A 144179-nucleotide genomic window follows, 5' to 3' on the forward strand; every position below is an offset into this window, starting at 1 on the left:
CTGCGCATATAGGGAGTGGTGTATTACATACTGCGCATATAGGGAGTGGTGTATTACATACTGCGCATATAGGGAGTGGTGTATTGCATACTTAGTTTAAGTAATCCTCGTAATGTCACAAAAAGTTGCATATAATGCATATTTTAGAGCATAATAAATGTTCAGTATTACTGTTTCCTCGCAAATATCATAACTGCAACGAATATTAGCAAATCTGAATTTTGTCAATTAACCAAAAGTTTAAAAGGTCCCTGTAAGAGATCGTGTTTGATACAGATTTCGCATACTACTACTCCAAAGATCAGACGTAATCTACCGATTCCATGAATATTGTCCTCATTTAAAGGAGTAACATCCTACCAGAGCACATCAGTTTCTCATTGGCCACCGTCTATTCCACTATTTCCCGAAATTATATCTTTGGCGCATACCCGGGCAGCCGTGTAAGTTTTACCTTTTTTTCATCAACATTAACGTTTTCCCCTGACAGGTCACAGTGGCAGATCTGCCCATAGATGTAGTCGCTAAGACGCAGCGGGACCATTAACTCTGAAATACACTCGCATGATGGATATACTTTGTATCTAATATTCCACCGATAATTCATTCGTATATAATGTAAGTAATAATAAGGTCCGTTTTTGCGCAGTGAAATGATTCAAGTCAAATTGTAGTTATTTCATGTAAATGTGCAAACCTCCGGTCTTGTATCATAAAGTACTTACTGACAAGTGTTTTTTTACTAATTTCATTTAAAACTTATTTTAAAGTTTGATTACGATTGTGTTACATTCTTTGAAAATATATTTTTAACAAGGTTTTAAAAAGTGGCTTTTAGTCTTGTTTTAGAGGCAGAAAAATGCATCACAGTTTATCATTTGATATTGTTTGTTTTGGTAAATACAAAATGAGGAAAACTATAGAATAAATTAATTCGATATAAAATGTTTGGACTTTATTTATGGATAAGTTTATTCCAGGGAGGTACTGGTATAACTTGCTTTGTATCTAAGAGCTCTGGATTTTCCACTGATATTACTGTGTATTAGGGTAGTTTAGTTATTTTGTTCATCTTGGAAACGTATTGTCACTGTTGGTTGCAAAACGCTGAATAGAACTAAGTGCCAAACTATTGAGGCTATGAAAAAAAATCGGTATACGGACATTTGCCCCGTCGTACATCTGCCCCTTCATAAAATCAGGACTAAACGGACATCTGCCCCTTCACACAAATTCTCAAAGTGGACATCTGCCCCTTCACTAAAATTCTCAAGGTCAACATCTGCCCCTTCACTCCATTTCTCAAGGTGGACATTTGCCCCTTCATTAATGTTGCAATTGAGTATTTAGAGTTATTAAAAATTGTAATGTGTATAAATGTATGTATGTGGCTCAATGTTAAACACTTGCAGACAGGGAATATAGCCGTAATGCTCCAACGTTAGACCCTGTCTGTATGGAACTTAAAGAGGATTGGGCTATGGAGAAGAGAAGTCCCCCCAGAGTGGCGTTAAGACAATATTTAAAAGAAATTTAATGAGAATATTTATATATTTACAGGTAATAACTTGCGTGTCGCCAAACGGTTACCTATTTAGGGCCACATAAAAACAAAGGTAAAACAATGTACTTTACAGTTAAAAATTTGACAAAACAAACAATGATTATACATATGAGCAGAATATGTACAGAATGTACAATATTGTATGCACTTATTGATAGGTAAAAAAACAAGTTGCCACCCTGGGGGGTTAAAAGAAGGAGTTTGGAAGTGTAGGTAGGTGTGGTGGGGTGCGGGGTTTCCAACAGGGGCAAATCAACTTAGGTTTGTGTAGGGGAGATAATTTTGTATGGAGAGGTATTGATGGTTTTGTCCCCTAGGCCAGAGGGAGTGCACGGTAAATGGAATTAAGAAAACTACACATGGTGATAACTAAATAAAAAGAAAGAGATAATACACTCTAATGTTTAATATACTGAGATATTCTAGTAATATGTGGGATTGGTAAGGACCAACTCATACAACAATGCAGGAAATAACCCACAAAGAGCTGGCATCCATACTATACAAATTAATATATAGGGGATGAAGCAAGTTAAAAGAAAAGGTAAAAGAACACCTTATTTACTAACTATACAAAATTAGCAAGTTTCTCAAAATTAGGATACAAATTGTACAGCAGTACTATATTTGCTATGAATGCTAATATACTATTTATAGGGAAAGTGACAGTTATACCGGTAGATGCCGCAACTAATTAAAAACAGTTTCACGCCTTACATAGGAACGTCGACTAATTCAATTTCTAGGACCTAACTTTGATGGCTTCCGTCATTGAATTTCATAATATTGATGCCGAAACTAATTAAAACAGTTTTTCACACCTTACTTAGGAACGTCGACTAATTAAAGAATCAAATAGGCAACCGTATTACATGAAAGGAAGCCTTAACAGATGAAGAAGGTGTGTACTTTTATGAGCTTAATCAAACTTATTACTGATAAACAGCATTGAATATCAATTCTATGATTTATAAGCCGTACGGCTTGACAATCTCCATAGGAAAGGCTATACGTACAGAGCTGTACGGCTAGCCTATTGTCTAGCCGTATGGGGTCGTACGGCTAGCCTCATGTTTAGCCGTACGGGGCCGTACGACTAGCCACTGCCATTTCATTATTGGCGTGTTGCTGATGTATTTAATAACGTTTTCACACGCATATATATATTGCCTTTACTTACAACCGCATGAATGTACAGGTGTGCGGTCGCTTTCTTGAAAGCAGTACAGTGACAAAAATGTAGCAGTAGTTGGCAAGGCACAACCGATAAGTTGAATACCGATGTAGACGCTGAATTCCGACAGCTCGTCCTATGATTCTGGGAGGGACCCGTGGACAGTCTTTTTGAACACGGCTAGAGTGGAGTAAAAAAGAGTGATGCAGAACGTTTTCCGCTCTCTGCAATCCGACGTTAATTTGAAAAAAAAAACGTGTAAAGAAAAGCGCAATTCATAGAAATAAAAGCAGTGTGTTCATCGTGATCACTCCCGCTGAACTACGTTACAATGAGAGGTGCGTCTGTACGACAACGCGATACGGCGTCGTAACTACAACGGTTACAGCGTCTTGACAGTTATAGACATACACGCGCGTTTAGACAGGTTATTTCTTTGTTTAAACTTACACTTAAAACGGGATATGGCATTTATTTTCATTCATTAATATTTCTTTACTCGCTACCTAAGCTATCGAGACATTTTCTAGCGTGAAATCATGATAAAAGAAAGAAGTTCAAGCGCAAAGCATAGCAAATCTAATAAATTCGTTGTTTCTGGCTTGCAGTTTCTGTCACGATGATTATTTTCAATGATCTGTATCAAGTTCACTCTTTTACAAGCATGTGATGCCCATGTGTATACTATTATTGGTGATTTCTATCCGATTTTGCAAAAAAGTTGTAGCATGTCAACTCCGTGTCCATGTTACGGTATCTTCTCTTACGACTAAGACATGTTACGGTGTCTTCTTTACAGCGTTACAGCGCCTGCAGGAAGTCAAATTTAAAACCATGGTGATTTCGTTCCACGATAGTACCATTTTGGACGTGAGTATGGAGGTCGTCATTGATTGCAACAACAACGGTTACTAATTACCTCAATTACTGTAAAGAATTTTACAGGAATGTAGAAAATATTTCACACATCGAAAGTGGGGAATTCAATAACATATTAAGGTCATTTAAAAGCAAGACTTCATTTGGGTAATATTTATTTGTATTTCTTTATGGCGCTTTTTTAATCAATCAGTAATACAATTTTTTAAGATTTGGTACATTTATTTTTAGATAAAATAATAGTGAAAATATACAATTAAAGACTGAATTAATCTTAGAATCGCAAATTCATTAATATTTTTTTATGTTTTTTTTTTAATAAATCAGTACTACACTATTTTACAAGCCTTTGAACATTTGTTTAAGGCATTGCTCTAAATTGAAGATCTTCTATTAATTCAGTCTTTAAATCAGCATTTATTATTACTATTTTTTTTTATAAATGAACAAATCGTTAAAAAAAAATAAGTACTGATTTATTTAAATCGTAAATTTACTTTCAATAAAGTTACATTTTAAATTCAATCTACATTTTTTGGTTTGGTACCTAAAACTATTCTTTTTTAAAGTTCAGTGGTAGCTCATTCATGCCCCTTAATTATTTACTGTAGGCATTGCATTAATTAATCAATTAAAAATTAATCGCCAGTCTGCAAATATATGCCCCTAATGTAAGACAATAATGGTTGGCATTAACACCTTATTGTAGGTATACCGCTATAAAGATCCATTTTACCGAACCCTCCACAACATTTACTATATAAATACAATTTACCGAACTTGTTATACCGAAACCTCTAGTAAACGTCGATACTATACCGTAACCTTAAACATGTTGTAGTAAATGCACTGTAACACTCTCTGTAAGACGCCGTAACATTTTAATTCATCAAAATTGATCTAGTTACACTTACATGCAGTTAATTTTGAGACAGATCTTGATAAGAATGATTTAATATTCGTTCTTGCTTACGTCTGTTTGCATTTTCATCTGTTTAATGTCAGACTTTGAATTATATTCCAATGATTTTATGAGTTGTCTATACAGGTCTGTAAAACTTCCATTTTATCGATAACATAGGAAAAAATTACATGGCAAGCTGTGAAAGAGGAACACAATATCCGTATTTAAATTGGCTTACACATACAAAAACTATTCAAAATTACCGTTAATATCATTTGTTTTAACAATGTCCCGTATCGTCAACAAACTGTGGAAAGACGCCGTAACCGTTGTAGTTATGACGCCGTATCGCGTTGTCGTGCAGACGCACCTCTCATTGTAACGTAGTTTAGCGGGAGTGGTGATGAACAGTAATACATTGTATCTTTATTCAGCTTTACAGGACAAATGTTATCAACCGAATAAATATGATTAAAATAAGTGTTGTTGTATTTACACTTTTTACCATAATGGTAAGCATAGAGAATAAATTACAATATCTATGTGTTCAGTAATTGCATTACATGAACGTGATGTGAACTCTTCTGTGAACTTACCTCAAGGCGTAAAATGTACATTCCATGCATTAACACGGCTTATCCTAATGGATCGATCATGTAGCACGTACTTTTTATATTACATTTTGAGTTTTCGATCATTTTACTACATACTTTTATATTTGCTTAAATTATATTTGCATCTTTAGGCATACATATTGCAAAGAGATCCAGAAGATTTATATGAGTGACATTTTAGATAAGAAATTACTCGTGTATAGTAAAAGAAAACTAACCAAAAATGTCTGGTCGATCTACATGTCATCTTTTTAGGCATTTTAGGCATGTTAGTGTAAACAATCTACGTATTGATCTCGATGGCACAAAATTTTCTATTTAGAAGGGGTGATGTATCCGAAGAAGACGATGATGATGAAAAAGAATAAGAAGACAGATTATCTAGCTCTGATAAGATACGACCATCAACTGTAGTTTAAACATCGGATGAGAAAAAATCGTGGAGGACATCAGGCTTTATTGCACTTGCGTTACGTTTATCCCGTATATATGCGAACAGGCATTCCGCTTATATGATATGTTCTGGTTCAACTAAGTGTGGCCTTACCTTAAACAAAAGTTGCATGCGGAAAGTACCAATTTGAAACTTTGAAGATGGACAAAACTTCACGCACATGCATTATTCTCGGTATTTCCACGGCACGCTCCTATATAATTTTTCGGGTTTGATCGCTTACTCTCCTGTAAAATGGTCGCTAGCTTGGAAGCATGAAACGCCCAGAACTGCTTCCATTTAACAAATTATTATAATTAAATTTAGGCCTGTATTTATGTTATTTAATTGTCCGGCTAGCGTAGTAGTTGGCGCATTTTTGCTTGTCTGTCCTATGTCGATTCTTGCTCTGCGTCTGAAGGCTTCGCTAGATGTCATTAAAATCATCATATGACAGTTGTGTTTATTCCAGATTATCTGATTTCCCACACCAAACAAAGATTATTTTCAATAAACATAATGTATTAGTAGAACCACAATGTCCTGTAACATATCCAGTCAGATTCAGTTTTAGATATACATGTATTATGATGTATGGAAATTGATACACTAACAACACATATAACATTATATCCAATTAAATACGTTCTTTATAATTCAAAATAAAAACATATTATAAAATGCATTCCCTTAAATGTTATTTTATATAAAGATTGTAAATAAAAACGGAGGTTTATAAATAAACAATATAGTGCAATCCACTCTCTATTATGCGGTGTGTACTTTTATATTATTAACCAATCAAATTGCTTATTACAGACAAGATCTAGCCTGCTATCAACACGGTTTCGAAGATCAACAAATCGCATAAATAATATCTTAAAATGGTTTGTAGAGTTTTTGTTTAATCGTTAAAATTCAGTGAACATAGCTCCAGTTTATCAAATACTAAATGTGATGTTGTTGCTAGTGTTATTTTAAAATCTGAATTAAATGCCCAAGCTGTTAATTTTTATTGATAAACTGAAGTTTCATTCTCATGTTTAGGAAATGAAACTAAAATTTAATGTTGTTGCACTTCAAATGTTTATGACAAGTTTCCACTTTTGCAGTCCCTTAATATCCTAAACATTTGTAACGTGCACATGCTTTGAAATTGCTGGGTAGGCCTATAACTTGCTTATTATTTGTCAGTCATGTTTTTAATTTGTCTTTAATCATTCAAAAATAGTTTCAAACAGGATGACAAATGGAGCCTGTAGTGTTTCTTCTACAAAAGACACTATTTAATAGCATTCAATGAATGCCATTTAAGGCTCAAACACCATAGAAGGTTGAACTACAAGTACTTCAAATTAATGTTGTATGTCATGCTTTCAAATAGGCATTCATGCCTAAGGTCTTGCAAGTAGGCATTGACAGTGCAAGCTACATCACAGAGCCATATAATATTTGAGTGTTAACAAGTTAGCTCAGGCCTAATTTTGGCCATTTTAGGAAAAAATGCTATTTTGGAATGGGGATTTTGTTTTCCCAAAAAAGTCTACTGATTTGGGAAAAAAACTAATTTTATATAACTCTTTTATATTATTCAAAATAGAAGAAAAAAATAATAAGAAAATAAAGTTATATACTATGATTGATTTAATTGAAATAAAATTGACATAGACAAATCGTAAGACACTCACATTTTTTGTGTGAAAATTTGTTTTCAAATTGAGTTTTTTTGTTTTATTAATTTGATTTGGAAATGGGTCTGTTTAACTGACCCGTATATATGCCTGCAAAAGGTCTAAAGCTATGGTTTAATTATTTGCAATAATCCAAATTGTAGCGCCCATCAGTAAATGTGTACAGCTCAAAGTTCTTTCTTGTAAAGGCAAAAACCATGTAAACCTGTTTAATTAAAATTTTAAATATAGTTGATTGCAAATAAATAAGCTGTAATTTTTTTTACTAAAAATTACTACAGAAATTTGGATGTTTCCCGATAGCAAAAGATTTTTTCCAAAATATCCCAAACATGGCGAATAAAAGCATTATCATTAATTGGATTATAAGAAAGGCCCTTTATGATATAAAATTGAAGTTAAACAATGTATTTTATTGGAATAATTGAGTGCAACAGCTAGGCCTAAATGGACGGGCGTCCGCCATTCCCTTCCGAAGCCTCACCCTGCCCTTCTGCCCTTTTTTTTACATTTGATAATTTATAAATTTCTTATTACATTGTAATTAATTTCTTCCTCATTGTAGACATTTTATTTGCATGGTTTAATAATAAATATATTACAACAATTATAAATAACATAAAAATTAATATTCGACAGTGAGCATTTCAGATACGCCCGCGCGCTCGAAGGTGCTCTTTTGACAAACTACTGTGCGTTGAAAGTGCCCTTTCAACAAAATAGCCCCCTGCCCTTTTCAAATCCTAGCTAGAGCACTGTAATTCATGTATAATATTTATAATATTTCGTGTCCAAAGTTCCTGGTTGATCATGCTATTTTTCACAATTTAAATGCTGAAGGTTGTAAAATAAAAAGTGAACAAATAGTAAGAATGCTTACTTAGAAATTATTTCAAAATATATAAAAGTTCAATCAAAAATACAACTCAAAGGCCCAAAAACAAATAAAATAACACATAAATTAGTGCTTTTGACCTGTTTACATGTACATCTATCTCATTGCACAATCAATACACCCAGTAATCACGAATAGGTGCATGAATTATTTTCCAAAACTTTATACTTATATATTGTCAGTAGTTGTTGATCTGAACTGATGTCTTGTTAAACAAAATTTTAGGCAGCAAACTACAAAAAGACGACGCTGGCAGGTGGTGGTCGCAAGAAGACTGGCCCTAAACCTGAACTAACAGAAGAACAAAAACAAGAAATACGTGAAGCATTCGACCTCTTTGATGCTGATGGCTCAGGAACAATTGATGCAAAGGAGTTGAAGGTTGATTCAATTGTCAGAACTTGCTTAGAATCTACACTTTTCTTAGTCATAATGATGATCTGTAAGGATTTATTGTTCTACTGTTAAGATGAATTAAACAATATTAACAATAGTCAATATTACTGTATGGGCAAGCAATAAAACATAATTTGCAATATCTGGGCAGCCATGCACATACTTATCAATTTTTTTTCTCATAAATGTTCAAATTTTTATCTGGACTGTCTTGTCACTGAATAGTTTAAGCTATACTTTTGTCGTCTGCATTCGCATAATGCTCTGGTTAAGGTAAACATATCACTATTTTTTACGACAAGTATTTAACTGAAACTAAATATATATGTTAACTTCAGGGTCATTTGGTAAGGTAGCTGAACACAGAGCACTTTTAACTTTGCTATTAATTTTTCCTTATAATCTTTTGGTGAATATGAGCCCTTTGGAGTTCCCTAGGCACATCAGTCACAGTGCATACTACCTAGTGTTCAGGTATTATAGCTCACCAACATTGACCTGATGTTGACCTTTATACGTGAACATACATATTAAAGTACCTTTATGTGGTTTATGTCAGTGTTTGTACGGAAATCGGATTAATTTTACACATGCATTTAATGAACCAGCAAAGTCAAATATAGGTATAGGTATATAAGTATAATATAAGACACATTCAAGCGTGTAATTTCTGCGAAGAAAGTTCACAAGTACCATGTTAATGATAACATGGTATATTTAAAGTACCGGTATGTTATCCCTGCTGAAGGAGGAGAGATATGGTAATGGTGTTGTACGTCTGTCTGTCAGTGTGTCAGTCCTTCTGTCTGTCACTTACTATATACAATTGAGAAATAAATTAAGAGAAGTTCCATGCACAAAATGAGAAGTGCGATGCACAAGAACCATAACTCTACACTTTCTTCATTTAGAGTTATTTCCCTTTGTTGTTTTCGTAATATGTAATTTTTCAGGGCTTTATATGATACAAGATTTCAACATGAAACTTCATAGGTGTATAGATACCAATGAGAAGTGCCATGCACAAGAAACATTACCCTACACTTTCTTTAATAATAGTTATTTCCCTTTGTAGTTTTCATGATGTAACTCTTCAGGGCTTTAACTCAGATATTTAGGCGGGTGTTATCAATATAAGGAATTTGGTCGTTTTACAGGTTGCTATGAGGGCATTAGGATTTGAACCGAAGCGAGAAGAAATCAAGAAAATGATTTCAGAGATAGATAAAGAAGGCACAGGTTTGAATATTTTGTATGTTTTATTGTTTAAGAAGTAAAATAATATTCTTAAATAAGATTATCTTTAAAAAGTATTTATTTAACAGTTGCTTAATCTTGTAATGACTTTGTGAGCAAGGAAAAATCAGAAGTGTATTAAAATCATTATGAATGTACATGAAATACCTCTATTTGCATACTAACTATTGTACTGGCGAGGCTGCTAAATTAGCGATTTTATCACATAGTTTTCACAAATGTTGCACACAAATTGGTTTAGTGTCAATCTATTTTGCACACACAAATGTGTTGGACGAATCTTTGAAATTCGGACTACAATCAGGAACAAATATCTCATACAGAGTCTGAGTACAAATACAACTTTTTGATTAAATTCTGCTTACTGATTAATTTAATTAATTTAAATATGACGCTACAATCTTAGCCAATTGATTACAAATTCAATCAAGGATTTTTGTATTGAAAAGGGACCAAATATCGCACAATAATCAAAGCCAATCCTTGACATTGTCTTAATAGATTTGAGGATTCTCTGTGTATTGAAAAAGAAGAAAACTTATTAATCCAATTGTGTAATGGTAAAAAAGTTGTGTCTCATGCTGTTTTCAGCCTTATTATTTCAATTGGTGAGAATAAAGAAAGTTCTTTGAAATTTTTTTAGAATTTTTTAAAATTGACAGCTTCACTTGTTTGATGGAAAAAAATGAAGATGAAATTATAAAATTTATACTTAAATTATAATTTTCAAGAGCTTACATGTGATTGTAATAGTCTAGAGATGTGTGCTGTTTGTCATTTGTATTATGCTCAAATAATTAACTTTTTCATTCTTGTAGACGATAATCAATATTATATTATTGCTGTTCGATAAATATGTCTGGAAAATGGGACTTTGCATGGCTTTTAAGAAGTGTCTGTATTTTAAGGAAATACAGTTAATATTCGCTTCAGATTTTGGGTCACAAACAGCTAATCAATCATATAGTTCTGGAAATAAAGAAGCACAGAACAATCAACAGTCCTTCAGTCTTCTAAATGCACGCAGCATGTAGACAGTTGTGTATTCTCTCAAATATGTCAAGAATAATTTATTTTACGATACCCAAAATTGTAATTACGGTGTTATTTCGTATGGTTGGTTTTAATATGACTTATGTTCATTTTATATGAACCTCTTATGTACTTATGAAGCATCTAAATGAGCCTTGCTGTTGTAAACGTGTCATCCAATGTTGGCTTGTTCAGTCCGCACAGGCTTAACAGGGACGACACTTTCTGCCTAGACTGGATTTTTGTTTAGAATACACTTCCATAAGATGTTATTATCCTCTGCCATAGGCGGAGGGATATTGTTTTGGCGTTGTCCGTCTGTCTGGCACTTTTGTGTCCAGAGCCATATCTTGGAAGTGCTTTGGCGGATTTCATTGAAACTTGGTTTAAGTATATATATGGATAAGAGGATGAGTACACCATCTGTTAATAATGGAGTTATGACCCTTTGCATCTTAAAAAAATGCTTTTTACCTGAGTATCAAATATAACACTTTTGTGTCAAGAAGCATATTGGCGGGGGATATCAATTCAACGAATTTGCTTGTTTTTCATATAAGCAGAAATTGTTGTCCCTGATTAGCTTCTAATTTAAGCACATGCATTTATCACAGTTTTCTCAGACTGTGGCTCAATTATAAATTTAATGGATATTTCAGGTACCATTGACTTCAATGATTTTCTATCAATCATGACGACCAAGATGAGTGAGAAAGATGCCAGGGAAGAAATCTTGAAGGCATTTAGATTATTTGACGATGATGAGACAGGAAAAATCTCTGCCAAAAATCTCAGACGAGTCGCAAAGGAGCTCGGTGAAAACTTGACTGATGAAGAGCTGCAGGTTTGTGAATCACGGATGAAAACGTGACACTGGAGAACAAAATTTTGATTAAATGATAATAAATTATCTTGGAAAATATTGTTCTCATTTCGGGCGCAAAAATAGTTGTTGCATCATTTAGAATGAAAAATTACTCTTTAGCTGCAATTAAAATGTTTTTGTAAAAACATGGATGTATACCGGTATGTTGTCGAAAAAAATACTTAATTTTTTTATAGAATTTTGTTGAAAGGCTGGAAAACAGCAAAGAGCTTTAAAATCTGGTGTTTTTTTTAACACCCTAATCTTCTTGACAGGAAATGGTTAAACTGCAAAGAATATTACTAGCTCTAGTATGTTTTAAGTTATGGATTATTATACCCCCACAAAAGAAGTTTAGGGGGGTATATAGGAGTGAGCTTGTCTGTCGGTCGGTCCATATTAAGTGTCCGCTCTCTGATTTAAGTTGTTTTCATACGATCTTCAACAAACTTGGTCATATGTTGTATCTTGATGATATCTAGGCCAAGTTCGAGCATGGGTCATGGCAGGTCAAGAAATAGGTCAGGGGGTCACTTAGTGCGTTTTAAACATTGAGCATTGTGTCCGCTCTCTAATTCAAGTAGTTGTCATCCGATCTATACCACACTTGGTCAGAAGTTGTATCTAGATGATGACATGTGTAGGTCAAGTTCGAACATGGGGCCATGCCGGGTCAAAAACTAGGTCAGGGGGTCACTAAGTGCGTTTTAAACATTGAGCATGATGTCCGCTGTTTTTTTGTGAAGACAACATGCAAAATATTCTGTGTCAATATTATGTGGGGGTATTTGTCCTGAACGAAAGATTGAGGGCATATTGTTTTTGGCCTGTCTGTCATTCATTCATTGTGTGTCCCAAAACTTTAACCTTGGTTCAAGTTTGCTCATAACTTTTTGAATATTGAAGATATATAATTTTCCTAGTTTGAGCGCAGGGAATTAGAGGAAAATTATTTTCCTTTGCATAAGAAAGTCTCCTGTAGGGGTCGCTCAGTGTATTGTTTTGGCGGGTAAATATATTCAGGGATTAGCTATTCGGCTTTGCAATACGAACCAGAGAACATGTTAATTTTCTTATATTTTATTGGATATACAATATTGACAAGTTTTCTAATGAAAATGATCTGCAGGAATGGAATATAGTCTGTTTGTTGATTTTTGTGTGTAAACTATATAAGCGTTATTTCATGTATGAGTTATGAAATTTATATCAAAATGTGAATTGTTCACATTTGTTTATTGTCATACGTTATAAATGTGTCATCTGGTCGTACGCATAGATACCAAAATACAAGCTGTATTTTCAATTTATATCGTTGTGCTTGTTGTTTATTTAGGAGACGTATAAGGGATAAGGAAAGCAACTTGATATTTGGCATGCATGTGTATCTCATGAAGCTTCACATTTTAGTGGTGAAATGTCAAGGTCAAGGTCATCTTTCAAGGTCAAAAGTAAAAAAATACAATCCAAGAGAAGTAATAAGCTTTAAAAGGGAATTTCTAAACCTGCCAAATGATATATTGAAATTTTATTTCAAAGCGGCGCAATCTGGGGCCTTGTGTTTCTGAAAAACACATCTGTTGTTTTGCTATTGAAATGGATGTTGTCTTAACCTGATCCAGTCATTGACTGTGATTTAAGAGTGTACTAAATATTACAAAAGTGAATATTCTCATGTCCATAACTAAAATTGAGAAGTAGACAAAAAATACATTACCAAAATTACTGTTGTAGCATTATTTAACTTGATCAGATAAAACGTGTAAAAAAATACACAAAGTGTAAAATAAAAGGAATACAAAAAAAGAAATTTATGCTAGTAGTTACAAGTATCTCATGATCCTATTGATGGAGTTACAACCATTTGTACATTGTGTCAAGCTATTATTCTTGTGATGTGAAGTTAACGGTGTTGTGTTTACAGGAAATGATTGATGAAGCTGACAGAGACCACGACGGAGAAATCAACCAGGAAGAGTTCCTGCGAATCATGAAGAAAACCAGTCTCTATTGATCATACACTGCCCTCCCCCATTCCCTGTTTGATAGACATCTCCCTAACTGAAACCAGCCAACTTCGCTCATAGGCAATAGTTTTTATCGTAAGAGCTAAAGAATATTAAACTTCTTTAAATAAATATTACATGTACATGTAAATAACAACATTCGCATGTTGTTGTTCCATGTTTTCATTAAAAATAGTATAGGGTAAAATTAGCATAAGCTAAGCTGCATATATATACCCATTATATTTGCATCCATTACCGCTGGGCCCTGTTTGTTTTTTAGTCAGTGACAGTGCAGTAGAAAAATACACACAAAGTGACAGTTACCAGTGTGCTAAGTAAAAATCTATGTAATTATTTGAAGTTGACCAATTTATTGACATTCCATTTTCAAGTTGCAGTTTCATTTACACTTTAAATTTTTAACTGTTCCATTTAATACATGAAATATATTTCCATTTGTTGTTTCCACGCTTTTTATGATCTGAAATTGCATTTGTAATGCTTAAGATATCTAGAAAAAAAATGGCAAAAATATATTCCTTACATGATTTGAATCTAGATACATGTTATCATTTTTTATTTATTTAATAAGGTCTATGTATGGTTGTATTGTTAGAAAACTTTATATGAGTGTTCAAGCATTGTTTTCCCTGTTTAAGTCTAAATGTCCATTTGTGTATATAACTTGTGTGCGCATTTTTATGTAAAAAACAAGATCTGATGCATTCTTTTTTGTCATCACTTTTATTTTAACCAAATAAGTACAAGCTGCTGTTCAAGAAACTTCTGTAAAGCAGTTATTGCTAGAACAAATTTAACAGGGATCATTAACAAGAAGAAATTTCTTATATGTGATTAATGAGCAGTACAATTATTGTTTGTTTCTTCTCAAATATCTGTTTGAAATAAGTTTATAACTGAGCATAACAAATGAACATAATTTGTAATCAATACATCAACATTTATTGCAGTTTCCACAGCTTGTACCGTTAATATCACAGATACTTTGAAAGACTCTGATCAAAACATCAGAAATGTTTATTTCTATAATACAGTGTTGAATTCGGTTTCGGTAAAGGCACCTCTAGGTAGGTCAGTTTGATGAAAGGCGATTTCATTGGCAGAAACCAGTACTCAAAGTTGTAGAAGAAATAAAACTGCTGTTGATCAAAAACCTCAATATATGCCTCTACGAGGTGAGTCAATAGGTCCTGATAGGATTGGTGGGATTGGAACTTCTTGTAGAAGTCTGTGATGTTCTTGTACAGAGACTGGTCGGCTTTCACGACTGTCTCGTTACCGAGGTAGACTGGTTGGTCTGAGTAGAGATTGATTCGTGTGTAGTTCAGGCGAACACTTTGATTGAACTTTGCACCAACATCAGCCAGTTTTTGAAAGGCTCGTAGAACAAAACTTGCGCAGTCGAAGGAGTCAAACCACATTTTTCCATCTAAAGCAATAAATTAAAGAAAATGAATATATAGTTTTTTTAAGACAAATACAAACACCACTTTTCCTGTATGACCAGAACATTTAACAAAAGTGTGTAGCCTGGATTCAATAGCTTATACAAAATGCACACAGAAGTCTTCAAGTTATGCTTTGGAGGAAAGTGAACAAAGGACTATAACTCCAACAGTATTATTTGCAGAGTTACAGTTATTGTGCACTGAACTTTGCTTAAACGAGATGTTATCTAGACACAGCCATGAAATACCTATGCTGTCAAATTATAATGTATTTCTTGTACAAATCTCTGTCAATTTATTACATTTTTTTTTTGAGGGGCTGGTCATGCTTCTAAATGAGCCTTGAGAAAATGGGGTTTAATGCAATTTGTAAAGTGTCATTCCAGATAAGCCCCTGCAGTCTGCACAGACTTATCATGTACGACAGTTTCTGCTGTAATTGTATTTTTCATTTAAATGTTTAGGCGGAAAGTGTTTTCCCTGATAAGCCCGTGCCCACTTAAAACAAATCAACCATATCTCACCAGGTTTGTCCCATACAGTCCATGTTTCATAATAGATTGCAGTGTTGTTATCCCACTCAACCCAGTCTGCAAACTTGTTGAATACATCACCTGCAAGGTTATGATAATCTTAAATAGACACACATTTATTAGAGGTATACACATTTTATTGAAATAGGCAAATTAAAGCAATAACATTGTGTGGATTCCCTAATATAAATTTTAAAAGTACCGTCGACCACAAACGACGAAAAAATAAAAGTTGTTAAATACCGCATTGTTTTACAAATGATAGTATTTATTGATTAAAATACTTTTCTTTTTTTGTCGTTTGTGGTTGACGGTTCCTTTAATTTGGCATTAATTTACGCACGTTACAGATGCACTGACATAAAAAAATGTTCTTTGGTAATGCACACTGTTGGGAAGCATTCACTGGACATTACATACACAATTTCACTGTACTAAAATAGCCATTTCAATTCATGCAGAAATATGGGCATTTGATACAGGGCAAGTTTTTCTACTTAGTATTGTCAATACAACAAAATTATCAACTAAAGCATACATTTGTTGATCTTCCTGAACGTAAACATTTCATATGACATCTTGATTGTAACAGTTACCGGTAGTGCACTTTTTGAGGTAAAATTGGATAAATATGACTCAATTATGGATATCGACAAAGCCAAAAATTGGTTTCTGACTTGTTTGAATGCAAGCAAAATTTGAAATGGCCATTTGGTGAAACACACCATTAGTTAAAGATAAATCAATCTCCAATTTCAGCCCATGTAAAAACAGAATAAACAAAGTCTCAGTCGTTATTTAGCTACTTACATGTACAGAGTATTGTAATGATGTGAAGAGGTATTTAAATAGATGAGTATTGCACTAATCAGCAGCCTAACTAAAAAAAATACTAAATAAAATATATATTTGATTTGTTCTTAAATATTCTAAAAAATACATACTTTAAATCTGTTCACACGAATATATGTATCGTTTGCATATAAAATTAAAGTGTACTGATAATACTATAAAAATATTACTTGGAAGTATCCTTCACAAATTATTGTGATAGATGAAAATCCTTTATTTTGAAAAATCATTTGAAAAAACGAATGCACAGACTTCTGCTTAGAGTGAACTTTCTATTGTTGTACAGCAAAATTGTGCAATATCAGGAGTACAATGCCCCACAGTGGTACATCCTTGAACTAGGAAACTGAGGCAATATTAACTGCGGGGATGAAAACTTCATAGGTGTAAACAATCACCAGTGATATCCGCAACTTTAACGAAGGTTCCATTCTCGATCCAATGTTTGGTGTCAATGCCATCGTAGATACATGCCGCCCCCTGGTTACACCAGATCATGGAGTCGTTCTGCAGAGTGTGGGCGAATGTGCAGTTAAATAGCTCTACAAGCTCATACCACTCGAGCGTGTAGCTGAACCCTGTGTCCACGTTCTTGAAGCCAATAGCATCATGCATTATGTGCTGTAAACAGTTAAGTATGGTTGCAAAGTTGTACTGACTAACAAAGGTGGTACTGATATGATGGATGTCACAAAATATATTTTAAATAAAGAATGATAATTAGTTTGAAAAACAAATACAAGGGTTAACATTCAAAATTAATTCAATGTAAATCATTTGGTAACAACTTTTTTTAAATATACACCCAAAAAAGAAACCAAACCGTTATATTTTACAATACAATATTTTTTAAAATTAAAATCAAATAAATATATTTCAAAAAATAAAAGTTTATATAACTACTAACAAACTTTCCAAGCAGGTCTCCAAATTTAAATTCAAACACAGGTGCCTTCAATGCGTAGACCTCTATTGTGTCAAAGTCATGGAACTGTGGCATGGTGTTGGAGGCTTTCCCAGTGGGGCAGAACGGCACCACACCCGCCTGGCAGTAAGAGTTGAACTGAGGTCTTGATGGGAAACGCCTGAAATGTGAACATTTGACAACGCTTGATAATGTCTAGGGCTAAGTTTTTTTTTCTTTAAAGGAAATGTTTAAATATTTACAGTTTGCTTGAATTGTAATAATAAAGAGGATATTTGTTGGATTCGGTGGATTATCAAATTTAATTCATGAGTGATCATAGAAAATCATATTTTCACGAGTGGCGCAGCCATGAGTGAAAATATATATTTTCTATGATCACAAGTGAATTAAAATCGATATCCCACTGAATCCAACAAATTTTCTTTTTATTTTATGCTTTTTTCACCGTTTATATACATTGTTAAAGAGTTTAACTAAAGAATTTCGCTGGGATAATGACGTCATTTCGTTAAAAAAATGACGTCATTTCACAGTAAACAGTGAAAATTATCGATAATTTACACTGATTATTTTCACTCTTTGAAACAGTGAAATTATCAGTTTTAATTCACTGATATTTCTCTATAAACCTTCGGAAAACATAAAATAAAAATTCACAAACTCAAAGAAAAATATTTATGACCAGGAATTGCTGAAACTTGAGCCAGAAGTACTTTATGCTTGTAAAGAGATTCTAGGTTCAAAGTTTGTTGTTGACTTTAAAATCATGTTTAAGGTTATTATACTCAAGCCTTTGCATTCAATGCTTGGAGGGGCTAATGGTCAAAGATTTCCTTAAAATTTAAAAATGTAATTTTATGTATTAATTGAAAAGACTGACCAATACAATTGTCAATCCTTAAATCTGTAAAGTTAACAGTTTAGACATTAAGCCGCACATCAAAATGAGATGTAGTATCACAAATGTATCATATGTCAAATGTATCATATGACATTTATAAATAATACATTCATACATCAAACCAATTAGTTACAGGGTCAGTCCTAATTCACTAAATGGTATCTCACAACCAGTGGATATAGTTACATAACCTGTCTTGATATTAAGTACAGTACGTTTGTATTGTATTGTATAGTTTATAGGAATGTTCTAGTTCATTAAATTTACTTACCCATGTTGGTGCCTTATTTTCGAAGCTTTATCAAACAACTACAGTATAAAAAGCAAGCATATTTTGATAACTCAAGTCAGTTCAGAAAAAAGCTGGGCATTTTAATGAAACATTTTGTTTTACATTTAAAAAAATAACATTAAATAAATTAGCTAGAAAATTGACACTGAAATTAAACTGGACTTTTTTACATCAGACTTACTCCAGGACTCCGGGGGTCACAGGTTCGAGCCCTGGTACCGGCTACTTTTTTTTCCTTTTTTTAAATTTTATTCTTGATTTTTTACTGGAGCTTTTAAGATCCAATGTTTACATTTATCAATATAAAGCATAGCTAAAGAAACTTCAGCGTTCAGTTTAAATAGTATTGACAGACCTGTAAAGTCGCGCCAGTCAAAAATCCTAAAAAGCGACATTTAAAGTTATGGTAGCCAGAACTATATAAAGCATTTAATGACAAACTTCAAAATCTGTCAAAAGGCCCCTTTAACATCGATTGCCATCTTATTTTAAAATAATTATTCTTAAATGTTAAAATTAATGAAACATGAACATAGTATCGCATAATTTTGTTTACCTGTATGGCACCGGCCATTCATTTTGACAGAAACATGGAACTACAAACACCAGCAGCAAGCCGTATTTCAGACGGGCACCCATTTTCTGATCATGTGACACAGCTGCAGAAGTCGTCATGTGATCATCAAGTCTAATAGACGCTTTTAGTTGTTTGGATGAAGCAAGCTTCTACTCAATTGACAAAATGACAGACTTGCTGAAAGGCGCACCAAATGGTATTTTATTGATTTGTGTGCAATTTTGTGTTCTTTTTTCATTAGTCTTTTTACGATATCCGTTTACGAATTTGTATTATGATTTATAATTTATATGTTTTTGTTGTTCTGTTTCCATTCCTGTCAAACAAGTCTCCCTTTTGACACTTAGGCAGTTTCATTTTGATGTCTTAATTTATTCTTAGCTCACCTCACAAAATACTCAAATATACCCTGAGTATGGCGTCCAGAGTATAGCCATGTACCTTTTAGCATATTTTTCGTACCGGGGGTTCATTGAAGTATACTTTAGCGTACCCAGGTACTATTAGTAGTGCTCGATTCGTCATTGTTGGCTCGGGTACTATACTGCAACACGGGTTGACTCGCAGTACTTGAGGACTATTCACTTGTGTCTGGCAACGATCTTCAATTATCAGATAAATGATTAAATTAAAGGACAATCATTTTTAACTTTACTTTAGTTGAAAACTGCCTTTTAATGACGAAAATCCTTTAATATAAACTGCTGTAGAAACTAATCTAACACCACTGTCTGCCATTGTTGTTCATTTTTTCTCCCGGTAGATTCGCGGTAAATAGGTTAAACAGCACCAATTTTAAATTAAATATGAATAATCAAAGCTCTGACATACCATTAAAAGTAACAATCAATAAAGAATATAATAAGTTAAATATATGGAATTTCAGACATCAAGTAGAATAAATAATTTCAAACAATGTGGTATTTTTTCGTTTCGACAGTTAACTGAACTATAAAAATTCAAATATTGTTAAAGTCTGAGTTTTACTACATTTAATCACCAAAAATCGATTCCAATCTGTAGCGAGATTTTGCGTTTTTCTGTCAGATTTGACAAGAAAGTCACGCAGGTTTGTTTATAAACATAAGCCAGAGGGCGCTAAGGAAATACCGTAACTGAACTCGACCCGCGAGTTAACCAGTTTGAGTATACTTACATGTACCCCGGGTAATCTTAAGTATACTTACATGTACCCTGGGAGCGGTAAATATACTAAAAGGTACCTAGGAATTTTTACACTAAATCGGTCGTTGGTGGCTATTTTAAAAAAATAAATTATGTTAACATCTATGTCAATTTTCTGTTTAATGGCTTCTATATTATCAAAACTCATACTTAAAAAGTATGTTGAATCAGTTTTTTTAAAAGAGAAGTTTGTATAAGATAAACAATATTATTTTATGGTATCGGTAGTGCGTTATACGACATCGGATTTTGAGCAGGAATACCACTCGGGTACAGTCTAATATCAACCGGGTACGTTTAAGTATATTGTTTAATGACCTAGTTTCATAACTCTGACCTTTAATTGAGAAGAATTATGTCCATATTTGTATGAGAAAATTTAGGGTTACTATTATGTGCAATAACTCTTATCAATATGTGTTTATTTACTACAGATGTTAAATTAAAGTGTTACATATGTGTTCACGGTCTTAACGAACATTCACTTTCCAAGATCTTTTACTGTGACCACCATTTTAGCGGTTTTATGCCCCCTTTTAAAATCAGTTTAAGGTTTGGGTGCAGATTGATTTCATTTAAATGTTGCAACAGTACATATCTTCTTAACTTCTAAAAATATTGAATTGAAACTTTGTAATTGTCTTTGGTTAGGTCATTGACCAAGGTCTATAAATCCGAGCTGCAGACTTATTGACATTTTTGTGCTATGAAATACAGGTCTTATCTTTAGCTCATAATCAAAACTAGCATAGATTTGGTAAAGGTTAAGTTCGCTATAAATAGATAAAAAATTTGGGCTCAAAAACTTCAGTTACCCCGGTAGGGTGGAGATGTTTTGCTTAAATTTTGTATGTTGGTAAGTTTCAGGCATATCAAGCGAGCAATTGCACTTTGAGCCCGTTGGATCAAGATCACTCTTACTTAAAATAGAGCAACTTTTTCCACTAGATAACTTTAGTTTGGATGGAGGTATTGTGCAGCAATTTTTTTGTAGGTAGCTTACATGCAGACAAAGGCTGGGCTTGCATTTTGACCAATTTGGGTTAAGGTCATGTTTACTTAAAAAAGAAATATGGTGGAAAGTGGTTGCTTCTTGTAGGTTAAAGTTTAGGATCCTTAAATTTATCTGCAATCATCAATCATTAATAAGTTTGGGCAAATTGCTGCGCAATTGACAGCTTTTACATAATGATCTGAGTGGCACTCTGGGAAAATGGGGCCGTAAATAAAGCATGTGCATTAAGTGTATAAATTGATTAGTGTGTACATTTAGTCCCGTTTTCCCAGACCATTCTCTTTTTATTTCACAGGTTTTACTGCTGCAGTACAGCAGATGAACACACTTCCAACAGAAATTATATTTACCTTGGTAAGACTTGTATTGCTCTTTTTATATTTAATCAATTCCAGCCCAATATCCTATGTATGTAAGAATATGTTTTCTGAAAATGCTAGCTAAAACCATCTGTCTTTGTATTCGAGGGTCTGTCGGTTCATATAATATACATACTCACATGCAGTAAGCCAAGGAATCAGAGAACGAGACTTAGAAGGTGATTATTATGTGTGGAAGGGATAGAAACTAACTTTAAAGGTAGGTTGCACAGACAGGCAATGAAGTACTTTTGTAGCCCGATAGGAGAGTTAGTCGCCCAGTACCAAGTACATGTCATAATTATCTTATACTTGTCAACAAAATAAAATCAGACAATGTTTTAAAACATGTTTACAATTGGTGTGTTGACCAGACCAACTGGGGCCTTTATAATGAAATTTTTAATATACTTCTATACTTGTAAAAATATTTTTTCCAGAGCTCTGATGTTGCCATCCTTTTGCAGAATAAAATTGGAGTTGTGAATTTGGATAAGTTGGTCAAGGTATGTCTGTTCAGGGCTTTTTTTCCTTCTTTGGGACCCGCCGAAAATCGGCCCTTTCCCCTCAGATTTTTGTTTCCCCTCAGCAGGTAAATTTTCCCCCGGACTTCATTTTTTTCCCCAAAAAAAAAAAAAAAAAAAAAAAAATTTTTTTTTTTTAACTTTAAATACATTTGTTAACCTGATCCAGTGTAGAAAATATAACATATTGCATAATTAAATTATCCGTTGCCTTGATTTTTTTTTTTAAAAAAGCAAAATATAATGAATTGGTTATTTAAGACTTTCCTTATTTTCCCCAAAATCCGGCGTTTCGCGTGATTTTTTCCCCCAAAATCCGGCATTTTTCGCGATTTTTTTCCCCTCAAAAAAGGCCAGCCCCTTTCCCCAAAATCAGATAAAAACCCCTGCTGTTTGACTCAAGAAGTTTGATTTCTTGTAAGGAGCATATCTAAAGAACTATTTGATGTATCAACTTGAAAAATTCATTGGTGTGTAGATCTCTTTGAAAACTTTACAATGTGTCAATTTGAAATTCTATAGGTAGATAGATCTCAATCATGGGAAGTGCTGCACAATAGGCATAACTCCTGCTTTCATTATTTTACATTTATTTGCCCTTGTGAATTTTTATGGTGAATTTGTGTATCCAGGACAACTATTGACTAACATATGAGCAGGTAGGTCATTAGAATTCTGCAAGAAGGGTCATTTTGGATTTTATGTGGCTGATCTTTTGCATTTGTGAACATATCAACACAACAGAATGCACTTTGACTAGAGACCCAGACACAATAGCAAGGTCAAAGAGTTTTAATTGCATGTTTCAGATGGTGCAAGATTTAAATACTGACATTGACAGAGACACACTACAGAGCATTGTCAACGCAGTGACATACTTATTTAGGTAAACAGTTTCGATGCATTTCTGATTTACAAATAAATTTTGTGTATTACCTTTTTTGTATGTATATAAAGTTTATATTTGATTTTTTTTTAGCTCACCTGGGCACAAAGTGGTTAGCTTACGTGATCACTCTTTGTCCGTCGTCCATCATTAACATTTGTCTTGTTTACAGTTTAGTGGCCACAGTTATAGTCCAGTCTTCATGAAATTTGGTCAGAAGATTTATCCCATTTGTATTTTGTTCCAGCTTGAAACTTGGTTAAAAGAGTTCAAAATATGATCACTTGGTCAAATTAAGAAAAAAGCAAGTAAACACTTTAGAAGTCACATTTTCAGTCCATTTTTCATGAAATTTGGTTATAACATTTCTTCTGATGATATCCTAGCTTAGTTCGAAAATGGTCCTGCTTCTTTGAAAAACATGGCCACCAGAGGGTGGGTCAGTTTTCCTTATATGGCAATGGTAAAACATTGTTAACACTCTAGAAGTCACATATTTGGTCCAATCTTCATGAAACCTGGTTATAAAGTTGTTATAATGATATCTGGGCCGAATTGTGTCAGTTCGTTTGTTCTATTGATATCTCGTCCGAGTTTGAAAATGGTCTCAGTTCCTTGAAAAACATGGCCACCATTGGGCAGGGCAGTTTTCCTTATATGGCTGTGGTAAAACCTTGTTAACACAGTAGAATTGACATTTTTTTATGTCCCCCACACACTATAGTGGGGGACATACTGTTTTTGCCCTGTTTGTTGGTCTGTACGTTGGTCTGTTGGTCTGTTTGCTCCAACTTTAACATTTGCAATAACTTTTTCAATATTCAAAAAAGCCACTTGATATTTGGCATGCATGTGTATCTCATGGAGCTGCACATTTTGAGTGGTGAAAGTTCAAGGTCATCCTTCAAGGTCAGAGGTCAAATATATGTGGCCAAAATCGCTCATTTTTTTAATACTTTTGCAATATTGAAGATAGCAACTTGATATTTGGCATGCATGTGTATTTCATGGAGCCGCACATTTTGAGTGGTGAAAGGTCAAATTCATCCTACAAGGTCAGAGGTCAAATATATGTGGCCAAAATCGCTCATTTTATAAATACTTTGGCAATATTGAAGATACCAACTTGATATTTGGCATTCATGTGTATCTCATGGAGCCACACATTTTAAGTAGTGAAAGGTCATCCTTCAAGGTCAGAGGTCAAGTATATGTGGCCAAAATCGCTCATTTTATGAATACTTTGGCAATATTGAAGATAGCAACTTGATATTTGGCATGCATTTGTATCTCATGGAGCCGCACATTTTGAGTGGTGAAAGGTCAAGGTCATCCTTCAAGGTCAAAGGTAAAAAAAAAAAAATCAAAGCGGCGCAGAAGGGTTTTTCTGACATACACATGTTTCTAATTTGAATTTTGTGTGTAGGAAGAACAGGGGGTTGGTGGGAGAAAATAGTGGGGGACATACTGTTTTTTTGCCCTGTCTGTTGGTCTGTTCGTTGGTCTGTTGGTTTGGTCAAACTTTAACATTTGCCATAACTTTTGGAATATTGAAGATAGCAACTTCATATTTGGCATGCATGTGTATCTCAAGGAGCTGCACATCCTTCAAGGTAAAAGGTAAAAAAAAAGTCAAAGCGGCGCAGAAGGGGACATGGTGTTTATGACAAACACATTTCTTGTTCTTCATGCAACTTTAACAATTTTCTCAATGTAATCTCAGCTGAGTTTGAAATTGGGTAATGTAATCTCAAAACTAGGTCACTAGGTAAAAAAAAGTTCACACTCTAAATCACTTTTTTGTTCAATCGACATGAACTTTGGGCAGAACATAATTATGTTCTAATGATATTTTAGCAGAGTTCAGAACCTAAAATAAGCATAGAAATAATATATATTTCATAAAGTACCTTCATTATTTTGAAATTCACCTTTTCATAAAGGTGAGCGCCCAAGCGCCAATGGTCCTCTTGTTGATCATGTCAGTTGTAGCTGTGAATTCAGTTTTGCTTCACTAGATGCTATTCTAAAATAAATTCATGAAGCTGTGTATTCACTGTATTGCTAATTGGGTAGTGGACATGATATGTGCAAGACTTTTTTTCAAAGTGCTTCATTTTCAACATATTAAAGCACTACAACTAAATGAGCCTCGTCCTGGAAAAATTGGGCAGAAATCATGTTTGTCAAGTGTCATCGCCAATAAGCCTGTGCAGTCTGCACAAGCTAATTAGGTACACATTTACAGAATTTTTCATTTAAAAAAATGAAAATCCAGTTCAGGATTTGCACAAATCTGGGACGACACTTCTCACATGCATACAGCCCCATTTTCCTAGAGCAAGGCTGAAATGTTTCCATGTTTTAAAGGTGGAGTACGAAAGCCGGCTTATCCTCCGAGGAGTTTTCTGGTATATTGGAGTCTAGTAGCCTCTTCCAAGCCCCTGCTTGCTCTGCCCTCACCACTGTATGGTCCCAGCAGGTACCTGCATTGCTCCCCAACATGGCTTGGAGACTCATATCCATAAGGGCTGCAACTATGCTACTATATGGGCGGCACTCTGGGAAATGGGTTTTAATCCATTTGTGTAAAGTTCTGTCCCAGATTAGACTGTGCAGTTTGCACAGGCTTATCAGGAATGACACTTGCCTCCCAAACAGGATTTTTGCTTAGAAGAGATTTTCTTTAAAAATAAAAATTAAAATTGTCTGCCCTGATAAGCATGTCTGGACACTTTACACATACACATAAGCCCCCATTGTCCAAGAGTGACCCTAATAAGAATTTTCTATGCCAATATGTGTTTAACTATATTTCATTAATAACTTGCACAAAAACACCCTTTGGATGATGTTGTTTTTATAAGTAAAACTTCAATCATCTAATGAAAACCTAGATAATTTAGTTTTGTGAATGAATTTTGTCAGGTTGATTTCTCTTCTAATTGATCTCTACAGCAGCTTGTGCAAACTGTTGTTCATGTCTAAATATATAATGATTTTTTTCTCTTTCAATATTTAGTTGAACACCTTTAGTTTTAACAGCATTAATTCAAACTGAAACCTACAAAAATAATAAATTTTCTTGGTGAAAAACGTGTGTATGTATAGCTATTGGTATTTACTGGTTGTTTGAGAACACACACGTTTTAATATGGTTATTTATTGCTTGAATTAGTTTACCTGTCAAAAGCTGAGGCGATAAGTTGTCCGAAATGTGTATTTAGAACACTACTTATATATGCGGAATGCAACTTGACAGTTATAGGTTCTGTTACAGCAAACCAAAACTGAAATCATATGAGAGAATGTTAAAGGTACGGAAACAACAACCAAAACTGACACCCCATATGATAAGGTTAAGCCTGCATTTAAGCTGGGCTCTTGGAAAACTGGTCTAATGCATGCACAACAGTCTACATAGACTTATCAGGGACAACACTTTCTGCTGTTTTGGAAATTTTTGTTTAAAGGAAGTCTCTTATAAACAAAAATCCTGTCCAGGTTGAAAGTGGTTTCCTTTAGCTGAGACACATGCTGTATGCACATGCATTAAGCCCTGTTTTCCCAGAGCTTGGCTCTTCATTATCCTTATCACTCTATGTATACTCTGTATGAACACCCATCCACTCAATGAATTTAAGACTCACCTATCTTATTGTATACTGCAATTTTTGGGAGTCCAAGAAATCAATTGGTTTGAAAGTTCTTTTTTTTAGCATCTTAAATAATTCCATCATGATCTCTGTTATATGAACAAACATACTACACTCCTGCAGGAATTATTTGTTGTCGAGTTCCTTAAAAATTATTATTTCATCTACCACCAGAATTCAAATAGCAATACATCTATCACGTACATGTATTAAACTGAACCATATGCATTGTATCATTAATTTATATGTGCCCAAATCTATGATAACTCGGTACCAATTATTTTTACGCCATTTATGGGAACCAAATATCTGACTGTCTCCGCATCTAGTATTCCTCACTCCGGAGTTACATGTATATCTGTAGTTGCACTAAACTTATATGAGAATATATACTTTTAGATACTTGTATTTGTTCATTTTCTATTACCCGGTATGTATTGGTAGCTAGTTTTATGTGTCTTATTTGCAAAAATATTTGTTTAAGATATTTTAGAGTTTATAAAAACTAAGTCCCTTATTGTTTGGTTGCAAGTTCATTTGTCCCTTATTGTTTGGTTGCAAGTTCATTTGAGCTGTGATCTGGGAAGACTGGGCTGAATGTATGTGCAGTAAGTGATGCCCCAGATTGCCATTTCAGTGCGCACATTGCTAGATCTGCCCCAACCAATAAGGGTGCAGCACCTTACTAGTTTGTTGTAGATCTTCCCATATAACCAATCAAATGCACACATAAATGCATGTGGTCACTGAAAAAATGGTTCTTCTTTGCAAAGTTGACATAAAGGACTAGTAAATCCTAGTAAGACAAACTTACAAAAACAGATGTAAGATTTTATTTGCATAATTAAAACTTTTAAACTTAAAATTTTAAATCAGTATCTTATTTGTGAATTGTTCAAAAATATATGTTTTGCTATAACCTGGTAGATAAGTATAAAATACAAGTTTTACAGTAATAAATAAAACTGGTGTAAGCTGCTATTTTATTCACATATACATTGATTTGTTTGCCCAATCTTCTGGTCATGTGATCCTTATATTGCAGAGGTCCAATCTGCAGCTATCTGATGAGCAGAGGCATGTGCTGGGAGTGGGTCAGGTACGTGGTATCAAATATTGTCTTGTCTTGGGGAAGAATGGGGTAGGAATATTTTGTTTCTGAGATTTTAAAGTTCAAAGTAGGAGCGGGACATGTTTGTGGTATCAGAGACTTTCCTGTCCAAGGTGTGAGATGTAATGGTGAACTATGTCAAGTGCCTGGTCGCGATTGATTTACTGGAAGAGGAATGTTAGTGGGGACAAAAAGACAGAAAAATAATAATAAGGTGCAAACGATTTGCCCTGGTCAGATAGTCCTACACAGAGAATTGAATAACTTCCTCAAGAGATCAAAGGTAAATTTTCCATGTTCTACAGGATTAGGGACTGACAAGTATAATGTATTAAAGAGTTGAAGATTTAAATTTCTTAATGAAGTATCAATGATTTCACTGGTAATGCAAAGTGTGGGGTTGTAGTGGAATCACCATGGATGTCTGTTCATCCATTTGTCTGTCTGTCTGTCCATAGACACAAATTTGTTCAGAAAAGTTCTCCTAAATATATAACCCTTTCCGACTCAGAAGCAAAGTGAATATGGCTATGTGCTAGTAACTCGCAGTCTGTAATCTGTTCAGGTTTTATGCTGTTTGCTGCTCATCAGTATCTAAGGATTGGAAATGAAGCCTTGAAAATTTGAACCTAGTAAAAAATGTCTTTAATTAAATTTACATTCTAAGGCACTACTAGTACATCAAAATATGAAGTTGTGCATGTGCAGTTTCTAAAGGGGCCTTTTCACAGATTTTGGCATATTTTGAAGTTTGTCATTAAATGCTTTATATTGATAAATGTAAACATTGGATCTTAAATGCTCCAGTAAAAAATCAAGAATAAAATTTTAAAAAAGGAAAAAAAAAGTAGCCTGTACCATGACTCGAACCAGTGACCCCCGGAGTCCTGGAGTAAGTCTGAAGTAAAAACGCATTAGCCTTCTCGGCTATTCCGCCGGATATACACAGATGTAAGTATTTTATACCTTATATACGCAATCTTCTTAGTTTCGTAAATTTAAACGGCAACAACAGAACTCTCCAAATTATTCAATCGTTTCGCGTTGCAACGCTTTATAATTTTTAGGTTTTCAAATCGTCAAAAGATACATATAATGGCTATATTGGACTATGGTAAATGTTCAGTAATACTCTTTCCTCACAAATATCATAACTAAAATGAAAATTTGCGAATCTGAAACAACTTTTTTCAATTTTGTCAATTGACCAAACCGTGAAAAGATCCCTTTAAGTTAATAGTTCATGAAAAATTCAAACTAGAACTTCTTAAACATGATTATTGTTACATAAGATTTTATTAACAAAAATATGCATTTACAATGTCCAATTGTTTCTATTCCTCATATGATTCTGTTCCTTTGAAAACATTTGGCCCAAAGGTTTACTATTTGGTATGTACCATTGTATTGTCGTCTCTAAAATCTTCAAATAATGCCCAGGGCATTAAAATAGGCCACACCCCATCGTCCATTTTAGATTGTTACAAATTTCTACACATTACCTTCATTTTGTGTTGGGAGGATATTCTTAAAATGTCTAGTTCAAACTACCATAAGTTTTGGAGTTAAGATGCTTGAGTCAAAGAAGTTATTCTGAATATTAACTGTGAACTTTATTCTGATTTGTAAGCTTATGTTTTAGTATAGGATTTATTGAGACTTGTTCTGTGAAATCCGGGCTTAATGCATGTTAAAGTGTCATCTAAGTCTGCACAGGCCTTTTATGGAATTGTGTGGTTAAAGGAAGTCTCTTAACAAAAATCCATTTTAGGTGGAAAGTGTGGTCCATGATTAGCCTGTGCAGACTGCATATGCTAATCTGGGATGGCACTTTACACAAACACATTAAACCCAGTTTTCCCATAGCGAGGCTTTAAAAATAATGTTACAGTTGCTGGACCTACAGTGGAAGCTGGGTATGGCCGTGACCTCAGATCAGTGCCGGAACCTGAACTCTCCATATGTCACCTTGACCTTCACAGTAGGCGACCCTGGGGGCAGTGTCCGAACACATGCTGTGGAGATGACCACTGCACAGTTCAGGGTATGAAATATATGTACCTTACTATGAACCTTGCTGTGGGAAAATGGGGCTTAATACATTTTTGTTTAAAAGTTGTCTCTTCTTAGTGACAATCCAGTCTAGGCTGAAAGTGTGTCCACCCAGGCTTAATCATGGACAACACTACGCAAATGCATTAAATCCAGTTTTCTCATTAGAGAAGAGAATCGTGTTGTGTAGTAGTTTTCTTCATTTTATACCAGTGTATGTGACAACTTAAATGTATGTTTTTAGACATGATAGGTATACAAATTATTCTTTTGTTTTTTATCATATTATACACATTTATGTTTATCTGCAAAATCATTGATAATGTTTTGTTGTTGTTGTTTTTCAGAATTTTTCAAAGCAGTTGAAGGACATTCAGAAGATGCTGGAAGTAGTTTGACTACAAAAATATGAGATGCATCATGCAAAAATGGGGGTTATGCCATATGCACCCAGCGTAGCTTCAGACCTGTCTGCACATTTGCGCAGTCTAGTTAGGAGCTATACAGTCTGCTTACCAGACCACAATACCTTATGTGACTTTAATGCGGACAGGGAAGCTCTTTACAAGACTCTGCAGTCTTGCTATGCTTGCCGCATGTTTAATAAGACCCATCTACATAGAACATCGCACAAGTATATGCACTAGTTTCCTTAATTTCAAGTGTAAAGCAGAGTGCAATGGGCTGTGAAATGAAAAGATAGACAGTCGACACAAAAAGACTTATCAGTTTAGGAATCGTATAAAGTGTATTCAAATTAAGCAACAATAGTAACCATTTTTTTGCCTCTCTTAAGAGACATTGGAATGCAAGTCTAGCCATGGTATGTTCAGTCTAGCCATGGTATGTTCAGTCTAGCCATGGTATGGTCAGTCTAGCCATGGTATGGTTAGTCTAGCTGTGCTATGGTGGTCAGTCTTGCCATGCTATGGTCAGTCTAGCCATGGTATGGTCAGTCTTATCATGGTATGGTCAGTCTAGCCATGCTATGGTGGTCAGTCTAGCCATGCTTTGGTGGTCAGTCTAGCCATGGTATGTTCAGTCTAGCCATGGTATATTCAGTCTAGCAGGTATGGTTAGTCTAGCCATGGTATGGTTAGTCTAGCCATGGTATGGTTAGTCTAGCCATGTTATGGTTAGTCTAGCCATGGTATGTTCAGTCTAGCCATGGTATGGTTAGTCTAGCCATGGTATGGTTAGTCTAGCCATTGTATGGTCTATCTTGCCATGCTATGGTGGTCAGTCTAGCCATGCTTTATTGGTCAGTCTTGCCATGGTATGGTTAGTCTAGCCATGGTATGTTCAGTCTAGCCATGGTATGGATCGTCTAGCCAGGGTATGGTTAGTCTAGCCATGGTATGGTTAGTCTAGCCATGGTATGGTTAGTCTAGCCATGGTATGGTCAGTCTAGCCATATTATGGTCTGTCTAGCCATGGTATGGTCAGTCTAGCAATGGTATGGTCAGTCTAGCCATGGTATGGTCAGTCTAGCCATGGTATGGTCAGTCTAGCCATGGTATGTTCAGTCGAGCCATGGTATGGTCAGTCTAGCCATGGTATGGTCAGTCTAGCCATGGTATGGTTAGTCAAGCCATGGTATGGTCAGTCTAGCCATGGTATAGTCAGTCTAGCCAAGGTATGTTCAGTCTAGCCATTGTTTGGTCAGTCTAGCCATGGTAAGGTCCGTCTAACCATGGTATGTTCAGTCTAGTCATGGTATGGTCAGTCTAACCATGGCATGGTCAGTCTAGCCATGCTATGGTGATCAGTATAGCCGTGGTACATGTATTGTCAGTCTAGTCATGGTATGGTCAGTCTAGCAATTATATGTTCAGTCTAACCATGGTATGGTCAATCTAGCAATGGCATGGTCAGTCTAGCCATGGTATGGTCTGTCTTACCATGGTATGGTCAGTCTAGCCATGGTATAGTCAGTCTAACCATGGTATGGTCAGTCTAGCCATAGTATGGTCAGTCTAACCCTGGTATGGTTAGTCTAGCCATGGTATGGTTAGTCTTACCATGGTTTGGTCAGTCTAGCCATAGCATGGTCAGTCTAGCCATGGTATGGTCAGTTTAACCATGGTATGGTCAGTCCACTGTTAAGACAAACACAGATTGTAGTGTATTGTCTATACAAGTTTGTGTGTGTAAGGGCTTGATTTTTATTGTAAATGTATTATAACATTCATAGCATTATGTTTTGGGCATTTTAATGTAGTGAATATTTACCAAAGTACTATTATAACACTTGAATAACAAACCAAAACAATATACTGCTTACAGCAAGCATATTTCCCATTATGAAGTGCTTTCAAATCATACTTTGAATTTGCTTTTTCCTGTAAAATAATTTATTTTTAAAAGCATAATTTAAATATATTTTGTTGAATGCCTGTGTTAATGGTTAAGCATTGATGATGTATACTATTATTGTTTTTAATAACATCATGTGTTTTAATAGATCTATCCATAAGAAGCATTTACTAGTTAGAAGTTAAAGAAGGTATATCCAAGTAATTCAAGTAGATGTCGATATCAGCAACTGGCAATTATGAAATATGATATAAAGGCATAATTTGAATCTGGAATACATGTCTCTCACAATCTGTTGACCTTCATTTAAATTGTTTCATGTTATTTTACAATGATCTTCTTACTGCCATTGTATGATGCACAATTAATTGTTTTATATATGGTTGTTTATGAAATTGGAAGGCTTTGTTACTGTTATGTATTGATATAATATTGCATGAGAATCTCAATAAATTAAAAACATACATGATTTGTACAACTTTTGAAGGATTTTCTTTTTATGCTAATCATTGTGTTCAGATAGACATCTACAACCGTGTATTTCAACTTCGATCACATTACTTTGGCTAAGGTCTTATAACATTATGATGAACAAAACAGTACTCAAAAAGTACATAATAATGATATCTTCTTTTTAAAAACAAAGTGCATCATGACATAAAGAAAATTTGGGTTTTATCATGATGACACAGTTGAAGGAATATGAAAGTGTCTTTGTTGAATCTTCTGCGCTTCTACCACAACACTAGGGTCACAATGATCCTCGATAAAAATTGTTGCAAGGTTTTTGAGTTTGGAATTTTTGGCCTTTGAAAGTCTCAGCATACATTCTACCACAGGAAGACTTACTATTTCTGTCTTCGTCTCTGGACAAATCAAGTATATCAATGAAGTAATGGCTGAAAGCACAGTGTCTTCTGACGGCCTGGACAGGCAGTTTATAACCATCTTCACACCGCCATTGTCAATTATGTGTTTCTTATTGACATGATAGTTACATGCATTACATATGCCACTAATAGCAAATTCCACTATTTTATCATCTGGGTCTTCCAAACCATCAAGGAACAGATCCAGTACGTTCAGTGCTTTCATATATTCATAGTTGATTGGATCATAAGCAAAGTTTGCCAGGTTCCCTATTATCTGGGTCTTCGCGTCATCATCGTCTGTGTTCTGATACTCGTTGACAAGCGACTGGAGATAACTAAGTCGGCCTACACCATACGGGCCTGTCTTCCTTTCCAGGTAGCTCTTACTGCTGAACATTCTTTATGAGAATCTGTAAAGACAAAAATGTCTTGGTTCTAAAAGAGTGCAAGGGACATAACAATACATTATTCACAATGTTCTTTTTCAATAACAAATTTACATGATTTTTACAAATTGTTCATTCTTTAATCCGTTAAAGAATCCCTTTTAAGGGCTATGTTTCATAGATTGACAAATCGCAGTTATTAAACTTTCATAAATTGTATTGAAACTTTCATACTTTGTCTCAGATTCAAACAATCAAATAATAATTAGCAGAGTAAAAGTTAGGGATGCAGCAGAGTAGCAGGTTAAACTTATCTTAAAATGCTTTCTTCAAGGATCAAACAAAATTCTTTTCAAGCGTTTTACGTAAGGACAATTTTGCTATCCTCTGATTTAAAAACATGCCATGCCTATGATGGGAATAAATTATGAGTTATTAAAGAAGGTTGAAAGCCAGTACCTTGGTGTATATGTTTTGATAACTGGTAGTTTTTTAACTTGGGGACAATCAACTCCAGATCAAAATCATGAATATTATACTTCGTTGACAGTTAGTCAACATGGACTTTATCTTTATATAATTTGCATACTCAAAAGTTACCACCATCTTTAACAAACAATAATTAATAATTTAATTAATTAAATTGTAACATGCTTAGCTATTAAATGTAGTATTTTATTGCTTGATTATAAAATATAAATTTTTAACAAAATGAAAACAAGTGGGCCTTGAGCCCTAAGGCACTCATCTGAGAAACAAAGGAACAAAACTATTCTGACTTTAAATGTGTCATAGGTGTTAACAAGCATTTTCCTTAATTTGACATAGTGACATATATTTTTTTTAATTCAAACAAACTTGGTGAAGATTTAAATGGGACAAATATTCTGACCAAAATCAAGAAGATTTGACTAAGAATGTGACTTCTAGTGTTATAAGGTTTCAATATACACATATACGAAAAACTGCCCCGCCCCCTGGCGGCCATGTTGTTAAACAGACCAGAAGTTGAACCACTTTTAAATGCAGCCCAGATATCATTAGAACAAAATTTAATGATCTGACCAAGGTTTATGTAGATCAGACTAAAAATGGGACTCAAGTGTATACAAGTTTTTACTAAAGCCACTCAAGGAAAACTGCCCGTGCCCTGGAAGCAAAGTTTTTTAACAGACCAGAACCATTTTTTGCACTTAGCTGAGATAACATTAGAACAAATGTTCTGACCAAGTTTCATGAAGAAAAGGCAATAATTGTGAATACTATAGTGTTAACACGCTTTTACTATAGCCATATAACTAGCCCCCCTGGCGGCCATGTTTTTAAACAGACATTAACTTTTTCGAACTCAGACCAGATATTATAAGAACAAACAAGCAAATTCGTTGAATTGATATTCCCCGCCATTATACTTCTGGACACAAGATATGGCTCCGGACACACAAAAAAAATCATTTTTTCAAAATACAAAGGGCCATGACTCTGTTATTATTCCATGGTGTACAATGCCATTTGGCGTGCATCATCCTCTTATCCATATATATACTCATACCTTGTTTCAATGAAATCCGCCAAAGCACTTCCAAGATATGGCTCCGGACACAAAAGTGCTGGACGGACGGAAAGACGTACAACGCCAAAACAATATCCCTCTGTTTATGGCGCGGGATAATGACCAATTATCATGAATATTGGACTAATACTGTAACTTCGAAAGCCTTAAAAAGTATTTACTACAGCAAAATAAGGAAAACTGCCATACCTCCTGGCAGCCGTGTATTAAAATGGACTGAAACCTTTTGCAAACTCAGATTTGATATTATTTGAACAAATGTCCTGACCAAGTTTGATGGACAATAAATGTGACATCTAGAGTGTTAACAAGGTTTTACTATAGCCATGTAAGGAAAACTGCCCAGCAAAACTGACAGCAATGTTTTTCAAAGAACCGAAAAAACATTTTCGAACTTACTTGAGATATCATTAGATCTAATGTTCTAATCAAGTTTAATAAAGGTGGGACTATTAATGTGACCTCTAGAGTGTTAACAAGGTTTTACTGCAGCTATGCTTTTCAACGACCTGGAACAATTTTAAAACTCAGCTCTGCTGAGACATTATTAGAGCAAATTTTCTGACCAAATTTCATGAAAATACTGGACTTTGAATGTGAACACTAGAGTGTAAACAATCTTTCAACCTAGTAACCTAGTTTTTGATTTCATATGACCCAGTTTTAAACTCGTCAAAGATATATTTGGGACAAATCTTTTGATGAGTCTTTATGACTTGCTGAAACGATTACATGGGCTGCCCGTGCAGGCAAGAATAATGTTCAAAGTGCTTGTCATTGTTTTCCGTTTCGTGAAGTGCACTGCGTCTTTTCACCTCCGATCATGTTCACACATGCACAAGGAAGCAACCGTTTGCGATCATCAGTAGGCATTCAGTTCCGTGTGCCAAGGCATAGAACAAAATTCACCGACAGGTAACTACTAAACAGTGGTCAGACCAAAATGGTGAAATGTGCTTCCTGGACATTTGAAATCCGCTGCCTCGGAAACAGCATTTAAGAGCAAACTCAAAACCTAACTATTTGAGCGATTCCACAACACTACGATGCATTCCTGTAACCTGCAAGCTCACTAGATGATATCTCAATCTGTGTAAATAGGACGTTTCGTTAAGCGCAATAGAATATTTATAGTTTCTGCGCTATACAAGTGTATTTGTATTTGTAAGTGCAGTGAGTTTGACAAATATTTAATGAAGAATTTAGTGTGAGTAAGAACCGGCCATCAACTTTGCAAAGTCAGTTTGTAGCGTGCTGTGCTAATTTTCCAGCAATTAGGGATTTATCCAAGTAATAAGATAATATTATTGATATGGAATGTTCTTATGTAATCCTTAAAATGATGTGTAACTTATATGATCTCAAAATACAGTGTCACAAAAAGGCTGAGGGGTAACACTTGGTGTAACTCGCGTGTACATTTTGAGCCATATGCTTTCCCAATAACTTCAGCTTATTCATTCAGTTGCTTTAACTTAACGAAATAACATATTAAATGGCGTATTATACAATATATTAAACCTGGCCTTCATTAATTTTCCCCCATGATTCAACTTTGTCAAAAAGGAAAACAGGGAAAGAATAAAGGACATTAATAAAAACATGTGCTTCTGTCAAGGCGACATGCAGCATTACTGTTACCCATCACTGGTGCAAAGGATCAATGTGGGGTATACAAACCAAATGTCAGGAGTTCAAGTTTTTTTCATTTCTTTATCTCATTGACAGTTAACTTTAAAAACTTCATGAATAATGTCAAATTAATTAAACCATGAAATCCTTAACATATAAAAAATTATGGATTTAATTTTTTATTTCATTGTATATATACATATATAATTGCAGTAAAATAAAAAAAACAATCCAATCACAAAATCAAATCTCAGTGTTTGAAGTTGTATCAGTATCTTAATTTTGCGGTTAAATTCATGGTGCAAAATGTCCATGTTGATTTTTACACAATATCACTTAAAATACAACAACATGCAGTTAATGTACAAATGATTTTTTTATGAATAAAAACAGATATTGTTATATAAAACCAAATGCTCAGTTCGAACTCAACAACACACATGTAATGGTTGTGCGTAGTTACTATAAGCATATGAGTTCAGCTTTGCAGTTAGGTCGTTTTGTAATTATGCAGGTTTTTTCAATATCTGTATTAATAGCGCACACTATTTTATATTATCTTAATTTAGAATTGGCTAAGAATTTGAACGCATGAGCGCTAGGTCGAATATTTCCTATATTAATAACACAAAAAAAACACAAATAAATATAAGAAAAAGACTCTTCTGTGCCTTTATCCGAAAATGTACTTATCCGAAACAACATCACTAATACAGTGAGTCAAAAAACAAAATAAATAGAATAACTAACAAAAATATCAAACAAACACACAACAGATTGGTGTGTATTATTCTTTAACCTTATGAATTATAAGCAAAGCTAATACTGAAAAAGGCAGAAAACATTCGGTTGCTGAGATTGTCGCTTTTTACATTAAGAATCGGCTACTTTCGGCTGTCTGCTAAATACGAAAGTAGATTCCTTTGGTGGGATTTCCAATCTGATATCAGTAAAAACACCTCATTTATTTGGCAAAATGTCATTAGCACTGAAGAGAATCACCAGGTAAGATATAGATTGTAGAAAATCGTAATAGATTACCTTTTGGTGCAAATACTAAATCTAAATTTGAAGCTTTCAATACTTAAATACAACACTGACTTATGTTTTCCAAGTAGGACATACAATAAGACTTATTAAGTTATTAAGAGTTACTTTTAATGAAATACGTAATTAGTTGCAGGTTGATATTACCATAATATAAAATAAGCTCAGTCTTCATTTAGATAACAATATAAGTATGTGTACTAAGCTAAATATTTGCCAAGCACTAACAACTGTTGCCAGTTGGACATGTTTTAACTGGATAGCATAGCTTGTTTGACATTAGAATTAAGTCTTTCAATGTCAATGCATTTTTAAGAAATATTTGCGAGAAATACATTTAATAAATATTTGCCAGGTATACATTTACATTTACTCCAAAAGAAAGAATGCCATTTACTAAAAATATAATTATCACAAACCATCTTTGGACTATAATCGATGAATAATATACAAATAGAATATGCTTTTGTATTTCATGTAACGATGTCAAAACTATTTAAACATAACATTTTCACTTAATAAAAACAAAACAGTTACACTGTTTCTTTAGTGCTTCAGTCCCTCATATTGGTTAAGTATTGATCCATGACTTGTTCTGTTTTTTGCATACTCCTCCTCCTGTATTTGGCTGCTTGAGTGCTGATAAGATAATGGAACATAAGTTGACTGACAGCTGGTATCATGTCTATTAAAGGTTTATTCAATAAGAAGACATCAATTGTTGTAGATTGGATGATAATGCTAACTATTGGTGTTGGGCGAGTCAAGTTGTTTGTTGCGCTACTATAGATGAATGTTATTTACAATGTACTGGCATGAAAATCTTGATCGAACTTGATTTAGTTGTGAAAGTTGGATAACAGAATGAATCACTATTTATTCACTACAGATTAAAACCCCCGAATTATATTCATAGCTATAAATTAATTTTTCATTGATGCTTTCAACAAACTATATGTCTTTTGATCCTGTTAAAATTTTATAGTCCAATCAGTCGTTGCAAGGGTACAAATTTATAGTCGGGCCAATACTTTTCATCTTTTGCTGCAGATGAGCCAGGTGAAAAATATTGACCTTCAGTACAAAACATTATTTTTTCTTTATATTAAGTATATTGCAGCTTAGATTTTAAACAACCACCCCTGTGTTTCCTATTCAAATGTTATCCCGATTTAATAATTGTTAACAAACTGACACAAATAAATGAAGTACTAACACTTAAAGTGTAAGATTTTTAAATTAATGTAGACAGTTGAGGTTCAATTTCTTCTAAAGACAAATATACAGTATTTTGGTATTGTTAATTATATATATTTGTTATTGTTTTTAATATGCTTATGGCAGTGAAGTGATTTAACATACTATGCACAAGTCTGTTAAACTGTAAAATCTCGTACAGTTCTGGTTTTTTTATTTTCTCAATTTAAAATGTGTGTTGCTTACATTAACTAAAATACCATTATGCCTGATGCCATGTAATTTTTTAGATATTTTTAAAGGACATCCCTATGTACAGCGTTCTGTGTGCAGGGTGCTTTGTCAACTTGTGGCTCGTTACCACTCCAGAGTCTGGGTCATATCAGTTATCCAATTTTGATGAAACTTGGTCAGAATGTTTATCAGGAAAATATCTAGGCTGAGTTGGATTTGGGGTCATGTGCATCCAAAAAGTAGGTCAACATATCAAATCTTGGAAAAATATTTTTAAAACTCCAGAGTCACATTTATGACTTAATCTTTATGAAACTTAGTCAAAATGTTGAACTTGGCAATATTTAGGCCAATTCTTAATTTGGGTCAGGTTCATCCAAAGTCTAGGTCACCAGGTCAAGTCTTAACCTGTAGTGTCTTTGAACTCAGTTAAGCGCTCAAGAGCAATCATGGTCCTCTTAATTCTTCATTTATTTAGGTTAAAACTCCATTTAATTAAGTTAGGTCACTTTATAAAAAACGTTAAAAAAAAGAATCTTAGACATATTTTCTGTATACTTTATATTGTTTGAGTGTTGCCATTTTGTAGAACATACTTATTTTAATGTAATTAACACTGCAATAATTTTCAAAAAAGTCACTTTGCGAGGCAGACAGTTTGAACAGTCTCTCTTTTTCTCTCTCTCTTTCTCTCTCTCTCTCTATATATATAAGTTGCAATCTTAGCTTCTTACATTGTGTAAGAAGACGGTCGTAAGTATTGAAATGTGATATCTGTTTTCTGTCTCAATCTACTGAATAAAAGGCTTCAAAGTAAAGAGGTAAAGTACATTAAGAATGTGAAACAGGAAGTTTTATAACTTGTATCTATTTTTATACTTACAGAATAGCATGTATTTCTTTTGACTATGGGGCACGAATCATCAAAAGTGAAGGGAAGTAAATGTAAGTTTGAAGTGGTGCTTCAACATTAGTTGGCTTTGGTTTCAGATTATAAAACCATCTCTTGCTTAAACTCTCTGATACAATCACTTATACCAGCCTACCAACTGCTCTTTGTTCGATCTAAAGTGATATGACCAGCGTCATAAATGGGTCTTGTACCATATGCGGCAGGTCTGGCGCATCATGTGCAACCACGCAGTCTGGTCAGTAGCTAGCAAGTCTGCTATAAAGTCATGCAAGATTTTTGGGCTAATAAGCAGTCTGGGTAGATCCTTACCAGGCTACATTGCAACTTGCTGCATATGGCATAAGACCATGACGCAGCTCATATGATTTGTGTGTGGTTTGTAAACCTAACCTGACAAACCTTAATCGTTTTTTGGTTTCCAAGTTGAATTTTCAATTGTTTTTAATTTTATGTTAGATTCAGCCATATTCTCAAATTAACTTTTACATTTGAAGAAAGAATATTGAAAAGAGATATGGAAGTTTTCTTTCGTAGAAAATCCTTATTAAAGTTGGAAATAACTTGTTTATTGTAAAAAAGTATTAAATTGTCAGACTTACATACCCTTTTGTTGAGATACTAGTGAAAACAAACTTTAAATTTGTTTATATTCCTAAAACTATTTTGTGTTTGGAACATATTATTTGCATTCCATGATGTCATTTTTTGTCTCAATATGCTAAAGGAAAAACAAAAACACTTCAACGTAGGTAATTTATTAAAAATGCCTTCAACCCATGTAATTCGTCTGCTTACACCTCTGTGCAGTCTGCTAGCTTTCTGTTTCCATTAACCAAAGCTATATTTTCAAGTAAGAACAATCTGTGTGTTGCCAATATAGAATAGTCAATGTATACACATGTACAGTTTTGTTGTAAACTTTGTATCATTCAAATTGATTTCCATTGATAAGGAAGTTTAATTCTAATTTGATTGAAACTGATTATTATATAATCATATATCATATTATGAACAATACGATACTGTGCAATTAGTAACATAATTTAGGCTAGTCGGGGACAACATTTTATGCACATGCTTTAAGCCACATTTTTACAGAGTGCGACTTAATTATTCAATATTCAGAAAAAATCTTACTCATCTCTTTGGTTTTTAGCAGCAGTGTCATACATTACTTTTCTCAAAAGGATGGGCAAGGTCTATAAAAGTACAACATTTTAAATGGTCAAATCATTGCTGATTTCAAATTGAATCTAATTATTTAGTTCCTGCCATCACATAGCACTTAAATAGGTCTCTTAAAATGTTCCCGGTTTTCCAAGAGCAAGGCTCAAGTATTTAAGTTGTCAACAATGGGTTTTGAAACAAGTTGGGCAGAGTATTTAAGCGTTTGCTTTTATTTTCCAAGTGTGCAATTTGCTTTTATTGTTGACAAACATCAGAATGCAGTTGTTTTTGTGTGTGTTCTAATTCAGCACAAGTAGACAGACCCATTCCCTATGGAAAAATGTATATATTTTTACCAAATGGGACCTATTTTTATGCCCCCAGTAGGTTGGCATATACTTTTAGCAGTTGAACTGTCCGTCAGTCCGTCCGTCTGTCTGTCCGTCAGTCAGTCTGTCCGTCTGAAAGCTTTAAGATTGCCCATAACTTTTGCAATATTGAAGATAGCAACTTGATATTTATCATGCATTTGTATCTCATGGAGCTGCACATTTTGAGTGGTGAAAGGTCAAGGTCATCATTCAAGGTCAAAGGTCAAATATATGGCTTCAAAGGTGCGCATTAGGGGGAATTGTGTGTCTGACAAACATATCTCTTGTTTTAAATAAGTGTCAACATTAACTTTATCTCCCATCTAGCTCTATAAGTTTTTTTGACAAAACAACATGATTTTTCCGAATCCAAAACGACCTGACCCCATTTCCACTTTTTCTTTCCTTGGTTGCTCCACAACAATATTTTATTTTATTATGATAACATAGTGAATAAAACAACATAGTTAACCTATGTTATGGTCCGTATGATAAATCAACATTTTAGTATTTTGTTTAAACAAAACCAGAATTCAAATACAGCACGTGATATTTTCTTGATTCATTGCAAATGACTTCAACGTCAAACATAAAATGGGACATTATATGTTCATGAAGTCATGAATATGCCCTTAACTTTGGCGTGTCTTAGTCGATTAAAATAATTTTTTCCATTCAGCACCAAAATAAAATCTATAACAATCGGATAAAAAAATGAAAATGTGAACATTTGTCATTAAGGAATGTTTTTTCACAACGTGGCATTGGGATACCCTTGCGCTCAGTGTAATTTTCAAGGTATTTAACAACTACACGCTGAACATTGTCAACATCTAGTGCGTGCTTTGGGGCTTCTGCCTAAATTGCAGTGGGTTCTAGGCATGACGCCATGCTGTGACATGTGATACATCAAATTGTTTAGCGCAATTCATCCGATATCATAGAACACTTGAAATGTTGGACGACACACTATTTTTCCACTGAAGTACATACTTCACTGTCTCTTCTTTCCTCTGTTTGTGACAGCTGAGCTTTTATCATCTTGACGAACACCCATCAAATAAAGGTCTTTTGTATTTTTATATCCCACACCACTATAGTGGGGGACATATTGTTTTTGCCCTGTCTGTTGGTTGGTTGGTTGGTTGGTTTGTTTGTTTGTTTGTTTGCGTGAAACTCTAACATTTGCCATACCTTTTGCAATATTGAAGATAGCAACTTGATATTTGGCATGCATGTGTATCTCATGGAGCTGCACATTTTGAGTTATGAAAAGTCAAGGTCATCCTTCAAGGTCAAAGGTCAAATATATGGGTCAAAATCGCTTATTTAATGTATACTTTGCAATATTGAAGATAGCAACTTGGCATGCATGTGTATCTCATTGAGCTGCACATTTTGAGTGGTGAAAGGTCAAGGTCATCCTTCAAGGTAAAAGATCAAATATATGGGGACATAGTGTTTCACAAACACATCTTGTTTTACATGTCATGGACATTCAAAATATGTTCATGCACTTTCTCTACATTCAGTTTATGTGCACAATCGTGTCTGCATCCAGAACCATCAACACAGAACTGTTCAACTTGCCTCACAACTTGCCTCAAATCTTCATCTTCATTCAAAGCCAAATCAATATTGTTACATCCATCATTTTTCTCTTCATCTTCTTCTTGTTCATCAACCTCCTGGCGAGACACATAATCTCAAACCTTCCGTTTCGATTAATAAACAGATGCCGTCTACACTCACATCACTTTCAACATCTTCTTTGTCTGCTGACAGATTGTCAAGCTCTTGAGAAGGAAATGGTGTGGTGACTGGGATCTTCCAAAAATGTTGAGAGAGTACACTCTCCAATTCCTATATTAAAACAAAAGTCCCATTAAGGCTAAAATAATATACAAGTTCGCGCATGTCAGACAATGGACGATTCACTTCTGTAAATAAAAAAACCCGGCTTCATTAATAGGCTGACTTTAAAAAGATCACCATTTTGTTGAAAATAAATTATTTTATTGTAATTTTTTATTAATAAACCCTCCTTAAAACATCATTTACCAAAAAATATTTTAACATGATGCCCTTTACTTGTAGATGAACTTGAAGCTTTATTTTTTTATTTAAATCACATATGCTCCATGTGACGGGTTTAAAATTAAATATTCGGTAAATAAATTATTTTCATGTATATAGCTGAAAAAGACAAATAATACAAATACATATAAATGTTTCAGCGATAGGAATTGAACCACTGACACCACAGTGGCAATTTGTTCTGAAGTACGAAATTAGTGTCATATAGTAACAATAATTATTAAATGACAAGAATGACTGGACAACTTCAAAACACTAAATGATGTTCACATTTTCTCATAACAACGTACGTACACCACTATTTGTTGCCTTTTTAGCAATTTTAGTATTTATAAAACAATCATGACAAAATCATAACAATCTATCATAACAACAATCTTGCAAACTACATGCTTGTAAACTACATACTTGAGCTTTTATGGTTAGTTTGGCATTAACTTAAAGAAAACATTGATTTAAAATATACATAAATAATACAGTTTAATTAGCTCGGCTGTTTTCGGAGAGAAAACCCGAGGTATTGTCATAGCCAGCTCGTCGTCCGCCGTCCGTCATCGAGCGTCCGCCGTGATAAAACCTTTACATTGGCTCTAAAATCAAAGTGCTTCCACCTACAACTTTGAAACTCCATATGTACATGCACCTTGATGAGTTCTACACGCCACACCCATTTTTGGGTTACTAGGTCAAAGGTCAAGGTCACTGTGACCTCTAAAAAAAAGAAATTCTGACAAGCTTTCATTTATTCAAAACTGCACCCGCAGCCGAGCGTTGGCACCGGTTATGCGGTGCTCGTGTTACACATTACATAACAATCATGTATTTCCATTTGGTAAGCCCAAAGTTTACTTAACACTAATGAGCAAAACTGCAACATTTTGTTTTACTTTGACTTCAGATGGTTCATGTTTTTAAAGCATTTAGAAATTTACATATTTCAAACATACACTTTCATAATACTACGATCATGAACTAACAAATACTTACCTCCATTTCTTCATCCGTCATTATCGGAATAATCACAACAATTCCTAAAATAACTTTTTTGTTCACGAAACACTTAAATTTTTCCCGGGTGAAACAATGACGTCAGTTTAGGCGGGTTTTCCCACAAACTTCATCAATATCATATAGGCAGGTTTTGTCCCTACCCGGGTGTACTTTGTCCAGGGTTTTCCATGGAAATCCATGGAAAATATGAGGCTGGAGTATTCGGACTAAGTTTCCAGCCTTTTCCAGCGTCAATATTTAAAAGAAAAGGGTGGAAAATTGTCCATGGTATGTGGAAATAGCCTGGAATAGTTTCCATGGTTTTCCAGGCTCCCTGGAAGAATTACCATGGAACAATTTCCAGGGTTTTCAAGCCAGCATGGAATAAATACCGTCCGAATACTCCATGTAATCTGGAAAACCATGGATTTATTACCAGGGTTTTCCAGATTACATGGAGTATTTGGACGGTATTTTTTCCATGCTGGCTGGAAAACCATGGAAAATGTTCCAGGGTTTTTCCATGTTTAATATTCCATGGATGCCTGGTATAACATGAAAAATTGTCCAGCGTTTACCATGGTCACTGAATAGAAAAAGAAATTTCTGGTCTAAAAACAATATTCATGTATTAAATGAATACAATACTCACAGCTTAAGTAAATCATAATTTAAGGTTAGATTAAAACAAATTAAAAAATCAACATAATGCCTTAGTTTCTTCGATGTATTATTTTGTTCACAATTCATCAAAATATAACATCAGATTACAAATTGTGTTACATTTATTTAACAAATTATTCAGATCAAACAAGTGTTGTTTAATACATGCTTACAAAGCCTCTAGGTCCATTATCATAAATCAGGCCCTTACATAACAGAAAAGGCGCTACTTTAAAAGTTAAAAAGTATAATGCAACCTTCACAACATGTATTCATAGTAACAAAATACAAGCAAGTCAAGTAATATACAGTAACAATTCACGAACCCTGTACAAACGATATACAAGAAACAAAATGAAAAATTTAAGTTATTTTAGCTGCTTCATGTATGTCACAATATATGTAGCTGCCCATGAGCACAAGGATACTATTTTTATGTCCCCCACTATAGTAGTGGGGGACATATTGTTTTTGCCCTGTCTGTTGGTTGGTCTGTTGGTTGGTTGGTCTGTTGGTTGGTTGGTTGGTTTGCGCCAACTTTAACATTTTGCAATAACTTTTGCTATATTGAATATAGCAACTTGATATTTGGCATGCATGTGTATCTCATGGAGCTGCACATTTTGAGTGGTGAAAGGTCAAGGTCATCCTTCAAGGTCAGAGGTCAAATATAAGTGGCCAAAATCGCTCATTTTATGAATACTTTTGCAATATGGAAGATAGCAACTTGATATTTGGCATGCATGTGTATCTCATGGAGTTGCACATTTTGAGTGGTGAAAGGTCAAGGTCAAGGTCATCCTTCAAGGTCAGAGGTCAAATATATGTGTCCCAAATCGCTTATTTTATAAATACTTTTGCAATGTTGAAGATAGCAACTTGATATTTGGCATGCATGTGTAACTTATGAAGCTGCACATTTGAGTGGTGAAAGGTCAAGGTCATCCTTCAAGGTCAGAGGTCAAATATGTGGCTCAAATCGCTTATTTTATGAAAACTTTTGCAATATTGAAGATAGCAACTTGATATTTGGCATGCATGTGTAACTTATGGAGCTGCACATTTTGAGTGGTGAAAGGTCAAGGTCATCCTTCCAGGTCAAATATATGGGTCAAAATTGCTCATGTAATGTAACTTCTGCAATATTGAAGCTAGCAATTTTATATTTGACATGCATGTGTATCTCATGGAGCTGCACATTTTGAGTGGTGAAGGGTCAAGGTCAAGGTCATCCTTCAAGGTCAAACGTCATATAGGGGGACATTGTGTTTCACAAACACATCTTGTTCTCAGCAACTTTCACTTTAATGCAATTTAGGTGCTTAATTTCATTAAAATACTTTTATATAATTTTATTGTTCAAAGAAATTCAGAACATAATGCATGTACATGTATTACTTTCCAAGTGACAATTTAAAATATAATTGCAAGTCTAAAACTTGTATAGGCAGCGTAGTAAAATTATAAGTACCCAGGTGGGATAAAATTACAGTTTTTAAAAACTTTTTTGTTAATTAGCTGGGCTTCAGTAGGTCGTGGATCTTTTATAGAACTTGTACTGCTGTTATACTGTACGGCTCATGCGTGATCTCTGAAAGAAAAACAAAGCAAACAATATTACAAGAAAGTCATAAGTTTTTTACATTCATCTGTAAAAGTAAATGTGCAGCAATCATATGATTGAATATCTATACTTCAATGCTCATTCATATTTTAATCTATTTTAGATATTTCATATCACTGCTTAATTCGGTACATCTGGCTTTTTTGTATTTGAGCGAACATTTACGATCCTAAGTAGTTAGCAATTATTTCTTTTCCATTTACTGAAATTTATTCTCTTAAAGTTTGCAAGCGGGCTTTAATCTTCTTGCAAACAGGCAACCACACAGGAAAACTGAGACTTTCAAGTGAATAAATAGGTGATTTAACTTATATATTTATATGACTCTCTTTTATTTTGAAATTTATATTGTTGTTTTCTTAAATGCCCCAAAACGGGGTACACTAGCATGTATCTGGAAACTCAAACATATATAGGAATTTTATATTCAGATATTGCTATATGAAAGTTATGCTAATTTGCTAATTCATAAAAAAATAACCTGTAATTGAAACTAGACCAAAATATTGGATACCAAAAAGACAAAATACTTTCAGGTGGTTAACACTAAATTACTTATATGAGCTCGGGGCATAACAATATTTACCATGAATTTGTGGCCATGTTAGTCCTCTTGGTAAATGCGCCAAAAGAGCCGCTTTGCTGTCTTGGGTTATTTCCCTGCCAAACTCTGCAGTATCTTCCATCAACTGGTCAGCTACAGTTAAAGCATATAATGAAAATGTATACAGAAAATAATTCAAGTATTGTTTTAAATATTTAGTAAAATGGTCTTTAAATAATAACTTACAATGAAGTTAATACATCACAAAGCATAGCATAACAAAATTTGTTGGTATGATTAGTACAAATTTATTATTGCTATAATTAGAATGATGTGTAATTCTATTGGTATGAAAATGCACAGTGAAACCTAAAAAACAATGCTATTGGTTTAATTAATTTATTTATAAACATTAACAGCATTAATGAGCATTGAGTTCTCAACATGCACAGCACATAACTCCCTTAGCCTCAGTTCCCTAGCCATGCATTATAAACGTCCGATACTACATTCAAGCTTATTAATATCTTCACATAGGACTTCCTTTATCAAGCTGCAAACTGCACTTAGTGAAAATATGTGTGACAGCTGCTTTTAAACTTCTATATTTGCCATACTTTTACCTAAAATGTCACATAAAAAAGGTCTACAATGATGACATAAGAAGAATAAATTTAAAGGAATATTTAGGAATAATGAAAAGCACAAACCTTCAGTTGTTGTTCTATTCCTAGACAGACTTCTGAAACACTTGTATGCATCACTTTTTAACAACATTTCATGTCACTTTCCAAATGATATCCATACATTATTATTTTAAGAAATTCTTGTTAATGGAAAAACTCATTAACTCTACTGTTTGTGAAATTACATTAAATTCATTTTAACAACAAGTTTAACCTGCATATTTTCTACAATACGCCTACTCCAGAATTTCAATCTAACAGGTAAACTTTCTGTATTTGAACTCAGCCAATCAGAAAAGGCTGTGATATTTTATAACCAATAGATTAGCCGCAGACATATCTGACTCACACACAGGCTTTTCAGATAGTTTGTTAATTGCAAACCAGCTGAAGTTAAATATTGAGTGTGTATACACCTTGAACAGGGTTAAGGAATTTAAACTTGTAGACATTGCTTTGAAAGTTACTACTATTACTTCTACTACTACTACTACTACTACTTCTGCAAAACTACTACTACTATTACAACAGCCACAACAACAACAACAACTACTACTACTAGTACTACTACTACTACTACTACTACTACTACTACTACTACTACTACTACTACTACTACTACTACTACTTCTACTTCTACTACTACTACTACTACTTCTACTACTTCTACTACTACTACTACTACTACTATTACTGCTGCTGCTACTACTGCTACTACTACTACTACTGATTCAACTACTACTACTGCTTCAACTACTACTACTGCTACTGCTGCTGCTGCTACTACTCCTGCTGCTGCTGCTGCTACTACTACTACTAATAATACTGCTGCTGCTACTACTATTACAACTCCTGCTGCAGCGACTACTACTACTACTGCTGCTTCTGCTGTTACTACTACTACTACTACTACTACTACTACCACTACTACTACTACTACTACTACTACTACTACTACTACTACTACTACTACTACTACTACTACTACTACTACTACTACTAGTACTTCAACTACTACTGCTACTACTACTGCTACTGATGCTGCTGATGCTGCTACTGCTACTACTGCTGCTACTTCTACTACTACTACTTCTACTACTACTACTCTACTTCTACTATTGCTGCTGCTGCTAATGCTACTTCCTTAACTACTACTACTACTGCTGCTACTAGTATTGTTATTATTATTTATACTACTATTGCTACCATTACTGCTACTATTCCTGTAAATGCTAAAACAACAACACAATAATAACTGCTACTACTGCTACTGTCACTTAAATTTGCACCAATAGTATAATTATCAGTAGTTTAACTGCTTGTACAACTTATACAACAACCACTTTTACTTCTACTCCTACAACATATTCTTCTGCCAGCACCAGCATTACTACTTTTACTACTACAACTACTACTATAACTACTACTATTTCTGCCCAAACTATGCACATTGTTTTATGTTTTATTCATATGTTGTGTAAATTGTTGAACTCTGATTTACTTTGAATAAAATGTGTTGCATTTTAATAAGTTATTTTCTCCTCTTATAAAGTCTTAAGTTTTTTCCAGGGTCAGCTGAAAATGTTAGAGTCTTTTCCATGCTTAAAAAATTCTATGTTCCACTTTCCATGCTATCTGGAAATATTTTCCATGGTTATCCAGCCTAAATCCAGCGTTTTCCATTCCTTTTCCATGCTTTTCCATCCAAGGCTGGAAAATGCTTGGAAAAAAAGTCCACGTTTCATGGACATTTCTAGAACAAAACCCTGGAAACTGTTTCAAATTCCAGGGATTTCCATGGAATTCCATGTTATACCATGGATTTCCAGCCTAAGTTCCATGATTACCCTGGACAATGTACACCCGGGTATGCTGCCCAATACATTATTTTGATGTTTGACTATTACTATTTTTTTTTAAATAAATTATATTATTACTATTGTATCAACTCTGACTCATCTTCGTTTTGTGTAATATTATGTAATATATGTATATTATCTGCAAAACAATATAACGTTACTGTATATCGTTGATGTCACTTTTTGTATTTTAGAAATTAAAATAAACAAAAGTAAAAGCAAATATGTGTACGGTATATTATATTTACTTTGATACATATATGAACACAATGTCTTGCTAAATCGTACTTCTTATGGAAATAACCCTCTAGAAAATCGCTGTAGTTTTCTTTGACCACTCTTTTTTCAGCATGTGTAGCACATTCTAAGCCTGTAACCCGGTATTCTCGCGAGACTAAAGGAATTATCATTTTCTTCTCAATACAATGTTTACATATCGGATAAAATGATTCAAGACACAGTCATTTTTTATGTGACTTTACTTCAGAATAACATGAAATTGTAAATTTTAACTATAAATCAGAACAAAAAACACCACTGTCTGTATTTCTTGTTTATCATTACATCTGTTATTTCTGCAGTAAAATGGTTTAAAAACTATATTAAATCAAACATAAAACAAAGATCTGACATACTATCAAAAGCTGCTATTAATTAAGTTTTTATCAGTTTAAATAAATTGAAATTATGATAAAGAATGAGATAAATAAAACAATTATTTTTAAGCACTGTCAATTAAACAAAATCAATTTTACACTATAAATTCAAATATTTTTAGGAGGTGACCACAAAATAATAAAACAAACGAGTGCTGTTCAATCCCAGATTTTCCCCTATTAATTATCACTTTAAATTATCGGACAGTTTTATAACAATATCTTCTTTTATCAGTGTCTATTTGCGCAGTCCTCGCAATCGTCCTATATATTCAAAAAATCCAATACACCCTTCATGTAGGTGAGGGGCAAGAAGGGTAAATTATAGGTGGGCTCACGACTCACACTTCATAGGTAATGGACAAACATGCATGCATTATAAACATAATTTAAGTATTAAGTATAAAAAAGATTATAATTAGGCCTTATTTAGATTAACTATGATGAAACTATGAAACAATAATTATATTTGTCACACATAATTACAAGATTTATTTTAAAAAATTTAACAGAAAACCCCTCTGTCATTTCATATAATTATATGTTATCTTAAAGGTTGGAAATTACCAACATTCATTAATCTACATTCATGCGTTATAAATAATAAATACATGTGATATAAATAATAGCTGTTGATAGTTTGATACCCAAACTCGGAAGCCTGACAACAAACCAAATCAACTTCACTTATTTCAAATTTCTGGATCATAAAACATGGCCAATGCGCAACTTTATGTTGATTTGGTTACTAATAAACATTACAGGTGTCTTTTGCTTGACGTTTTCAGATTTGTAATATTTATACTCATCAACTTTAAAACATGGGAAATATTGTTAGTCTGCTGTTAGAATAATTATAGTATACAGGAATCTTAATTCAATGGGTATGAAATGTATTGGTTGTGAAATATAATATGTTTATGTAAGTGCGTCTATATTAAATCCAATTGGAGAAATGTTTATGCCATGTTAATCAATACATTAGGAAAAAAAAAACATTTACCCAGTTAACCCTTTTATAATAGAGACTGACTCATGGTGAGCTTTTGTGATCGCCTTTTGTCCGTCGTGCGTCATGCGTCGTGCGTTGTGCGGGGTCAACATTTGCCTTGTTAACTCTCTAGAGGCCACATTTATTGTCCAATCTTCATGAAATTTTGTCAGAAGATTGGTCTCAATGATATCTAGGATGAGTTTGAAAATGGTTACGTGTGCTTGAAAAACATGGCTGCCATGGGGCGTGGCATTTTTCCTTAAATGGCTATAGTAAAATCTTGTTAACACTCTAGAGGCCACATTTATTGTCTGATCTTCATGAAACTTGGTCAGAAGATTCATCCCAATAATATCTTGGACTAGTTCGAAAATGATGCCAGTTGGTTGAAAAACATGGGCGCCAGGGGGCGGGGCATTTTTCCTTATATGGCTATAGTAAAACCTTGTTAACACTCTAGAGGCCACATTTATTTTCCGATCTTCATGAAACTAGGTCAGAACATTTGTCCCAATGATATCTTGGATGAGTTCGAAAATGGTTTTGGTTGCTTTCAAAACATGGCCACCAGGGGGCGGGGCATTTTTAACCAGGTTTTCCGAAGGAAAAAACTGGTTATTAGATTGGCGAATGCGGGCGGGCTGGCTGGCTGGCTGGCTGGCTGGCTGGCTGGCTGGCGGGCTGGCTGGCTGGCTGGCGGGCTGGCGGAATAAGCTTGTCCGGGCCATAACTATGTCGTTCATTGTCAGATTTTAAAATCATTTGGCACATTTGTTCACCATCATTGGACGGTGTGTCGCGCGAAATAATTACGTAGATATCTCCAAGGTTAAGGTCACACTTTGAGTTCAAAGGTCAAAAATGGCCATAAATGAGCTTGTCCGAGCCATAACTATGTCGTTCATTGTCAGATTTTAAAATCATTTGGCACATTTGTTCACCATCATTGGACGGTGTGTCGCGCGAAATAATTACGTCGATATCTCCAAGGTCAAGGTCACACTTTGAGTTCAAAGGTCAAAAATGGCCATAAATGAGCTTGTCCTGGCCATAACTATGTCATTCATTGTGAGATTTTAAAATCATTTGGCACATTTGTTCACCATCATGGGACGGTGTGTCCCACGAAAGAATCACGTCAATATCTCCAATGTCAAGGTCGCCACGACTAAAAATAGATTTAAAAAAAAAAAAAAAACTTACAAAGGGGGTTAATTTTTTTTGGTCATTTCAAAAGTTCAGTTTGAGTTTTCTCCCTTTATCAGATTTTTTTTTCACAATGAAAACCTGGTTTTGTGACAATTTTGTCCCTTGTTTCTTATATGGCTATATGGCTTTAGTAAAACCTTGTTTACACTCTAAAGACCATATTTATCTTCATGAAATTTGGTCAGAAGATTGGTCACAATGATATCTTAGATGAGTTTAAAAATAATTATGTTTGCTTGAAAAACATGGCTTCCAAGGGGCGGGGCATTTTTCCTTATATGGCTTTTGTAAAATCTTGTTAACACTCTAGAGGCCACATTTACTGTCCAATCTTCATGAAACTTGGTGAGAAGATTCACCCAATAATATCTTGGACGAGTTAAAAAATGAGGCCGGTTGGTTGAAAAACATGGCTGCCAGGGGGCGGGGCATTTTTGCTTATATGGCTATAGTAAAACCTTGTTAACACTCTGGAGGCCACATTTATTTTCCGATCTTCATGAAACTTGGTCAGAAGATTTGTCCCAATAATATCTTGTTATTTCAGGTGAGCGACTTTGGGCCTTTCAGGCCCTCTTGTTACAGTATTTGCTTTGTTTTACTTTGGAACAATTGTTTGCTCTCAATTAGTGCCAATAATGAGAATCTGATTGCTTTTGAAAATGTTCTTTATTTAATGCCTATTTGGCATATTTAAGTTATATTTTTTAAACCATCTGCCCTTGCTAAAAATATGAATTTTAACAAATATGCTCTAATTACATTTGCAGGTGTTAAAGACAATGATTCCAGAACAAACAACAAAACCATAATTACCGGAATCACAGTACATATTGCTTGAAGTTTCATAATGAAATGTTCATTGTACAGTATATTAAGTGCATGTACTCGTTGGTCAAAGTTGAACCCTATGGTATCTTTCTGTAGAATAACATGTTTTTTTTTAATTCATTCTAAACATGTCTTTATGTAATTATAACTTTACACAAGGTTTTAACAAATACAGGCTATGATTTTGGCAACTGACGTACACTTGTATATCCAATTGTCAATCCAAGAGGTAATTTCTGGATGACTCTAACAACCCTGACCTTTGGGAATATGTGTGTCTAAATTTTTGAACATGAAAAACATAAGTTATTATCAAGTGTCCAACAATTTGGAGGTCACTGTGGTGTAATGGATATGGTGTCCGCCTAGCGACCGGAAGGTCACGGGTTCGATCCCCACAGTGGGAGAGTTCTTTAGATCTTCCCCAAAGACACCAAGTACTGGTTCTAGGCCCAGGAAACAGACTCGAGAGTGTTTATATAAGCTTTCGATGCAATCGAGCTAAAATAAATAGGTTTAAATTAACAATTTGGAGTACAGCAATTACAGTAATTGATTTGTCTGGACTTAAAAGAAGAATACCTTTTTTGGCGTGTATAATATTTTCGAGAAACTTTTTTGGTCTGTAATTGATGTTTCTTTTACATGGGACTTTATCACAGATTGGGGCAATTTTTTTAATGACTTATATCTTAACATTTAACAATTTCACATTTTGGTAAATTAACAAAAAAAAAATTGTTTCTTATTCGCAAATTTTTGTTGTAGTTTATATGATATTTATGAGGAAACAGTCATACTGATCAATTACCATGCTCTAAATTTGATATCCTTTATATGCATTTTTTGACAATTAAAAAACCTGAAAATTATAAAGCATTGCAGCGAAATGATTGAATAATTTGCAGAGTTCTGTTGTTGTCGTAATATTTTGTGACACTACGAGGATTGCCTATATAAATTATAAAAAACATCATGCATTGTATGAGCATGGATATGGTCAAGTGGTCTAAGCGTAAGACTTTTACTCAAGGGGTAAGTGGTTTCAGCCCAGTTTAGGGTTACTTTTTTTTTCTTTCTTTAATTTTATTCTTGTTTTTACAGGAGCTTTTTAGATCCAATGTTTACATTAATCAATATAAATTTAATGACAAACTTCAATACATGCCAAAATCTGTAAAAAGGTCCCTTTAAACATTGAAAATGTAGAACTTATTTATAATAACAAGAATAAAATTTACTATAGAAAGAAGGAGAAAAATGTGTTCCCATTTGGGCCTGGAATAATTGTCTTACGATTTTACCTTAATAACTTGGCCATCTGGACCATTATAGTTCAGACTCATTTGATGCTTTAAATAAATGTGTCTTGTTCTGAGAAAACTGGGCATAATGCATGTGCGTAAAGTGTTGTCCCAGATTAGCCTGTGCAGTCCGCACAGGTTAATCAGGGATGACACTTTCCGCTTTTATGGTATTTTTAGTTTCAAGGAAGTCCCTCCTTACCGAAAATCAAGTTGAGGCTGAAAGTGTCATCCCTGATTAGCCTGTGCTAACTGGGTAGTTCCTGTAATTTATTAAGGTGCCAATGCATTACTGTTTTCCCCTATTTTGCAGCTGTACCAGATTTACGAGCGGAGATTCCACCAACTCGGAACTATTTTGCAGCTGCTTTTGAAGAACCAGAAAGAACTCCACCCACCAAGAAACGTCATCGTCATAAAAATAAGATGTTTTCTGATCGCAAGAAACTGACCTTGGGGAAAGGTCGCATTAATGTCTGTGTAATCAAGGGAGATCTTACACAGGAAAAGGTATTTACTGCTATGGTTACTGTATTCCTTATGTTGATGCAATAGATGATTTGTTTTTCTTTGAAATATTAACTTCATTTCATGAACAACATTTTTATAAGAATTCTTTTATAAATGAGTCTCTCACTGTGAAAACGAGTCTTAATGCAGTTATGTAAAGTTTTGTTCCCGATAAGCCTGTTAGCACTTGCTAATCAGGGATGACACTTTCTACTTGTTTTGTAAAGGAAGTCTCTTCTTTGCACAAATCCAGTTGAGTCGGAATGTGTTGTCCCTGATTAGACTGTACAGTGGGACAACACTTCACACACTTGCAATAAGCCACAATTTTTCCGAACTTGGAAAACATTAAACAGTTCACCAGGATGCAGTCTAGCTGCAAATACAAAACAACATAATGTTGTTATCCCCCGCCATGGGCAGAGGGATATTGTTTTGGCGTTGTCAGTCCATCTTTCTGTCCGTCCGGAGCCATATCTTGGAAGTGCTTTGGCGGATTTCATTGAAACTTGGTATGAGTATATATATGGATAAGGGGATGATGCATGCCAAATGGCATTGTACACAATCTGTTAATAAGAGAGTTATGGCCCTTTGTATCTTGAAAAAATGCTTTTTTGAGTGTCAAATATAACATTTTTGTGTCCAGAAGCATATTGGCGGGGGATATCATTTCATCAAATTTGCTTGTTTTTTTAATTACAGGATTCTAAATCTCAATAATGTCAAATGTAAAAAAGTGAAACTTCAGGTGCACAAGCAAAAGAAAAAACTTACTAAAACATTTGGTCTTTTATTTATGGCAACAAACCAATTACCAAAAAGTGCAACACTGCACAAATGTAGGAGAGGCAACCAACAAAAACTTGGCAAAGGTTAAAAGTTTTTTTTAATTATTAAAGCTAGAATAAATAAAAAAGAAAAACTTATCGTTATGAGCAGGTTGATGTAATAGTATTTACTGCTTTAAACTGTATAATTATGTGCAGGTAGATGTGATAGTATGTACTGCTAGCAACTGTATTATTTTGTGCAGGTGGATGTGATAGTATGTACTGCTAGCAACTGTATCATAGTGTGCAGGTGGACAGTGCTCCAGCTAGGCCTAGATTGAAGGGTGCCCCGCCCTGCCCTCCTGAACCTATGCCCTGCCCTTCCTAGGGCCCCCCCCCTGCCTTAATTTTTTTTATTTTTTTTATTTTTTACATATGATGATTAATAAATCTCTTATTACAATACATTGTAATAAATTTATTCCTCATTGTAGACATTATATTTAAATTGTTTAATAATAATGGGAATAATATATTCTAACAATTATGAATAACATATAAATTAACATGCAAGAGGAAGCATTCCAGAAACGCCCGCGTGCTCGAAAGTGCCCTTTTGACAAAAAAGCCCCCCCCCTGCCCTTTTCAAATCCTAGCTGGAGCACTGGGTGGATGTAATAGTATGTACTGCTAACAACTGTATCATAGTGTGCAGGTGGATGTGATAGTATGTATTATAAGTCCCCTACGGGTTTCACCGGAGTGGACTTCTGGTTTTCTATCCGTCCGTCCGTCCATCAGTCTGTCACACTTTTCTGGATCCTGCGATAACTCTAAAAGTTCTAAGGCCACGACTTTTTTTTTTATTGGTTTACAAAAATTATTTTGAAAATGGTCCATCGGGCGGTCGAAAAAAAAAAAAAAAAAAACATCATTGGAAAATTAAGTTATTACTAATAACATCAGAACAAAGACATCATATCTTTTATAACCTTAACACAGAGACGAAAAATCAAAATATGCAATGAAAGACATCTATATCTTCAAATGAAATGAGTCACCTAAAAGCACCTTTTGTAACATCAGGATATTTTAAACACTCCATTAAATGACATGCGTTCTTCTCCCATTAAAACGAAAAACTGCGCTTAATTTCCGTAATTCGATGCGCACCATTACGCAATGCGATGCCCGTTGCATAAATCTCATATAAGATAAACTACTCATACACAAAGTATGTGTTTGCTCTTATTCGATTTATGACATCGCCCATGCAAAAAATCGAGGTAGATCGATCCCCGCGTCGTCGCGGTAATGTTTGTTAAAGTTGTTGTTGTCATGAAAACTCGTTGATTTACAACGCAAAACGTCTTATTTGAACTGACGCGAATTAATACAATCATATTTGTCAACTTGGCTTTTGCTTTATTTTGATAATTTAATCCGAAGTTTAATGTTAGCAAGTGTTTTGACTGGAATTGTAAACAAGGAGCCAGTTAAAGTCTTCCGAAAATGTGCAGTCTGTGTGAATTGACAGTTTGACGTCATCAAAGGAAAGCCGCTTGCTTTCTCAAGCAATAAAGCGACAAATTTCGCGCCGACAAAATTGGCTTCCTTTGTCTAGCAATCAACATGCCGAACCAATCGTGCGTTTGTTTCTCAGTTGCAATGCTCCAATTTAATAATAGCACGTGCATAGCTCCGCCTTCGAATCTTTTGCAGAGAACGGAGGCGGAGTTTAACGGTTAATTGAGCTAGTATTTTACGCAAGTTGAGTTCCGATTTGCCGAAATTACTCGGCCCTAAGCATTAAAACGACAAATACATTTATCAATGATTTTCCGAGATATACCGATTTGTTCCGATTTCCAAACTTTCTGTACAGTTCCTTTAAACTATGGCGGACGTGTTAACAAAATTCCTAAACACATATATTGTAAATAATGGCAGTGTTTTATTGGATTATTTATACTAATTATCAAATTGCACGGTAATACTTTTTTTTATCTACTAGAATATCGGGTTTGTTTTATATAATAAACATGTTAAACAATATAGTTGCGTCACAGACTCGGAAATAAATTATGATGCGGTCGACATTTTACTGACGCTAATTTTCCTATTGTCTGTAAATAAATAAATTTTGAGAAGTGCCCATAAAAGGACTGGTACATACTGTGTCACATTGAAAATATCCCGATCTCTGCAATATATGTGAACCAATCGTTGATTGTACTTACTTGATTTTATTCGCAACAGTACTCAAACCGGATCGTTTTTTTCTCGGTTCGCTCGTTTTTCAGTGCGGTCGGGAATAAAATATATAAAAAAAAGACGATTTTCCGATTTTATTTTTTTTCCCATTTTCCAAAAATTAGGGTCGGCGGTTTTGTAAACCAAGAAATATAAAAGTCGTGGCCTAAATATTTTTTCATGAAACTTGGAATATGGATAGATGGGAATATGGACATTATGCACATCATTTCATTTTGTTCCTACGTCAAAAATTGTGGTTGCTATGGCAACAAATAGACTATAAATACTGCTGAAAATGGTTGCTGGTTCTGGTTGCAATATGGACATTATGCACGTCATTTAATTTTGTTCCTATGTCAACAATTCTGGTTGCTATGGCAACAAATAGACTACAAATAATGCTGAAAATGGTGGTTTTCTGGATCCTGCGATAACTTTAAAAGTTCTGAATATTTTTTCATGAAACTTGGAACATGGATAGATGGCAATATGGACATTATGCACGTCATTTCATTTTGTTCCTACATCTAAAATTATGGTTGCTACGGCAACAAATAGACTAGAAATACTGCTGAAATGGTGTTTTTCTGGATCCTGCGATAACTTTAAAAGTTCTTAATATTTTTTCATGAAACTTGGAACATGGATAGATGGCAATATTGACATTATGCACATAATTTCATTTTGTTCCTACGTAAAAATTGTGGTTGCTATGGCAACAAATAGACTATAAATACTGCTGAAAATGGTGTTTTTTTTCTGGATCCTGCGATAACTTTAAAAGTTCTGATAATTTTTCATGAAACTTGAAACATGGATAGATGGCAATATGGACATTATGCGCGTCATTTCATTTTGTTCCTCCGTCAAAATTTCTGGTTGCTATGGCCACAAATAGACTAAATACTGCTGAAAATGGTGTTTTTTTCTGGATCCTGCGATAACTTTAAAAGCTCTGAATATTTTTTCACGAAACTTGAAATATGGATAGATGGCAATATGGACATTATGCACGTAATTTAATTTTGTTCCTATGTTAATAATTCTGGTTGCTATGGCAACAAATAGACTACAAATAATGCTGAAAATGGTGGTTTTCTGGATCCTGCGATAACTTTAAAAGTTTTAAATATTTTTTTCATGAAACTTGGAACATGGATAGATGGCAATATGGACATTATGCATGTCATTTCATTTTGTTCCTCTGTCTAAAATTATGGTTGCTACGGCAACAAATAGACTAGAAATACTGCTGAAATGGTGTTTTTCTGGATCCTGCGATAATTAAAAGTTCTTAATATTTTTTCATGAAACTTGAAACATGGATAGATAGCAATATTGACATTATGCACGTCATTTCATTTTGTTCCTACGTCAAAAATTCTGGTTGCTATGGCAACAAATAAAAAAAATATTCTGACACTGGTGGAATTTCTAACAATGGTGGAGCCGGTAGGGTACTTTTATTGCTTGGCAATAGTCTTGTTATACCTCACTTTTATTCACAATGCTTAACTCCCATAGGCCATCGTGACATAGAAATACAGTCAGACCCAGCGGGAAAAAATTTACTGTCCAAAAAATACTGTCGCCCGCTACCTTAGCAATCATGTGCAGAATGACGTCACTTTGATTGTCTGCCCACTGTTTATGAATGAAGACAACGTCATTTGATTTTCATTGTTGTGGTGACGTCACGTTTTTGCTGTAAAGTGGAGGACGTTCGGTTTATATAATTCTTATTTATAATCTTTAAATTGCGGATTATTTATTGATGAAATCGTGTTAGAATTGAAATAATCGACGTTTGAAATAATAACATTGAAGAAAATTGTTTGAAGTTAATACTATCTTTCTGATAGACATAGAAAACACTTTAAGAGACATACTCAATACTGTTTAACTATTGAATTTTTATGCTCCCCCAAAATTTTTGGGGGGAGCATATAGTCGCCGCTTCGTCTGTTCGTGTGTGTGTGTCCGTCCGTCCGTGCACAATTTTTGTCCGGGCTATTTCTCAGCAATTAATGACCGGAATTCAATTTTATTTCGTTAATTAGAACGAATACGGTAGTTAACTGAGATAGTACATCCGCTACTCATATGCATCAGTGTGCTTCCGCTTTTCGCAAAGTAAACTGATATCAAACGTGGTTTCATAAAATCGTGTAATTTGTCGATATAATTTGTAATAATTCATTGTTGTTTTTTAAATAAAAAAATTATTAGACATTTATTGATATTATTCGAAGGTGACAACGTAGTTGCGCCGCGGAAACCCCAAAATTAGTTTGCACGTGGTGCAAACATTGGTTGTTGCCAATATGGCCGACGAAACCATGAGTAGTAGTTCTCGTGGAGAACCACGCGGAGAACCATAGAGAAAAGTTTTTGAGGGGAAAGCTCCGGCTAAGAAAACATCGACTGTGTTGGACACACCGTCTAACACACCGTCTAACACAAACAATGATCTAAATAATAACATTATTATGGAGTGTTTGAAAAACATTCAACAGTCCCAAACGGCTCTCTTAAATAGAATTGAAGCCATTGAAAATTGCAGTTATGAGTACGATTGTGGTAATTATTTTGACAACAAAGAAATTGACAATTTTGACGAGGCGGGGTCGTCTCGTAAACGAAGTTTAGAGCCGGAAGAAAGTGAAAAGTCCAGTAATTTCGCCAGTTTGGCAAAGAAATTTAAACCCACTGATGTCTGTGGTAACGGCATTGACGAATATTTGACGTCACTGATTTATTCAGAAAAGGAATGCACGAGGAACTGTATGAAAAAACAGTAAAGGATGAAAATTGCCCACGTCCAGGCAATTGTGATGGCTTGATGGTTGCCAAAATGAATAAACTAGTGTGGGATGTCATGTTTCCACAGACTAGGAGCAATGACAAGAAAATGCAACAAATTGCAACATCTTTAGTGAAGGCAGGCATATTTTTGACAAAAACTAAGACCATGTTAGTGGCCAATGAACAGGATAAGTCTGAAACAGAAAGGGAAAAACAAATTTTGGACAGTTGCAATGATGCGTTGGCTCTCATGGGGCATGCAGACTACCAGGTGAATATGAGGAGGCGAGATATGTTGCGCCCAGAACTAAAACGAGAGTATTCTCATTTGTGTACACACTCCCTTCCAGTTACAAAGGAGCTTTTTGGTGATGACATTTCCAAAACAGCTAGAGAAATCGAGTACTCGGCTAAGATCGGTTTTAAAATGTCTGGAAAGTATGGACGAGGCAATTACATGTACAGGGGTAGACCTAGATTACGATGCCGGAATAGAGGCTAAGGGCAAATGAGAGCACGTGGACAGAGTCCTTTGGCTTACGCCTACCCTTCACAAGGGCCATTCAAGTATGGACAGGATCCAAAAATCCTGCCTGGGAGAGGAGGGGTCAAATACAGAACTTAAACGAGGCAAGTGAAATTTTTTTAGCTGGTGGATTAGCCAATTTTGTTTCAGAATGGCAAAACTTAACATCAGATAAAAAAGTATTGGATATAATAGAAAATTGTCATATTGATTTGTAGACAATCTCAAACCATGTCGACCTTATTTGCAAAATTGGAAATATAATGATCAGGAGTCTTTGATAATTGATGCAGAAATACAAAAACTCCTGAGTCAAGATGTAATAAGGCTTGTGGATTTTGATCAAAAACAATTTTTGTCCCCAATATTTCCCAGATTTAAGAAAAACAATGAGTATAGATTAATACTCAATCTTAAAGATTTGAATGCAGTCATTCCTTATCGTCATTTTAAGATGGACACTTTTGAAAACACTCTCACTTTGATAACCAAAGATATGTACATGGCATCCGTTGACATACGTCATGCATATTATTCAATTTTAATGGCTGAGGAACATCAGTTATATTTAAGGTTTCAATGGAGAAATAACACTTATCAATTTTGTGGTTGTCAAAATGGAATTTCACACAGACCTCTGTGGTTTACAAAAATTATGAAGCCAGTGTATGCCACTCTACGTAATGCAGGAAATATTTCCTCTGGGTTTATAGATGATAGTTTGCTTGCAGGGAAAACAAAACAGCAATGCTTAGATAACATAAAAGATACTGTCGAATTAATGACAAAGCTAGGTTTTATGATAAACCATGAGAAATCTGTAATGATACCTTTAAAAATTATAACCTTTTTGGGTCATGTTATTGATTCAGAGAGAATGATTGTGTATTTGCCAGAGGACAAAAAAGATTTTATAAAAGCAGAATGTACAAGATTGTTAAAACTGAGTTAAACATTAATTCGAGAGGTTGCTAAAGTGATTGGCTTAATGGTTTCCTCTTTTTCTGGCACTGAATATGGGAAGTTGCATTATCGTAACCTTGAGAGAGAAAAAATTAAGTCACTAAAAAGAAGTATGACGCTAATATGCATATAAGTTCTTGCATGAAACTAGATCTCAAATGGTGGGAAACGCATATTTTGTCTGAATGCAGAAAGATAGATAAAGGTAACCCCGATGTTGTTATTCAGACTGATTCTAGCACTCAAGGTTGGGGATATAGTTTTAATAATCAAACAGGTGGTGGTCGATGGTCAAGAGAGGAATTGAATTCTCATATTAATGTTTTTCTCTCAAGACGCTGAAAAACAGTGTTCAACATTTGCATCATGGTTAAAATACTGTCCGAGTCATCAACTGCAGTGTGTTATGTAACAAATATGGGTGGATGCAAGTCCTTTGTATGCGATATTGTTGCAAAAGATGTATGGAATTTTTGTATCCTTCACGGAATATGGTTATCCATAGCACATATACCAGGGAAATTGAATGAAGCTGATAGGCCGTCACGAGAATTTAATGACAAATTAGAATGGGAAATGAGTAATCAAGTTTTTCAGAACATTTGGACATTGTGGGGTAAACCTACAATAGATTTGTTTGCATCAAGATTTAATCACAAGTTGGACAAGTATTGTTCATTTAAGCCTGATCCCAATGCACAATATGTTGATGCGTTTTCTTTTGATTGGGGTGAATTTTCAAAATGTTAAATTTTTCCCCCTTTCAGTCTGATCAGTCGCTGCATTGGAAAGATCCAGAGGGACAACGCATGGGCAGTCATAATTGTGCCAATGTGGCCGACACAGACGTGGTTCCCAGGACTATTGAGCATTCTTGTTGACCAACCACGCATTCTGACGAAAGCAAAAACTGTGATAACAATGCCACTCACAGGTCTAGAACATCCACTGTGGAGAAAGATGGCTATGGTCGCCTGTCTTGTATCGGGAATTCATTCAGAAATCGAGGACTTTCACCAAAATCTACCAGCATACTCATTGCTTCTTGGCGTCAATCAACCAGAAACGACTTCAAATCATACATATCAAAATGGTTATCTTTCTGTAAGAAATGGCAAATCAGTGAAATTTCTCTTACTTTAAACAATGTCATAGAGTATCTGACAGACTTATATGAAAAAGGACACAGTTACAGTTCAATCAATGTGGCTAGGAGCAGTTTATCCTCCTTGGGAATCTCGTTTGAGTCACATACAGCTGGTTCTCACCCATTGGTGGTCAGGTTTCTGAAGGGTGTTTTCAATATAAAACCACCAAAATCAAGATATTCATCTATTTGGGATGTAAATGTTGTTTTGTCATATTTGCGTACATTAAGTTCAGTTAAGAACATATCATTAAAGGACTTGACTTTGAAAATTGTAATGTTAATGGCTCTTACCAATGCAGCACGTGTTGATACTGTACATAAGTTACTAGTTACAAATGTTCAGAAGATGAAGTCCGAGTTCATTGTTCAAATTGGAGGTCTCCTTAAGCAAAGCAGACCTGGTTGTACATATTTAAGCTTATCTTTCAAAGCTTTCCCGCCAGATAGGCGTTTGTGTATATATTTTGCCTTAAAAGAATATCTAGCAAGAACTAGACAGATTCGAGACAAAAATAATGCAAAATTACTGATAAGTTATGTTAAACCCCATCAGGCAGTTACAAAGGACACTGTCGCCAGATGGATTAAAACTGTGATGATAAGATCAGAGATAGATGTAAAGGTTTATGGACCTCACAGTGTTCGTTCTGCGGCCACATCCAAAGCAAATGAGAAGTGTGTTCCAATTCATGAAATTTTACAAACTGCTGGATGGTCAAATGCAGGGACCTTTGCTAAGTTTTACAAGAAGCCTATTCAGACCAAAGATGGCTTTGCAATGACTGTTCTTGGGTCATAACAGGTAATGTTCTCATATCTTTCTTGGAGCTTTGAAGTCTCAGTTAACTACCGTATTGGTTTTAATTAACAAAATAAAATTTTAAAATTAAACGAGACTTACCGTGATGTTGAAGTTTAATTGTAATTTTATGAGTTAATAGTAGAAGGAGGGAGTTAACTGCCACCCTTCCACCCAGCTTTAACTTCACGGTAAATATGTGGAATATTTGATTCAATGCAGTTTATATACTCTGTGTTCAAGAAAGATTTGAGAACTCTTTGAATACTGATGCGCATGCGTAGCGGATGTACTATCTCAGTTAACTCCCTCCTTCTACTATTTAACTCATAAAATTACAATTAAACTTCAACTTCACGGTAAGTCTTGTTTAATTTTAAAATTAAACTTAAGGGGAAGCTTAACTACCAAGAGGAGATGTGCATATTATCAGCCGGTTCTGGTTGGATGATTTTTCACAGAGTTATGGCCTTTTGAAATTTTCTATAAACTGTACATATATGTAGTGCAATTCTTGTCCCCCCAACTACTTTTCCTTTTATCTGAATATATAGTGCAATATTGTGACAAAAAAACAACTTTGGGGAGCATCAACCGTCTCGGACGGTTTCTTGTTATTTTCTGTGATAAGAAATTGACTGTGTTAACCAGTGTACTTTTATTATTGTTATCAAAATATTAATGGTTGTTTATTGCTGAAATTAAATACAATTATCGAATATTAAAATTGTTCATGGTTCATATAAATTGTTCGTCTGAATAGTTTTTTCGGAATAATACAATAAATATAACATGTCTGACAGGGTGACATTAAGTTTGTCAACTTTCGGAAAAATACTGTCAACCGAGGCTTCATTTCCTCAAGTATCAACTGTATCATCTTTATCATAATTATGTGTGTGGATGTGATAATATGTACTGCGAACAACTGTATCATTATGTGCAGCTGGATGTGATAATATGTATTGCGAACAACTGTATCACTATGTGCTGGTGGATGTGATAGTATGTACTGCGAACAACTGTATCATTATGTGCAGGTGGATGTGATAGTATGTACTGCGAACAACTGTATCATTATGTGCAGGTGGATGTGATAGTATGTACTGCGAACAACTGTATCATTATGTACAGGTGGATGTGATAATATGTACTGCGAACAACTATATCACGTGCAGGTGGATGTGATAGTATGTACTGCGTACAACTGTATCATTATGTGCAGGTTGATGTGATAGTATGTACTGCAAACTACTGTATCATTATGTGCAGGTGGATGTGATAGTATGTATGGCTTACAGCTTTATAATTATGTGCAGGTAGATTAGATAGTATATAGATCTAACAACTATATCAATATTTGCAGGTGAATGTGCTATTATTCACTGCTAACAACTGTATCTTTATGTGCAGGTAGTTGTGATAATTTGTACACCTAACAACTGTCATTATGGGCAGGTAGATATGATAGTAACAACAGCTAACAACTGTATCATTATGCACAGGTTTATGTGATAGTATGTCAAGCTAACACCTTTATTATTATGTGCAGGTGGATGTGATAGTATGTACTGCTAACACCTGTATTATTATGTACATATAGATGTGATAGTATGTATGGCTAACAACTTTATCATTATATTGTGGTGAATGTTGTAGTATATACAACTGTATCATGTGAAGGTGGATGTGATAGTATGTACAGCTTACACCTGTTTCATTATTTACAGGTGGATGTTTTAGTTTGTAGGGCTTACAACTATATATTATTAAATTACGGTGTATATGACTGCTTCAATATGTGCAGGTAGATGTTAAAATATTTATGGTTTTCAACTTAATCATTATGTTCAGGTGTATGTGATAGTAGGTATGGCTTACAAATCTGTCATTATGTGCAGACTGATATTATAGTATGAACTGCTAACAACTGAGTCATTAGATGCTTGTGATTGTGCTAGCATGTATCACTAACAACTGCATTATTATGTGCAGGTTGATGTGATTATAGTATATACGACTAACAACTGTTTCCTGTGCAAGTGGATGTGATAGTATGTATGGATAACAACTTGATCATTATGTGCAGATGGATGTGATAGTATGTATGGATCACAACTGTATCCTTATGTACAGGTGGATTTGATAGTATGTTCGGCTTACAACAGTATCATTATATGCAAGAAGATGTGATAGTATGTACGGATAATAATTGTATCATTATAATAAGATAGATGTTATAGTATGTAATGATAACAACTGTATCATTATATGTTCAGGTAGATGTGATAGTATGAACCTTTAACAATCGTATCATTATGTGCAGGTGAATGTGATGGTATATTCAGCTAGCAACTGCGTTATTTTATGCAGGTTGATGTGATAGCATGAACTGTTAACAACTGTTTAATTATGATCATGTGCTTTTGATAGTATGTACAGCTAACAAAATGGTGTCATTATGTTCAGGTGGATGTAATAGTATGTACTGCCAACAAGCCTCTTGACCTCAGTAAAGGTCGCGCCTCGAGGACCATTTTAGAGGCAGCTGGAGACGGCATGGCAGATGAGGTAAAGGCTTCGTACCCAGATGGTATCGATTATGGGGAGGTTGCTGTTGTAAGCTCTGGGAATCTAGCCTGCAAGAAAGTGTACTTTGTTGCCCTGCCCGTGGCTGGGACCGGGGTGTTAGATGATAACAAGGTGAGAACAAATACTTCAGGGGAAGAAAATAATACCTGTTTTTTCTTAGTTTTTACACTTTTTATTACGTTTTGTATACAAATTAAAGGGACTTGTTATAAATTTAAGAATTGTTTGTAATTTGTCATTAAATACTTTATATTGATTAATGTAAACATGGGAAATAATGAGCTCCATTTTAAAACAAAAATATAATTAACGAAAACAGAAGAAAAGGTTATCTAACCTGGGCTTGAACCTCTGACCTCTTGTTTCCTTTAACAACACAACTATCTGGGTTAATACCTCTCATTTAGCATTTAATACTTTATCTAAGTTGTCCACTTAATGCAGAATAGAACGAAAATAACAGATGCACTTAAAATTATTTAATTGTTTTGTGTTTGTTACTCTTTTATAATTTTGTTATTTTCTAATTATTACATTTACTCTTAAATGAAATTGCACTTTCAATATGAGTCTAATTCTCCTAAGTGTTATTTGACTTCCTGGTGTACAGTGTTCTTTTTTTTAATATTTGAAAATTGTAATTACGCCAATATCTGAACAAGTCTCTTAAAGAAATTGTTTAATTAAACATAGGAAGATTCCTAATATAAAATACTTTTTTGGGCTGCCTAGGTATGGATAGGGTGTAGGTTACTGTGAGTAAAATAAGGATTCTGCTTGTCAAAAAAGGTTCACATGAAAATAAGCTATCACAATGATACTTTATTACTTATTTCTAAGATACCTTATTTCACCACTTATTGGGATTGTATGTGTTACTATATTTTTCTGATCAAGCATTCTATAATTAGGTTTAAATTAAATTTGATGTTTGTTTTTAGCTCTACTGGCCATAGGTCAGAAAAGATTATGGGATGGCATGGTGTCCGTCTGTCTGTCTGTGTGTGTGTGTGTTAGACTTTCTCTTGTTTATCTGATAAAGTCCACATTTTTCATCCAATTCTTTTCAAACTTATTCAGTGTGTTGATATTAATGAGGACTCGAACCCTATTTAAAATGGGTTACATCAGAGTAAAAAGACCAGAATTATCTCCCCTTGAATTTGACAAAATTGTGAAATAAGGCTTGTTTACGCAATAAAGTCCACAGTTTTCATCCAATCATTTCCCAACTTGCACAGTGTCTTTATCTGAATGATGAGTAAAACCCTATTGAAAATGAGCAATATCGGAGTTATAATTCCAGAATTATCTCCCCTTGAATTTGAGAAAAAAATGAAGATCTTTAACATTTTGCCATAACTTTTACAATATTGAAGATAGCAACTTCATATTTGGTATGATGTGTATTTCATTAAGCTGCACATTTTGAGTGGTGAAAGGTCAAGGTCAAGGTCATCTTTCAAGGTCAAAGGTAAAAAAAATGAAAATCTTTAACATTTTGCCATAACTTTTGCAATATTGAAGATAGCACCTTCATATTTGGCATGCATGTGTATCTCATGGAGCTGCACATTTTGAGTGGTGAAAGGTCAAGAGCAAGGTCATCCTTCAAGGTCAAAGGTAAAAAAAAAAAAAAAAAAAAAATCAAAGCAGCGCAGAAGGGGACATAGTGTTTCTGACAAACACATTTCTGGTTTGTTTACATATAAAGTTCTATCCTTTTGAATCTTCAACGGATGTTTTATATCATCAAGGGCCAGAACCCCATTGAGAGTGAAGAAAATTTGTCCAACTTATTGTTGAAAAGGAGCCATTTGAAGTTTAAATTTTACGTTTCTTCTTGTTTATGCGATGAATTTCCCATTTTGGGTCTTACTCAGATTGTTCATACTATCGAGGGCTTGAGCCCTATTGATTCTAGCCAGTAGAGCGATTCAGGCCCTCATGGGCCTCTTGTTTTTTTTTAAAACAAGTTTTTATTAAGATTAACAAGATTTCTATATATCTTTAAGCTGTTGGCCATGTTATTTTATTCTCAGATGCTTCACAACACTGTGACCATGTGTCTAGAAATGGCAGATCAAAGCAGGTTCGAATCCTTGTCCATCCCCGCACTGGGCACGGGCCTTCTGAAGTACACCACTGCAATGGTTGCCATGGAAACAATACAGAGTGTAGAAGACTTCAGCAACAGTAACCCTGGCACCAGCGTCAAATATGTCAATGTTGTTGTGTACTATCAAGATGACGACTCCTTTACGGTAATTTAATATGAGACAAACAATATCGTAAAATTAGAGATGTTGTTATTATTTAAAATAATTAATAATTTCATAATTTTAAGCAGGTTAGAAAGCATATGACTTGACGTTGAATACTGAACCAATAAATTTAGATTGTCTTAAAATTAAAGTTGTGGTGATGATAACAGTCATTGCTTATATTGGCTTTATACATCTTAACAGCTCTATTATTTGTAAGTGTTGTGTTTAAAACAATAACATAAATAAGGAAATATAATATATTATAAATGAAAGATTGTAATGTTCTCACAATCTTATGAGCATATGTTCATGTTAACTGATATTGTTTTAGTATTTCTGTAGTCAATTCAGTCATTTTGTGACAAGAACAATTTCTGTCTTAAAATAGCAAAATTTTAGTTGAGTTGATCTATCACTCCTTTTTAATTCACTTATCACCACAGTCTACAGGTAAATGGAAAATAGATCATCAGAGCCACTTAAAAAACCTTTCCTTAGTTTTGTGATTTACAGTATTTCACAAAGATGATTTCTAAATCTATATTGATCAGACAATATAATTAAATAAAAAATATTGTAAAAACATGTTACATTTGCATATTTAACCAGGTTTTCCGAAGGAAAAAACTGGTTATTAGATTGGCGAATGCGGGCGGGCTGGCTGGCGGGCTGGCTGGCTGGCTGGCGGGCTGGCGGGCTGGCGGAATAAGCTTGTCCGGGCCATAACTATGTCGTTCATTGTCAGATTTTAAAATTATTTGGCACATTTGTTCACCATCATTGGACGGTGTGTCGCGCGAAATAATTACGTCGATATCTCCAAGGTCAAGGTCACACTTTGAGTTCAAAGGTCAAAAATGGCCATAAATGAGCTTGTCCGAGCCATAACTATGTCGTTCATCGTCAGATTTTAAAATCATTTGGCACATTTGTTCACCATCATTGGACGGTGTGTCGCGCGAAATAATTACGTCGATATCTCCAAGGTCAAGGTCACACTTTGAGTTCAAAGGTCGAAAATGGCCATAAATGAGCTTGTCCTGGCCATAACTATGTCATTCATTGTGAGATTTTAAAATCATTTGGCACATTTGTTCACCATCATGGGACTGTGTGTCCCACGAAAGAATCACGTCAATATCTCCAATGTCAAGGTCGCCACGACTAAAAATAGATTTAAAAAAAAAAAAAAACTTACAAAGGGGGTTAATTTTTTTTGGTCATTTCAAAAGTTCAGTTTGAGTTTTCTCCCTTTATCAGATTTTTTTTTCACAATGAAAACCTGGTTTTGTGACAATTTTGTCCCTTGTTTAATTTCTAAAACACTGAACATGTTTTGGCCATAGTCTTCTTCAGTAGTACTAATGTAAACATAAACGCAGGAAGTGATGTCAAAGTCCTACAATGAGGTAACATAGTTTTCCAGAAAATGTATGATTGTAACACATAATATAACACTACACAAAGATGAATCAGATTTGATACAACAGCCTATTAGGACTTATAAATATTTTTGTTTAACTGATCAGATCTTAATTCACCTCCGTTCAGTACCAGTTGTTATACATGTATTTCAGGCTTTTGAGGAGGAAGCACGTGGTCGCGCTGGACGACCAATAAACCACAATGGGGTTGTGTCTTCATCTGGGCCCGTATTACCCCCGAGGGCATATGCAGGGGTCAGGTCTATCATGAGGGGTACGCTGTAATCTTTTTTGGGGGGCATATGAACTTACTTATTGGCAGAATTTCTTTCTTCCCTCACTGATTTGGGAACATAAACTTTCTTTAATAGAAACAGTTTTTTTTTGTTTTGGGTCATTTTCGACTCTCGATACTGCTCTAGTTGTTTTTTTCTAAAATTGCATCATAATAACTAAAAGAATTTGCATATATTTTTAGTTTTTAATATAACTCAAGAATAATATTTAGACATTAAAAACAAACACTTGCGTTTAAATAAACAGAAGTTGAATAAACAAATCATTACTATTGACAAAGTAAAATCAACTTATTATTTAAGAAATAGTAATCTCCACTGAGGTCCCTATGGCATTATAATGACCAGCCAGGCAGCCACAAACTGTATATGGACCAAAGCCGTAGTCTGAGGTCCATATACAGTATGTGGCTGCCTGGCTGGTCACTATAATGCCATAGGGACCAAAGTAGAGTTTAATATTTCTTATATTACACCAAAGAGCCTCTTTACCATTGTACAGTGTGTGTTGTACGATTGTTTATGGTTTAAAAGAGATAAATTGAAGAATTTCGCTGGAATAATGACATCATTTCATTAAAAAATGACGTCATTTTACAGTAAAACAGTGCAAATTTAGTGGTGTGTAACCCCGAACGGTCCATATACAAAAAATATTGACCGGTCCATATACTATTAGGTTCCTCTATCGCATTTTACAGACTGAAACCGGTCATATAGATATAGAAGGACCAATATCTCTAAGGCGTAATATTACATAATATATTTGGTCTGATATGCAATTTCGAATGTTAATACTAGCATTGGTGAATATTTTGTAACAACTGTGAGGAAATTTAATAGCAATTCAAATATTCAAGCAGAATAACCATGTAAAGAAATTATCAGGTGTATTAAATATCCGCTAAACAAGAAGGACAGTTGTCAGTGAATGGCATAAGTAAGTTTACTTAGAACTGGTTACTACTGAACAAGAAGGGCAGGGACTGGCACCGGTATGTGAACTGAGCGCTGATAACAGCTTAGATTGGATAAGCATGTCCACGAAATGTGAACAGATTAATTGGATGCTGTGACTGTAAAACTGTTAAATAAAACAAACGAAATACAATAAGTTGTTGATGCGTAATTTGGTTGAATAAAGACACACACATCTTGAAGAACTGACCGTTGAAATTAATTCTGCAATTTAACACGACGCTTTCCAGTCAAACAGATATGTCAAGTAAACAAAGATACTTATGAGACTCCCATACGGGCAATCCTGTAAGAAACAACTAGTATTTCTAATGTTCTCTGACTGGTGTTTTAGCTTCTACTCTACATAAAATACACAACCAGTATGTACAATATGTACGAAAACTCTCATATGTAATTGGCGAACAATTAAGTAAAACATTTCCAAGTGTCAACTTAATGTAAGTCACAATTGTGGGTGGTATGTAAACAATTAACATTTAAGATGTATCTGAAGAGCTTTCATGGATGTCCACATGCGTAACATAGACATTTGAACAAGAGTTTATCGTTATGATAATGACCATCCATCGGTTCAGAGTGATATTAACAAGAAATAAAACACGTTTGTTAATTGTGAGTATAATCCACATGCGTGTCTAACAAAGAACGTATTGATACTGTCTCTCAGTTACAACAATAATCAGATAGATTAAAAGTTTTATAATCAATGCAAATACTGTTAATACAACAACCCATAAATAGTTTTTGAATGGTACAATTTTGATGCTTATCTATTATGAGAAAAAGCAGGAACTTTGATATGTATAAGAATTGCTATGGAAAGGAACGTTTAAACTTAAACAATTATGTTGACTTTCTGAATTCAAGATTAGACCCTTATATGTGCGCTGTATTCTCGTACTGGTGATTTAAAAACTTGTCAAAACTGTAAATGTATTACGTCGTACATAATATCTAAATTTCATCGAATTAGATATTGATATTTTATGAAATAAAAAGAAATAAAAATTGCTGAACTAAGTATATCATTGATACAAATACATTACATTCTAAAATATATGCCAATAAATTGTAAAATAAGATTTTTACAGATGTTTCTTCTAGAATAGACATGTGTGGATAGTATGAGATAATTTAAATGTCAATTGAAATGAACCAAAATAGCAACACAGGTCCAATGACGTGATCAAATGACCGGCTGTAATATCAGGCATTGCCCATGGTAACATCAGCCATGGCACATCGGAGTTATTGTGCAGTTTTTTGCGTCAAATGAATTGCTGTTGTTGTCGTCAAAAAGATCGGCTTTTCATTTTGTCCAGGCTTATTATCACATATTGGGCCTCGCTGATCCGGGCAATTAGGTTCACATCGTGACTGGTTAGATCGTTGTTGTTTTGATTGTTGTTGCTGGATCCACTTTCATCATTCTCCTGGGACACGACGATTATCAATTGGTCACAATACTTAAAGCGTTTTAACTATGGCAGCATCCATCATATCTTAAGTGCTAAATATATACAGTTGAATCCAGATGTGTTATCTACGCATGTAAAATAGTTGAACAACTGTTTACAACTTCATAGTGATTAAAGTCGTAGGTATTTTGTAGGTGTTGTGTCATTTAATATGTCCTTCCGATGATTCTCTGGAGCTGGTTATTTTCTAACAGGTATGGCCACACGTTTTACTTTGAGAAAAAACACTATATGTTTTATATGTTCATGGAGCAGGGTCTTCAATTTGTTGTGGAAATCACTGTATTGACACGTTGATAATTGTGTTGAAATATCATTCCATCATAAGCGTTGTAACTTGTGTTGACTAGTTGTGTTAAAGCATAATATTCATAATGATTGCATTTAGTCAATATCCTCATGAGAACTATGAGAACTTAGTAGAACGTCTTAGCAAATACAACTTTTTTGACTAGTGAATAAAATTCCTTTGACTTCCAATGACATCTCATAATTCCCCTAAAATAAGTACATGGCAGCATTACACATGTCATTAATGCATGTATGAAATTGTTGACCTATTCAATAATATACCGGCTTAAGCATTTATAGAATGACAGACCAACTAATTGGTCTGCTGGCACCTGCAGTTGCGTACAGAATTCAACAATTTTAATGTGATGGGACAGGCATTTTTATTATACATACAATATAAGAAATTAAGGCACATTACAACTTAAGGTCGTGTTCTCTAAATGAACTATTAACATAAATAAAATGCAATATAGCGTTCGTCTGCCCAGCTTCTTATGCTTAAATGGCAGAATTTAGTCTGTATAAAAGATTGTTGAACCCTTTTAGAGGTAACATCTATTAATGACATTTAAATTATATTCATACTTAAAATTTGCAGAATACCTCTAATGAATTTTCACAAATTAAAAAATACCTCACATACGTACTCAATACCTAAATTGATGATAATGATATTGATGATGATCTGTAATTTACAAGAAAATGAATCCAACGTCTATCAATTTAAGCTAACTCTTAACAGCTTGATTTATAAATAATTTATTTTCCTTTATATGCCAAAAATGCCATACGGAAACAACAAAACATGTTGTCGCTAGAGACATCACTGATCGATAAAAATCGAGTGGTTGTATTATTTAAGCAATATTGGTAACATAAAAGTATCCAAAAATAATTATTTTGAATGGTAGAATCTTGTACGCTTATGTATTAGTATCGACATATCTGTCTTTGATATTATGATAAAATAAGTAGACACAATATGTATATGGATGTGAATGGACCAACTGAAATGTACTCATGTTCTCTTTTTTACTTACAGTTTATACCGTTATATGTAAATTGCATTTAAGTCTTAGTGATATTAGAATATTGTACATAAGAGGGAACTTTTTTATAATGCCCCCGGATTGAAAGATCGGGGGTATATTGTTTTTGGCCTGTCTGTCATTGTGTGTGTGTGTGGATGTCCCAAAACTTTAACCGAAACATTAACCTTCTTCATAACTTGTGCAATATTGAACCTAGCAACTTGATATTTGGCATGCATGTGTATCTCATGGAGCTGCACATTTTGAGTGGTGAAAGATCAAGGTCATCTTTCAAGGTCAAAGGTCAAAACAATAAATTCAAAAACTTTAACCAAAACTTTAACCTTCTTCATAACTTTTGCAATATTGAACGTAGCAACTTGATATTTGGCATACATGTGTATCTCATGGAGCGGCACATTTTGAGCGGTGAAAGGTCAAGGTCAAGGTCATCCTTCAAGGTCAAAGGTAAAAAAAATATCAAAGCGGCGCATTAGGGGGCATTGTGTTTCTGACAAACACATCTCTTGTTTAATCAAATAATTCTATTTTCTTGTTAAACATATCCACTGTATACTTCTTCAAAAAAAGTCTCCAAACTTTCGCTGTCGTTACTTCTTTAAAGGTTCTGCTTCTAACTTGAAGTGTTTGCTTAATTGTTTTCGTGCAGCATTGTTGGTGTTCTTTGTTTCGTGATTTTCTATCTGGTTGTTCTTTGGTTGATCCTTTCTGCTCACGTATTTCGTTTTTTGGCCCATGACCGTCTTTGTGGTAGTACTTCGTTTCGATCCTAGGTCATATGCGCAATAAAGAAGATGTGATGCTTAATTCGGCGGAATAAAGACGCACACAACTCAAAGACATGTCAAGTGAAATTTATTCTGCTATAAAAATATTTAAACTACATACATACAAGCCTCTTATACGGGAGATCTCTTAAGAAACGACTACCATGGCTTATGCTCTCTGGTATGCTAGCCTCTACTTGACTGAAAATACACAATTCAGAATGTACAATGTATACCGGTACAAAACATATGTAATCGGTTAACAAATTTATAAAAACATTATTGTCTGTCAACTTGATGTTTGTCTAAATTGCGGGCTAGAGATCTGGAGTGCTTGCATTGATGTTGACATGCGTATCAAACATTTGAATAAGAGTATAGCGTTATGATAACTACCCTCTGTTAGATCAGATGGGCATTAACTAGAGATACAACAATTTCGATTATAATCTATGTGGTTGTTTAATGGAGAACGTCCTGATACTTTCTGTCCGTTACAACAATAACATAGGTGATTTAAAATACTGTTTAAAAGAAAGATCAATACGTAATTTGTATAATACATTATGGATGCTTATGTTTTACTTTGCTATGTATGAGATATGATGTTGAAATGAATGGTTCAACTGATTCTATAATGTTGACTTTCTTAATGAGAGCTTAGACCGTTTTCTTGTACAATATTTTCCCCTACTGGTAATTTGAAAATTTGTCAATATTTTTATTACGTCATACTTTACAATTGTTGTTGTTGTTTTAAGGTATCAACTACAGTGGTCCACAAAAGGATGGTTGCCTAGGAAACATCAGTGTTAAAGTAGTGACTGGCACACTGGCAAAATTCAAAGTAAATATTTTATTATTACGTTCTCAAGTTGAAATTCTGGGTATGGATTTATAAAGGGAAATGTATCAACATTTGACATAGTTATTCATTTTCCTAAATGGAAATGTTATTTTATCTTAATTATTTACAAATTTTTATATTTTTATGAATGGAAATGTTATTTTTATCTTAATTATTTACAATTTTATAGAAATCTGTATTGCATACACCTGGGAAATATTTACAAAACATGTTATTTGGCAAAGAGCATCCATCAGAATCTTTATGTCAGACAACATCAATATCGTGGGGTGTCCAAAACAGATCAAGTATGTAAACACATGTAAGCTTAAACTAACTAATGTTAACTAAGGTTAACACATGTGAACTAAGATAAACACATACTAACTAAGGTTAACGTATGTAAATTAATGCAAATACATGCATGTGTATTTGTATATGTATCATGGAACTTATAAAATGCGGTGTAACTTTACATATTCAGGCTGATGTCCTAGTGAGCAACTGTGGCAAGGATTTGAAACTAAAGAATGGAGCCCTGGCGGAGTCCCTGCTTGAGGCCGCAGGATCTCAACTGCAGGTAAGCAGGTTCTTAACTGAAAGTAGGCAGGGTCTGAACTGAAGGTAGGCATTGTCGGAACTGCAGGTAGGGTTCGGGTGTGAACTTTTCATAGGAATGGCATGGTCTGAATTGAAGGTAAAAATTGCAGGGTTCAAACTGCAGGTAGAAACGGTAGGGTCTAAACTGCAAGTAGGCAGTATCTGAAGTGCAGGTGCGCAGGTTTTACACTGCAGGTTTAAACACTTTTTTACAGCTGAAAGGCAGAAAACATAAATGCTTATGTAATTGTTCATACATTGTTTGCACAACAATGACAGACAATGATTTTTTGCGGAAGTTAAATTATGTGATATAATGATTAAGCTGTTAAGAAATGTGTGGTTTCAACGTTGGGTCATCTATCATAATTGGTATCAAAGGTTTTGAAATGATATGCAATATTGCTATGTATGAACACGTGCTTAATATGCATTGCTTGTGGTATTTTAGCATTGCTCCGGGGCCTTATGCATGTGCTACCGATCAGCCTTTGAAGTCTGAAAATGCTTAAACATTGAGAACACTTTCCGCTTTTATGGTATGTTTTGTTAAAAGAAGTCTTTTTTACCGCAAATCCAAGTTTTTGCGTAAGTGATAAGATAAGCCTGTGCAGACTAAGCACATGCATTAAGCTCCGTTTTCCCAGAACAAGGCTCATTTGTGTTTCAGGATGAATGTGATCAGAACTACCCAAACGGTATCCGGCAGGGAGACGTGGCAGTGACCAGCGGGTATAATCTAGATTGTGAATACGTGTTTCATGGTTCTCTACCAAACTGGGACAACAAAGGTCTAACGGCTAAAAAGGTGGGTCACACAATGTTTTAGTAAATACATTTTTTTTTTCACAAACAGCATAGATCACATTAGGAAAGAAACAATCCTATAAATAACATATAAATTAACAGTCAGGTAATTAGTAATAAAAACTCAAATTTTGTGTCACCACCCTTAACTACTAAACGGTAAAACAAATATTCAAGCATAAACCAAGTTCAGTAACATTCTGAATACTTCCTATCTCGTAGTCTTTTTCCATATTGTACATTCTCAGGCCTTTCTTTGTGAAAACAGCCCTTTATGCACGTTTGTTAGGTTTTTGCATTCATAACATGTTTTGTTTTTAGGAATGCTTTTATGAACTAAAATCCACTTTAGGCTGAATGATGTGGTCCCTGATAAGCCTGTGTTGACTTTAAATGCTTATTTGGGACAACTCTTTATGCTCAAGCATTAAGTCGGTATTCCCAGAGCGCTACTAATATGTTGTTGTAATTGATAATTGGTTGTTTCAGGCACTATGTCGCTTCATCGATAATTGTCTGAAAGAGGCAGAGCAACGGTCTCTAAGCACGATGGGGATTCCCGCTCTTGGGACTGGTTCGATGAAATTTCCTGCCAAGGTGAGCGCAGAGCAGACGTTTCAATGCATCAGTAAGTTTGTGAACAACTACCCGCAGGGAACCAGCCTCAAGTGTATCACTATTATCGTGTATGACAGGGCGGCAGACTGTACATTGGTGAAACAGGTATGTCTTTAAGGATTATAGTTCAAATTAACGGTGAAACAGTATGGATTTAAGGATAATTGTTATTGTAAATGTTTAAACAGGTACGCTATTTATAATTGATATTGATAATGTTGGAAAATGTACATCTGGAACAATAATTGTTTTTATAAATGGTAAAACAGGTACACTGTTGATGATAATTGTTCCTGTAAATGGTGAAACAATTAATACTTTTGTTATCATTGTAACTGTAAATGGTTAAACAAATTCACATTTTATGATAATTGTTCTTGTAAATGGTGAACAGGTTCACCTTTTATGATTATATGTCTTGTTAATGGTGAAAGGTCGGGCGATTGTACTTGATATGATAACAAGTTTTTTTTATGATTTATTTTATTGCCTAATATCATTTAAGAGAATGTTCCGACTTTATAACTGAATGCAGTTTGGTACAGAATTTCGCGCCTTGGTTGTACATAAAATTTACTTTTGTGTAGTGCGACTAACAATAACCTTACTTGCACAACATTAAAGATTAACAGTTTTATGTAATTTGATGTGCAAACCTTTACAACGGTCTTGTGTTGATGTTGTTGTTTTTTTTGTAACTGACATAATGCGCGGTGTCAGTCAAATTCTTCTCTGTGTTCTAATTAGTCAATCAGCGCTCGGGCTGATTTGCTTTTACCAGCAATTTCTGCATATAAGCTACCTACACATGCAATTGAGCAATTCAGTTACTTAGTTATAACTCAGCCATATTAATTGGTTAACATTGGCAACTCTACTTTCATTTCGAAGTCACATTTTTTAATTTTCAATTTATATATGCGTAGTGGATAAGTATTACAGTTATTGAACTGTAAACGTGTCTTTGTGGTCATTACATTAGATAACTTAACAGAAAACCTACATTATTGTATCAAAGAATTGAAGAATAGTCGAGTGCGATAGCTGTCTTTGGACATCTTTTTCATATATGTGTGAAACAAAAAGTCTGAAGTTGGAAAGTCTAAATGCCAATTAATTACAACAGTTTTAATATCTTACAGGCATTTGATGAAGCATTACAACAAACTTTGCAAGAAAATGGTAAGTTTGTAGACAACAATATATTTTGTCTGTCCTGAAGTTGTCTTTTCAAGATGGTTTGACTACTGATTTGAAGTAGATTAGTTTGATAATGAAGCCATGTGCTACGTTTAGTCTCCTACAGGCCTAACCAATGGGGACTACATGTTGACCCCAGCTCCATCTGTCTGTAGACATTGTTATTGCTTTGGTTGTAGAAACAATTGAAAATCTACATTTGGATCTCGAGATAACTGTACAAGGTTTGGAAACAAATATACTCCTGTTGTAATAAATGGACCCATTGTTTGTGATGTTTGGTGAAGAATCAATGAGAGTGAATTTGTTAAGAGAGCTGAAACATGACTTTTTTTATTAGCTCGGCTGTTTTCGGAGAAAATCCGAGGTATTGTCATAGCCAGCTCGTCGCGTCCGCTGTTTGTGTCAAGGTTTGTTAAGGTTTTGAACATTGGCTCTAAAATCAAAGTGCTTCAACCTACAATTTTGAAACTTCATATGTAGATGCACCTTGATGAGTTCTACACGCCACACCCATTTTGGGTCACTAGGTCAAAGGTCAAGGTCATTGTGACCTCTAAAAAAAACAAAAAAATTCTGACAAGCTTTCGCAGCCGAGCGTGGCATCCGTTATGCAGTGCTCTTGTTGTTTTTCAATATTAACAAAGGGAAATGCCCTTAAGAGTGGGGTATCTATCATGGTATTCATTTTACGTCAACAAACATTTGGAGAAACTTTGGTGAAGATTCAAGGTAGGAGTTATAGAGCTTTAAAAAAAAAAGGGCAACAACCAGGAGTACCAGTACCTGGTGTGCATTGGCTGACAATTGTATTTGGCTTCCATTTCATGTCAAGACAGTTCGATGAAGATTCAATGAAAAATGTTAACAAATGGAAACAGCATATTTTGTATTTGTTTTGAATAAATAAAGGTTGATAACTAGTAAGTGCCTAATGTATAAGGTAATTGAACCTGGTCACCGTTTTGTATTGAGAAACATTTTAAGAGAGGTAGGTGAAGGTTTGATTAAAGCAGTAGGATTAAGAGTATTGTAATCCACCCACTCTTACGCCTTCCTGCTAAGGGTGTTCACATAAGAATTGCATTTAATAGACAGACATACTTTCATTTAATAGAAAGACATATACAAACCAGAGACTATGTGGATGAACATTGGAATATGAATAGAGGGCTATGTTGGGAATATACTCATTATTACAGTTTTGTGCATCTAGCTATCCACTGAAGGGAAACATCAGGATCTTGTGGTAATGCAAAAAGTAGTTCAACTATTTATATGAAACTCTGTATTTTGATAGAGATCCATATAGGGAATATGCACATTAATTTTATTTTCAGAAACACATTTGTGGTTGCTTTTGATGTGCTTTTGATGGTTACATAACAAAACAAAATTTAATAATCTTAATTAAAATTCAATTTTAAGTGAAATTAAAGTAAGTGAATTTGTACATTTATTTGCACTTAAATTTATGAAAATTGTGGAGATTCTGTTTTGTACTCTGAGAACTAAAACCCGGGCAGAGAATGCTGTTGAGTCTGTGACAAAGCTCTTGTTTTAACAGACATATCAACCCATTAGTTTACATGGTGGTGAAATTGCTTCTGGTGTTTATATTTAAATAAAAATAAATAATACAAAGTTTGCAAACTTGTGTAGTTTGGGGGCCATCTGTGTTGATAATTTGTTATCAGTATTGCTACATGTACAAGAAACTAAATTTCTGAATACATTGCATCGCTTAAACATACTTATTACTTTCAAAATCATTTAATTATTCATTGAACACCAATAAGCTTTAACAAATACACTTCTGAAAGTCCCGTAACATGGTGAACGATGTTTAACTTAAAATGCACATGCTATTTATGGCTCACACGTAATCTTGTTCCAGTCGATGATGATGATGCGGGCGACATAGCCGATGTTGAGCAGAAGATGCAAATGAAGCTTCTTATGACTGCTGCAAAGAACTCCCTCGAGCGCACATGTGGGGCAGACCCAGGAACAGAAGAATGGTTCAAGTTCATGTACAAGTCCGAGCCATGTTCTCCAAGCTACTGGACTACGTTCCACAGCAGAAAGACCCTGAAGGACTGGGGCCTTGAGGCCAAAAAGAGGCCCTTTATTCGTTTGCCTATTCAAGGTCAAGACTTTCAGGATGTAGTGAAACTTGTGCAGGACACTTGGGATGCTCAGCATGTGGGTCACGGGCGCGATGCCCAGGGTCTGGGTGGGCTGAACTACACCAAGGTGAAGGTCACAAAAGTTGAACGAATAGAAAATTATGAACTTTTTCATAAATATGCAGTTAAGAGACAGGAATTGTTTAAAAAAGCATTAAATACAGGCAGGCCATTTAAGTCTGTAGAAACCTTGAAAGGGTCAAAGGGAAAAGTATTAACAACTAGCAAGATAGGAAATAACTCGGTGCTAGCTAACGAGGTGTATCATGAAGTAAACGAACATTATATGTTTCATGGGACAGATGTGGTGGATAAAATAGTGGAACAGGGTCTTGATTGTAGACTGGCTGGTCAGACTGCCATGTTTGGACAGGGTGTCTACTGCGCGGAAAGTTCAACTAAATCAGATCAATATGCAGGTATGTTAAAACAGACATTCAGTGAATGTGTATTTCTAGATGTTGTCTCTGCATTTATATTGTACATGATTTATTTGGCTTGCTTGTGATCATACACTCACTGTTGTAAAATTCATTGCTTTTACCTAGCTTAGCAAGCTTTACAAAAGGTCGTATGAGGTAAATATCATGTGCCACATATTTCACCTGGTCACATTCAGACAGTATCACGTCTCATAGGTCGCTTTTGTAACTGAAATATCTGACTGACATGTTTGGGTAGATTTAAACTTAAGCAGCCAAGACCCTTCATCAGTCCATTTTACAGCCAAAATAGACTATTTCTATCATCACAAACTCTGTCGTTTTCCATCAAAAAATGATTCAAATTTACTTCAGAAATGCAGGTGTAAATAAAATCAATGTATTTCAATGTTAGAAAAAGACTCACATATAATTGAAAAGGACTCTTCTGCTGTGTCTGGGTGGATTTAACAAAAAGAATTGGCATTAAGTTCAAAATTAAGTTTTTTATTGATAAATTGTATGTCAAAGTGAATATGTGAAAGACTATTATAAAAATGAACATTGACTTGTTCAATTGTCCATGAGATCATTTCATGTATTAATAAAAGTTTATTTTCAACTATGAAGCTTTGTTATATTGAAACAATGATCCTAACAACGTTTTCAGAATAAAGTGGTTATAACTTGGATAGTTTGAAAATAATATTGTAACAACAATAATAATTGCATGCGATAATGGGTCTTAAGCCTTGTGCAGCTAGCATAGCTTTCGACCAGTCTGCGCAGTGCAGTCTGGTTAACAGCTACGATGTCTGCTATAAAGGCATTTATATGAAAAACAAGTTTATTTTCATTGCAAGATCCAAAAGGTATGCGGTCACTAACCGACAGGAAGATGCTGCTGGTGAGGACCTGTTTAGGAGAACCGTTCGTCACTTCCAGCGCAAAGTCATATGCGCGACCCCCCTGCAAGTCCTGCTTAGAGGACAAGTGCCACTGTTCCAACAACCAGTTCTATGACTCAGTCATTGGAGATGGGTCGTGGAATTTCCGTGAATTTATCGTATACAACATGACTGATGTATATCCAGAGTATATTGTCACTTATAATCGCGTTTAGTGGCAATGCAATTGTAATTTGTTTTATTACTGTCTAAGTTTCTTAAGATGTACCTTATTTTGTATGGAATATTAAGTAAATAGTATTAAGTAATGCTTTATTAACACTTCCTTGAACGTTAAGGTATTTCTGAATTAATTTGTGTGTGTGTTTTTCGATTGCCATTTTTGCCATTATATTTATGAAATATTTTGTGTTGGTTTTGGTGAATCAAGAAAAATGTCATTATTTCAGAAATATTTGTCACATTTCATGTCATTTTACACAATAAGCATGTTTTCAATGCTTAAGGAAATATCATAGGGACAATTGTATGTTCATTTGAAATGGACCTACTGACTTGCCCACCAAATAAATTGTTCCAAAATCTGTGAAATTATTTACATTTACCGAAATTTGATGGACTCAAGTCAGTGTTTTGTTACTTGGAAAATTAGCTTAATCGCCTTGACTTAGAATGCAGGTTATACTTATGTAAGGAATTTGTGCCGTTATAGCAACATAACATTAACCTGGCACTTAGGAACTTTGTTAGCCTAAATTATACACCATGCTATTTCATGTATTTGCATGTGATGTTGTTCATGCACGTTTTGCACGAGTTTTTTGAGGCCATACATACATTATTCTAGTGGGTATGCTTCAATCAAATTAAACTACTTCCTAGTCATTCATAAAGATAAGCGCCAGATTAAGAAGAGCGAGCTCTCCAAATGTCATCATTAATGTCCTTTTATTTTCCAATTGTCCTTCGCTTTAATAAAAATGCCACTAAAATTTGTGTCAACTCTCAACTCATTTTACTGCCAGTTGTATTTCACTCAAACTTTCTCACCTATCAAACCTTCATATGCATGTAAGACAATGACCGATTTTTTTACTCTTTATTTTTTTTGTCCTTCATGAATATGTATTTTGTTTATATATTTTTTTAGAAAAAAAAAGGTGTTCTCTGTTTAAACGTGTCAAGGGACGTTATTTTATGTGGAACACCAAGTTTTAAAGGTTCGAATATTCACGTTGAAACGTGAATTCAACTACAGGTACACGCAGTACTATGAGGACTTGAAGGACTATAAGCATAATATTTTGTCAAAAATAAATTATTCTATATGAAGTTGTGTGCCATAGTTTCATGTCTATATTTGTCTTGGCTCTTATGGCATTGTTATCCACCACATGTTTAAATGACATTATGAATATTTATGGATATGTATTCAGATGACTTGGTTTGTATTTGGAATGTACTTCATGTTTCTGTAGAATTGGTCACCATGCGCATTGGAATTGCAGCTGAAGTCTGGTCCACTCCAGTCACTTGTTCTGGTTTTTTAAACTTCAAACTTCATAAAGATTTATTTTATATGTGTTTTATCATTTCAAATGATAAAGTAATGCCTTAAACAATCGAGTAAACTGTAACTTTGCATTGTTTTTATTGGTTTTTGTTTGCTTGGTTTTCATTCACGAACATACGTTATTGTTGTTGTTTTTTTCTGTTTTTTTTTGTGTTAAAGTAAAATTTCTAAGCACTCTCAATATACATCATTCCTCTATCCTATTCTGAGTGATTGTTTACATCAATTTTGAGTTTGTCTTCTGTATTGTTCTTTACATGTTTTATACAAAAGTGAAACATTTGTTAAAATTAAATGCTTCTGCCATTGAGCTGTACGTTCGTCTGTCCGGCTGCTTAAAATTTTACCATTTGTGTCTCTTTAACTGCGGCACATAAGTTTGATTTATGCTATGTAACATGTTTTCTATAGGTTGTTAATTCATGTTATGTATCATTTATCTTATTTCTTGTAGGAAGTTGATTCATTTTATTGAAAATATTATCTATAGGCAGTTGATTTACGCAATATATGTATTTTTTATATAATATATAAATATATATATGCACTTGATCATAAATAATAATGAAGTAATATTTTATATACAAACGAATTATATCTGTATTGAATGTGTGTTTCGCTTCAATTTGGTGAGTGTTTTTTTACCAAGCATGTTTATGTATAATTCCTAAAATGACAAATACATTTAAACGATACATCAGCCTGTTTGCCTTGTCTTAAGCATACGAATTGTAAACTAGCCGTTATTATAAATAAAAAAATAAATAAAATAATGATAATTCATCATACATTTGGACATGTATAGTGTTTGGTGACTTAATGTGAACCAAATGTTTGGAATGCCCAAACAGTACACGACCCTCATCCTTACAGTACACGACCCTTATCCTTACAGTACAGGGCCCTCATCCTTACAGTACACGACCCTCATCCTTATAGTACACGACCCTCATCCTTACAGTTCACGACCCTCATCCTTACAGTACACGACCCTCATCCTTACAGTACACGACCCTCATCCTTACAGTACATGACCCTCATCCTTACATTACACGACCCTCATCCTTACAGTACACGACCCTCATCCTTACAGTACACGACCCTCATCCATACAGTACACGACCCTCATCCTTACAGTACACGACCCTCATCCATACAGTACACGACCCTCATCCTTACAGTACACGACCCTCATCCTTACAGTACACGACCCTCATCCTTACAGTACACGACCCTCATCCTTACAGTACAGGACCCTCATCCTTACAGTACACGACCCTCATCCTTACAGTACACGACCCTCATCCTTACAGTACACGACCCTCATCTTTACAGTACACAACCCTCATCCTTATAGTACACGACCCTCATCCTTACAGTATTATAAATGAGCCATGCTCTGGGAAAACTGGTCTTAATTCATAGGCTTTTAGTGTCGGCCCAGATTACCATGTGCACAGGCTAATCAAGGACGATACTGTCCGTTTTAATGGCATTTTCCGTTTCAAGGATGTCTCTTCTTAGCAAAAATCCAGTTAAGGCTTAAAGTACGTCCCTGATTTGCGGACTGCACTCGCTAATTTGGGACATCACTTACGCACATGAATTAAGCCCCATTTTCCCAGAGCGAGGCTCAAGTATAACAACTGATTCCAATTTGTAAAATATATCAGATATTTCTCCCAAAACCCTTATATATATATATATATATATTTATAATTGAATTTAAAAAATGTAAATAGATCTTATATCATACGGACATAATTTTATGAATATATTAATCGAATGTTACAAATTAGTAATATATTTTATATCATGACATAATAATATAAAGCAACTAATTGAATTTTATAAATTATTTATATAATTTATATCTTAATACAATAATTGAATTTTCGAAAATTATAAATAAAATTTAAAATCAAAACAACCATAATTCTATAAATGGAATACTTGAAATTTGGAAATTATTAATAGATGTTTATTTATGAAGAATATAATAATATACAATTCAATTATTTTATTTCTTGAAAATCCAAATAGACAATGTAAATGTTATGCGTGCTACCGTGTTTGAAATATGTGTTATTTCGTTCCAAATTATTATTCAGAGGTAGATCAGTTGTCGAACTAGATGCTTAGATTCATCTTAGTTGGACCAGCGAATGGATTAATGGCGGCCAACACAACCACCACGGTCCGTGTTGTTGCAAGTTTTTCCGGACTTGTGGTTGTTGTATGCGCCATGCAAGGTATTAATGGCATTATAATTACTCTAATCGTATAAATGCGATGTACATTACAGTACTGATCTAAATTGCAGAAGTAAACTATTTCCAATAAGTGAAAATGTACAGATTAAATTAAACCGATGTACGAGACGAATGTTTACACATTCTACAAAATGTGTGGACAGAACATACACACTTAATAGGAGAAGGCGAATCTTCTAAAGGGCTTGACAAACTGTTGTCGAAGACAGAAAACTGTGAATTTACTGCATCGGTTAGTGGTACTTAAAGAAGAAACAAATAAACTCAATGAATAGTTCTTTGCTCTTTATTCAGTTGTTAACATAATGTTTTCTTTTGCATATAACTTTAAATTATTTGTTAATGCAATATTTCCAAGTCCATGTAAATCTGGAGGAAACAAATAACGTTTCCAAGACATGTCAAAATCCGCCCAAATCCATCCGGATAGGACCCCACCCCTGTGGGATCCTGAAGATAATCCTCTAACGTCTCTCATATTGGTTAAATCCTTTTTGTTTTTGTGTCCAAAGAAACATCGCTTATATACATGTATTATAAACATGTCAACTTGATGGATCAGACTACTTCGTTGAACTTGCATATACTGGCGTATTGACCATCTGGCAAGTGCACATACACGGAAACAAACATCAATTTCTCATGTAATCTGGTCACGATCTATAATTAAAACGGACTTCAGCCAGTTGCAAGCGTGCACCTACTGTCAACAAGCTAATTAGTATCCGGCCACACTGACGTAAAAACAGTGCATGCATTATTGCAAATTATGTGATACTGCTCATTTTCATAAAAAAGATTTTTTATTAAATGCTTTACCCTGTTTTCCATATAATACAATCATTACATATTTTTTATATTACATATGTGTAATACAACATTTTTAAGCGTTTTCATTGGCTTAGTTTTCGTGTATTGATCAATGGCATTTTGTTATTATGCTGAAATGACGTTGCAACGTCAAATTACTCACGAAATGTAACAACATTCGGGATTTATCATAATGTTTGCGTAAATATTTATTTAATTTGCTCATTTAAAAGATTTCGATTTTGACCACAACAACAGTCAGAATAAAAACAGACATTCTCTACTGTGATAGGAAGAGATTTCATGTAATTTAAAAGACAAGTTCCCTCTTCACAAGAGCCCCGTTTTCCTTCATGTTCATTCCACAAAAACCATGTCGAACTTGCGTTTTGTAAATAATAAAAGGAAAGATTGTAACAATTGAGCTTTCTTTTATAATAAACTTTACTCACAAGAGAACATAGAATCGGTAAAACAGCCACTAGATCCAATGTTGCAACATGGTATGACTTGTCTTGTTTTGCACGAGACTTATCCAACTTATTTTCACATCTAGCTCTGTTTTTGCTTTTGATATGGTATTCAAAAGCAATTTTCAAATCGGTGGTTAGCTCGCCTGCTATCTCCTTATTTCTATACACAGCGCACGTCTTAAACTGGTCCTTCTTGGTTATATGGAATGAATAGTTAAACTCCTCACAGAAAATTGTACGATACATTGAACTTGATATGTATTGCCTGCCCGTTTCTTTACAGTTTTCTTTGTATAATTAATACAATATACTAATATTTAAATCAGATCGTAGAAAACGCCTTTTAGTGTCTTGGCGTGTGTAATGTGCTTCTACAGTAGGAAATGATTCTATATGATTACGAACATCTTCTATGATTGCATCTGGGGTTTTGTTATGGGGAGTGTGCTTTCCACGCCTGTCAAAGGAAGCAAATGTTCCTGAAGATAGTGATTTCAGTGCTGTATCTATCATTCTGCCACCAATAGCTAACGTCTTCTGGAAGAAAGCTTTGCAAACACATTTCGTATCTAAGTGATATACTCTGGAAATAGCTCTGCGCTTTGATGAGTGTGTCCTTACACGACTCGGCACATCCCCCGTTAATGGCAATTGTAAAATATTGAAAACAATTCCTGAATTATGTGAATATGAATGAGGTTGGATTAACATTTATCCCGATCAGACTATAATGTGTAATACATAGTATACCCATTGTCTGGTATAAAAAAAATAGTAACATAGGTTTTAACTCAAATTCCTCATGCATAATACTAGTATGGTTATTTTGTTTAAAATTATTATAATGTGTGTATTATAAACTGGTAGGAGGGAAACTTATGTTTGTTCTCCATTTCATGTGCGTGAATTACATTTTGAACTTGAGTAAAATACCTCCTTGTTATACCATTCGACCCTAACATATTGACTGATTGTATTCATAAATGTAGCATTTTTTGTGTTAAATTATATTTGTATGTTTCTTATTGGCTTTTGTGGTCATGTCCTTCATTAAAATAAAAATAAAAACTATGTGGTAACAGTGATACATGCGTAGTAAAGTATAACACCCTGATGTGCGTGATGCTATTCGAGACTTAAGGTAGACGTAAATATTACTCTAAGAGAGATTGGCAGGATGTCACATGCTGAGAAACATGCTGATGATCATTCATTGCTTAAACAAGTGATCTACGTAAATTGATGCGGGGTGTTACAAAAAAAAAGATTATAATCAAAGATAATGTTCTAAGTTCATGAGGTCCTTCCGGAACAGTGCCTTCATTATGTGGAGACCCATAGTGTGTCCCACCACTCCTACCTAATTTAATAACTAGACTCATGAAAGTTGAAACGCATTTTAAATTAAAGCTTCAGTTTCCATCTACATATGTATTTAGGTTTTACTGAAAGTTATTCAATTTTGGTGTGGTCTTATGCTGTGGGCGGGGGGGGGGGGGTGGATTGCCCAGAGGAAACCCACCTGTCCGTTATAGTGACCACCTACCAAACTCACGTGCCCTGGAAATGGGGATTGAACCCCGGTTGCAAAAGTGAGAAGTGCATGTACCAACCACTGCGCTAAACGTAACCGGACAGCCTTGTAGATAATGAATTTACATAATCCTATTTAAATTGAGATTTTGAAAATCAGGTCAATGCCTTTGCTGCATAATACAACTAAATCTGGTCAACGTGTTTGCTGCATAAAACAATTAAACCAGGTCAATGTGTTCGTTGCACAATAAAACTAAGTCAGGTCAATGTGTTTGCTGCATAATACAACTTAACCAGGTCAATTCGTTCGCTGCGTAAAACAACAAAATCACGTCAATGTGTTCGCTGCATAAAACAACTAAATCACATGAATATGATTTCTGCATAATACAACCAAATCAGGCCAATGTGTTCACTGCATAATACAAATTAATCAGGTCAATATGTTTGCTGAATAATACAACAATCAGGTAAATATGTTCACTGCATAATGCAACTGAATTAGGTAAATGTGTTCACCGCATAATACAACTTAATCGTTTCAAATTGTGTTTGCTGCATAATGCAACAATGAGGTCATTGTGTTCACTACATAATACAATCAGATCAATGTGTTCGCTGCATAATGCAACAAACAGGTCAATGTTTTCACTGCACTACGCAACAAACAGGTCAATGTGTTCGCTGCATATTGCAACAAACAGGACAATGTGTTCGCTGCATAATACAACTAAATTAGGTCAATGTTTTTGCTGCATAATACAACTAAATCAGGTCAATGTGTTTGCTGCATAATGCAACAATCAAGTTAATGTGTTCACTGCATAAAACAACTAAATCAGTTTAATGTGTTTGGTGCATAATACAACAATCAGATAAAATTGTGTTCGCTGCATAATGCAACGTTCATGTCTATGTGTTTGTTGCATAATGCAACAATCAGGTCAATTTGTTTGCTGAATAATGCAACAAACAGGTCAATATGTTCACTGCATAATACAACAATCAGGTCAATGTGTTCACTGCATAATGCAACAAACAGGTCAATGTGTTCACTGCATAATACAACAATCTGGTCAATGTGTTCACTGCATAATTCATCAAACAGGTCAATGTGTTCACTGCATAATACAACAATCAGGTCCATGTGTTGTTTTTCATTAAACAACTAAATCACTTGAATGTGAATGCTGCATAATTAAACACTCACTTCAATGTGTTTGAAGCAAAATGCAACTAAATCAGGTCAGTGTATTCGCTGCATAATACTTCTAAATCAGGTCAATGTGGTCATTGCATAACACATCAGGTGAATGTGTTTGCTTCATAATGCAACACTCAGGTCAATGCGTTGGCTGCAAAATGCAACGAAATCAGGTCAATATGTTTACTGCATAATACAAAAATCAGATAAATGTGTTCGCTGCGTAATGCAATCAGGTTAATGTCTTGGCTGCATAATACAAAAATCAGGTCAATGTGTTATCTGTATAATGCAACACTGAGGTAAATGTGCCCCTGCATTATACAACATTCAGGTTTGTGTGTTCTCTGCATAATAAAACTAAATCATGGCCATTCATACCTTGACAAAGAATTTTTTTTTTACATGGCAGTGGGGAAAGATTCGTGCTAAATATCATTCAACATGTATTTCTATGAAGTCAGTCAAGAGCCACTTATTCAGAAAACGGATGCAACTTTTATTAATTGCTATTTCCAGCCATCCACTATTTAAGTACTCACAGTCATCAAGGGTGTGTGTTTTACTTGTTTTACTTGTTGTTTTACTGTAGCTGTCTTATCCAGAGGTTTTGACCTAGATTCCTTTTCATACTTGTATGCAACGAGAAAATTGATGGCAGATATAATTGCGCACATGTTCATGTTTTTGTATGTTCATGCTATTTGCCTTCCATGTAAACTTAAGTAGATTTTACGCAAACAATTGAAGGCCACAATTTACTGTACATGAAATATTAATGCTAGACATTGTTTAATCTATAAAAAACATTTTAGTTGGCAATTTTGTTATGCTCTCTTCCAAAAGCACTTTTAATAATTTAACATTCAGACTGGAGGATTTTGAATAGTAGATTGTTCTCAAGTGGTTCAATACAGAGTCATGAATGCATACTTCAACCACTAGTTAATAACTAGAAGTGTTCTCCTCAACAAGGAAGATATTATTCATAATGAGAAATGTTTAATTCAAACTTAAAGTGATTTTTGAAAGACACACTCAACTTAACAATACCATCATTGGGATTATATACTTGGAAAAAGTATTTTGAGTATGAAAACCTACCAATGGTTAAAGAGGTTTGTTTTTAGAACATTTAGTTCGTACACTTATTATACAATTTTAAGCAAGCTCCACAAGATACTTTGCAAATTATTTGTAATTGACTGACATGTATAGTTTAATCATATAGAATACATACATGTTCTATGTTATCTCCTAGATCATCTATGGCAGTATAGTACTTGCATATTTCTGCATATAAATTTTTTATCATTTGTTTTCAATGGTTTTTATACCTCAATATAAGTAATAATTTCCTTTTGCCTTTTTAAAATGGCATGAGCAAACATTTTGTTTCAAATTGCAGTATAAAGTGGATTTTAACAAGTTTACAATTCCACTGCAATTTACAGAGTCATTTTTAACTTTGCTTTAATTAATTATCATTCTTCCACCACCCTTACCTATTTGTGTAGACAGAGTTTGAAATTAAAGGTTATTTTGCGACAAATCATGTGGTTATACTGCAATACATTATGGAGTTATTCTGCTATCAAAACCTGTAAATGTTGTAGGGCTTTTTTCCTTCTTTGCGTGTGGCCTGGGTCAGCCATATCACAGTTTTGATGCAAGCATTTCACAAATCTAATATATCCACACTATATTACAAAAATTGTAAGTTGTTTGACATTTAACAGACATTTTATATTCAAAAGTACAATTCAAGACCTTCAATATTACCGATACCCTACATATATTTGCAATAAACACAATGATGTATGTACATATTTACATTCACATTTGTGTGTGTGTCTGCCCTATACATATTCGCAATTAACATTACTGTCCTTATTTATTTGTTCATTCCTAACTAATTTTTATTCTATTAATGCATGAAACCATATAAAATTAGTTAAGTATACTGATTTTGTGTACGTCTCTAAATTCTCATTTATGCGCAGGTCTCTAGTTCATATCGTATTTAAAATAACGTAAAATTAGGATACTTTCTAATTTATATTCTTACCTTCTTATTTCCTATATTATAATATACAAATATTAAAAATTCTTCAAAAATCCTTTATTATGTATACGCTTCTAATATCTGTAATCGTACAATGTCAAAATTAATATAACATTCTTCTAATATTCTTATTTCCTCGTATGTTCTTTATTTAATGAAAATCTGCAAAAATACCAACAATTTTAAAATGTATTTATTTGTATGCAAAAAATTCAAGTTCGTATACAATTCTTTATTGTAATAATACAAAATATACATATAATTCGTTAAATACTCTCAATTATTTGTTCGCCACTAATTTCATTATTTCTATAGATAATAAAATAACGTAAAACTCAAATACTTTATTTATTTACTTTATTCTCAATTCACCATAATTGTTTTTAGAAAAAAATATTGATCAATGATGAATATTATGGAATTTGATACTTGCAAAATTTCATCGTAGATAATTCATTTAAATTATTATTATTCTTTTAATACATAACAACGTAAAATTCTTCAAAGCAGTTCTTAAAAAATTCGTTGTCATGACGCCTTTTACTTCCTATTTCTTACTTTATAAATTTTGAAATTCGCTCCCAGTTTGCCACAATTTGTTTAAACAACTGACGTGAATTCATGCCGCGTTGTGGTTGTTCTGTTGACCCGTGATTTTCGTATAGTGTTTTTTTTTCTACTTCTCGGTTCGATCCTATAGTCACGTACACCAAAACCAAGTATGTGTACCGTAGTAACACATACACAAATGAATAGTTCTTTTCTCTTTATTCCGCTGTCAACATAATGTTTCCGGTTCCATATAACTCTTTAAATTATTTGTAAATGCAATATTTCCAAGTCCATGTAATTCTCCAAGTAATTAATAACGTTTCTAAGACATGGCAAAATCCGCCCAAATCCATCCGGATAGGACCCCATCCCTGTGGAATCCTGAAGATAATCCTCTAACGTCTCTCCTATTGGTCAAATCCTTTTGTTTTTAGCGTCCAAAGAAGCATTACGTATAAACATGTTTCGTTACATAAACATGTCAATTTGATGGATCAGACTTCATCGTTGAACTTGCATGGTTTAGAGTTGTTAAAGAATGAGAAAGAGTTATCTGATTCTAAACATTTGAATATTTTTGACATAAGCAGCAATCCGAGGAATTCAAGAAGTGTTTGGAATAGTAGTTAAAGGGGCATGTCAACGGTACATCGCATAAACAGTTACGTATTAAAATACTCATATTCCCGCTAGTCAGGTCTTATTTTATTTTACTTATAAGTATTCCTCAACTGAAAGAGTAATACACAGTGTTCTTATAGTATTTAAAATGCGAAATAAACGGCGGCAATTAAATGTTTATTTAATTCATGTACACTTGTTTGGAAAAATGTACAAACGTTCATTACATTTTACTTATATAAGTATAAACACCTTAAAACATTTTAATGTTTTGCGTCATAAATTGGCATCTTAAACCGTGGAAAAAGATCCGAGTTTGTCAATCGACCGCCGTGATGATATTGAAATACTGTTAATACTGTTAAAACGGCGGAAAACAATCCTAGCAATAGTACCAAACAGTTTTGAGACATGTCGCATCGTTTTCACGTAAAAAAACATTTTAGCCTTTTTTGAAGCCCTCTTAAAATGAAAGATTATGTTTCCATAACAGGTAAATTGCTACAAAGTAAAAACATTGACCACTTAAAAGAATCCCCATAATGTCGGAACATTGGGACATTTCCGCACACTGTTAATCGGCTATTAGAATTGGTATAGACTTTAAACAAGACAACACACTTCGAACACATGTTTTTTAAACAGATAAAATGTATAAAAGAACAATTAATTTAGTTTATAATATAACATAACGCACTCAAAACGCACTCAAAACGCACGTTTGGGGCATTATTGAATTAATATGACAATCGAAATTTGTACCAACTTTCATACAACCTTAAATAGGCAGCCACCTAGTACCGGGCACGAATATTTGCTTACCTTATGTGTCAATCTTCGGTAAATTCCGTATGTGTTCGTTAAATGTGTCCGTTGCATACGTCATATTTATGTTGCAGACACTTGGCTTTACAAACGGCCAATCAGAATTGCACACGTTAAATCAACTTAACGTTGCAGACACGTGACTTTACAAATGACCAATCAGAATTGCACACGTTAAATCAACTTTTATTTTTTGTTAGTAAATAGCCAGTCTAAGGCCGGGTTTCCATGTCTCCGCGTCCGCGGCCGCGTTCCGTGTGTCCGTGTCCGCGAAAAAACGAACTGGTTAAAATTTGTTGTATCCGCGTTCTGCGTCCGCATTTTTCGTCCGCGTATTGCGTCCGTGAAAAAACGCTCGGTGAGCGATTTTTCACGGGACGCGGACTCGTACACGGACGGCAGTCAACATGAAAGGTCGACTTTCGGACGGCAGTCAACATGAAAGGTCGACTTTCAAGCATAGATATTAGTGAAACATTAATAAATTTAGTAAGGGATCACCCTGAAATATACAACAAACGTAATACTACGAAAGAATACAAAGGCAAAGACATTGCATCATACATCTGGAAAGGCATAGCCAACGAAATGTCAATTGATGGCGTTTCAGGTAAGTGAGAATAGTAATATGCGAATATATATCGTCTGCATTATGTACACTCTATAATCACTTTTCAAAAGAAACAGTATATATTTCAAACAAGATATAACGCTGTAACGGAAAGGCTAAAATAATAAGCGAATGCATGGAATAGATACTGCGTGTCCGTATACGGAACGCGGAAACGGAAAGCGGACGCGAAGCGCGGACACGGATGCATGGAAACCCGGCCTTAAGGCCGGTATTCCATGTCTCTGCGTCCGCGTTCCGTGCCTGTGTGTCCGTGTCCGCGAAAAAACGAAGTGGTTGACATCTGTTGGAGCTATTCCATGTATCCGCGTTCCGCGTCCGTATTTATCGTCCGCGCATTGCGTCCGTGAAAAATCGCTCGCAGAACACGGACGGCAGTCAACATAAAAGGTCGACTTTCAAGCATAGATATTAGTGAAAAAGTAATAAATTTATTAAGGGATCACCCTGAAATATACAACCAACGTATGAAAGAATACAAAGACATTGCATCAAACATCTGGCAAAGCATAGCCAAAGAAATTTCAATTGATTGTGTTTCAGGTAAGTGAGAATAGTAATATGCGAATATATATCGTCTGTATATTGTACACTATATAATCGCTTTTCAAAAGACACAGTATATATTTCAAACAAGATATAACGCTAAAAGAAGTCGCTTTTTATGTTCTTTTTTCTCTCCAGTACCTATGTCAAACGTTTCCGTCTACTAACATGCAGTACTGCCGCAGCTGTCATCATAAAACTGTGTGCTCTTCTAATAACGAAATCTAAGTTCAAGTACCACCATGTTTGGAATGAGCTTTTTACACGGAAAGGCTAAAGTAATAAGCGGATGCATGGAATAGATACTCCGTGTCAGTATACGGAACGCGGACACGGAACGCGGACGCGGAGCGCGGACACGGATGCATGGAATACCGGCCTAAGGAGCGCAGCCGAACATAGAAGGCGCATTATTGCTTGCTGTCGCGGGCGGGCCCGTTGTGGGCTTTCGCGTTTTAATCTTGAACTTGACAAACATTTGGAAACGTTGTGTTGTGTTAATAAGCAGAAATAACACGTAAAGAAATCTGAAATGGACTTTGTCTACGTTTATCGTGTGTCGATGACTATGTCACAAAAATATGTAAACGACTATTTTATAACGGCATATATTTTCATTCAGTTTCAAAACTGTCTGAGGCGACTTTTCGCTAGTGTGTTCATAGAAATATGACTTAATTGATACTAACATAGCGTTCATAGAGCGAGTAAACTGTGTTTTCGTTAAAAAGCTCATGACATGTTCAAGCGAAATTATATGAGCAATTTTATCATAACGTATGCAATACTAAAAGGAATATGCCCAGATGTTATGCCCAGTCATGTGCGCTCTAGAGTAAATATACATTTGCACCAGTCGTACAAGTTTTTCTTCCTTAAAACCACTTCAGAATCGCAAATATTTTACAAGATATCTCATCAGCATGGAATGCGTTCCTTTCGCAAGACCGCTGCGCTGTCGATATCAAAATACTGTTCAGTATCACATACGTCTAGTCACATTGGTGTTTTGCAAACAAATATAGAGTTAGATAAATAAAAACTGTGACTGTCACATTTTTTTAAATCTACACCAATGTTACAGCGAATGCGAATAACATACACAAGTGGAATGTATTTAATCAAGATTACTTATCTTATTTCGGGATTTCCCCCCAAAATGCACATAGTGAATACATCTATAACGCCTTCGGTAATGCCCTGTTTTCAACCCTTTCGAAGCGCGAATGTGGTTGCTTATGACGAGTGGATAAATTGTTGATAGTTGTATACATCTAAATACAAGGTCATTGCTGACGATTTGTCAGTATTTTTAAAACGAATTAAATGTGTTATTGTCTGCCTTATTCTGCTTTCTTACCAAAATTTGGTGGACTGGATCGTTATATTATTTGGAAAAGTACGCTCAAAATGTCTTGACTTAACATGCAGGTGATCCTAATGGAAGGAATTTGTGTTGTTATATCAACACAACATTAACCTTACACTTGTGGATTCCATTAGTATAAATTATAAACCTAGATGTTTCCCTATACATACATGCGATCTGGTTCATGCACGCGTTTATAGAGACCACACAAACAGTGTTGAGTATGTTTTGTGAGATATGCTTCCATCGAACTAAATCACGTCCATTACAAAAACATATATCATATTCATCTTATTTTAAAATAGTCACGTATAAAGGTCAGCGACAAGTCAATAATTGCAAGCTAAACGAATGTCAGAATAATTATCATTTTAAAAAGTGCAACTAACAATTAAATGCAATTACAAAAAGGTTTTAAATGAAGGACTGTAAACAGTACAGTATGTTGTTGTTTTTTTTTCAAACAATAAATGCACATGCGTAAAGTTTCATTCAAGATAAGCATGTGCATTTCGCGCAAACTAAGCAGGGACAACACTTTCCGCTTGTGTGATATTTTTCTTTTGAAGTAAGTCCCTTCATTGGGAAAATCTACTTTAGGCGGAAACAGCATGCACATTCAATCGGACAAGGCAAAGATGCTTAAGGGCTTGCACATTTTTACATCGATATTCGAAGTATTAGAAATGTGAACAATCAACAGATTTTAATGAGATACGGTTGTCGAAGACCATCTGTGAATTTACTGCATCGGTTGGTGGTATTTTAAGAAACCTTAATGAATACAAAAACGGATGCGGGTTAGTTTTTGAAACACAGGTCGTTGACACTGACAAAGTTTTACAAAGATATTGTACTTTATCAAAAGGACAGTAGTCTTACAATGTTGACAGTATTTGGGTAGTATTTGGAACGAAATAATATATTTCAAAAATTGAAGCACGCATTTTATATCATTTGATGTTTTTATTTATATATATTTAATATATATATATATATATATATATATATATATATATATATATATATATATATATATATATATATATATATATATATATATATATATAATTAATATAAAATGCGTGCTTCAATTTTTGTTTATTGATTTAGTTCCAAATACTATTCAGAGGCAGTTTCAGTTGCAACAGAATGGCTTCTCTGTGTCCTCTCCGAACCATCTTCTATTCTAACATCCTGATCTGTGTCTGTAAGCTGAATGTCTCGTTCAGTGGCATGGTCTATGGGTTCTTCAGCGGCTTCTATACTTCTATTCTTGTTCTTCAAATCGATCAGCAATTTTATGCTTTCCATCAAATGACACTTTTCTTACAAGAACATGATCACCAACTGATATCCTAACAGCTTTTGCCTTTTTATCATATTGTTTCTTTTGTTTATCTTTTGCCTTAGTAACATGTTTTTCTACAATTTGTTGTGTTGTTTTCATTCTAGATCTTAAATCCTCCAAGTATTCAAATGTAGATTTGTTGACAAAATCCTCTCTTGACTTCTCAAAAACTGCATCAATGGGCAATTTTGGTTTCCGACCAAACATCAATTCATGTGGTGAAAATCCAGTTGAGTCATGAGGAATGTAATTATATGCATAAACTAATGAGTGAAAATAGTGTTTCCAATCTGTTTTCTGTTCTTTTTCAAGTGTTCCTAACATATCTCTCTGGTCCGGCATTCCCTTGGGGTGGTATGGAGTTGTATGGCTCTTTTTTATATTGGTCAAATTACATAGTTCTTTAATGATTTTACTTTCAAAATTGGCCCCTTGATCTGAATGTAGGCGTGTCGGTATTCCATAATGTATTATACAATTACTGTAGAATGCTTCTGCTGTTGTTTTGGCTGTCTGATTTCTAGTTGGTATGGCTAAAGCATATTTGGTGTAATGGTCTGTTATGACAAGTACATTGTCAATGCCTCCTTTAGCTGGTTCAAGTGTCAAATAATCAAAACACACTAACTCAAGTGGATATGTGGTATTAATGCTAACTAGTGGAGCTCTCTCATTACTATTGTTCTTTCTTCTCAAACACCGTTCGCAACCATTAATCCACTGTTCTATATCTGCTGCTACACCTGGCCAATAAAATCTCTCGTTCATTAATTTGGTTGTTCTCTCCTTTCCAGGATGACCTACATTGTTGTGAAATCCTTTTAATATTTCTTCTTTGTAACAGTCAGGTATGACTAGCTGTTCAATTAATCTATCTTCTTCTTTAATGTTTCTAAAAAGAATGACTCTCTTTATTTTAAAATGTTTAAATTGTTTCCTCATAATAGAGTCTTGTTTAGAATTAAACTTTGTTGGTATTTTCTGGTCAATGACAGCTTTTCTCCATCTATCAATTAAAGGATCATGTCTTTGTTTCTGTCGGATTTCTCTCAACTCCTTCTGTGCCAATCCTTGACCCAATTCTTCTGTTGCCTCAACAATGTGGATACTAGCCATTGGCAGAGTTTCTAGTATTGACCTCACAGTATCTAAGTCGCTATTACAAATAGCTTTGACTGTTTGGTCATCTATTTGAATGACATTTTGTTGATGTAGTTTCTCGTATGGGTAACGACTCATCCCATCTGCATCAGCATTATTGGTTCCTGGTCTGTATGTTATACTGAAGTTGTATTGCCCTAATGCTGCAACCCATCTTTGTCCTGTTGCATCTAACTTGGCTGAAGTTAATATATAAGTGAGAGGATTGTTATCTGTAACAACAGAAAATGTTTTTATGGCTAAATAATCTGAGAACTTCTCAGTTACAGCCCACTTCAGCGCTAGAAATTCTAATTTGAATGCGCTATAGTTACGCTCAGACTTAGTAAGAGCACGACTGGCGTAAGCTATGACTCGCTTTTGATCGCCTTGCTGCTGATACAACACAGCGCCTAATGCTTTATTAGAAGCATCTGTGTGTAGTTCAAAAGAACTCTCAAAGTCTGGATAGGCAAGAAAAGGTGGTGAGCAAAGTATTTCTTTTAATTTATCAAATGTAGCTTGTTCAACTTCAGTCCATTTCCATTCTTTAGAATTTTTATGTCTATTTTTGTTTGCTGTAGGAGGTAAAAGTTCATTTAATGGCCTTGTTAATTTACTGAAATCTTTAACAAAGCGTCGATAATATCCTGCGAAGGCTAAGAAAGATCTCAATTCATCTGAATTTTCTGGTACTGGCCAATTCTTTACTTTTTCAATTTTAGCTGGATCTGTTTCAATCCCTTCACTGCTAACAACATGTCCAAGAAAAGTGACTTTGGGTTGAAAGAAAAAACATTTTTCAGGCGCCAATTTCAAATTACAAGATTTCAATCTATTTAAAACAGTATTAAGTCTCTCTAGGTGTTGTTCAAATGTGTCGCTAAAAATTATCAAGTCATCAAGGAAAACGACACATATGCGCATATTGAGTCCTTTCAGGCATTCTTCCATTAGGCGTTGGTATGTGGCGGGGGCATTTGTAAGACCAAACGGCATGGCGTTGAACTCAAAAAATCCTATTAACCCTACAGTAAATCCTACAGTCAACTTGATGATATCCTGACTTTAAATCTATTGTTGAAAAATATTTAGCCCCATTTAAACAGTCAAAAATTTCTTCAGTCCTAGGCAATGCATATGAATCATTCACTGTCCTTTGATTTAACATCCTATAGTCAACACATAACCTAAGTTTGCCATTCTTTTTCTTTACTAGTACAACATTACTAGTCCAAGGAGATTTAGAAGGCCAAAAACTTCTTTTGCAATAGTGACGGGTTGAAGTTCCAATATGTCTTTCGAAAGATTATTTCAAAAGCAATATCATGAAATAACTCATTCGTATTAGGGCACCATTATTAGGTTCACAAGATATCAGATGTCAAAAACAAAGGCCCATAATTATGTCCTGGCAATTTATCATAATTATAAAACTTTTACTTTGAAAAGAAAAGGGTTCTTCTTTGTTTCTACTACAGAATCAAATAAAAACGTTATTTTTCGTACTATATTACAAAATCAGGATATACGCCGAATATCGTTCTAGCTCCACTGGCCAAAGACCAGCAGGGTTTATGTCATGGTCCTGTGTTCGCTGTGTGTGCTTGCGTCCGTCAGCGCGTTAACTTTTCCTTTAAACATCTTTTATCTTTAACATGAAGTACAAAAAACAAGTACCAAATTTTAATTGTTTTTGTCCATAGTCTTAAACTAAAAATCCAGATTGAGAAAGAAATAGCCCTCAGTAATGACACATTACAAATCTTTGAACAAAAATGGAATCTGATAAAATTCTCATGATGTTTGTCCACTTATATACATTTTACTCTAATGTTAGTTAATCTTTCTAAAATATTTGTGTATTTTTTTTTCAATCTTATAAGATCATTGTGAATATACAACAAAACACACAAGTCCATTATGCTTTCTTCCCACTTTATACAACTCATCATTTTTCATAACTGTTCTTCTGTTGTTCTTTTCTTTTCTCTTTAAAAAAAAACAACACCTATCACAAACAACCAAAGAAAAAACATATTAACGCAGTTTTTTTTCTTAATCTTAAGGAAACCAAAAAAGCATATATATTAGCATATCTTGTATAACATGTCTGAACTTTATTGCTTTGTACAATCACTTTGTTGTATGATCATATACATGTATACATTGTATGTACTTTATTGAATAAAAAAAATGTAAAAAATAAAATAAAATAAAAATAATTATAAAACTTTTACTTTGAAAAGAAAAGGGTTCTTCTTTGTTTCTACTACAGAATCAAATAAAATTGTTATTTTTCGTACTATTTTACAAAATCAGGATATACGCCGAATATCTTTTAGGCTCCACTGGTCAAAGACGAGCGGGGCTTATGTCATGGTCCTGTGTTCGTCGCGCGTGCGTCCGTCCGCGCGTTAACTTTTCCTTTAAACATCTTCTCCTAAACTACTGGTCCAATTCTGATGAAATTTCTCAGGAATGTTCCTGGGGTGAACCTCTTTCAAATTTGTTCAAATTATGCCCCTGGGGTCAAATTTGACCCTGCCCCAGGGGTCACAAAATTGAAAATTTGCTTATATAAGGCCTATTTTGTGAAAACTTTCAAAATCTTATTGTCCATAACCATTGAGCCTAGGGCTATCAAATTTTGTATGTAGAGACATCTAATAGTCCTCTACCAAATGTGTTCAAATTATGCCACTGGGGTCAAATTTGACTCTGCCCCGGGGGTCACAAAATTGAACATATGCTTATTTAAGGCCTATTTTGTGAAAACTTCAAAAATTCTTGTCAATAACCATTGGGCTTAGGGCTACCAAATTTGGTATGTAGTGACATCTAAAATAAACCTCTACCAAATTTGTTCAAATAATGCCTCTGGGGTCAACATGGACCCTGCCCCGAGAGGTCACATAATTGAATTAACGCTTATAAAGCACCTATTTTGTGATATCTTTAAAAATCTTCTTGTCGAAAACCATTCGGACTATGGCTACCAAATTTGGTATGCAGTAGCATCTTATAGTCCTCTACAAAGTTTGTTCAAATAATGCCCTTTGGGTCAAATTTGACCCTGACCACCGGGTCACAAAATTGAACATTATATACGCTTATATCTTGCTTATTTTGTGAAAACTTTAAAAATATTCTTGTCCTTAACTCTAGGACCTAGGGCTACCACATTTTGTATGTAGTGAGATATAGTAGTCCTCTACAAAGTTTGCTCAAATTATGCCCCTGGGGTTAAATGTGACCAAGCCCAGGGGGTCACAAAAGTGTACATGTGCTTAAATAGGGCCTATATTTAAGTATTTGCACATGCCGAGAATATTTGTTTCAGCCTTTTTTTCAGCAGTGGAGCGATACAGGGCCATCATGGCCCTCTTGTTTAATAATTAAGACTATAAATGATCTAAAGTTTGTGTTTGACGTCCTTGCTTCTGGAAAGCAGAACTGTTTAGGCATAAATGACTACCTTTTTTGTTAGAATCAACATTGATGCATTATTACTTAAGCAAAGTTGAACTCTTTAAAAACTCGATGACTCGGGGACTGAATTTTTCATGTTTGTTGCTTACAATTTACTGAATATATAAATGTTTATGGCGAACAAATGCCATCTCTCTTTACAGGGAGATGGTGTTTTTTCATAAATATCCAGGTTATTTTGTATAAATAAGACCACATAACATATTTATATAGTATAAAATGAATTCTGAGCTATACATCTATGATGATGCCATTATGTGTTTCGCTGTAAAAAAAAATACAGAGAAAATAGACTACAGCTGCATGTCACAAGATTTGTTAAGGTAGCGCACCTCTTATGATTTCCCGCGATTTCTTCGAAGGTTGAAGAGCCTACTATTAGGTGCCGTAGCCTAGTGATTAAGGCGATAGACTAGAAATCTTTTGGGATATTCCCGCGCAGGTTCGAATCCTGCCGACGACGTATACTTTTTTGCGACGCGTCTTATTTATTTTCTAACGTTATTTGATTTAATATGGCATATAAGCTATATTTATTGTTAAATATGTTGCAATTTTTATGCACATTCTTCAATTATTAAAATTAAAACAACGTTATGGCGAAATTTGGTGATTTACTGTTGAAAATACGAACCATGCATGTTGCATTTTTATTTTTATTTCAAAAAGTAAACGGTAAATCTGTCTAGTTCTTGGTATTTTTGCTGTATATAGTGTTTCTTTAAAAACTAAGTTTAAAATATGACTTAAATGATACTATTTTGAATTTTATGACACTTTGTTTTTAACCGACCCAATTTTTACTTGGCTGAAATCACTTACATTTCATGGCGCTCTTCCATAGATAAAAATTTGTAAAAAATAAATGTCTGTAAAAGAATACTTATTTCATCTTGTTTAAACTTTAAACACCTTTACAGCATCTGTACACACCAACTGCATGCCCATATTTGGAAATTTGAATGAATTATGGAACTTTTATATACCCCAGGGGTGAAAATAAACTGAACAAAAGCCGAGCGTGGGGGTGGTTTTGAAAAAATCGGTATATTTTTTTAAAAAGCATGGAAAGCCTACCTACAAATTTGCATGTACTTCAGTGAAATGATGCTGATTAAGAAAATAATTAATTAGATTATATTTGGATATGTGCCCATTAGAGGTGCGCTACCTTAAAGGGCATTTTGACAGTATTGCCCCGGCCTTTTGCCCATTTTGAAGGATAATCTTATAAAAAACTGATTCTTGGTTTAGCGTGCATAGGGGATGGAGGAACTTTTATTGGTGCCTTTTAAAAAAGTTGTTTCATATTGTGGAAAATTGAGTTTTAAAATGTATACACGATGCCTTAAATAAGTCAAATTCCAACAATGTCTTTGGTTTTTCAATTAAAAACTAGAGATGTGTTTGTCAGAAACACAATACCCCCTATTGCGCCGCTTTAAAGCCATATATTTGACCTTGACCTTTCACCACTCAAAATGTGCAGCTACTTGAGATGCACATGCATGCCAAATATCAAGTTGCTATCTTCAATATTGCAAAAGTTATCGCAATGTTAAAGTTTTCAGACGGAAGGACAGACAGACAGACTGAGGGACAGTTCAAAAACTATATGCCACCCTACCGGGGGCATAAAAAACTGTATTCTTAATTTGTTTACAGGTGTAATTGGTGTCTCCACAGTATTGGAATAACCAATTTTCACTTAAGGCTAAAACAGGGCTGATCCATTATATTTACCACGAGGTTCATTAAAATGTTTACTGGGTCAAACATGCGGCATGGGGATACGCGTCGGCCTCTGCCGCGCCACTTCTAGTTACAATTGTTGCCTGCACAGTTGACCATATTTAGTGTTTTGGTAGCCCAGCTAAAGAGTATCGGCCTGGCCAGAATAACAGCATCTGGAATTAAGTTGCCTAGGCTAAAATAACAAAAAATATCTGCCAGAAGTACTGTATGGTTGCCATCATCAAATGCACAGAAAGAATTGTTTTTCAAATTCAATCAAGCTCTCCACTTATTCCATCCTGCGAAACCCTTTAGGTGTCTCAATACTGGTAATAGTAAACCCCATTGAGAGCCATATGGCTTTTGTCTGTAAACAGTTTGTGACTGCCTGGCTTGTCACTATAATGTTGTTTTTTTTTTGGGGGGGGATCTAAGTGGATTTTACTATTTCTTATATTACACCGAAGAGTTTTCCCTGTACCACTGTACAGTGTTGTACGATTGTTTATGGTATAGAACCTAAACATATGGATTAAATCTCAAAGTTTGTCGCCCTGCAGAACATCTGCAATGTTGTACCAATAATTAATGCAATTTAAGAAATACTGGTTCTTTAAGTTTGAATAATGGTGTTGTTTACACTTCAAGAAACAACTAATTGGCTTCCTAAACATTTAATTAACATTTGAATAATTTGTATGTAATGACAACTAATGTTTAACAATAACAGAAACAAATATTCTATTATATTACTCCTCAGAGATATTGGTCCTTCTATATCTATATTATCAGTTAATTTAGTGCAAATTTAATGGTGTGTAACCCGAACTATATTTTCGGTGTAATATCTTCCGCCGAGAGGCGTTAGACATATCCTTCCACCAAATACACCCGAGAGACGATCGCCGTTATGGCGGAATTGTCCGAGGAGTCCCGATTGGAGTTGTTCTTGTATTCCGTCTAAAAGCCGTAGGCCGCCATGCAAGGAGTGTATGACCTCATTGTGTAACAAGACAGACAATCCACATCCGAGATTTGATTCAGTCGTCTTCACTGGTGGATTGTACAAGGAATTTGTTGTGTATGATAACTGGCAAGCATATCCCGAACGTATCATTTTCTATAAACGTTTGTGAAAGAAATTAAGGTCGGGTTGAAAAGAGAGATTGTTTTATATTTGTACGTTCGCTGAAAGATTGAAAAACATAAACATTGTTTGTTTGACCTTTTGCAATGCGTAGATAGATTTTGGTGCACCTTGCTTATGTATAGAATGAATAATAACCAGATTTATGTCAGATGGAATTACTCCAATGCTTTCTTGTCATATTGCGCCATGTGTTTTGTCACGAAATTGAGTATACATAACTTATATGATTTAAGCAAATTACAGTGAAATATTGTGAAAGTTAAAACAAAACTGATTTTGTTGCTCATGTACATTTATTGTCCATGCAACATTATTTAACATAAAAATACGTATAATACTTATATGCGTAATATGTATGGTACGGATTTTTATATTACCCCACATTCGATGTCGCAGTTTCATAAAAAATGGTTTATTTTATAATATCATTGTATGAGTATTTTTGTGTTTTATTAATGCATGCATCGATACTATTAAGTATGTAGTAGTTACATCTTAGTTGTTATATGTTTGTCTCATAGCTGCATCCATTATGTTCAATGCATCGTGTTTTAGACGGTTCCATTTTTCACGAAAAAATCGTATGTATTACTTTTAGATAAGACATTTACAGTCAAACATAGCATAATGAATAAAACATCCTACACTCGCCCAACTTGTTTTGTAACATAGTTTGACTCTAGAAATATTTGACACAATGTATGAAATCGCGCTCATTTCATCTAGGTATTTAAAGAAGACGAACGTTGGCTGAAAAATGTACATAAAAGTGAAAATCATGTTAAGGTGGAATGTGTCGTCTCCGATTAGCCAGTGCAGACTGTACAGACTAATCTGGGACGAAAAACTGCGCACATGCATAAAGAATTCGCACCATTACTATTGCAAACAATGTATTTCCACAACTTAATACACACAAAACGAATTCAATTTCAATGCACACGAGCTTTATTTTACTTCTTATCACTTGCTGATAATTTTGCATAACGGTGTCAAAATTTAATTAACTAACGAAGTTGACATTATAACTCATTCTTAATTAAATGCAATCGCTATTTAAAGGAACCGTCAACCGCGATTGACGAAAAAAGAAAAGTTATAAAATACCAATTATTAGTTTATATTGATAAAAATATCACGACTGGTATATTACATTACTTGAAAAAAGTTCATATTTTCAGTATATTCGGTAATAAAATTTCGCGATGTGAAATCGAAAGTACATCGAGAAAATAGGTGACATAACGATATGCACACTATGAATAAAGCAAGTAGATAGATCATTTTATATATAAAATATATACAATTCACTACGCATGCACAATTTGCATTCCTGGGTGTACCACGTGACGATGATGATCAATCTACTTGCGTTATTTATAGTTGACTGGTAGTTACCTGGAACCTGTACCCAGTAAAATTTATTACCGAATATACTGAAAATATGAAACCTTTACAACTTTTTTCAAGTAATGTAATATACAAGTCGTGATATTTTAATCAATATAAACAAATGATTGTAAAAAAATACGGTATTTCATTTTTCGTCAATCGCGATTGACGGTCCCTTTAAATATAAATCAATAGTTACAGTAACAATATTACATTTAAATTCCCCATTTATTCAATATATAAGTTTATGATTGTTCGTTTATAGATGTATCACAAGATAACTTATGTCTATATATATTTCTATTTATTATCAGATAAGTCTAGTCACATGTGCTAACATGCATTAAGTTTGTTTGACACTTAGACCGCAGCATTGCCTTTTGTCATCGCGTCGGTGACAACGAATGCGATTACCATACACACATGGACTGTCGATCAATAAGATTTCTCATCTTTTTATGGGATTTCCCCCAAAATACACATGGTGAATACATGCATAACGCCCTCCATAACGTCCTGTTTCATATCACTTTGAAGTGTGAATTGGTTTATTGCTTGTGAAGATTGAGAAAATTGTTTATAGATGTAAACATCTGAATAAACATCTGAATACAATGTCATTGCTGACGATGTTAAACTGCCTTTCTTCCTCTTATACACACATATACGTAAGATTTTATTTTGACAAACATAATAATGATATTTCCCCAATGCATACGGATGACAATAAACCACATATTCAATCCACATGACTCATTCCATTCACAAACCAGGTACTGTTTAATAATAACCACATAATAATTATCTTTTTATTTGCATATGTTTATTCTATATTTAAGCTACAAATCGAATCTTGATAGTTATGTTATTTGTATGGACACAAGACGTGACCATGTCTTTGTGGTTTTATAAAAATATCTTAATTCAATGTATATGTTGACAAATTAATTACTTAGTATTTGTAAATTGAACATAGTGCCGTAACTGAGATTGTCCGAACTGTTATGAATCGAGGGAATGGATAACGTAATCAGTGCCATGTTCACGTCTTATGGGCAAATGTGTTCTGCTCATTCGGGTCATCAACTATTTTCAGTGAAAATAAGCTGGGGACAATTATTGAAAAGATATATTTATAAGTCATTAAACTTAAAAGCATGAACCATCTGACCAAAATGTTTGAATCAGTGTCTTTCTATTATAGAAGTGTATCGTAGTAGTAGTAGTAGTAGTAGTAAAAGTTGTTGTTGTTGTTGTTGTTGTAGTAGTAGTAGTAGTAGTAGTAGTAGTAGTAGTAGTAGTAGTAGTAGTAGTAGTAGTAGTAGTAGAAGTAGTAGTATTAGTAGTAGTAGTAATAGTAGTAGTAGTAGTAGTAGTAGTAGTAGTAGTAGTAGTAGTAGTAGTAGTAGTAGTAGTAGTAGATGGTCCAAAATGGGTCCACATGAAGAAGTCCGTGTTCAATGTCGATTGACGGTTCAGGAAATCGCGAAATATTCCATGAGTTATCTCAACACTAAAACCAACCAGAGGAAAACGGTTGATACTCGCTGAAACCGCTTCCGGCTGGCCATACGATAGTCGTCATCCGATTCAAAACAAGTAAGTAATAAGGAAGATGTACCTGTTTGAACACTCAATTTCTCCATCTAATCGAGGCATCGGCGGCCATGTTTTTTTCAGTTCTGACCACGTGATTCCTCGCATTGTTGGTATGTACTGGTTTAAAAACAATTCAAAATTTTAATTTGTTTCCGATATGATATATTAAATGAAATTGACAGAAACATGTCGAATTAAATAGTTATTTTTACATAACGCGGCTTTAATTTGGATCATTTTGTTGTTTTGAAAACAAATTATAAAAAAGGAATTTTTAAACTATGTATAAAAGTATTAAACCTGGATCCTTTTTATATGCCTAATATTCTATAAATTACAAGTTTGAAGAAATGATTTATTTTCAATCCTAAACTTTAATTTGGTAAATTACTTAAAAGCACACTATTATTTAGTTGTAAGAGCCAAAAGGTATGCGGTCGCTTACCGACCGGAAGATGCTGCTGGTGCGGATCTGTCTCGGAGAGCCCATCTTGACTTACAGCGAAAAGTCATACGCGCGACCACTCTGCAAGTCCTGCCAAAAGAACAAGTACCACTGTTGCAACAAACAATTTTATGCGACTGTCATTTGAGGTTGGTCGTGTTATTTCCGTGAATTAATCCTACACAACATGATTGATGTATGTCCGGAGTATATTTTCACGTATAAGAGGTTTTAGTGGCATTGAAATTTTGTTTTGTTATATTTTTGTCTGAGGAAATCATTACTTGTTATACATTAGGAAAATTGTTCTTATTTTCATTTCATTTTGTTTTGGTGATATTATGTTTGCCGGAATACATTTAGACCAAAAGGAAGAATGTAGTTTTCTATAAATACAATCATCTCGTATTACCTGTGCTTAAGCATGGCAGTTTATTGGAGTCAGAAACAAGGGAATACTTCGAAGTTGTTATGCTCTCTATGACGTTTCATTCAGAATGTTTATCTTGGCAATATCTAGGCCTTGGTCATATGCGTGGTAAAGAAACTAGCTCGCTAGGTCAAATCTTAAACAATACTATCGGGGCAACATTTAAAGCTAAAGCCTGATGAAACCTGGTCAAAATGTTTATCTTGAGAATAACTCGGCCAATTTTGATTTTGTGTAAAGTGCGTCCGATAACTTGGTAACATGGGCATAATGTCATCAATATGCTCGATTTTTAGTTTAACTCAGAGGATGAGATGTTTGTTTCAACTCAGCTGAGTATTGGGAATTTCGGAAAGCGCACAGACTAAAATCTCAACTATAAAAATATGAACAAACTCAAGGCTTGAACTACAAATTGATAATGATGAACAAAACCATCGCAAAATTTGAGAACAACTCAAAGTTAAGTCAACTGTTCAATCTAAATATGGTTATGTTAATGATACATTTTCAAATCTTAAACCATTTTTTATCCTGGAAATCAGTTGTGCCCTTAGGGATCATGACCCTCATGTTTCATCTTCTTTTTTTAATTTGAAATTCCCTTCTTGCTGTTATGCCTGAGTTCTTTAATTCCATTTCTTTGATTTAATTAAGTTTTATGAAAAACTAAAAAAATATGTATGAAGTTATAACATTATTATCTTTATTCGATATTGTTCGGAGGGACCACTTTGTAGACCTTTTTATATTGTCATTAATAATTTAAAGAACATAGAGTGTTTGATGCAGACAGTTTAAACAGATTCGTTTACTCATACCAGTCACAATACATGTAGCTTGTAAAATTGTGTATTAAGATATTGGTAAGTACTTATTTTAATGTGATATCATTTCCTGTCTTTATCTACTGAACAATGGGTTTCTAAGTAATAAGATTAAGTACTTAAAGATGAAAGGAAGTTTAATAACCAGTTTCTGTTGTGTTTTTTTTCACTTAGATAGTTGATCTTATTGCTTGTGAATATGGGGAACACATCGCAAAAAGGTAAGCAAAGTAAATGTAAGTTTGAAATATTGCTTTAAAATCAGTTTGCTTTGTTTTCATATTTAAATACCATATATTCCTTACATTTTCTAATATAATCACTTATACTTAGTTACCAACTGCTCTTTGTTTTATCCAAAGTGATAGCTGATATGCGTTCTGGCTTGTATGAACAATGTCATTAAAATATCAGTCATGTGACCAGCGTCATGCACAAATGGGTCTTATACCATATGCGGTCAGTAGGAGCTACCCTGTCCGCTATAATGTCATGCACGATTTTGGGGCCTCATTTAGCGGTAAGATAGATCCTTACCAGATGATGGGTCTGAGCTACGCTGGCTGCATATATCATAAGAACATGACGCAGCACATATGATTTGTTTGTGGTTTGTATACTTATGATAGAGCGTTAACAAAACATTGTTCTTTTCTTCTAACCTGAACAACCCTAATCTTTTTTTTTAAGTTAAAATTTCAATTATTTAACACATCCTTTAAGATTTGCTCATATCCATAAAATAAACTTTTACATTTAAAAAAGGAATATTGTTTGAGATATTGATTTTTTTTTTAATCCTTACTTTAATAAGTGGGAAATTATTATAAAAAATGGTTACATTTGGCTGACCTCGGTACTCTTTTTTAAGATGCTAGCGAAAACAAACATCTCTTTCCTGGCATCTTTGTATCTATTTTTTTTATATTTCTAAAACTATGAAGTGCTAGGGACATATAATTTATATTTCTGATCTTAGTTTTTTATATGGTAAAGGCAAAAATCACTTCAACTACAGTCGAATTGATTTTCCAATGATATGGAAGTTTTAATCTATTTAAGTGCAAAGTATTGCAATATTTGCCTTATTTCTTGGTAATAAAATATATCAACAGTTAGATACTGAGCAATATGTAATACAAAAGATATCAACACTTAGATACTGAGCAATATGTAATAAAAAATATATCAATGGTAAGATACTGAGAAATATGTAATACAAAATATATCAACAGTAAGATAATGAGCAATATGTAATACAAAATATATCAACAGTAAGATACTGAGCAATATGTAATACAAAATATATCAACAGTAAGATACTGAGCTATATGTAATACAAAATAAATCAACAGTAAGATACTGAGCGATATGTAATACAAAATATATCAGCAGTAAGATACTGAGCAATATGTAATACAAAAGATATCAACAGTGAGATACTGAGCGATATGTTATTCAAAATATATCAACAGTAAGATACTGAGCAATATGTAATACAAAATATATCAACAGTAGGATACTGAGCGATATGTAATACAAAATATATCAACAGTAAGATACTGAGCTATATGTAATACAAAAGATATCAACAGTAAGATACTGAGCAATATGTAATACAAAAGATATCAAAAGTAAGATGCTGAGCAATATGTAATACAAAAGATATCAACTGTAAGATACTGAGCAGTATGTAATACAAAAGATATCAACATTAATATACTGAGCAATATGTAATACAAAATATATCAACAGTAAGATACTGAGCTATATGTAATACAAAAGATATCAACATTAAGATACTGAGCTATATGTAATACAAAATATATCAACAGTAAGATACTGAGCAATATGTAATACAAAATATATCAACTGTAAGATACTGAGCAATGTGTAATACAAAAGATATCAACAATAGATACTGAGCAATATGTTATACAAAAGATATCAATAGTAAGATACTGAGCAATATGTAATACAAAAGATATCAACAGTAAGATACTGAGCAATATGTAATACAAAAGATATCAACAGTAAGATACTGAGCAATATGTAATACAAAAGCTATCAACTGTAAGATACTGAGCAATATGTAGTACAAAAGATATCAACAGTAAGATACTGAGCAATATGTAATACAAAAGATATCAATAGTAAGATACTGAGCGATATGTTATGCAAAAGATATCAACAGTAAGATACTGAGCAATATGTAATACAAAATATATCAACAGTAAGATAGTGAGCAATATGTAATACAAAGATGTCATCAGTAAGATACTGAGCAATATGTAATACAAAAGATATCAACAGTAAGATACTCAGCGATATGTAATACAACAGATATCAATAGTAAGATACTGAGCAATATGTAATACAAAAGTTATCAACAGTAAGATACTGAGCGATATGTAATACAAAAGATATCAACAGTAAGATACTGAGGGATATGTAATACAAAATATATCAACAGTAAGATACTGAGGGATATGTAATACAAAAGATATCAACAGTAAGATACTGAGGGATATGTAATACAAAAGATATCAACAGTAAGATACTGAGCAATATGTAATACAAAAGATATCATCAGTAAGATACTGAGCGATATGTAATACAAAAGATATCAACAGTAAGATACTAAGCGATATGTAATACAAAAGATATCAACAGTAAGATACTGAGCGATATGTAATACAAAAGATATCAATAGTAAGATACTGAGCAATATGTAATACAAAGATATCAACAGTTAGATACTGAGCGATATGTAATACAAAAGATATCAACAGTAAGATATTGAGCGATATGTAATACAACAGATATCAATAGTAAGATACTGAGCAATATGTAATACAAAAGATATCAAAAGTAAGATACTGAGCCATATGTAATACAAAAGATATCAACAGTAAGATACTGAGCAATATGTAATACAAAAGATATCAACAGTAAGATACTGAGCGATATGTTATACAAAATATATCAACAGTAAGATACTGAGCAATATGTAATACACAATATATCAACAGTAAGATACTGAGCGATATGTAATACAGAATATATCAACAGTAAGATACTGAGCTATATGTAATACAAAATATATCAACAGTAAGATACTGAGCAATATGTAATACAAAAGATATCAACAGTAAGATACTGAGCGATATGTAATACAAAAGATATCAACAGTAAGATACTGAGCAATATGTAATACAAAAGATATCAACAGTAATATACTGAGCGATATGTTATGCAAAAGATATCAACAGTAAGATACTGAGCAATATGTAATACAAAATATATCAACAGTAAGATACCGAGCAATTTGTTATACAAAAGATATCAACAGTAAGATACTGGGCAATATGTAATACAAAAGATATCAACAGTAAGATACTGAGCAATATGTAATACACAAGATATCAACAGTAAGATACTGAGCAATATGTAATACAAAAGATATCAACAGTAAGATACTGAGCAATATGTTATTGAAAAGATATCAACAGTAAGATACTGAGCAATATGTAATACAAAAACTATCAACAGTAAAATACTGAGCAATATGTAATACAAAAGATATCAACAGTAAGATGTTGAACTATATATAATACAAAATATATCAACAGTAAGATACTGAGCGATATGTAATACAAAAGATATCAACAGTAAGATACTGAGCAATATGTAAAACAAAAGATATCAACTGTAAGATACTGAGCAATATGTAATACAAAAGATATCAACAGTAAGGTACTGAGCGATATGTTTTACAAAATATATCAACAGTAAGATACTGAGCAATATGTAACACAAAATATATCAACAGTAAGATACTGAGCGATATGTAATACAAAAGAGCCTTAATGCATGAAGTGCTCCCCGCCATCTTTTTCAAGCAGCCTCCCCCTCATTTTAGAAAAGAAGAGTCACTAGCTTTTCCAAATTGTAAACAAATGAGTCGTTAACACGGTCAAATTGTCAAAAAAGAGCTGAAAACGTTCTATTATGTTTTGAAAATATGAGTCGCGATTTTCTTTCAATTGTAAAAAAATGATTTGAAGACTTCTCAAATTTGTAAACACATGGTCATTCTGCACAAGTTAATCATGGACTATGATTCCAGCTTTAGGAAATTAGTTGTTTAAAGAAAGTCATTTCTAAAGGAACATCCAGTATAAGTGTCGTTTAAGCGTGCGCAGACTGCACAGGCTAATCTTGGAAACACTTTAGGCATAGGTATTAAGCACCATTTGTCAGAGCGCAGTTCAATAATTTATGCAGTGTTCGGAAATAATCTTTCTCTATTTGGTTTTCAGTAAGAACCCCAACAGTTTTTATAAAAATGTCATGTCTTTTTTTCAAAATGAGAAATAATGGCTACAACTTTTAAAATTATGAAATTATTGATAATTTCTTATTGCATGATGCATTCAATAGGGTCTCTGCAACATATTCTTTTTCAGCAAAAGACTTTACAATTTATCAAGCGAAGTGAAGATGTGTAAGACGCTTTATTCATGCCCAAAATAATCCACACCTTTCTGAGTTATTGCCCTTGATCATTGCTGACAGAGCTCTTCAGCAGTATTATTCACATTTGTGACAAAGCTCTTCAGCAGTATTACTCACATTTGTGACAAAGCTCTTCAGCAGTAAAAGTCACAATTGTGACAAGCTCTGATTAGTTTGTCTAATAACTATAAGAAATTTCCTTATTGCAATTAAACATCAAATGTATGCAATAAAAAAAAATTGTTCGAAACATATTTATATTATATCATAAATATATATGTATGTATATGATGTATTAGCGGGTATGATATATTTTTTTTTAAAGTATACTAATTAAAACAAGACCATTTGAAGACACTTTCATATTCTGTAGAAAGTCTTTGATATTTCTTGATTTTAAAAGAATCTGGTGAAATATGGGACATATGATAAACTTTAACAAAAATGTTATCAATTGAAAATATTGCCATACGTGTATATGCAATATAATTCTTTCAAGAAATCCGAAGCCGAATATCTAACATTAATAAAGTCTTGAAGTATCCAGAGAAGGCCATGGGCACATTCTAACAAATCTTCTGAAGTACGATTATAATTATTGTATAAAATAATAAAACTGTTTAATTTTCAAATCTTCTTGTTGTGAAGATATGAACTATGGCAAGTTTTCAAATATCAATTGAGCTGAGAGGAAAAGTTCTCAAATCTTCTGTAAAAATAAATCATCTGACTTTACCTTAACAGGTGTATGGTTATTATTCTCTTTAGTACCATTTCGAGCCTGCCAACATTAACCAGACACCGAGTTCAATTTGCATGAGTATGTTTAATTACTGTTATGATGAAATAATTGGTTTTGGTACTCGAATTAGGGTTTATAGACTAAATAATATCTTGCTTACTTACTGTTATGTAATCATTTCCTCTTAACATGTTCACATGTTTAACCATGTGTAGGACACCGACTGGGACGTTGTGCGAAAATGGGTCTTATGTAATATGCGGCCAGCATAGCGCCAGATCAGCCTGTGCCAGCGTAGGACCAGAGCGACCATGTCTCTTAATGAGACCATGAAGCCTCTGCATATTCATATTCATGGTTTGGCGTTACTTTGATTGCGTATGGCATACGACCCATTTTGCATTTTATGGCTAAGTGATGCAAACATTATTTACATGTCAAACATGCACTCGGGGTGGTCTAGAGCTACGCTGGTTACATATGGTATAATACCCATATTTGCATGACGTGGCTAAGTTATACTTATAGAGTATACAAGTATTGATAGTTCAGGTCAATCTTTGGGAGCTGTAATTTCAGTGTTTTTACCATATTAGGAATGGGTCCCTTTGGATTGGGAACAAATGTGTCATTTTGACTAAAATAGTGTTGTTGCTTTTTTGTTAATGACACTTTAAAATTGACAATACATGTGATTTCACTATGTCATTTACTGAGGGTCAACTTATATAGATGGATTTAAGATGAACTAAATGTTGATACTTTATTCATTTTTGTCCTTATTTTTTTAGAAAACCTTTAATTGGGAATTTTGAGGGCCCATTTTGGATATATAATTGGTTCCAATGAGATTGGGTTCCTCTTCAGGCCCCAAATTTGAACAATTAAACACACTGAACTTGAATGCTTTCTCTCGGGATCTTCTTAAAAAATGCCGCTGGTCATTTTACTTGCCCTGCAAATTGTGAACCGTTGTATGCTATTTTACAGTTCATCGGCATAGAAATACGCCGTTTTGTGAGCGCAAGAAACTGACCTTGGGGAAAGGTCATGTCAATGTCTGTTTCATCAAGGGAGATCTAAGACGGGAAGAGGTACGTGTTGCTATGATGATTGTATTCTTTAAATAGCTGATATTGGATTTCTTCTAGTGATTCAGTACATGTCATAAACTACATTTTTAGTATGAATTATTTTATAAATGAGCCTTGCTTGTGGACACAAGGCTAAATGCCTGCGTCATGAACTCTGTACAGCCTTATCACGAACGACACTTTCCGCTGTTATGGTAGTTTTCAGTTAAAGAAAGTCTCTTCTTAGCAAAATTCCAGTCTATGTGAAACATTTCGTCCCTGATTAGCATGTGCACACTGAATAGGGTAATCTAGGATTACTTTTACGCACATACATAAAGTACCGTCGTCCCAGAGGGCGGCTTAATTTAGAAACCATCAAATAGTTGATCATGATACAGTGTTGCTACTTAAAAAAACAACACAGTTGCATTCTTATAAAAAGATTATTGGATTCTAAATTATCAGATAACCATGTGTTCAAAGTTCAGATCATTTCTGTAGAATTTTTGAAAGCATCTTTATGTTAAATATTAAATTAGTGAAAATTCAGCTGCACAATCAGGAGAAAACTTAAAAATAACATTTGCTCCTTCATTTATTGCAAGGCACTAATTACCAAACAGTAAGACACAGTGCAAACGTAGGAGACACAACTTATAAAAAGCAGCAGAAATAATCAAGAGTTTAATAAACTAATTTAAAACTATTAAAACAAGAATAAAATAAATGATTAACTGTATCACGTTTGGCAGGTGGATGTGATTGTATGTACGGCTAGCAAGCTTCTCGACCTCCGTAAAGGTCACGCCTCGAATAAAATTCTGAAGGCAGCTGGAGACAGCATGGCAGCTGAGGTACAGCGCTCGTACCCACATGGTATTGACTACGATGAGGTTGCTGTTGTACAATCTGGTAATCTCACCTGCAGAAATGTCTACTTTGTAGCCCTGCCAGAGGCTGGGACCTCTGGGTCGGATGACAAGGTGAGAAAAATTTGTCTTAAGAGGGAGAAAAATTTAAGGTTAAAGGAAATAACACTTTCTATTAATTTTGTCATTAAATGTTTGAAATGTATATATTTAATGATCTGAATTTTGAAAGCTGCCATAAAAACAAGAAGAGATTTTAAGAAAGAAAGAAAGAAAAAGGTTATCTAACATGGGGTTGAACCAATGACCTTTGGATTCCTCACGCTATCGCTGACATCTTACGCATGACTTTTCAGAATGCAGTTAAAGTAATTGATAACCTCCAAATTATTAAATTCTTTGGGAAATGTTTATGCTTTTTTATGTTATTTATTGCTAATGATGAATACTCATAAACACAATTTAATTTTTACCAGTCTTCGTAATAATGGTCATTTTGCTCCCTGATGTGCAATGTTCTTTTATATTTTAAATATGTGACAAACATTGTCTTTCCCGCAATCTGTTTACAGTCTTTTACATTGTTTTATATAAGATGACACCTGATTCCAAGACCTTGATTGGGACTACCCATCCCATATGGTTCAATGTTACTGTTAGTAAAAAAAAGACTTTAAATGCAATTCAGTTGATGTAAAGAAACCTAGGAGTATGAGTATTTGGTTTGTTTTCGATGACCATAAAGCATTCTAAGATTTGTTGTACCTAAAATTTCTTTGCTTCGTGTTTGTTTTTTAATACTGTTTATAACGGTGTTCACATGCAAGATATCTAAATATTTATAAAAGATTACAAAGTGCTTTTATATTCCAAGATGCTTCACAACACTGTGACGATGTGCCTAAAAAAGGCAGATCAAAGCAAAGTCAAATCCCTGTCACTCCCTGCCCTGGGCACTGGCCGTCTGAAGTACCACCCTGCCATGGTTTCCGCAAAAATAATACAGAGTGTAGAAGACTTCAGCAACAGTAATCAAGGCACCAACATCAAATATGTCAATGTTTTCGTGCACTATAAAGATGATGAGTCCTTTACGGTAATTTAATATTGCACATACAATCCTGTGTAAATAGTGTTTTTATAAATATTCAATTTTTTTCTTTTTTTTACCAGGAAAAAAGCATATGATATGGAAACGGAACCAATAAAATGAGAATATGTTTAAAAATAAGGGGACGATTTTGCAAAGACTGATAATTTAAATAATACTCATTGCTTATATTTGCATTATGCATTCTAACAACTATCTTATTTATTATGTTTGTGCTTAGATAAAAAATCAATAAGGCATTATATATATATATATATATATATATATATATATATATATATATATATATATATATATATATATATATATATATAATATTATGACGTTTTTAATGTGTTCACAATTTTGTTTGTACATGTTTTTGTTAACTGATATTCTTTTCAATATTTCTGTAAAAATATCATTTTGTGACAAGAAACATTTTTGTCTTAAAATAATAAGTTCTTAGTTGATATATTACTTCTTTTTAAATAACATATACACTATAGTCTACAGTTATGTGGAAATATGATATAAGAGCCACGTAATTGCCATATACCTCCTTTCCATAGATTTGTGATTTGCAGTATTTGGAATTTTAAAAATAAGATTTATAAATCTATAGTGATCCGATGAAATAACTAACTAAAATATATCATATAAACACGTTTCTTTGTCATATTTAAATTGCTTGAATACTGATTTTTTTACATAGTCTTAATCAGTAGTATGAATGTAAACATGAACATAGGAAATGGCGTAAACGTAATATACTAAGGTAACATTATTTGTCTGAAAATAGATAATTATAACACATAATATATATATATATATATATATATATATATATATATATATATATATATATATATATACAAAAGTGAATGAGAGCTGATACAACATCCTTTGTGCACTTTTTAATACATTTTTTTATTAATCAGATGCTTACTCAGTTCAGGTCAGTACCAGTTTATGTACATGTATTTCAGTACCAGTCATTGTATATGTATTTCAGGCATTCGAGAAACAAGCAAGGGGTCGCGCTTGCCAACCGATCAATCACAACGGGGCTGTGTCTTCATCTGGGGCAGTATCTTCATCGAGGGCACCTGCAGGGGTTCGGTCTATCCAGAGGAGTAAGCTGAGGGAGAATCTCTTTTTGCGGCATATGAACTTGATAATTGCTCGATATTCTGCTCTTTCCTCATTTTTGTGGGCATATAAACTTGCTTTATTTGATTTGTTTTTTGTTGTTTTTTTTGGGGGGCGGGGGGCAGTTCGACTCTTGATATTTCAACAGTTTTGACATTTGTTATCGTATTGAATCATATCTAGTTAAGCAATTTGCATACAGTTTTAGTGTTTAATATAACGCAATAATATTTTTTGTTAAACTTTGAACGTTAAAATTAACAATATTTGTAAAAGAAATCATAATTATTAACAAAGTATAATCAACTTATCTCTTCAAAATATACACATCTTAAAGAAAAAAGAACTGACATTTATTCTTCTATTTGAAACGTAGCTTTCCAGTAAAAAAGATATTTTTAGTAAACAAAGAAACTCCCATACGGGAGATCCAGTTAGAAACATCAACGAATTAAAATGCTCTCTCTGGTATGCTAGCTCCAACTCTACTTAACATGCAATTCAGCATGTACAATATTTACAAACACATTCATATGTAATTGGTAATCAAATTCATAAAACATTTCCAACTGAATTTAATGTACGTCTAAATGGAGGGTTGTACGTATACAATTAACATTTAAGAAATATCTTAAGTGCGTTCATTTCTTTCCACATAGTTTATATTAAGTTTATATTTATGATAATGACCCTCCATCGGTTAAGATGGACATTCACACGTGGGTGTGTAAAGAAGAATGTATTTATACTTTCTGTCAGTTACAACAATAATAAGATTAACATGGGCAGTTTAAAATAAAAGATAAAACTGTTACATATAACGATCCATAAATAAATATTTTGAATGATACCATGCTTATTTAACATTAGAATAACAGGTACCTCGAGATGCATTATATATTGTTGAGAGTCGACATGAAACTCAAATTATCAGTATTTAACATGATCAAAATCACTTACATTGTATTAAGTTGAAACTTTGTTGTTGAGTCTTTCATACTTACTTCTATTGGTTTGCACTGGCTGAACCACAATAATTATGTAGTCGTTTCTTAATAATCACTAAACAACCTTCTTAAAGCAATGTTTGCCATTTGTATTTCTACTCCCATTTAAAGGGGCCTTTTCACAGATTTTGGCATGTATTGAAGTTTGTCATTAAATGCTTTATATTGATACATGTAAATATTGGATCTTAAAAGCTGCAGTAAAAAACACAAGAATAAACTTAAAGAAAGAAAATAAAGTAACCCTTAATTGGGCTCGAACCACTGACCCCTTGAGGAAAAGTATATCGCTTAGACCACCCGGCCGTCCGTTCTCATACAATAAGTGATTTTTTACTTTATATAAGCAATGCTCGTAGTATCACACAATATAACGACAACAACAGAACTCTCCAAATTATTCAATCCTTTCGCGTTGCAACGCTTTATAATTTTCAGGTTTTTAAATCGTCAAAAGATGCATATAATGGATATTTTAGAGCATGGTTAACGTTCAGTAGTACTGTTTTCTCACAAATATCATAACTAAAACTAAAAATTGCGAATCTTAAACATTTTATTTTATTTTGCCAATTAACCAATATGGCCCTTTGAATCTATTAATGTATCTTCGTATTCATGCAATTTTTCTTTGTTGAAGTTACGCTTGAATCCAAACTCATGGACTGGTTGTATATCAAAGAAAGTGCTTTTATATATTCAATAATACATATTTTGAATCTTTCAATTTTTCACGCTTTTGTATAAGTGTTGACACACCCGTCTTTGACGTCACGAAAACGTAAAAAGGCACACTATATGTATGAATATGAATGGACCAACTGATGTAATCTTGTTGACTTTCCTAATATCTAAATATTCTCGCACTGGTAACTTGAGACCTTGTCAAAACTGTTGTTGTTGTTGTTGCGTTTAGGTATCAACTATGCTGGTCCACAGACGGATATTTGCCTGGGGAACATAAGTGTTAAAGTAGTGACTGGCAAACTTGCAGAATTCAATGTAAATATTTCATTATAATTTTCTAAAATTTTAGCTCATACTTTGATACGATATACGGACATATTTCAAATTATTATTGTTATAAATCGTACTAGATTGACATGTTATTTGTATCTTAATTGTATACAAAGGTTAATCGAAATCTGTGAGATTCCTTAAATCTGGGAAATTTTGAATGAAAAATACAAAATGTTATTTGTCAAAAAACATCCAACACAATTTAAACTGTCAGACAAAATTAATATAGTGGCGTGACCAAATAAGATTTAATAAGATTAACAAATGTAAACTACATGTACGTATATAATAGTATTTTTGAAATATTGTATTACCTCACATATTCAGGCAGATGTCCTGGTTAGCAACTGTGGCACGGATTTGAAACTAAAAAATGGGGGCCTTGCTGAGTCCCTACTAGAGGCCGCAGGGCCTGAACTGCAGGTAGGAAGGGTCTGAACTGCTGATAGGTATGGTGGGGTCGAAACTGCAGGTATGTTTGGCATTGTCTGAACTGCTGGTAGGGTTACGGTCTGAACTTCAGGTAGGTATAGGAGGGTTTGAAAAGCAGGTTGGGTTAGAGATTGAACTGCAGGTACGGATGGCATGGTCTGTACTGTTGGTAGGAATGGCAGGGTTTGAAATTTAAGAAGGTAGGAGCTGAACTGTAAATAACTAAATAAACATGGTTTGAACTGCATGTCGCGTAATCGTTCATAGTTCATGGACGACACATAGTTACTAACAATATTCAATACTCTTAAATTACCGGTGTGTATCTTATCATTCGATATCTCGTCATGCGCGAATTACCAAGATGACGAGATTTGCATTAACTACCATTTTCTCGTGTCACGCATGGGACAAGTCGGTCCCTCTCTATTAATGTTTGTTTCTCTGCATAATCTAGGATAAAATATTCAACAACACCATATATCAGTTTCTAGTCCAATTTAATGTCTAACATACTTAATATTTTCAGTTATACAAATACGTTGTGATTGCTACATGATTGTGTCTTTCTCGATCCGTACGTCTCCAAGTCTAAACGCTAACTGCCTTGTTTCCCTCTTACATCTGGCCCGTGAAACTCAGTTATGAATCCCATTGGTCAGTGTTCTATACGTGCTTGTTCCTGATTGGTTGAATTACAACATAGGACTGGGTATGTGCACGCTAATCAGCATTGTGATACAAATAAATAATGCAAATACAGCCTAAGGCTTGTTCGTTCCCCTTTTGTTGTTAAACATACACCAGATCTAAATATTTAATCTTTTGACCGTCATGCATACTCGCCACTGATATACTTGTCAATATTTCGTATATAAAGAAAACCCAAATATTTCACCCAATTTCTCATCAGTATTTGACATGCAGGTAAGCAGGGTCTGAAGTGAAGGTATGATTTTTTTATATAGCTGACATGAAAAACACTTTAATGCATACAGATTTGTACATACATAGTTTGCAAAACAATGGCAGCAAAGGATAATTGTGGAAGCTTAATTACGTGATATAATTATTAAGCAGTTAAGAAATGTGTGTTTGAACAATTTGGTCGTCTATCATAATTGGCATCGAATGTGTTGTAAATGATGTGCAATATTGCTATGTATGTTCACGAGCTACATATGTCTAGCTCCTTTGAGCAGTCTCTGTGAAAACGGGGCTGTATGCATGTTTATAAAGTGTCGTCCTTTTAGCCATCGATTTCTGCAAAAAGCATATAAGGAACGACTCTTTCCACTTGAATGGTATTTTTGTGTAAAGAAGTTTATTCTTAGCGAACATCCATTTTTGCGGTAAGTGTCGTCCCTGGTCAGCCTGTGCAGACTGCGCAGGCTATTCTGGGACGTGTACTTTACATTTACCTGAATATTCGCAGAACACGGCCCATCTGTTTTCAGGATGAATGTGATCAGAATTTCCCAAACGGTATTCGGCAGGGAGACGTCGCAGCGACCAACGGGTACAATCTACATTGTAAATTCGTATTTCATGGGTCAATACCGCCCTGGGACAACAACAGTCTAACGGCTGAAAAGGTTCGTCACACAATGTTTAAGTAAATACAATATAAAATTATATTTTTTTCACAAACAGCATTGATCAAAATAGCAAAGAAATAATCACATAAATAACATATAAACAAAATTTGCAGTCAGGTAATTAGTAAAAAGAACTTTTCAATTCAAATTTTGTGTCATTACTCCTAACTTCTAAACGGTAAAAATAACAGACATTCTAGCATGAACTTAATTCAGGACCATTCTGAATAGTGCATACTTCTTCACTCGAAGTTTTTTTCTATAATTCACATTAACCTTGCACTGTGAAAACAGACCTTTATGCATTGTGTTAAGTTTCTGCCTATATGACTTTTTGTTTTCATGCATTTTGTTATAAACAAAAATCCATTTTAGGGGGAATGTGTACTCCGTAATAAGCCTGCGCTGACTGTAAATAATAGTTTGGGACATCACTTAACGCAAATGCAGTAAGTTCGGTTTTCACAGAGTGCTGCTCATATGATATTAAATCAATAAATGTGTTATTGTTTGCTTCAGGCACTCTGTCGCTTCATAGATAGTTGTCTTAATATGGCGGAGCAATGGTATCTAAGCACCATCGCGATTCCCGCTCTTGGGACCGGCTCTACGAAATTTCCCGCCAAGATTAGCGCAGAGCAGACGTTCCAATGCATCAGCAAGTTTGTGAACAGCTTCCCACAGGGAACCTCCCTCAAGCGTATCACTGTTGTCGTGTTTGACGGGACTGCAGACTGCAAAACGGTTAAACAGGTATGCATTAAATGATTATTGTTCTAATTAACTGTGAAACGGGTACGTCTTTAACTAGGTATAAATATTGTCCTAAATAGTATTAAGATTATATTTCATTTATTGTTTTATTTCCTGAATTTGTTCAATTGAAGGTTCTGTTTTTATTCCATATTAATAAGTTATTATTTAGTAACACTATTTTATTTCACATGCTTATTAGTTTATCTGGATAAAATGTAAATACGAATCTAAATAACATGGCATGCAGAAAAATGATTTCTTTGACTACTCTTAAACATTCTCTTTTAATAGAAAATGTAAGACACGTACTACCGAGTACATTTTCATTAAAATTCAGCCATTGTTTATACGTTGTTGACTGGCCCAGGTACAGTATAACGATGTTTGATGTTTGTATCTAATAAAGGGTATGTGGCACAATAGTTTATTTCTCAATGTTTCTATCGACTATTCACTGAATAGTCCTAGCTATACTGCTTACCAAAATGTCTGAGTCTGTGTATGGGAAATGCTGTAGGTAAGAAAAATGTGCAACATCTCCATATGACTGTTCAGCTAAAAGTATTCAAGTTTATCTTCACCTGTGTTTAGGGTTAGAATTGTGTGGGATCTCTGACACGGCCGGTAAACACGCGCGCCATCTCTTTTTTTAAATTAACAAATAAGCCATTGCAACTTCCGAGGTGGCGCTCAGGCCCGTATGTTTTGAAATTTCATGGATACTTTTACAGGGTGATTAGATTTAATGTGTTTTTTTCAACATAATTCGAATTATTTTTAAAATCGGGCAATGTAGTGCGATTCATCGAATATTAATCTAACAAACAATGTACATAAACATACATTCTAAAGCCATTTAAAAACGTGAGAACCTTTATAAGTTGCGGCATGGTGGAGTTTTAACAAGCATTTCGATATTGGCTTCTTGCCGACGTAGTAGATAATTTCGTATTTTCCAAAAGAGATAGAGCAAATGCTAAGGAGATGGCGCTAATGATAGGAGGTGGCGCCAATGCAGGATGTATCAATGAACAGTCGTATCACGATGAAATTATCACATGCCGTACATTTGATAGATAATATTATTTGTTATATTTACTTTTTTTTTCAACGTACATAAGAAGGCCCAAACCTTTACAGAACATAAACACATTATACAATAAATAAGATGCAGTTTTTTAAATTATATAAGTGATCAACTCAATTAAGAAGTCATCAACGTGAATAAAACATATTGTACGATATTTACCAAAAATTTGCAATTCTCAATAAAACCAATAGCTTAATGTTCAATATTATCACAATAGTCTAACGACAGCAATATTTGTATATCGTATGATAATTCACGAAATAAATATAAGATAATACTTCTTCTTGAAACGATGATGTGTGTCCCTTAATTCAAATGCTTTATTTACTAAAAGGGCAAGGTCAACGAATCTAAATAAGGCTCATATATGTTGTTTTTTTCCACTATCAACTAAAAACAAATTAAGATAGCTCGGTTTTTCCGTTAACGTTTTTTATAATACATGTTAAATGTTCTTATATGTTAAATCAAGACTACTTTTTTAATTAAAAACAACGCACGCGACTCAATTTTGCTGAAGTAGTCAACTTAAAAAAAGAATACTATAACAATTAAAAGACTTCTTTTAAGTATCAGGGTAATATATGTTACAAAACGCATATAAAATACTCGTTACAGAATGATATTTTGTAGTTATTAATAAATTGAGAACAGCCTTAATGTACAAACGTCCTGGTGCTGGCAATATGCCAAATATAAATGAACACGCTCAAACATGAAATTTCGAGAGTTGAGTGTGAAATGGGTGTATCTACTTCGCCTTTGTACGTGAGATAAGATAGTCTCCGTCTGAACGCTTAGTTTACATCTCTTAACAAGAGCTGTCACCATAGGATGACTTATGCCCCCTATTAACGCTTGATAGAAGTTATGAGCTTTTTTCGAAACCTAAACGGAGATTTCGAAACCTAAACGCGGACCCTTAGTTCAAGGTCAAGGTCACAGGGGTCAAAATTTGTGTGCGTATGGAAAGGCCTTGTCCATATACACATGCATACCAAATATGAAGGTTATATCTCAAGGGACATAGAAGTTATGAGCATTTTTCGAAACCTAAACGCAGATTTCGAAACCTTAACGCGGACCCTAAGTTCAAGGTCAAGGTCACAGGGGTCAAAATTTGTGTGCGTTTGGAAAGGCCTTGTCCATATACACATGCATACCAAATATGAAGGTTATATCTCAAAGGACATATAAGTTATGAGCTTTTTTCGAAACCCAAACGCATATTTCGAAACCTAAACGCGGACCCGAACTCTAAGGTCAAGGTCACAGGGGTAAAAAAAAATGTGCGTATGGAACGGCCTTGTCCATATACACATGTATACCAAATATGAAGGTTATATCTCAAGTGACATAGAAGTTATGAGCATTTTTCGAAACCTAAACGCAAAGTGTGATGGAAAGACGGACAGACAGACAGACGGACAGACAGACGGACAGACGGACAGTCCGATCACTATATGCCCCATTTTCTTCGAAAGGGGGCATACAAACGTAATGCTGCATCCATATGGGTTTCAAATTATACCACGAAGAATAAAAACTGTGTTCAACGCTAAACCGCTCAAAATAGATAGTCAGTTAAACTAACTGTTAATAAAAATATTTAAAACACATAATAATTTGACTTTCTCTTATTTCGCGCAGTTTTTGTATTTACAACAAATGCGGGGATTCGATTTATCCGTTCTCAAGATTTCATCGGTATAATGCTGGAAGGTTTAAAGTGTACGAGGTCAGAAGCGATGTCAGAAAAATCAGTGGCGTGATTGTTCGTTCGTTTGCACTCATTTTTGATAAATGGTGAATCAGGAATGTTAGGCACGGTCGCTTCTGTAACCGAGATCAAAGCCAATCCGACGCATTGCAAGTAGTACCTTCGTTAGAAGATATTATTATGCGCCAACATTTGACAGATGCCTTCGTTTTAAATTCTCGCTTTGTGCTCCATCGTAAAAGTATTAGACAAAAGAAACCATTACATAAAATATTTCACTTTAAAAAAGCTATAAATGTGCATTGGCGCCACCTCCTATTATATTCTGAGCTCCACCTCCTTGGCATTGGCTTCATCTCTTTTGGAAAAGTGCAAATCTATTAATTAGATCGGCTAAAAGCCGATGTTTTTGTGCACGCATTAACGTGTACAGGTTTAAAGCAATCGTGTTATGTAATGAGCGATTTAATTGGCTGGGAATTTGCTCGTCATACAGGCAAATGACATCGATTTGCTTTTAGGAATTCTAACATGCCACAACTTAAACGTTTTCAAATGGGTTGTGATTGTATGTTTCTGTACATCTTTGGATGAATTTATAATCGCTGAATCGTTCTATATTGGCCGATTTTAAAAATAATGCGAATTATGTTGAAAATACATATAAAACCTAATCGCCCTGTAAAATTATCCGTTAAATTTCAAAGCATCCGGGCCTGAGCGCCACATCGGAAGTAGCATCGGCTCATTCATTAATGCGTCTCAAAAAAGGTGGCGCGTGTGATTAACGGACGTGCTGGCCGAATTCCAGGACTCAGCTTTGCAATTTAGAAGAATAATGCTTTTTGTTTGCTGATAAAATTCTGGTAAATATTTGTGTGCAACTACTCCATATTTCGTTATCTAATACAGACAATTAAATATTCATTGACCAAGACAATTAACGGTGACATGCTTTTTAGAAGGATTATGCAACATTTTAATACTTATACAAGTATTTTAAGGTGTTCCTGGAAGATGACCTTTAATAAAAATTGTAGGTATATTTTTGTCTTATAATAAAGCAAGTTAATACGGTATATGTTCAGGGTATTGATAAGCAGTCACTAACCGTGACCAATAAGTTTGAACTGCCGTTATCAGGATTATGCCCCCTTTTGTACTAAGAAGAGTAAGGTTTATGTTTGCTTGCATCTCAAAATTCAGATTAAAGTACACATCTCTAAAACTTCTTTAGATATTCTAACGAAACTTCACGTATGTCCTCTGGTTCATCAAGAAAGGTCACTGACCAAGGCCTATAAATCGCATCTTCAATTAAGCAGAATTATGACTAAGTTAACGTTGACAATTAAGGTAAACGTTTGCATTTTGGATTGCATTAAAGGCCAGTTGGGTCAGATTTCCGCAATATAATTTAGTTTGGATATAGGTTTGTTGTGTTATTTTGTTTGTTGGTAGCTTACATATAGACCTACGATTACCTCGATAACTCAATTTTCTGCGTTATATGAAGACTATTATTGCAAAATTATATAACTTGAGCTACATGGAATAGTCATGTTTTTCATTAGAACATATAAGTGTCAGGATACATAAGCTATACAACTGCTTCAAGTATTGGACTAAGATCTATGTCTTTGTAGTGATTTAGTTGGACGAATGACGGAATGGTACATAATACTATTAAAATAGAAGAATTGTCGATTGGGATGCATTGTGATTGTTTTTGTTCTTCTATATTTGAAGAAAACAGAAGTTTGAAAATATACCACTTATTACGAAAGTTTGAATATTTTACAGGCATATGATGAAGCATTACAAAAGACATTGCAAGACAACGGTAAAAGAAAAAGTTAGAAAACATACATACATATATTTGCTGTGAAATTTATTGTTTTTTCAAAGATGGTTTAAAGTAAAGGAATTTTATTATGAACCCCTGTCCTAAGTCCCCTACATGTGTAACCGAATTGGACTATGTATTGACCTCTGGTTATTCTTGCTGTACATGTATTTATGCGTCATATTGTCTGCCTAAATTTGGATCTTGCTATAACTCAAAACGTACCTAAACTAGGATGATGGAAGGTGTAATGTGGATAGAGGGCTACATTTAAAATGCATGCTATATGAGTTGTTTTGGTTGCAGAGATACTTGGGAACCTACATCTGGATCTTGGGAAATCTAAGACAAAATAATACTACCATCGTACAAAATGGACCTCATGTCTGTTAAGTAAGGTTAAGATTGGTGAAAAGTGAATGAGTTAGAAAGCTAAATCAAAGATTTTTCGAATTATTATATAAACAAAGGGTGTGGATGTGCTTTGGCTGGTTATAGAGCTTCATTTATTTACGTTAACAATACATTTCCAGCGTGTTATGTGAAGATTTGATGAACGTAGTAGGATTAAGAGAGTGGGAAGCTGCCTGCATTTCCAACAATCTAAAAAGGGTGTTCCTTTAATAATTTTAGTTAAGAGACCGACGTACAAAACGTCAGAAGCTAGGGTGATGAAAGTTGGTATTTGATAGAGGGCTTTTTGGGGGGATATGCTCGTTATTTTATTTTTATCCATATGTCCAAACATTAGTCCGAAAAATCTTTATCCTGTGATAACACAACAAAATGGTTAAGCTTGATGAAACTGAGAATGTAAATAGAGAGCAATATGCGGAATTATGTTGGTTTTTACGTCGGACAAAAATTAAAATGGGCAAAGAAATAAGGATAATTTAAGTTATATTAATACAATTGACAGATGTAATTTTTTGCGTTTGTTCTGAAAACATTAATCCAGTAGGAAAAAATAACAGGGAAGTATATACCCATTACGGCAAGGGAAAAGCAAGCTTAAGGTCATGCGGCCAGATGCTTGTATTATTTCTTAATCTGTGTTGCTAAATGCAGAAGTAACATAAAATACAAAGGCAATGCTTTAGAATACTTATTTAGGTGAATCATTCGCTTTTAATTATAAATGGAGCACCATACAATTTATTAAATATACCACGGAAAGTTTTAAAACAATGTAAACAAATGTTAACTAATACTACACTTTATAATTCAGATGTTATTCATCGGTCACAATAAATATTGTTCCAGTTGACGACGATGTGGACAACGGCGATACGGATCGAGGCACAGAGGAATGGTTCAAGTCCATGTACAGGTCCGAGCCCCGTTCTCCTTGCTACTGGACTACGTTCCACAGCAGCAAGACCCTGAAGGATTGGGGCCTTGATGCCCCAAATAGTCCTTTTATTCGGTTGCCTATTAAAGGTCAAGACTTTCAGGATGTAGTTAAACTCATGCATGACACTTGGGATGCCGAGCACGTGGGTCACGGGCGCGATGCCAAAGGGCTGAGTGAGCTAAACTACACCAAGGTGATAATCACAAGAGTTGAACGAATAGAAAACTATGAGTTTTTTAATAAATATGCCGTTAAAAGACAGGACTTGTTTAAAAAAGCAATAAATACGGGCGGGCCATTTAGGTGTGTAGAAAACTTGAGGGGGTCAAAGGGAACAGTATTAACAACTAGCAATATAGGACGTAACTCGGTTCTAGCTTCCGAAGTGTATCATGAAGTAAACGAACATTACATGTTTCATGGGACAGATGTGGTCGATAAAATAGTGGAACAGGGTCTGGATTGTAGGCTGGCTGGTCAGAATGCCATGTTTGGACAGGGTGTCTACTGTGCGGAAAGTTCTACAAAAGCAGATCAATACGCAGGTATGTTAAAACAGACATTCAGTGAGAAAACTGTTTTTCATATTTCCATATATTTTCGATCCGCTTGTTTAAAAGATAAATTGTACGTGATGTATTCAGGTGATCATACACTTACTGCGTAAATTGTATGGCTATTACCTAACCGATCGAGCTAAACCATAGGCCAAATAAAAAAAAAGTTTGGCGCTCTTTGTGCCACATTTTTCACCTGGTCAGGCACGATATAGTAATGTCTTGTAGGTCGCTTTTTTAAATAAACTATCTGACTAACATATTCCTCTAGATTTAAACTTAAGCAGCCAGGGCCCTCAATCAGTCAGTTAATTTTACTGCGAAATGCGTCTACTTCTACCAGCAAACATTTTCCCTGGTTCAAAATGAATTAAATTTCCTTCGGATATTTACCTGTTAAAACAATCCAAGTATTGTTTGTTAAACTTAAAGTTAGGAATGACGCTAACATTTTGCTATAGCATCAATAACAAACCGAGTTAGGACATATGCAACCGCGTATTAACTCTAATAAGATTTTAATACACGAAAAGGTCAGACGGAAACAATTGGAAAATACATGTAGTTTAAAAGCAAGACGCAAATTGAAAGACTATTATACTACTTTAGAATGAATATTAATTGTTTGTAAGTAAAGGTCATAATTCATTTGAAACTATGACGAGCTGTATGGTTGTTGCATTGATCCAAAAAACTTCAGAATAGAGTGGCTGTAATTTTAATAATGAATTAATTACATTGTTAAAACAGTACTTATTGAACCGCATCGTGCGATTATGGAACTTCAGCCATATGCAGTTAGAAGACGCGAGGTCTGGTAATATCCTATGTTGTCCGCTATTAACCCATGTATGCCTAGTGGACTTTCCAATCCTTCTAAATTGGATCAATTTATTTCAAAATAAATATTTCATGCGGCGTCTCATCTGGGTCTACGCTGTTTGCCAAGGCCTTTTTTGTCTAGACGCTAGGCATACATGGGTTAAGTAAACCAAGGTTTTGTGGATTTCATAAGCGGAAAAAGTATCTCCTGATCAGACTGCACATCTTGCCGCCTATGGATGAGCGCCATTTTTCTCATGATATGTGTCAATGATTCTAAATCTTGAGTCCCAAGAAAAGTTTATTGCATACGGGCATTGATTATTTTTGACCATGTCTAAGCATTTCTAAGTCTCATAGCGTTCGGATGATTCTAGGTTGCAAACTATTTTGCACCATCGACTGTTTAACCCTTATCCTCAGTTGATTATGATGATCCGTGTATTTCACCTAATGTTATTACTTTAACCCTCCTGACTGCTGTATATTTCATTACATTCTAGTAAGTAAATATATGTGAAATAAAATAAGTATGGCATTGTATTAAAACAATGCACACGTCAATTAGCACTTTACTATAGTAAATGACACTAACCTATACATATAAACATTTTTTGCAAGATCCAAAAGGTATGCGGTCGCTAACTGACAGGAAGATGCTGCTGGTGCGGACCTGTCTCGGAGAGCCCTTCGTCACGTCCAGCGCAAAGTCATACGCGCGACCCCCCTGCACGTCATGCCAAGAGGACAAGTGCCACTGTTCCAACAACCAGTTCTATGACTCAGTCATCGGAGATGGGTCGTGGAATTTCCGTGAATGTATTGTATACAACATGACTGATGTATATCCTGAGTATATTGTCACTTATAATCGCGTTTAGTGCCAAAGCAATTGTTATTTGATATAATATTGTATAAGTTTCTTAAGATGTAACTGGTTTTGTTTTTATGGATTATTTTGCAAATAGTACTTATTAACGCTATATTAACACTTTTATGAACTTAAATATGGTCCTGATCTTAAGTTGTTGTGTGTTTTTCGCTGGTCACTTTTGCCATTATATTCGTGCAAGATGTATTGGTGGTTTTGCTGAATGAAATATGGTCATGACTACACATAACTTGATAATAGTTTTGTTCTCTTCTTAATAACACCTTTTTTTATCCTATTTTGAGTAATTGTGTACATCAAATTTGAGTTTGTCTTCTGCATTGGTCTAAACATGTTTATACGAAAGTGAAATATTAATTACAACAAAATGCTTCTGCAATACTGCAATAGTGTTGTGCGTGTGTCTGTCCGCATGTTACCACATGATACCGTTTGTGTTTCTTTTACTGCGATACATATGTATAATTCATGCAATGAATGTAACATGTTTTGTTAAGGTCGTTGAATCTTGTTATGAATCATTTAACCTATAGGAAGTTGATTCATTTTGTTGAACATATTTACTTCAGGCAGTGAATTTACGCATTCTCCTTTCTTTAATGTTATATAAGCTTTTTATAATGGAATATAAGAACATATATCATATTCAAAAGAATTATACCTGTATTGAATTTTTATTTTGCTTCAATTTGATGAGTGTATAATTTGCCAATTACGTGGACGTATAATTCCTAAAATGACAAATCAATTTAAACGATACATCACCCATTTTGCCTTGTCTTAAGAAAACAGAATTGTAAACATGCAGTCATCATAAATAAAAAAATAAATAAATTCAACATAAATTCATCATACATTTGAACATTTATCGTGTTTGGTGACTTAATGTGAACCTTCTGTTTGAAATGCTTCAACTGTGCACAACTCTCCTCCTCACATTATTAGAAATAAGCCTCGCTCTGGGAAAACTGGTCTTAATTAGTAGGCTTTTAGTGTCGTCCTGGTCAATACTGGAATTTTGGAAATGATTAACATATGTTCATTTATGAAGAATATAATAATATCAAATTATTTTATTTCTTGAAACCAATTAGATAGTAAACACGAAACAATCAATATATATGATATGCGTACTACATTGTTTGAAAAATGTGTTATTTTGTGCGAAATTATTATTCATGGGTAGTTCAGTTGTCGAAGTACGTGCTAAGCTTCACCTTTAAGGTCGTATAAAGGTGACGATTCGTAGTTATTTACCGATTTTTTAATATTTGTTTCAAATTTTATTTATGAAGGTTATCAAAAAACAATATATATATGCTATTAGACATTACCATGAGAATATGAGCATACAACTTGTTTTGAGCTCAAAATACAGTGTCCTCCAAGTCAATCGTGTTTACAAAAAATCCGTTTATTTACATCGCTGTTTAATCGGGAAAGTGAAAGTGAAAGGTCACCTAAAATATATCGTTGATTTTCAACGTTTTCCGGTATCACTTACAAAGTAGGTCTCTTCTAAATGGTTAAAACGTTTGTAGTGATCTAATAAGTTACTTTCTGCTGGTAAAAAGTTGTTTAAAATAGAATTAAAATTGATTTTTCTTTCGGCTATTTTTAGCATACGTCACCGCTTTGAGGCTACACATCACGTTAGTTGCCAAGAAGTTAACATTTCTTCCAATTATGAAAGGGGTATATCTTCTATAATTCTTGACAGCGTTGCACCTAAGCTGTGTTATTAGCATTTTTTATGCAAGAGTAACTGAAATCCGGTAAAAATTAGACCAGTTTATATGCATAATAATTGGATTTGTCACCTTTATAGGGCCTTTAATTGGACCATCGAATGGATTTATGGCGGCCACAAGTATATCCGCACTCGTGATTGTTGTATGCATGGCGTTAGTGACTGCCGCAGATATTAATGGCATTATACTTACTCGTATCGTTAAAATGCAATTAACATACAGTACTAACCTAAAGTGCAGATGTAAACTATTTCTGATATCGGTATTCAAAATGCAAGTTGATTGTCCAATGTGGTTTTATTTAAATACTTAGGCTCCATTTTTGTACTCATTTCGACCGATTATCACAGTACTTATCACAATTTATCTCCTCTTGCAGCAGTAAAATATTGCCGATCCCGGGGTTCCAAACGTATTTCCAAATCCAAACAGACACTTTCATCACTGATTCGTGTCAAATACAAGAAACCAGTTACAAAAGACATTGAACGCATTAAAATGACAAAAACTATAAAGAGAGTGCACATGTACAGATAAAATAAACCGATTTACGAGACGAATTTCAAACCTTACTACAACATGTATGCACAGAACATGCACACCTAATAGGAGAAGACACAGATGCTTAAGGGCTTGCACATTCCTACATGGATATTCAAAGTATTAGAAATGTTAACACTTAATACGTTTTGTTGAGAAACTTGTCAAACACAGAAATTCTGTCCAGAAAAGACATTGAACGCGGTACAATGGCAAACACTATAACAAAGTGAAAATGTACAGATCAAATAAAACTGATTTACGATACGAATTTTTACACGTACTACAACATGTGTTGACAGAACATGTACACTTAATAGGAGAAGGCACATATGCTAGAGGGATTGCTAATTCCCACGTGGATATTAAAAGTACAGTATTATAAATGTTAACAATCAATACATTTTGTTGAGAAACTGTTGCGTTGTCGAAGATAGCAAATCTATGAATTAACTGCATCGGTTGGTGGTACTTTAAGAAAAAAAGACTGTCTTTCAAACAAGACAAATACAGCACAAGAGGACCAAAATAACTTTACGGTAACGTGACTCCAAAATAAGTCCTTATACTTTGCAGTTCCTCTCAACGCCCTCAATCGCTATATGTATTATCAAATGAATCACTTCAATATTTTTAACTGAAGCATCTCGCAAAACTGTTAATACCTAACTGTGTACATCATATGTAAAAACTAATGCATGGACGCCAAAACCATATAAATTGAAGAGAGAGAGAGAGATGTATAGATAGAGGGCTATAGCTTTTGTAATTTGGCACTTATACCAATATATATATATATATATATATATATATATATATATATATATATATATATATATATATATATATGTGTGGTTTCAGATTTAATCCCTTCAATAATAGTGGAGTTCTACTTCGCACAAAAAATAAAGAAATTATTTTTCAGAGCTTTGAATCTAGAACATTTATTTGACAAAACATAATAAAATGTGAACATTAATATTAATTTTATGTGAAGAATTAAAAATACCAAACCCTTGATTTTATGCAATATATTATTCTAAGTAATATTTTGCATAAAACATGATTAACGTCTTAAGATTAAAAAAGCTGTTAACATGTCTTAGTAGACGTATGGGTAAGCTGTTAAAACGACTGAGGGCATTATGTGCTTTTAGTGATCGATATATAAAATTAAAGAATGTAAACGTCATCTTGCTAGGTAATGTTAGTTTGTATCCGGCTTTCTATCTTGTTAATGTTCGATTCGAAAACAATTGGTACGAAATAACTTACACATTGTGATTGGCTGTATACCATCATTTATTATATTAAAAATAATTATGTTATTTAAATTAATTGCGTATATACACAGTTTTATACATAGCATATTATGATCAATTTTAGAACATGTGGCGTTGTCACTCATATATGCTTATTTGATGTATGGAGACCCGTGCTGTTTGAATAAAAGAAATCAAGGAAAAGTGTATCGTTATCACAAACATTAAGAGATATGAATATAAACTACACCAGTATGAGCGCGGGTAAATAGTATACTTCCCTCTTAAAATGTCATACTATTCTAATCAGATAGGTCTTTTGTCGCGGTGCAAATATACGGCATTTATTAATACAAAAGGTAAGTTTATTTATTTGTCTTTGTAGTTATTGTGCATGGTCTAAAAACAGAAACAAACATACCAAATACCGGGAGCTTTGGTTTCTAAATAGTTTTCGAAGAAGACTGTTGATGAAGCATTCCTGCCAAGTTTCTTTTTACTCTCAGAGGTTCCAGAAAAGAAAACTTTCAATGAACAGTGTTCATGTTTAGATGGTAATAAGTTATTACAATAATGAGAGAATAGCCATAAAATTAATGTTATCACCAATCCCTACACGCACAGTGGCCAGTCCGGGAATCTAACCCACAATCCTCTGATTTGTAGTTTTAATATCTTCATATGGACATGCACACACATTTTATGAAATAAACTATATAACTAAATACCTACCTTTAAGAATGAAACAAACTGTAAAATCTCCAGATGGCCAATGTTCAGCAGTCTGTACAGGCATGAAGAACATCTTTGCACTGCTGTCCTGTTGAGGAGACTCACTATCTGCCATCTCCCTGGCGAGCAGACTCAAATATCCATTAATTATTTGAAAATATGGATAGTATTTCCACACAAAGGTCATACAGGATTCATAAATAAGAAATGCAAGTGGGCCCTATGCTAATTTATACTAGGCACGGAATAGACACTGAACATTTATATCAGCAGACAATCTGACAATGATATATTCTATGTCTATGAAACAGACTAGTATGTATTACGAACTATAACACAGCGTATCGTCAACTGCCAGTACACTGAAAACAACCAGAGACGTTTAACTGCAGTCAACAATATGGTCATGAAACATTTCAAGCAAGTGGTTTCAGAGACTAAGTAAAATTGTCGAATGTGGTGACTGACAGTAGTCATACCAAAACATCCTTTTGAGAGGCTCAGCTGAATTTTTGTTTAGTTTTGTTTAAGGTTTGCTTTAATGAAGTTATTAAAATAACTAAAATGGACAAGGATGGCTATCTGCACACAGATCTAAGGAGACTATGCATACACTTTATAATCAGCTTCACTATGTTTCAATTACTTAAAACAACTCTTACTGTTTCTTTGACTTGCTTTTCTTCCTTAAATAAAATAAATACTACAGCATTGTATATAGTTAAATTGAATACTTTAAAGATTAACAAGATATGATTAAGTACTTTTAAGCTCGTCTTTTATATATGAAATATATATAGTAGAGCTATCCTACTCACTCCGGCGTTGGCGTGAGCGTGAGTGAGCGTTGGAATGTTAAAGTTTGCGTACAACCTCAAATATTTTCTGTCCCTTGACATATTGCTTTTATATTTTTCATACTTCTTGAACAAAATGACCCCAATCTGTAAACAAGAGCGGACAACTGTAACAAGCATTTTTTAAGAATAATGGTCCTTTTCTAACTTAGAATATACATATTATTGATAAATATATGTTAAAGTTTGCGTACGATCTCAAATATTTTCTATGTCCCTTGATATATTGCTTTTATATTTTGCATACTTCTTTACCAACATGACCCCAATCTAATAACACAAGCAGACAACTGTATCAAGCATTTTGTAAGAATTATGTTCCCTTTTTATACTTAGGAAATTGAAAATTTGGGTAAGTTTTGTCTTTAGGTTCACTTTATTCCTAAAGTATCAAAGCTATTGCTTTCATACTTGCAACACTAACTAACTATCATAAGGGGACATTGCAGGCAAAGTTATGTAAATCTGACTGGCAATTTTACAGAATTATGGCCCTTCATATACTTAGATAATTGAACATTAGGTTAAGTTTTGTGTTATGGTCCATTTTACTCCTAAAGTATCATAAATATTGGTTTCAGACTTGGAAAACTCGTTAACTATCGTAAGGCTGCTGTACAGGGCAAGTTGCATAACTCTGGTTGGCTTATTTATGGAATTTTTGCCCTTTGTAGTTTTAGTAACATTGAAAACTGTATATTTTGTTAAATTTTGTGTTTAGATCAACTTTACTTCTAATGGTATCAATTCTATTACTTTCAAACTTAAAATACTTTCTTACTATCACGAGGGTACTGTACCTGGCAAGTTGAATTTGACCTTGACATTTGAATGACATTGACTCTCATCAACTTTAAAAGTTTTCTTTAAATTGCCATAACTTCTTTATTTATTATCAGATTTGATTCATTACTTTGACAAAACAACAATTACCTGACATACCACAATGTACTCTACCCAAACCACCACCAAGCCCCAGCCCGAATCGCCCCGCCCCAAAAATTAAATATATATATTATATGTTTTTCTTATTTTTGAAATATCATCTAATAAATGACCACACACCCACATTATACCCCTTTTTCATCCCCCGCCACCCCCCCACCCAAAAAGATTTTTTTGAAACATTGTTAAAAAACACTTTTTTATTTATTTTATTTTTGAAGGACCGTCCAACCATCCCACCCAAGCTATTGCTATCAAACTTGAAATACAATCTTATTAGTGTATTTTATGTCTTGACAAACGTGCAATAGATTGTTGAAAATGTACCTGAACTCAGAATATTCTATAAAGTACAACTTTTTAAAAACAAAAGCTATCAATATGTTTCAATTATGGTCCTCTTTCAATAAGAATATGACTATATTAACTTGACCTTATTGCATATGAACAATGTCCCCATGGTGGCTTACGTTATACTGTCAAGGACTCGAATAGTCGAGCGCACTGTCTTCTGACAGCTCTTGTTTCTATATTAAAACGTGTGCTAAGTCTTATTTATGTATATATGTTACAATGTATTAATAGATAAGGTTATATTTGTACTTTTATAATACCATTTTTTAATCATCGTTATTTAAAAAATGTGTCTGCATTTTTACCTGTTATATGTTTGAATGTTGCCCACAATAATTGGTTACTTTTAAAATAGAGATCATTGTTTAAACCACTAAACTGTATGCTTGTTTCGCGACGAGTCCATAATTAAAAAAGCGGACATATAAATATAAAGAAGTGAAATTCCAGCTGCTAGGGCAGTATGAATTCTAATTATATACAATTAGTTGGTCCTTCATTTAAGGCAAGTGACCAATTTCTAAAACAGTACAAAACAGCACAAAATAGCACAATACAAAACAACAAACATAACACATAAAAGAATAAAGCTGGGGTCACCTCCTTGGAACGGTCAATGCAAAGTATTGGGGGTTTCAACCGGTTTTAGAGCGCTCAACCTCACACTTGGCCCAGCAATATTCATTATACATTTAAGTGTAAATAAACATTATCCTCATAGCATTGCAACTCAAATTAAACAATAATAAAAAGGAATTAAAACGCACGCATTGAATTTAATTACCATTTAATTACTCAATGGTAGGAAAGAGACCAGAGCAACAGAGCTACAACTTTTTGAGGAACGATGAAATGAAACTACGAACAAGTGTCACCTGCATTCCTTCTTTATAGAAAAAGATTAGGAAAGTAGCATCATAAAGTTAATATTTGAGATCATCATCGAGCTAATACAGGAAGAAGCAGCAATAATGGGTGTAAAAGTTCCATATTGCATAGCTTGGTTGTTTATGTGACTGCTACAAAATAAATCAAACAAGAAACGCCTGTCAGAGAGAAAATAAAATAAAAATTGAACGCTATAAACCCAATATAAAGTTTTATTTTTAAACAAACTCTCCTTTTAGACCACAAATTTTAACAAAGGATTGCTTAATATCAAGATACAATAATTTGTGTATGAGCATACATTAACCAGTAATTACCTACCATGAAATGTGAAACATTACAATGACTAATAACAAAAATGTCACGGAGAAGTGATTTGCATTAAAAAAAGGTGGAAACATAATAATAACAAATATACATAAGCATAACTCACATCTTATAAACTGCCACTTTTTGCATTAATAAATTACCACGCACACAGACAAGGATGTAGTTGCACGATTTCTTGTTGCATTGAGCGAGGCCCCGTTTATGGGTTCGCTTGTATCTTGCAGATTAACTATTTGATTTTGATATGGACTTTGGACAATTTATGAATAAAAATGTAAGGAGCAAAATAAAATGGAAACTTTATCTATGTGTTAGCGTCATTGTTCAGATCGAATAACGCCACATTACGTTGATATAAAGTTTTTCATTGATTCATAATCAGTTTTAATGTTTGTTTGGTTTATAAATTGATTGATATTCTTCTGCCACTGTCACACTTAATCAGTTTCTGGAAACATTTGTTTTTACAACAATTTGTATATCAGTTAAGTGTAAATTTCTAGATTTTCGATTAATAAATTATGCTGTTTCGAACTGTTTCTGTTTTAAATATAATCTTTAGAATACTGCGTGGGAGTGTTGTGACTGGTCATAGTTTAGTGTTGTGTTGTTTATGTCCACTGACCAAGTTAATTAACATAGTTCTTCTTCAGATACACCACTTCTTGGAGATCAAAGATTTTGTGCCTAAAATATAAAGTTGATATATTTAGAAAGTGCCTTATTCGTCTGCTTGCTTTAAGATTCTGATTTCATTTCCAGTAATTTAATATAATTTGAAGGCATTCGACTGTTAATGATTTTATCATGTGACATTAAATTGCTTGCATTATTCTGTATTAATATTTAGAATGAGTGCATCCTAAGTCATTGTTTGTCATATATACAGTGTAACTTGGTTTTTTTAATAGATAATTGTTACTGTATTTTCTTTTAAATTGAATAATTAATTACACTTTTCCCATTAATTTCAATTCTATCTGAGCTTTTGTTTGTATTGATAACATTGTTACAAAGAAAGTCATTTCTTTTGATGATTAACATTTTCATTCAGCAAAGAAGAAATAGCTTACATGTGGTAGAAATAATTGTTGTAAAAAGGAAAAAATTCTCAAAATGAGCAATACCTATTTATCCCACAATTTTTAGAATTGTCTGCAAAAACCTCCTACAATTCAGTTATTGTTTGGTAATTAGTTAAAGAGTTCTTTACAAGTAAGTAACTGGTATGTTGTTCAATAAATCCTTTATTAAGTTTATTTAACAATCTGTAATAAACCAACATTCTAATCAGCACCCAAAACACAGAGGTATGTTCACAATTGAAAAGTTATCATTTGAAATAAATGAATCACCGATGTCATGCGCTCTAAATAAAGTAATTAAAAAAGTATTGTTTAAGGGGAAATCATATGCTATTTTCAAATGTAAATGTTAATGAATGTAACATAGGTGGGTTAAATATGATAGATATATGTTCTTAAGAAAATTACATGAAAATAACATGGCTTCAAAGATAAGTGTAAGGCGAAGGGAATTGTTATTCACTGGTTTACTCATAAATAGGTTTTAAAACACTATTTAATACTGGAAAAATGTTTGCGGTGAATAGTTTTACCAAACAAATCCCAATGACCTATCTTACCAACTTACATTAAGAAAACAGTAAAAAGCCCATAAGAAGAGAAACATACTAATACAAGAGATGTGTTTGTAAGAAACACAAGTGCCCCTCTACTACGCCGCTATGATTTTTTTTATTATATCCCTTTAAAAAATATTTCTTCCCTTGTAAAAATGAGCTGTACCTGCCAAATGATAAAAATAAATTATCTCCCTTTACAGCTTGTTACTTCCCTTGGATTTTTTTTACCTTTGACATTGAAGGATGACATTGACCTTGACATTGACCTTTCACCACTCAAAATGTGCAGCTCCATGAGATATACATGCATGCCAAATATCAAGAAGCTATATACAATAGTGCAAAAGTTATGGCCAATGTTAAAGTTCTCGGACGGACGGACGGACGGACGGACAGACAGTTCAAATGATATATGCCACCCTACCGTGGGCATAAAAATATTCATTAAAATCTGTGACATTCTAGTATAGGATACAAAAATGGAACTCATAATTCTTTAATATTGACTGGAAAAATGGTCATTCACTCTAGTTTAATCTAACTAGTAACATTTG

At 34.1% G+C, this 144179-nt stretch overlaps 6 protein-coding genes and 1 long non-coding RNA gene across 18 annotated transcripts; 5 read left to right on the plus strand and 2 right to left on the minus strand.

Annotated features, from left to right (window-relative positions):
* Positions 1-6367: 6367 nt before the first annotated feature.
* On the plus strand, positions 6368-14179 carry LOC127877788 (uncharacterized). The gene is made up of 5 exons (XM_052424038.1): positions 6368-6455; positions 8380-8535; positions 9708-9789; positions 11499-11683; positions 13629-14179. Exons 1-5 carry the CDS (start codon positions 6453-6455, stop codon positions 13716-13718), a joined length of 516 nt encoding a protein of 171 aa, XP_052279998.1. The 5' UTR covers positions 6368-6452; the 3' UTR covers positions 13719-14179.
* Positions 14180-14438: 259 nt separating this feature from the next.
* Positions 14439-19369, minus strand: LOC127877784 (ceroid-lipofuscinosis neuronal protein 5 homolog). Its single transcript, XM_052424025.1, has 5 exons — positions 19245-19369; positions 17475-17652; positions 16966-17188; positions 15707-15796; positions 14439-15163 (listed from the first exon to the last, which is right to left on the minus strand). Exons 1-5 carry the CDS (start codon positions 19361-19363, stop codon positions 14742-14744), a joined length of 1032 nt encoding a protein of 343 aa, XP_052279985.1. The 5' UTR covers positions 19364-19369; the 3' UTR covers positions 14439-14741.
* On the plus strand, positions 19368-32833 carry LOC127877786 (COMM domain-containing protein 6-like). Of its 3 annotated transcripts, none has more exons than XR_008048607.1 (9): positions 19368-19461; positions 21761-21819; positions 22265-22330; positions 23158-23234; positions 25605-25716; positions 27936-27989; positions 29893-30045; positions 30401-31554; positions 31735-32833. XR_008048607.1 is itself a non-coding variant. In XM_052424028.1 (8 exons), exons 1-8 carry the CDS (start codon positions 19431-19433, stop codon positions 30449-30451), a joined length of 603 nt encoding a protein of 200 aa, XP_052279988.1. In that variant the 5' UTR covers positions 19368-19430; the 3' UTR covers positions 30452-32833. The 3 variants fall into 3 exon arrangements, 1 of the variants encoding a protein (XP_052279988.1); XR_008048606.1 differs by having other exon boundaries at positions 30401-31182; positions 31389-32833; XM_052424028.1 differs by having other exon boundaries at positions 30401-32833.
* A 147-nt stretch (positions 32834-32980) lies between these two features.
* LOC127877787 (armadillo repeat-containing protein 7-like) lies at positions 32981-38534 on the minus strand. 8 transcript variants are annotated; one of them, XM_052424033.1, is made up of 2 exons: positions 38417-38534; positions 32981-33651 (listed from the first exon to the last, which is right to left on the minus strand). In XM_052424033.1, exon 2 carries the CDS (start codon positions 33636-33638, stop codon positions 33048-33050), a length of 591 nt encoding a protein of 196 aa, XP_052279993.1. In that variant the 5' UTR covers positions 33639-33651; positions 38417-38534; the 3' UTR covers positions 32981-33047. The 8 variants fall into 8 exon arrangements, with proteins under 8 accessions (XP_052279993.1, XP_052279995.1, XP_052279990.1 ...); XM_052424035.1 differs by lacking the exon at positions 38417-38534 and adding an exon at positions 37874-37897; XM_052424030.1 differs by lacking the exon at positions 38417-38534 and adding an exon at positions 37659-37756.
* On the plus strand, positions 37691-86094 carry LOC127877776 (uncharacterized). 2 transcript variants are annotated; one of them, XM_052424007.1, is made up of 13 exons: positions 37702-37837; positions 40196-40255; positions 55532-55728; positions 67470-67703; positions 69635-69856; positions 71437-71557; positions 76913-76998; positions 77483-77578; positions 78269-78406; positions 78895-79128; positions 80166-80205; positions 82121-82831; positions 83698-86094. In XM_052424007.1, exons 2-13 carry the CDS (start codon positions 40219-40221, stop codon positions 83955-83957), a joined length of 2376 nt encoding a protein of 791 aa, XP_052279967.1. In that variant the 5' UTR covers positions 37702-37837; positions 40196-40218; the 3' UTR covers positions 83958-86094. The 2 variants fall into 2 exon arrangements, with proteins under 2 accessions (XP_052279968.1, XP_052279967.1); XM_052424008.1 differs by lacking the exon at positions 40196-40255 and having other exon boundaries at positions 37691-37837.
* On the plus strand, positions 52451-52896 carry LOC127877791 (uncharacterized). The gene is made up of 2 exons (XR_008048612.1): positions 52451-52702; positions 52865-52896. It is a non-coding gene; the product is annotated as an uncharacterized LOC127877791 (long non-coding RNA).
* Positions 86095-111864: 25770 nt separating the features above from the next.
* Positions 111865-134976, plus strand: LOC127877777 (uncharacterized). 2 transcript variants are annotated; one of them, XM_052424009.1, is made up of 12 exons: positions 111865-112001; positions 118031-118134; positions 118869-119099; positions 119860-120081; positions 121091-121211; positions 123151-123236; positions 123582-123677; positions 125144-125281; positions 125804-126037; positions 130654-130705; positions 131960-132595; positions 134051-134976. In XM_052424009.1, the coding sequence occupies exons 1-12, from the start codon at positions 111980-111982 to the stop codon at positions 134308-134310; spliced, it is 2202 nt and encodes a 733-aa protein (XP_052279969.1). In that variant the 5' UTR covers positions 111865-111979; the 3' UTR covers positions 134311-134976. The 2 variants fall into 2 exon arrangements, with proteins under 2 accessions (XP_052279969.1, XP_052279971.1); XM_052424011.1 differs by lacking the exon at positions 121091-121211 and having other exon boundaries at positions 119860-120013.
* Positions 134977-144179: the final 9203 nt, after the last annotated feature.

Source organism: Dreissena polymorpha, chromosome 4 (assembly GCF_020536995.1).
Source record: "Dreissena polymorpha isolate Duluth1 chromosome 4, UMN_Dpol_1.0, whole genome shotgun sequence".
Lineage (NCBI taxonomy): Eukaryota > Metazoa > Mollusca > Bivalvia > Myida > Dreissenidae > Dreissena > Dreissena polymorpha.

Bases quoted from the DNA above. Each gene is read 5' to 3' on its own strand.
- LOC127877788 (XM_052424038.1), top strand. The intron at 8,536-9,707 runs GTTGATTCAATT...GTCGTTTTACAG, and splicing joins TTGATGCAAAGGAGTTGAAG to GTTGCTATGAGGGCATTAGG. The intron at 9,790-11,498 runs GTTTGAATATTT...TGGATATTTCAG, and splicing joins GATAGATAAAGAAGGCACAG to GTACCATTGACTTCAATGAT.
- LOC127877784 (XM_052424025.1), bottom strand. From the start codon at position 19,363: ATGACGACTTCTGCAGCTGTGTCACATGATCAGAAAATGGGTGCCCGT. The intron at 15,797-16,965 runs GTGATTGTTTAC...ATAACCTTGCAG, and splicing joins TAAAGTTGCGGATATCACTG to GTGATGTATTCAACAAGTTT. The intron at 15,164-15,706 runs GTGAGATATGGT...TTATTGCTTTAG, and splicing joins GACTGTATGGGACAAACCTG to ATGGAAAAATGTGGTTTGAC.
- LOC127877786 (XM_052424028.1), top strand. From the start codon at position 19,431: ATGACAGACTTGCTGAAAGGCGCACCAAATG. The intron at 23,235-25,604 runs GTAAACAGTTTC...CATGTTTTAAAG, and splicing joins GCAGTGACATACTTATTTAG to GTGGAGTACGAAAGCCGGCT. The intron at 25,717-27,935 runs GTACCTGCATTG...CTTATATTGCAG, and splicing joins CCACTGTATGGTCCCAGCAG to AGGTCCAATCTGCAGCTATC.
- LOC127877787 (XM_052424033.1), bottom strand. From the start codon at position 33,638: ATGTTCAGCAGTAAGAGCTACCTGGAAAGGAAGACAGGCCCGTATGGT.
- LOC127877776 (XM_052424007.1), top strand. From the start codon at position 40,219: ATGGGGCACGAATCATCAAAAGTGAAGGGAAGTAAAT. The intron at 40,256-55,531 runs GTAAGTTTGAAG...CCTATTTTGCAG, and splicing joins AAAAGTGAAGGGAAGTAAAT to CTGTACCAGATTTACGAGCG. The intron at 78,407-78,894 runs GTGGGTCACACA...TGGTTGTTTCAG, and splicing joins AAGGTCTAACGGCTAAAAAG to GCACTATGTCGCTTCATCGA.
- LOC127877777 (XM_052424009.1), top strand. From the start codon at position 111,980: ATGGGGAACACATCGCAAAAAG. The intron at 130,706-131,959 runs GTTAGAAAACAT...ATATTGTTCCAG, and splicing joins AGACAACGGTAAAAGAAAAA to TTGACGACGATGTGGACAAC. The intron at 132,596-134,050 runs GTATGTTAAAAC...ATTTTTTGCAAG, and splicing joins AAAAGCAGATCAATACGCAG to ATCCAAAAGGTATGCGGTCG.